The sequence below is a fragment of the Cupressus sempervirens genome, chromosome 7 (genome assembly GCF_028749045.1).
Source record: "Cupressus sempervirens isolate cs-2001-9-10 chromosome 7, ASM2874904v1, whole genome shotgun sequence".
Taxonomy (NCBI): Eukaryota; Viridiplantae; Streptophyta; class Pinopsida; order Cupressales; family Cupressaceae; genus Cupressus; species Cupressus sempervirens.
In genome coordinates this window covers 204,825,046-204,969,224 of record NC_143124.1, presented here as the reverse complement: position 1 = coordinate 204,969,224, position 144,179 = coordinate 204,825,046, and the positions used below count along the sequence as shown (strand labels likewise).

Here is a 144,179-nt window from a genome sequence, read left to right as displayed (position 1 = left end):
GGCACCTATAAGATCCCATCAAGAATCAACAATTAAAATCCTCCAAAGTACATTTGAACACATCAATGTTAACCCCTTGTTTGATGAAATACCACCAATCCCTAAACACCCCAAAAGGACATTAAGACTTGATTTTAGTCACATGATGCAACAACAAGATGCACCTAAAGGGACCTTTTCTCTAGGGATGCCAGACATACCTTCTTTAGAGGCAAAACAACAAAGTACATCTTTGCTTCTAACGCTACCCCATGCTATGACATCGAACACTATGGAGCCTCTCATAAATACAACATGTGAAATATCAAGTGCAACCATCCCTATAGATGCACAAAGGAAAAGTCTTATTGACATTATGCCCATTCCTAATAGGGACACATCTTATAGTAAAGTCAATATGATGTCGAAAGCAGGAACATCTAAAACATAAAGGTACCAAAACAACAATACAAACATGACATTCAATTCTCAAGGACTTAGTCAACTGCCACAACAACAACCTACAATGGTACAAGGACTCAACACTTCCAAGGCACAACCAAGTCTACATCCGCTTGACACACATCCCACATATCAACAACAACATCAAACGCAACAACAACAACCACAAGTGGGGCAAACATCCAACATTCCTAACATGCAATCTTATGTGGACCCACTTGACTCACACACAATTTATCAAAAACAATTCCAACAACAACAAATGGTGTTTTCTAAACAACAAGAGCAACTCAAGCAACAATTGGAATACCAAAGATGCCTTGAACAACAAATCACATACCAACAACATTTGTTACAACAACAACATGTGCCACAACAAGCTCAACAAATACCTCTAGAACAACAAGCACGCACATGGTCTCACATACAACCATCAGAGGTATCCCAACAACAACCACAATACATGACACAACAACAACACATGGTACAACAATCGTAGTCAATCCCACAAAAAGTGCCACATCAAATACCACAACAAGTACCCCAACAACAAGGACCTTTTTGTCTTCGAGGTGCCAACTTACCTCCACCACCCAGTGAGACTTCATCAGACTCATCAGTCACAGAAATGTCAGAATCAAGTAGACATAGTTCCCTCCACAGCCAACGATCTACTCACAGAAACAAAAGACTTGAAGGAAAGACCATCATGCAAAACCCCAATGAAGAACTATTACAACAATTCAAACATCTTTCCAAACAAGTCGAGGCATTGGGAGTCCAAAAGAAACAAGCTCTATATACAGAAAGGGACCTACGTCCTAACACATTCGATAAAATTCTGTATATGCCTCCATTCCCAAAACACTTTGAAGCTCCAAGGTTTGAAAAATACTGAGGAAAAGGAAACCCTATTGACCACATCTGAGAATTTTGTGCTTCATGTACTGAACTTAGTGATGAGCCCACTTACCTTATGAGATTGTTCCCTCATTCTTTAGGTGGTCTCGCACTTGAATGGTACTCCAAACTTCCTGGTAATATCAAATCTTGGTTAGAACTATCAGATAAGTTTATCTCCCACTTTGCCTTTAACATTACAAATGAGGTGACACTTTTTGATTTGTGCTCAGCTAAACAGAAGACAGGAGAATCATTCATCACATTCTTACTCCGTTGGAGAAGCTTAGTTAGTCAATGCTCACTAGACATTCCTGAAGAACAACAAGTAAACTTGTGCATTGAAAACTTAGTCCCTGACTTAATGTATGAACTCAAAATCAAGAGTCCAAGCACCATTTCTAAACTAATGAAAAAAGGGGCTAGTATTGAAGATGCTCTTATCCGTAAGGGAGTCCTCAAGATAAACAAAAAAAACACAAACACCAACTCGTCTAATGAAAAGGAAAAATTTTTCTCCAAAAACAAGAATGTGACTAATGATGGTATTGTGGATGCTCGCACAATTAGCACAGCACAACCTCAATTGACTTTGAAAGGTGTAAACCCTACAAATTCAAAAACCTCTAATCAAACATCAACTCCACAATAGAAAACTAGGACTCCCACGCAAGATAAACCTCGAAGACATCCTAGAACCAAAGACAGGAAATTCACACCATTGGGGATACCACTTGAGACTGCATTACAATAGTTACTAAGTAATATCTTCCTATAATTACCCCCAATCAAAGATGAACAATTGACTAAAGCTGATTGGTGGGATGACAAAAAGTATTGCGATTACCATCGCACCAAAGGACACAAAACTTCATCATGCTTCCAACTAAACATGCAATAGAAGACCTTACTGATGATGGTGTCATCACAGTTGATCCATCACTGTTAGCATCCAACTCTGATCACACTATTTTCAAAGATCCTTTGTGTAATCATGACAAAGAGAACCCCCCTAGTTCAAAATCAAACTCAAAAGGTAATGTGAATTACACATGCACTGGGTATGACTACACCGTCAATTGCTTTAATGAGTCTGACTTTCGCATGTCCACATTCACATTGAAGGCTAAAGACCCTCATTGTGCTGTCAATACACGCCGTAGCAAGATCACCCTACCTGGAGCCCCATCTAGACCTACTGCTTCTACTAGACCTACACCTCCAAGTAGCCCTACTACTCCTACTTCAGCTAATTATAGCCTTGTTGAACAACTCAAAAAAAACCCTACACAAATATCCATTTTGGACCTACTACGTGCATTCCCCAAACACCAAAAGATCTTGGAGCAAGCCCTTAAAGAGTCAATAGTCCCAGATAACATGGATGTCACCCAGTTCCAAGCCATGGTTGGGAACCTATCTACATCATAGTATATCACCTTTTCCCCTTGAGATATTCCTAAGGACAATCCCAACCATAATTATCCCCTTTACCTCAAAGTCTTCATCCATAATGCCAAAGTCAGATGTGTCTTAATAGATGGAGGAGTAGGACTCAACATATGTACTCTTAAGTTTGTCAAAAATTTGGGTTATTCTGAAGATGATGTAGATCCCTCTCGAAGAATCACAATAAAAGCTTATGATGATGGTGAACGCTTCTCTAGGGGCATCATCTCATTACCTATTAGATTTGGTCCAGCTTCTGAAGACACATTGTTCCATGTCCTAGACATTGAAATGAATTGCAACATGATACTAGGATGCCCTTGGCTTCATGCTATTAAAGCAGTTCCTTCTACATATCATCAATGTTTGAAATTTTCCTATGACAACATAGAGGTTACCATCCCTGGTGATACAGATCCTTTCCAATTTTGTGCTAATCTAAGAGATGCTACTACATACCAAATCCCAACAAACAATGAAGCACAACCCACAAATTCCTCTAAGTATGTAGATGTTGATATACTGCTTAGTAAAGCCAAGGAAAAGATGAAGATTGAAGACAATGGGTGTGGAGAGTACTTTATGTCTCAAGTCTCTCACATTAGGGAGTCATCACTTTCTCCCATCAGTACAAAGAATGATACTTCTATCAATGAGAATACATCCATATGTATTGAGAAAGCAAAAGCAAAACAAGAACCCACTTTGATATCTCCTAGCAAGTATGGACTTGGGTTTACCATCATGCAGAAACAAGGCTATGATGGCTATAGTGGTCTTGGATCTTAGAAACAAGGAATCATTGAACCTATCACTACAGAAGGACAACCTCCTAGTTTGGGGCTTGGATTTAAACCATTATGAATAGGTCCTCCTAGTACCACGGTACCTACATGTAAGACTATGGATGTTTCAAATGATGAAAAGGCATCTGAGGATATCCCACCTAAAACCAACAATCCCCTAGCCTCTGAGCATAACCCCAATGACCCAGTTGAATCAGTTACCCATATATCTACCTTCAATCAAAGCCCATTCAACACTGATGATGACATCCCCTCAAGTTATCCTGAACCTTTAGATTGGGACCAACGTGGACCACCATTTTTTGATCAATTCAATGATGATGGCACTCTCATAATAGACTTTGAAGGCATTATGACTGAAGATCATAAAGAAGTAGTTTCTCCTAAAGAGAACACATTGGCATATTTTGGGGAGCCAACTCCACTTTCTAGTTACAAAGAAAAAAGAGAAAAAGATAGCAAGCATAGGTCTCTTGGTGAAAATCAAAAGGTACCATTAGACTATAAAAAATCAAAAGCTAAGCAGCTCCCACTGATACAAAATGAAAAATATGATGCCATGAATATCAGTGTTCTAGTATTCAACATGCCACAAAGTATTTTGGAGCTCTCTCAATCAGAATTCATGTGGAAGGTCATTGGTCTCAAGCCTCCCAACCCTCCCTTATATCCCTTTGTTTATCCCCCAATCTAGCTACCTAATTTTTCCTATAACAAAAATCAGTCCTTTATCCAACAAGCCTTTTCATATGTCATCATCAGTGACATTTTTATTGACCCAATTATCCTTAGATGCCTTGATTCACCAGACATAGACATTGTCTTACATATGGTACACGATGGCATCTCTTGAAGCCTTTCTAGTGGTTTAATTTTAGCTACAGACTCAGAACAAATCCTATGTAGTTATGGTCAGTCATGGATTCAGAGCTCATTAGCTAGTAGCATCAACAACATATATCTTCTCAGGATTTGTCAGTGACATTCTTGATTCCATCTAAAAGTCATGAAAAAATATCAAAAAATTGCAAAAAGTCCTGAAAAAATATTAAAAAAATAGTAAAAAGTCATGAAAAAAGAAAAGAAAAAAAAACTAAAAAAAGTCATGAAAAATTGGATGCCTTGATGAAAACTTGGCAAATAGGCATCTTGGCACAAAAATTTGAGTCAAGAGAAAAATTCCATCCAAAAGTGAAAACCTGGCGAACAGGCACTTTGGGCAAGTACCATGGTGAAAACCTGGTAAACAGGTGCCATGTGTAATCAGTGTTGCTCCTCCATCTATCAGGATTCCATCTGGTCTTTTCCCTCTCTATCATTCCTTGATCATACCCTTCATATTGCAAGACATCCTTGGTTCCTTATCATGGTTCACAAACTGGTTAATGTCCTTCATTACCTTGCTTAAGCATCACCAGTCTACACACACACTCTATCATTGGCCTTTGTACATAATTTGCGTCTTGTTTGGGGGCATATTACCTACATGGTGCATGAGTTTGAATTTGAACTAGGGGCATATCCCTAAGTGCTTTTTATCCATTAGACCTATCGCATAATAAATTGGAGCTAACACTTGTATATGCTTGTACGATCCTGAAAAAATCACTAAAAATCATAAAATGATCCTAAAAAAAATCACTAAAAATCATAAAATGATCTTGAAAAAAATCACTAAAAATCATATAATGTCTTGAAAAAATCCTAAAAATTCAAATAAAATGTCCTAGAAAAATCCCTAAAAATCATAAAATGTCCTGAAAAAAACCTAAAAATTGTAAAATGACCTGAAGAAATCAGTTACACAAAAAAAATCAATTATTCCCAAAAACCCTAAAAATCAAAACTCGTCAAAATTTTGCAATAAACCTTGTACATTTTCACTATGGATAACCACCCCTTTTGCATAAACACTTGCGCTTTGCAGACTGAAAATCAAAGCACTATGCTTCAATGCCTATCACAATATCTGTGCAGCATGAACCAACAATCAATCCAACATGTCACTATGAACTTATCAACTAAATCCACAACTAGAACTATCACATTATCAACATGTCGAACACTATATACACACCTAAAAAATTAACAAGAACGTAATAATGGACAAGAATAACTGTTGGCTCATGCTGTTTAGTGAGTGATTTATTTTTGCTTTGTTTTTTCTTTGATCATGTCCCTATGCTACTCGATGATATAAATTGATCTATGGGAGTGGCTAGGATGGTTCATGGTCATCTTTTTTCCATTTTTGTCTGTTACAATGTACCTTTTGAGAGTTTGGGGCATGTACATATGCCTCAGGAAGGACAAGGTCATTCTCTGTTTGCATCGTGCTTGTTTACACAAAAGGCTTGCATTTGCGCTCTGGCCCTTTATGCCATGATGCATTGCATTCCATTTGCCATATCAAAATAAAGCTCCATTTGACATATAGTGCACTTTCTAGAAGCAAAAGTCTTTCCATCATACTAACATCTCCTCATCTCATCTTTCTTCATCATCTCATTCTCCATCACCATGATCATGTCTTCTGATTCACCAAATCATCTTCCTCTTGCATCCATGCATTCTTGCATCATCCTGCACTATCAATCAACTTTCTATGGCTTTCCACCTGGTTCAACCTTAGTCTGACATTTTTCTCATTATCTTTGACCAAATACAACCATTTTCGATGATTTCCCTCATGCTTTCACATCTTTCCATTATTTTGGCCTTGATTTTCATTCTGTCAGTTGCTATGGTTTTATCTTCTTGTTGTCGATAAATTGACTTATCATATGCTTATCTTAGTCAATTTATCGAGGGGGCACCCATATATATCATCCCTACTAGGGCATGTCGTAGCTTTCTCATCAGTTATTATTTGATACAACGCTCTAAATCACATTGTATCAAAGAGGGGCAAAATGTAGATACTCAGAAATGGTTCGCATCTACGGTTTATCATTTCTTCATACTAATTTGTCCCATTTTCTCATTCTACTAACTTCGATCTTTTGGCCAGATTGACCATATTTTGTCATTTGTGTCCCCTTTCACATCAATTTCATATCAACTCAAAATCATATCAAATCAACTCGAAATCAATCCTAATCAACCCAAAACATATCAAAAATCCCAAATCAATCATCATTTATCCGTTCCTAGGCATTGTTGTGGCTTTCAGTGCCTTGGAAACCTATCAACTTATCAATCTTATCAATCTAACCTTAGTATTGTCATGGCCCTTAGTGCTAGGTCAAAATATCATTCATGTCATTCAATCTTTGATGTTGTTGAGGCTTTCAATGTCAGATCATGGCATCATCAACCATTTTAATAATATTGACAGTGTCCGTCAGTGTTATTATGATCAAACCTTATCAATCAATTTCAATCCTGTAGCATTTATAATGTCGGTTAAATGTTACATATCAATTAATTCATGTCATGTGTCCTTGGCATGTTATCAATTTCAATCTATCAATTAATTTGACCATGGCTTTGGTCTACCTATTCATCATCTTATTCGATATCCATCATCGTCACATTTTCATCAAAGGATATAGTTGCATTCATTTAATCAATTTGGCCAATCATCTACTAATTTTCTCTATAGGATTAAATAACCCATAATTTAATCCTATTCTTTCTAATTATTCTTCCTAATTATCATCCTTAATTAATTAATTTTATTAATTAATTAATTTATCATCGTCAATTAATTAATTTTATTAATTAATTGATTCATTATCTGCAAACCATGGAAAATATTAATTTCCTAAGTTCCATTTTTTCATCATTAAATCCATTTTCTACTAATTCTTATTTTGTGGAATAAGAGGATTTTTAATTCAAATATTCCATAAAATATTCCATCATCATGACACTTGGATGTGACACCTCGTGGATTCTCCTTTGACACTTGGCTGAGATTTGTCATAATCAAATATTCTTATCTCTTATGCATGTCCCTATTGGGCTTATTCGTCATAGATTCTTGGCTTTAAGTGGGTTAAGGAATCTTATGACGCGTCATAGATTCTCTTCCAAATTTGACTCGCATGTGTCATAGAATCTTACTTTTGGCATATTCTGTCATATGCATCATAGGAATTATTATTACCTCTTACACATGTCCCTATTTGGCTTATTCGTCATAGATTCTTGGCTTTAAGTGGGTTAAGGAATCTTATGACGCTTCATAGATTCTCTTCCAAATTTGACTCTCATGTGTCATAGAATCTTACTTTTGGCATATTCTGTCATATGCATCATAGGAATTATTATTACCTCCTACGCATGTCCCTATTTGGCTTATTCTTCATAGATTCTTGGCTTTAAGTGGGTTGAGGAATCTTATGACGCGCTATAGATTCTCTTCCACATTTAGCTAAGTTTGACTTGCATGCATCATAGAATCTCATAATTGGCATATTTTGTCATATGTGTCATGAATTCTGAAAGGAATCTCTTGCCACATCGTATGTTTGTGGGTGACAAATCCAATGCTCTCATCCTCCATGTCAATTATAAATTGAACACTCTTCCTCTCATTTTGGGGGAGGGTCCTTAAGTCTCTTGAGATCTAGAATGCTTAAGTTTTGAAAATCCAAATCCTTGAATATTGGAGTCTCTACTTCTTCTCATGTTGCATTCTCTCTCTCTCATAAAATCACACTTCAAGTATTCTCATGGCATTATCACTATCATAGGCTTTTGCTTCAATTTTGTGTGCACTATTGGAAAATTAGAGCCACAATCATTTGGAGAAGAAAGAAGAACATGGGAGCTACAAACGAAAAAGGGGGTTTCTATTGCTTTCTTAATTAGTTTGGCTTTCATGGTAGACTAGTGGGTGCTAACATATGATTATAGAGTTTTGTGATTTTCTCATTGTATGTTTATGCATTTAACCCATTTTTCTAGTCCTACACTTAGATTTCTTTTTTCCCTTTTCCTCTTGCATAAAGAAGAACTTGGGCCCAATTGTCAGCAAGGAACTTAAAGAGTAATTTATTGTCCTCCATGTCCAAGCCAACTTCCTCCTTCTCATGTGCCAGCAATTGGAGGGTAGTTGCAGCAGCATGAGTAACTTTAAGTCTATACTTTGAGAATGTGAAAAACCCCTCCTCCAAAGCTTTGACTCTTTCCTCCAGGTTTATGTAATGCTCCTCCACCATCACAATCTCCTCTTTATGCTCCTTGACCTTCTTAGCAGCAACCTCCTTCATTTTTTGTCCCTTTGGTTTATCCTGCAGCACCTATGGGTTAGAAGAAATCTTCAAATTTTACTTAATAGGGGAAGAAATGGTAATTGGGGAATTATCCTTTTTGCTTGTCTCATCACCAACAGTAAAGGGTTTAAGTCAGAAGCTAGCTAAAACATGGGTTGTCTCAGTATTCCTTTCTTTGCCATCTGACACTTGAGTTTGAGTGTTGTCCATCAAAATGTTCCCAAAATTGAAACTTTTTTCCCCCTCCTCATTACCATCATCCATTTTAGAGTTGTAAATGCTTTCCTCCTCCCTTCTGTCACTATTATTGTCTGATCTATCTTCTTCAACTTCCTCAATAGGGTATCTGATTGACTTCTACTTACCCCTAGCCTAGGACTAAGCTAGCCTTCCAGACCTTCTTCTTGTTTTTCCCCCAATATCTTCACCAGAATCCTCTCCAACAACCTCTACCACCTTATCAACTTTTAATTTCTTTTTTCCTTTTGTTCTATGGCTATGTCAAATTTTTTCTTTTCTTAATATCTTTACTAGGAGATGGCCTAGGAGTATGGATTTTTGTCCCCGTATTGGAGCTCGAAGGGGAAATCCTAATATGGCAGGGGTTTTCTATAAGAACCTCTCTAGGGGGACATAAAGCTAAGTGAAACTGATACAGATAGAAAATTAACCCCTAATGAATAATGGTGAAGTTTAGGCCTTTACTTTTTTTTTCCTTAATATCCTTAATCACATCCTCAAGCGAATGTAGAAGCAAAAATGGAATGGAAATGAAATCCCTATTTCTAAAATGATTCAACAAGGGAAAATGATAGTAATAGCACACTCCAAACCTACCTTCTAGGGTGAGATACTTCATCAATACTAGACACACATCATCCCAGGGCTCAGGTAGCTTATCCCTTTTAAACCCTCCTATGTAGTGAATCAACTCCTCATTCTTCGCAAAGAAGTTTTTCATGCTATTCTCATCTGAAACTTTGGTAAATTTCTTCCACCTTTTTTCCCTTCATTGTGAGTCCTGTTGCCATGGAAATAACGTCCTCCATGACTTGAAAAGTAATGTCATTAATTGTGACCTTCCTATCATCTCAATTATTCACAAATTGTAACACACAATTTTCATCATGCCCAACCATGGACAACATATATGGCAAAAAACCCCCTTCTTTCAGGAGATACCAGGTTGCCATCCTATCCTTGAAGTTCTCAAGTCTCATTGGTTCCAACCAATTTAGATCACCTCCCATATCAATTTCACCACTATCCTGCCTGTCTTCCTTAGAAATACGCATCAGTACTTTATCGCTTTCCAATTCTCTATGGCTGCTCTCTTGCTTTAATCATTTGGGGGAATAGGGATCAAAATTACATACCCATGTATGATGTGCACCAGATTCCCATAACCTCTTAAATTCAATGCTTTCTTGTTTTTATACTCCTTTCTGAGTATTCCTTACCTCCTCATTCTATTTAATGCATCTTGTATTTTAGTGATTTGATCCATGGTGATGATCTTTGAGTCATAGGCAAGTATTACAATGTATTCATCTAATTCAGGGTCTCCATAGTGAAGTACCCTAGCCACTCTAGTTGAACTCAATCATGGAGTTGAGATTTACAAAGGAATGGCTTCATTTCTTGGCTTATGAAGGGTCTTTGTAGGAGTGCTAGTCTTTGGTAATTTTGCCAATGTTTTTATGGTGGCCTGCTCCTTTTCCTTTGATGTATCCTCTTTCTTGTCTAACATTCCTTCCACTACACTCGACTTCTATGTGGTGTCACCTGCTATTATAGGTGGTGAAGCATCAAAATTTTAGTCCTACTAGGTGTGTAGGTGAAAGGTGTTTCCTTTGGTTTCACCTTTTCTCTTTGAGGTTTTGCTACTACCTTTTGTAGCTCATCTACAATCACCAATATAGGGTATGTGCATAACTGTGCCTATAGAGTGGATTGGTGAAGGATCTTAGAGAGATCTGCTACTATTATGGGATTGATTTTTTGAGTTGAATAATCTAGAACATCCTTAATCATTATTGCATATGTAGGTGTTATGGTTGTAGGAGGTGGAAAAGGAGGTGGCATTTATGTCTCTTGCACACTCTGTTCCTCTTCTTCCTATTATTCAGTTGTTGCCATATCTTCCTTTTGTGTTTCTTCCTTCTCATATTTTTCTTTATCCTCCTCATCTTTCTTTTCTTCCTCCTCATCTTTCTTCTTTTCTTCATCTACTCTTGCTATTGCTTCCTCATTCTTCTCTTCCTCTCCTTTCTTCTCTTCTACTTTCTTTTCCTTGGCACTAGGCTCTAACTTATTTTTTTCTTCTTGTTTGTCATCAATTATCTTATAAATTATTTTCCACAATTGTGTGGATTTATTCACTACATCCTCAATCTTGTTTTGTAGGATGCTAAAGGCTGTATACTTTGGTGAAAACTTGCCACCATGTTTCTTGTTAGCCTTTGTTATTTGACCTTTTTCATGTTAGTCTTCACCTAAGCTAAGGTAGATTCTATAATCTCCTTTTCCATTTTTAGACAATAATGCCATTTACTTTCAACTATCTCATAGAGTTCCTTGGGTATGGTATTCTCAAGTTCTATAGGCATGTTTTTGAATTCAACCATCATGGCATACATAGATCCCTCTACTTTATTTTTCTCTTCTCTACTGAGCATATTAAAATCAATAGTTTTCAAGTCATTCAAATCTAAATTCCTAATCTTTTTACAAAGTTTTTCTATAGTAGATTTGGGAGGATGACTTACTACTCTAGATTGGCTAATATCCTCTGATTCTATTCTTTCTTCATCATTAGTATTTGACTCTGCCACATACTTCCTTCTATATTTTGGCCTTTCTTCAGTCTATTCACTGCTCTTATTCTTCTCTTTTGGTTTTTGCTTGGCCTTTTGTGTGGATGCCCTTGTAGTAGCCTTTGTAACTAGAGCTGGCTTAGTGACCCTCTTGAGTTTGGGCTGAGCCGAAGGTTGTGTTTTACCCTTTCTTTTCTTTTACTTGGCTACTATAGGTGCTTCCTTGGCTTCTTCTTCCTTGACACCTTCCTCCTTGTCTTCTCCTAAACCTTGGGTCAACTCCATTGGACCTTGCCCTTGCTCTTCTTCTTCTTCACCACCTACTTCTTCAATACTTGCTCCAAATTTCTTCTTTATCTTCTTTACTAATTTACCTTTCTTCTTGATAATAGTGGTTGTCTTTAATTCAATTTCAAGTTTTGATGTAACAACATCATATGTGCCAAAGTGAAGAGCTACCTTATCAATTTCTTTTGCAAGCAATGTTGTGATTGCTATTGAGGCTTCATCTATATCAAGCTCATATCCAAATGGCCTTAGCCATCTTACTCTTGGTATTGTTGCTTGGATGTAGGTGTTTTCAATATAAACCAAGAAGCATATATCATATATGTGCTTTTCCACTAGGAAAACTGGTATTCTCACCCTTTGCTTCTTGAATTTCTTGAAATCTTCAAAATAATTTTTCATTTGTGCTTCAAAATTTTCACCCATCTAATCATTGAACTCACTGATTTGTGTAATTGCAATTTTGTTAGGGTTCCAATTCACCTTTCCTATAAAAAAAACTCTTCCATAACATAAAAGAATATACACATAAGAACTAAACCAAATTTGCATTGAGCACCTTTTGATCTCCTTATTGCTCCTAGGTTTTCATTGATTTGTTGCAACATAAGTTCTGACAGACCATATGTGTGATCTTTCTTTGCCAATTTGTAGGCTACATCAATAACTATGCATGGTACACTATTCAATCTACTGGATTGATAGAATTTGTGTAATATTACTCTCATAGAAAAATCTAGAAGAGGATCAGTTATAGTGTCAATAGTCATACCCCTCTTATTCCATTTGGCACCTCTATTCTTTTTAGTGATCTCTTTGGAATCACTACATAAGGTCTTAGGCTGATCTAGGGTTGGGGAACCTGTAACCCTATGTACTATCCTTTTAGTGATCTTTACTGGTCCTATTTCTAGCCACAAAAATCCATTGTGAATTCTACTCAAAATAATCTGTATCCATTCAGATTTGAAAATAGTAGGGTAAACTAAGGCATTGGTCAAATCCTTTCTCTCAACTATTTGGAATTCATCCTTTAGAATCTTGTTCTTGCATATTTTTTCATAAGCTTGGTATTTTATATGAGCAATGTTAGTATGCTAATAGAAACTAAATTTAAATAAAGCTTCTACAAACTAAACAAAATTCATAAACTTCAAGATAGACTAAGATGAACTCTCAATTGAGAATATGAGCCATTAATGGACTCTCTCAATGAGAAGCTCTCTTGTTGAATAGCTTTGTCTAAATAGATAGGATGTATGCTCAAGCTTTATGCTTCAAAAAGGGCTTCAAATGGAGTTGGAATTTGGGTGTGAGTGTATGGTTTTGATGTAAAATGGCTTCTCAAAATGGCATTATGACTTTACTTCATTGATTGTGTTGTTTTGCAAAGGGGAAGGATCTAATTTATAGGCAAGAGGCTTGAGGGATTGAGGGCTAAGATGCAAGGATGGGAAAAAGCTCATGGAGGGCTCAGATTGCATGAGAAGAGAGCACATAGATTGTGCTTCCTTAAAGGCAATCAAGGAGTGACACATGTCACATGGTGAGAGGATGGAGGAAAGGGGAACGATGAGTCAACAAAGGAGGCTCAAGGGATAAAATCTTCATAAAGACCCTCATAATGACTTGTAAGAGCAATAAAAGGGCTTGTAAGAGTCATTTATGACCTAGTGGACTTGATAAAGTTTTATGGTTGAGATATTTTGAGGGTGATAAGAGAAATTTCGACTTGGACTTGATTAGGAAGGTTTTAAGTTTGCTTAGGCTTGTGCAAATGATTAGAGGATGGATTAGGATGGTTTAGGACTAGCTTAGGGATAGGCAAGTGGATGGCATTTAATGAGGGTGGGTGAAGGAGGAGATATTTGTTAACTTTGGCTTGGGTTAGTAATTCTTAACCCATGTTTAGGGAATGTGACAAGGTTAGGAGGGGATTAGGATTAGGTTTAAAGACATCTTCTAGAAGAGTCTAGACTTTGGATGAGGATAAAGACTTTCTAGAATAGTCTAGAATTTCCTAGGATGAGGATGAAGACTTTCTAGAAGAGTCTAGAACTTCTTAGGATGAGGATAAATTAGATTTTTAGGAAATAAATAAAGTTTTATTTATTTCAAGGGTTTGGGTTGAGGTGATATTTATTAAAACTTTTTTAATAAACATGAGGATTAATATTTAATCTTAATTAAATATTTTGAGTTGGGATTAGGGGTAGGAAATGATGGGATTAACCTTTAATCGAAATTAAAGAAGAGTTAGAAGATTTTGGAAGAGGTTATTGGTCATAAGGAAATTGGCCAAGTTTTGGACAAAAAATAAATTTTTTATTTATTTTAGGATTTTTGGTCAATTTATTAATTAAATAATTAATAAATAAGTAAATAATGTTTAAATAAGATTTAAACATTTTTGGGAGGGATTCCTTAATTAAATATTTTTAATTAAGATAAAGGGATTTAATGGCATAAAAATTAACTAATTAATTAATTAAATAATTAATTAATTAATAAATGATGATGTCATTAGGAATTTTTCAGAAAATAAAAATACTTTATTTTCTAAAGGATTTTTAGGTGTCTACATTTTGCCCCTCTTTGATGTGATGCCACAAGTGGCATGGCATCAAAGATAAGAAAATAAGATGCCCAAGGCTAGAGCAGAAGAGGAGAGAATGGACTACGAGATGCCCCCTCAAGAAGGCAGCGGGGAGAGAAAGTGAGGCTCGGTGGCTTCTTGAAAAATACAAGAATCTGGGATGAGCAAGGAGACTCAAATTGGATTAAGAGAAGAGGTTTCGTTAGCTCAAACTCTTACTATGGGAGAATGATAAAGGGAGAATCAGAGGCACAAGAGGAAGCAAGCTTAAGATCTCAGGGATTGCAGAGGATGAAGGAGCGGAGCGCTATAAAAAAGAATCCAAGATAGGGAGATGGATGAGGGGATTATAAAGCTGATGCAACAGGATTTCAAAGAGTTAGATTGGCGGAAGATGGGTTTTGGAGATCCCTAGGACTAGGATTGTGGATCTCGAAAGATGAGGCTTGGTGGGTTGATTTGGATTGGTGGATCCCTAAGACTAGGATTGTGGATCCCTAAAGCTAAGAGTGATGAGTGATTCAAAGAGATACTAATGCATCAACTGGGGTAGGAGAGATGGATGTTGGATATGGATGGGGGATAATGGAGATGAAGGAAAACCATTGAAGCTTTTTGAGCGGGGGGATACTTCAAAGAGAAGTACCACCATGTAGTTGAGCACTAGATTTGCTATAGGACTATTGGTTAATTGTCAAGGTTACCAAGAACATCAATGCCTTTTCACCAACCATCCAAAGGACTGACAAACTAACTCAAAACAAACACACAAGGATTGCCCCAGCATCACACATGAATCCTAGAGGAAGCAGTGTGGAAACGACACTGGAAAACCCACAAGCAGAAAAGAAAAACAAACGAAAGACCTGATCAAGACCTTACACTCTAATTGCCCCATTCGCAGCATACCATGATATGGAAGATCATGGCAACCTTGAGGAGGGAACAAGGAGATTTCTTGAAAAAGATACTTCAAGACCCAAAAGGGAAGATCCCAAATCAAAAGAAAGTGAAAATCCAAAAGAGAGCCATTTGCCAATGAGATGGGTAGGACAAGGTACTAACGGACCAAGATCAGACATGAGGAAAGCTATATCCTGCAAGGACCTATCAGAGAGCACCAAAGCTGGTGGATTTGGATGAGTGATGCATCTGGCAAGCTGAACTAAGAAAGATAACACTTTGGTGATAGGAAATCTAGCTAAAGGATGCTTTGGAATAGCTAACCAAGATGTGCGATGGGTACAAGATGCTAATCAAGGACAAACTGACACAAACACTGAATAGATGTAATGGTACTAAGCTAAAGATGATGTACAAGCTGACAGACCAAGATATTTACAAGATATGGTACAAGCTAACGGACCAAGATAGTTACAAGCAGGCAAAAGCATAGGATGATAGGATAGCGGGATGGTTCGATGTTGTACAAGATGCGAAAGCTAAGGGTGGGGTGATAGCGAAAGATATGGATTTGGCAGGATGCATCCAATGATGATGAGAGATTTTGTGACCAAGGATAGCTAGAGGAGCAGGATGAGATGGCTAGATAGGATGGTAGATAACTAGGATTATTATGGATATAAAGAGATGACATTGGGTTTGCATGAGGATAGCCTAGAGCTAGATACCAATGACAAGGGAGGATGGACAAGCCAAGATCTCCAAGGAATATAGTGCCCCCGATCAGAAGATAACATGCGGAAGGAGGTCTTATGATGGATGTGATAGGATTGAAGCTAGGATGGAAAAAGCTGAAGGGGCTAGGGAGATGGATGATAGCTGAGATGATTGGCTGAAGCTGCATAAGATTAGTAGATGGTGTGAGATGGAAGTTGGAGGATGGAGGATAGGTGGATAGATTGGAAGATGGAGTTGGATGTCAAGAGATGACCAAAAGCATGAGGGTGATAGGCTAAGCTGGGGGTGGTGGGATTATGCATGATGCTTGTTTGCCAAGTTTTCATCATGGTACTTGTCTAAGGCACTTGAATTGCCAAGTTTTCACCAGTGGACGCTTTATTTTTCTTTTCTTTTTTGACTTTTTGACTTTGGACTTAGCTGGAATGATTTTGGCTTTCTTCAACTATTTTGGCTTTTTTGGGATTTTTCACTGGCTGTTGGAATGTTCAATTTTGTTGCTAGCTGTTGGTATACCGGATGTGTGATTTATGCAATAGATCAGATTAGATGAAATTGATGGTAGGAGATGGTAGGATGAAAATGCTGGAAAGGAGCATGAGATGGGGATGCTTGCAAGAGCAACATTGGCACATGTTGGAACAGGTGTGAAAAGAGCATATGGGGGATAGATAGTAGATGCGGGCGTGATGGAGGATTTGTGGAAGCATTCTTGGGGATATAGGCACCCAAGATGGAGTTAGGAGATGGGGGACATGAGTCACTATATGGGGGATTAGCAATGGTGGATGCCATTATGCATTGGGTTTCAACTTTTTTCTTGGGGATCCACATGGTTTTGGATTTTCTTTTCATAGGCTTTTGCATTGTTTTGCATTCTTTGATTGGATTTTGCCTTTTTGGAGTATGTCTTTTAGAATAGACATATGATTGCCTAGGATGTGGATTTTTAGCTTTATGCATTTTGAAGTTGGCATTTACATTGTTGTCGTAAGCTTTGGGAAGATGGTTAGGAGAAGCTTTGTGAGATGGAGAGGATATGAAAGAGCATGTAGGGGGATGATGATGGATGATGTGCCCTGATATGTGCCTTTGTTGATCTTGCATAGGAATGGATGGAATAGGATTTTTATGATGGCTAATAGGAGGATGGAGGATGGTAGATTTTGGGACATAGGGACCCAAAATGGATTTAGCGGATGAAGGGGGCATATGGTAGGTTGTTTTGGGTTGCAAAGATGGTGGAGGGGGGATGACATAATATTTCTTGAAGGAGTGATTGGAGGCTGGCATGGTGGGCTTGGAGATAGGCTTGGTTTGGGGGTGTGGTGTACCAACACCTTTAGATGGTGAGCCTTTGGATACATATCCAAGACCATGAAATCCTAGATTTTTTTGTGCAATAATAGGCTCTCTAATTCCTTGCTCTTGTGGTCCTAAACCTTGACCTTGATAATGCCATCGATTGAGCATTTGAACAAGCTAAGGAAACTTTTTGCTTGCATAAAATGGTAGAAGTGATTTATTAGGTGTATTGCAATGGGGAGATACTGTTCTTAATTCTTCTGCTGAGAGAGGGCCACCATGGATGAATGTAAGTGAACCAAGAGGGGAGATTAGATATGGTGGAATAGCTTGGTTAGGTGGTAAGATGGAAGCATGGAGCGGGGGAGATGGAAGGATAGGATCTTGATGTAGCTAGTGGGATGACAAGATATCTTGTAGTGGAGGAGATATGGCTTGAGGTTTTGGAGATGGAGGAGATGGTGACTGCACTACGGATGGAAGACATGGTATGATGATATCTTCATTTATGCTTTGGGGGATGTCAACATGCTTTTGGGCAGGATCTTGATAGGATTGGTTTGGAGTGGATGGTGCGATAGGAGGTGAAGGGATGGATTCTTCAAAGGTAGCGGATGGATAGATGGGAGATTCAGTAGTGGAGATGGGTGAATAGAAGATGGATGCATAAGGGTCATTACGAGAGATTTGGGAAATGCTTGGAGGCAATGTGGACAGGATTTGGAGGGATTTGATAGGTGGTGGGATTTTGATGCTTGTGGGAAGTGGAAGGATTTTAAGTAATTTGATGGATGGTATGGGGATGATAGCTATGGGAGATGGAGGTGATATTATAGATGGGGAAGCTTCATCATTGACTAATTCACATGGTTGGATTAGATGACATGGCTTATCGACTGTTGGAGGTGACTTTTCTTGTATTTCCTCTAGCAGATTCCTTGGAGACTCTTGTGTCGAAGGTGGAGGTGGATTGACAGGAATAGCTAGTGTGATGGGGGTGGAAGATTGGAAGCTTGGTTGATGGGGTGATGGAGGGGAAGCTGGAATATCAAATGGCATGACTAGATAGTTTGGAATAACTCTTGGATTTTGGGGGATGCTTGGGGGAATGTTTCCAAGGCTTTTAATATACCCGTCATAGTCAACAAGATTTTCATCATCATTGGAGTAGGAGGTGGTGGGAGCAAGGATAATGTGACCAAACACATCATGATAGGATTGGTACTTAATGCTTTGATGATGAGTTTGATGGGGATGGGGTCTTGTATATGGATGAACACGGAAGCTCATGGTTGGATTTGGGTTAAGCACAGATTTTGGATTGGCTGATGAAAGATTTCCTAGGGAGAGTCAAAGTTGCATGACAGAACTAAGGAGGATTGGCTGGAGATTTTTGGCTTTCCTGTGGATGGAAGACTTCAAGGGCATGCTGTCAAAAAGTGAGAGTTTTGCTTTCCTATGCGCTGGATTGGTGGAGATTGCGTCAACCTAAGAATAGACTAATGATCCTATGGGCATGACACGAGATTGATCACTTGTGGATCCCAACCTTTAGCTCAAGGTGATGAGGGATAACAAGTGACAAAGCTAGATTACCCTAGACAATGCTCTGTCAAAGGGATAACCTTGGTGAGGCTAGTGGATTGGTTGAGTTGATTGGATAGCAAATTCTAGCAGAATGACAACAACTCTCTAAAGGCTTGGTGTGATTTTGGATTGGGTTGCTAGCTAGCTGGGGGGGATGATTTGGAGAGACTTTGGATTTGGGATTGTTCTAAAACAAGGAACTAGATAGATCTGGTTGCAGTGGGAGAGCTTAGATGATTTTCTAACAAGGCAGTGACTACGCTAAGTATGCCTTGAGCTGGGAGATTTTTTCTTTTTTGAGATTTTGACCAAAGTTGGCAAACATTCATTCAAAATATATGAACAAACAAGCAGACAAAATTTTGGAGCAAGCACGCCAAACACACCAACATCCTAGGAAGCTTTCTAAAAAGATGAAATTTGTTATAGCTAGGAGTCCTCGATATACGCAAGGTACGTGAGGCCCAAATCCATAGATGAAACCAAAAAGATGTCACACAGACGAGAGGAGCAGTAACCCACTTCTCCTCTTTCACTTCTCAAGGGTATAAAGTTCCTTGAGGCTTAGCCTGAGTGACAAAATCTTGATCCCAAGAGAGGTGTCTTTCAATTCACCTCCCGATTCTTATACTCCATCGGAACGCTGGAGTTGAGGTCATCCAAGGGGTGATGAAATCTCCAAGCAGGCCTCCTAAAATGAAACAAGGTTTTGGATCCTAATCTTATGCACCCAAGATGGCCTCAAAAGAAGACAAGGGGAGAGAAGACTTGGATGACCTTGGGCTAAAAAACACGCTTGTTCTTTTACCAACTGACTCTTGTGTGTGCTAATTTAGACTTTGCAAGCACTCATGTTTAAGAGACAATGTTCAATTCCAACTTGAAGTGCCAACAAAAGTAAATCGATCAAAGAATGCAAACAATAAGAAGAGTTAGGGTCAACAAAAGCAAACCCGCGCGCCCGGAGGCCCTCCATGTCAAGTATCGATTAATTTTCTTTAAGGCATTCAAGATTGAGTATGAGTTTGTTTTAAGCCCAAAACAAAAGTGTGTGAGATTCGATTTCAAGTGCACACCCGGAGGCTCTCCACGCCAGTTGTTGTTCAATTTTAGTGCCCAAACTTGAAGTGTGATTGATTTAATCTAGAGTTTTGATCATTTAAGAATTTTGATAAAGTTAAAGCAAACATTCAAAGACCAAGTGAGTGAGTTAGATTGTGGAACATTTAACACCTTTTTCAAGTAGACCCATCCCCATAAATGGTGCTGAGATTGCAACCAATGGTTAATATTTGATGGGTGATTAGAAAAGAGGTGAGTCCAAGGAACTACTCAAATTGATTTTTGCGAATTTGTATTTTAACTTAACAAAGTTTCTTAAATGTCCAAAAATCAAACTTTACCTAGATTGCATGTGGAAAAGAGATTTGTTTTGTTCAATTTTTAGAAGCTCCAAATGAAGTGTTTGATATTGCAATGGTTAATTGATCCTTGGAATTCAAGATTGGATTTTTTGTTTTAATCATGCATTCAAGGAAATTTTTATTTTAATCCATGGCATTCAAGAGTGTGTTTAGCAACATGCATTCAAAGACAAGTGATTAAACATTCAAGTTTTTTCCTTTGAGCATTCAAGATTGAGATTTTGTGTGTTGTTTTAAGAACTTTGAAGTGCTTTGTTTTAACCTTAGATCATTCAAGATTGTTTTGGACTCAAAAGTGAAAATGACTCTTTGGACTTTGGTTTTCATTCAAGATTTTGTGTTCTAGTTTGCATATTTTAAGCCCAAAAATGATATTCCTAGATTGTTTTGATGCATGAAAAACCTAAGAAACATTCAAGATTTTGCAACAAGACATTTGTTTGGAACAAATAACAAAGATTTTAGGACAATTTTTGGCAACCATTTAGGACTCTTAGTTTTCATAAGATTTTTAAAAGAACTTTAAAATATTTGCAAATGAGGTTCATTTTATCCTTGATTAATGCTTTGAGTTTGATTTAGATTTTAGCGTGCACTTAGTGTTGATTTTGAACCTTTTGAAATGGAAACTTGAAGTTCTTTTTAAATTTCCCAAAATGAAGTGTTCCTAAATTTGCATGAATGCATCTAAAACCTTGATGTTGCAAGGATGCAAATGATTGAATTGGTTTAATTTCACTTGTTAAAAGGCTTTTTTTTTTTTGCAAATTTTTAGTTTTTCAATGGATTTAAGTATGATTTGGGGGTTCATTTTAAGGACTAAAAAGAAGTGTGTATGATTTTTCTTCCTTAAAAAAAAATGGCCAAGATCTCCCACAAGAAGAAGAAGAAGAAGTAGATGGAATAAGAAGAATATAGACAAGAAGATGAAGAAGAATTCCAAGTTCTTTGTCCACCTATAAGCTTGAAAAATCTGCAAACACTATGAGATATACTATGAGTTCCTTTGTCTTATTCATGCTCATGTGGATCTACAAAACCAATTTATACAATCCTACCAATCACAAAAACAAGCAAAATTAGCAAAAATCAGCAAATGACATACAAAACTTGACTAAAAAAGCTAATGAAGATGACCCATGCGGGGTCCCACCGGGCGTGCCAAAATGTATATGAGCAATGTTAGTATGCTAATAGAAACTAAATTTAAATAAAGCTTCTACAAACTAAACAAAATTCATAAACTTCAAGATAGACTAAGATGAACTCTCAATTGAGAATATGAGTCATTAATGGACTCTCTCAATGAGAAGCTCTCTTGTTGAGTAGCTTTGTCTAAATAGATAGGATGTATGCTCAAGCTTTATGCTTCAAAAAGGGCTTCAAATGGAGTTGGAAGTTGGGTGTGAGTGTATGGTTTTGATGTAAAATGGCTTCTCAAAATGGCATTATGACTTTACTTCATGGATTGTATTATTTTGCAAAGGGGAAGGATCCAATTTATAGGCAAGAGGCTTGAGGGATTGAGGGCTAAGATGCAAGGATGGGAAAAAGCTCACGGAGGGCTCAGATTGCATGAGAAGAGAGCACATGGATTGTGCTTCCTTATAGCCAATCAAGGAGTGACACATGTCACATGGTGAGAGGATGGAGGAAAGGGGAAGGATGAGTCAACAAAGGAGGCTCAAGGGATAAAATCTTCATAAAGACCCTCATAATGACTTGTAAGAGCAATAAAAGGGCTTGTAAGAGTCATTTATGACCTAGTGGACTTGATAAAGTTTTATGGTTGAGATATTTTGAGGGTGATGAGAGCAATTTCGACTTGGACTTGATTAGGAAGGTTTTAAGCTTGCTTAGGCTTCTGCAAATGATTAGAGGATGGATTACGATGGTTTATGATTAGCCTAGGGATAGGCAAGTGGATGGCATTTAATGAGGGTGGGTGAAGGAGGAGATATTTGTTAACTTTGGCTTGGGTTAGTAATTCTTAACCCATGTTTAGGGAATGTGACAAGGTTAGGAGGGGATTAGGATTAGGTTTAAAGACATCTTCTAGAAGAGTCTAGACTTTGGATGAGGATAAAGACTTTCTAGAATAGTCTAGAATTTCCAAGGATGAGGATGAAGACTTTCTAGAAGAGTCTAGAACTTCTTAGGATGAGGATCAATTAGATTTTTAGGAAATAAATAAAGTTTTATTTATTTCAAGGGTTTGGGTTGAGGAGATATTTATTAAAACTTTTTTAATAAACATGAGGATTAATATTTAATCTTAATTAAATATTTTGAGTTGGGATTAGGGGTAGGAAATGATGGGATTAGCCTTTAATCAAAATTAAAGAAGGATTAGAAGATTTTGGAAGAGGTTATTGGTCATAAAGAAATTGGCCAAGTTTTGGGCAAAAAATAATTTTTTTATTTATTTTAGGATTTTTGGTCAATTTATTAATTAAATAATTAATAAATAAGGAAATAATGTTTAAATAAGATTTAAACATTTTTGGGAGGGATTCCTTAATTAAATATTTTTAATTAAGATAAAGGGATTTAATGGCATAAAAATTAATTAATTAATTAATTAAATAATTAATTAATTAATAAATGATGATGTCATCAGGAATTTTTCAGAAAATAAAAATACTTTATTTTCTAAAGGATTTTTAGGTGTCTACAGGTATATCTCTAGATCACCTATTGGACCTATCTTGTAGTTATAACACTTTCACACATCTTGCACCATGAAAACTTTAGGTGGGATAATGAATAATGCGCCAACTAGGTCATTTTTGTATGCAACCTCAGGAATGGGCCTAAACTCAGATTGCTTCACCTCATTGCTAACTAAGTGGACCTCATGACTTTCCTTTCCATTGGGATTTCTTGAACTAGAAGCCATTTTACCAAACTAGGGTTTAAATATATTAAAAACTTTAATTCTGCGTAGATTGGTACTTGATAAATACCTTAGATCATTGAAATGTATGCTAAATTGTTGTTGAGATCAATGAAAATGGCTTCAAAGTTGTTGTATGATCATTCCTGCTCTCCTTTTCTATTTTCTTTACATTCAAATGGCATAAAAAGATCAAAATTTGACCTTATACGTGTCAAAACCAAGCATTAAATGCTTAGTGCATACAACTATAAACTTAGCACTTGAAGGTTTCATCATGACTCAACTCACATTGTATTTTGTTTAGTTAGCCTCTATTAGATTTCTATTTCACTTGGCTTCAACTATCAACTCGATCACTTCTAGAAACTCAGCATCCATTGGAACTTTACTCAGCATCTGAGGATAGTTCAACAATATTTGCAAAAACTTCAAATTTTGAAATGGCATCTTTTCTCATGCAAATTTCTTCCTTGTAATACTTCTTTGTCTTGGAACTAATGTATGATATAACTTTGTATATCAATCCCATACACCTTTCTTTTTCTTAGTTGGATGAAGTGTGATCACTTAACCTCTTGGGTGAAGTGATCCCTTCATCTGATGTGCTACACTCATCTTTCTTCTTCCAAGTCTTGTTCATTTTCCCTCTTATTTGTTCAACATCAACCTTCTCTTTTCCTTTGTTGACTTCTATCTTAGGTCATTTTGACATTGTTGGGAAATTATTGTTGATATGACCGATTTTCAAGCAATTGAAACATGTAGTTTGACTTAACCATCTACTGTAATTCCCTCTAAAATGTCTCCTTATGAAATTTTTTGGAATGTGTCCATACTCCTAACAATAGTCATGACTATACCTAGTGTTGTAATCCTAGTTGTAGTGATGATCATGGTTGTTTCCTTTTGTAGGTTGATTAGGTGTCCACGTAGGCTTTGATCTGCATTCAAATGATCTATGTCCATATTTTTTATAGTTGTAGCAATGACCCTCAAATCTTGGTATCCTCATGGTCTTGGTTCTACATTCATGTGCTAGATGTCCTTGATTTTTGCACTTGTGACAAAAGCTTGCATTTGTAGGCTTATCATGTTGATAACCATTCTTTCTCCTGCATATAATAGAGGTATGTCCCTTTTTACCATAGAAATGACAAGTATGTTTAGTACTCTTACTTTTGTTGCTCCTTTCTTCTGCAGTCTTGGATGATTCTCCTTGCTTAGTACTGGTGTAACCAAGTCCTAAAGTATCATTACTAGCCCTTGATGATTTTAGTAGTTGCTCAAATTACTTGATAGCCTCATTGGGTTTGTTGAAGATTTCTACTATCTCCTTCTCTCTTTTCAATTCATTCTACAATTGTTCATTCTACATTCTCAGAGTGGAGATCTCAATTTCCTTCATGTTTAGCTCATGATGAACATTCATCATCTAGCTTAAGGTGTCTAGCTACATGTTTGAGATCCTTTCAAACTCAATTGTCTTCTCCTCTAGTCTATTGGTAAGATTTCTCTTGTCATATTCTATCATGACCTTGTCTTCAATGGCTCTCTTCTTTTGTTTAGTCATTTCACAAAGCATTGTGGCTTGTGATTCTTTTTCAAGCTTAAGTATTCTGATTTATTTAGCTTGTGCTCTATTTTTCTCCATTAGTTTTGCTATTGTTACATCAAATTCCTTGGAATATCTATTGGAAAAAATTTGTGTGGTATCAATCTCCTTGTATTGTTTATCATTTTTAGCTATGGCTATAGCCTTCCTTTTTTTTAAGGAGTTTCTTAATTCTTCTCTAGTTTCTTCCAATTTGTGTAGAGCGAGGTGTACATCAATCACCTGATTGTCTATGATCTTCCCAAGTTTGAAGACTTCCATCTTTAGACCTTTTCTCTAAGCTATTATGCTTCTTCTTGTGAGAACCAACTCTTTGATACCAATTGTTGGAATGTTCAAAATGGGAAGAGTACTTTTGAGAGGGGGGGGGGAGGGGTGAATCAGAAGTATCACACTTTTAACCTTTTCTAATACTTTAAATCAAATAATTGAAAATAAGATGCATGCATGTAAACATATTAAGTGAACATAAAGAAAAAACATGCAATAAAAAACATAACACCAAATTTGGTAACCCAGAAACCCTCTAGGAATAAGAAGGGAAAATAGGGGTGAGGATGATGCCCACAAAAATCACTATAGCAATAAATGTTTGATCGCTTCTGATGGTCTACCCTATGAAAGGCCTACCCTGTTAAAGGCTTTACACTATGTCAATAGTGATCTGGTTAGAGGATTTACAAACACTTTACATGAAGTTTCACCCTATTAAAGGATTTACTCACCTCTTCAAAAAATCTACAAAGTAGTTGTTATGCTAAGCTATCAACATAGGGTTTTCACTATCTAATATAATGGCTAGAGAGTATTAGAAACCTTTGACCTGATTGCTTACAATATTTAATTGCTGATTTTAGGCACTTGATTAGCTCACTCTAATCTTGATCCTCTAAGATCTGAAATCTGATCATGTACCTTGTCCCTTGTACTATTCTAATCAACTAGATATGTAATTGCTACTCTGTTCTTCTAAGTATTTCACACTTTCACACTAAATTTCTCTATAGTTCACCCATACACTATTCTCTTCCACATATGCAATGGAGTTTTCATCCTTCTTTTAAAGATTGTGAAGACTTGGGATTAGGTATGGATCTATGATCCATATTAAATCTTAAGTTCCCACTCATTTCTTGCATTTTTCTCATTGGTTGCATGCCTTCTCCATTTTTCTGATTGGATGCATGCTAATTGCATAGGAAATGTAAAATATTCATCCTTATTCTTTTTCTCGTTCAAAATCCTTCTATGTTAGCTCCAAAAAATAGTTTACATCTAAGTTTGTGAGGGAACAAACTGATATGTTGATTTTGTGTTACTTGGCACATACTAAACTACTGGTGCTCAAAACATATTTGATCCTAGATCATTTGAAACCTATTACATTCTAGCTCACTTAGCATATGAAGCATTTTGACTTGCTCAGGATCAATTGTGACTCAGCACCTATATATCACTCAATACTTATATAATGCTCGACACCTAAAGTCACTCGACACTTGTATAATGCTCAACACTTGTTGGAAATTCAACTCGGCATACACTATGGCTCAGTACCTATATATCACTCAGTACTTATATAATGCTTAGCATCTGAAGTCACTTGGCACCTATATAATGCTCAACCCCTATTGGCAATCTAACTTGGGACACACTGTGGCTAGACATACATAGTGAACTTAGCACCAATATAAAAGGTGGTTAAGTGTGTTGACACTCAAATGTCAAAACTATTCTAAGACCAACAATAGTGTCAATGAAGGTCTTCATTTTCTATTTAAAAATAATTATGTAATTATTAATATAATTTAACATCTTAAATTGAACTTAGTGTAACCATTTTTGTGTATATTTTAAAGGATACAAAATGTCATGTTGAATGAGTTCCAGATGATATTTAGACTGATCACCATGCAGATCATGTGGCACATTCAAGTAAAGAAAATCTATGTTAATTTCATTTAATTTTTTAAATTTTTTTTATAGTTATTTTACTTAATTAAATACATGTAATTCACTAATATAAATGGTTTGAATTTAACTCATGGTGCAATTTTTTTTGCAACAGACTCCCCTTTGGCACAACAGTCACCTTTTCTTGAATAGATGAGAAGGATACATGCATTGGTATTAGAATCAGTAGAGGAAGGGAATGACAAGGACATTGATATTCCTCTTACAAGATTCTTAAAAAAGAGAACATTAAGAACCCCAAAAGGAAATGATGTTAATGATTTTTATGTGTTAATGAATTATTCATGAATGTTGTGTGTTAATGAATATGCATGAATGTCATGTGTTAATGAATTATTCATGAATGTTATGTGTTAATGAATGTTATCATGTGATTATAATGATTGAATGTTATATTTCAAAAATGGTTGAATGAATGAATTTTATTAGATGTGCCATAAATTGTAGGGAGGATCTGGACTGTTGGCTCCACCCCAGTAAACATAGGAATAGGTGTGGATGCAAGCTGGGGATTATGTTGATTATGTCCATAAGAAACTATAGGCTACTCAGGATGGGAGCAGTAGTTAGCAACATTGTTGAAGAAACTACATTGAGAAGGGAATCCTAAGGCTCTTCACCCAACCCAAAGTGCATGGTTAATGGGGAATTTAGAGTGATGTTGGTGGGTGGGGAGGAAGGGCCAAATGAGCTTCCACCTTCACATGGCTAGCCTTGTTAAGTAGAGAATAATAAACTATTCTTGAAACCAAGTGAAGCTCAAACTAAACTAAATAGAAATCAAATTTCTAAGGCCAACTATCGATGGCAAATATCTAGTGTCAAAATCTATAACACATGAGAAAAGGCTTAGTTGTCCAAAATGGGCTAGGTGATAGTTACTCTAGCAAAGAGAATAGCTAGTCACAACATTTTTTTGAATATGGTTGGTGTTTGGTTATATCTCAAGACTTTCTCTTTCCTCTCCAAAGTGTTGAATGTAGTGTTCTAATGATTGAAGAATATGAGGTACAATTTCATTTATTATGCATAGTTTTAATCTCTTCTATTATATATATGGTACTAAAGTATGCTTATTCATCCACTTCAAGATAGTCTTAGCATGACAATCATATGTTTTGAAGTAATTTTTCAAAATAAAAATGATTTTAATGTTGTCTAATGATCCATTCTTGTAGATTGTTACTATAGTCTCACTATAACATGTCCTTATTCTTTCCCTCAAAAAGTAACATTTATAGATTACAAATAATAATGACTTCTTTTTTTTGTTTTTTCTCTATACATCTATATCTCAACATTCCTAAAACATGAGATCCTTGTAACATGTAGGTTAATAGGGGTAGTGCCTTGTATATCTATCTTGAACTAGTTGCATATCAAAATGTTGCATCTTACTATTTCTCCTACAACTTAAATAATTAAATCTAGATATAAAAGAGTGTTCCTTTTGATGATATGAAGATATTTTTCTTGAGATAAGTTTTGAAACTGCCATTTCAATTTTTATGTCAGAGTCCCCAATATTTGGAAAAAAGACTTATTTTAGTACTAACCAGTTTGGGTAAGCCATCTCTTCAATATTCACTTTTCTATATTCCTAATTAAATTAAAGATATGTATTCAACTTTATAGTTTTCTCAATTATTTAATTTATAACTATGATTAACATGCTTCACATTAAAGAAATGGTACAATAATTTGAGTGATGATTCTATCTAAGATTGGGTAGAAAACCAATTTTAGGTTTCAAACAAAGATCCAAATCACCATTGTTTCATTAGCACAAAATAGAAAGTTACCTCTTCTACATTTACGTTTTAGTTTTTAACCCTGGCTTTTTTTGTAATTAGTAGCAATTTTTTGTCAAACAAAGGAGACATGTTCCTTGAAATTTGTCAAAAACCATCATTCTCTTATCACTTTGGTTTTCTTAGATAAAACTTTAAGGTGACTAGCAACTCTAGTATGATGTAACTCACAAAATATAGTGCACAAATTTTTTAACTCATATAATATGCACTCCTCATAATAAATGGCAGACTGTGAATGCATATTATCAATAATGATTGGAAGCTTTAGGAAGGAATGATATTTTTTTAATATTGGTTGAATATTTCCTCATAACTATCATTACTAAGCCATAGAATTGTAGAAATGAGGTATTATTAGTGTCTAGAGGAGGTTCCACTTGGTGTAGAACAAATATTATTTCTTTAAAAACATAAGGATATCACCATCCTCTATTGGAACTTCCAGATCCTAAAGATCATAGAAAACCTAGAAAGGGCCTAGAGCTACTAATTCAATTGTGTTTTTTTTTATATAACCATTTCTAATTATATTTTTATGGATCCATTTTCATGGAACCCTTTAATCCTTAATTTTCTATATACTATGAATAGTATAACAAACTAAATGTTTAGATATCTAGACTATCACTCCATGAGAATGACTTCTAATTAAATAGATATTTAAGCTATCAAGAGCAACTTATTAATGGTAATATCTTCACCTTGTTGGTTGCTGCTAGAATTATTAATTTGTTAATTGATTTTGATTCTCTAAATATCAAGTTTCATTGTTGGACATTAGATCAACAATTTCCCTTAGTAGGAATTGTTTCTTACTTTATCAATGCAAGAATGATTGAATGGAGATTTTGATAGATACAAAGAATATGGTTATGTATTCCCATCATTTTTTTATACCAACACTTTTGAATTTTCTAGTTGATAAGCTACTACTTGTAAAGGGACCCCTTATCATGATGTGAAATTTGTAGTACCTAAGCCTAGACATGCTATGTTCTCTACAAGGTTCTTTTGTTCCCAGATATTCTTGAAAATCATGACAAGGAAACTAATAGAAAAAAATGATTTTTTAAATAATGAAGGCTTCTCTAATAAATTATAAGAAGGAATCCATAACGACTTCTTGTTAAGATATAATTTAAAAAGAAGTGCCAAGAAATGTATTTAACTCTAGCATATCCAACTATGATATCAATAATAGTGATGAAGTTAGATCTATGGAAAAAATTCATCAACAAGAGTATCACAAAATTAATCCCTAGATGATTCTTATTACTAGAAAACCTATGACATTTTATATTGGTGCAAACATGATTCCATTGGGAAGTGGCTCAAAAGTTCAAAATACAAATTCACTCCAAGCAAAGAAAAGTGATTAGGTTCTAGAACAAAAAAATAGAGGTCTTCATTTCCAATAATGAGTATACAAAATAATCTCTAGAGAATAAGCTATGAACTAGGAAAAATGGTAGAGAAAAGGTTGAAATACATAAATTCAAATCATCATTCTCTTTAGCCCCTAGAAAAATAAAATATGTAATATTAACTGCAAAGTATGTAATAGAAAAAAAAGAAGGGGAAAAGCATTTTCTCAACCCCAAAATAGAGTAGCACCCATTCTAAAGTAGAAGGATGAACGTTTAATTAAATGAAATAATAGATTTAAGGAACTCTTGAAACTTCATAGGAAAGAGTGAGGGATATTTCACATGAATAAACCCAACAAACTAAAAAACATCACAATGCCCAAAAATGGGTAGACTTTCATAGCCCACCCAAGATACCATGGAATCTGCCAACAACTCCAATAGATTAGACAATGGCATGTCTTATTAATTAGAACAAGTAGAATACTTATTGGAAGTAAAACTTTCCAACTAGTTATGATTGTGTGTGTGTGTGTCTATGTGTCTATGTGTGTGTGTGTGGTAAGCTTATTCCTCCACAAAATATTTAATATTTGCTACTTCTTCTCATTCATTGCAAAGATCAAAGCCACAAATCAAGAGAGCTTTAGTGAGTCCAACAATGCTCTTGGTTTGAATGTGTTGGTGCTCATGATATTAATGAAGTCAGAGAAGTTTTTTTCCTTGTAAAGTGGGGGGTGATGTTCATTAATGAGCTCTAGAGCAAGGCCAATTTTCATCAAGCTTCTCTAGACTCATATAGTACCTTGCTTGATATAATTGTTCAACACAACAATCCATGAATGACAACACTCAAGAAATATTCATGAAAGAGAGTTTATGGGTAATATCTTCAAGAAATTAACTTGCAATCACCCATGCAAGTCTAGATTCTAGACTCAATGTATCTAAGCTAATAATTCATGAGAACAATTTGGTCAATCATAAAATATGATCCAAAATATTGATAAAAAAACATTATGCACAATTGAATGGGCATTCTAATAGACTAATGAAATTACATGATTCTTAAATTAAGACATTTTCCTATTTGTAATACAATCCAAATAACATGAACAACCACATAAGAACATCATAATGGACACCAAGATCTCATCTCTTTAGTTTGGAATGGGGTGTCCTCCTTTTTGGTTTCTACGGTGGAAGAGTTGATATAAGACTTTATATGTATCACATATTTATATTTTCCATGGTTAGAAAACTTAGAAGCCACTATATCCAATAAGATTATGATTGTGCCCTTGTGAGTATTCATTACTCAATGTTGTAGAAAAATATTATTTTATAAAGCTTATCTTGTACTTCATTGAATACTTTTGACTAAAGTATTCACTGTGACTACAACACAATGGAATAGAATAAATAAGATTCTTAGAGGGTCACTATCATGTCATGTGCTCCACCACTAACATCTTTGTGCAAAATACAATCATGTGACCTAAAAGTATACAATTAAGATGCATTATTGTGTATATATTATCATTTAACACAATGATTAAACTAGGTTTTACTTTTATGTTCTAATTATCATGCCACCAATAGGAATTTAACTAGATTTTATGTAATTTTGATTACCATGTGACAATGGGAATTTCTACTTTATTCAATCTATATATGGACAAATAGCCAAATGGGCATTTTGAATCCTTGTAGCTTTATATCTAATAAGGCAAATTCCCTTTTGTAGTTGTCCTTTTGGAAAAAGAGGATAGATTGTTTAAGATAAGGAGATGCAAAGAAGGGAAAATATGAGAGGGATGGACATGTTCTCATATCTAATGTGTTGGTATGATTTGTCACTAAGTAAAATCTTCCCATAATTAGGTGTAAAAAATTAGACAAGTTCTTTATCCTACTCATTAGGGTTTGGTTTTCTAGTTTTGCAAGTTTTCAACCCTACTTGAAGAGCTATTAAAATAAGTTTTTACACCCTAAATAGATGTGTTAGGTCTTGTTCCTTTTAAATGTTTATTGAGTAGGGAAATTGTTTTGAAATTGGAATATTCTTTTGAGATCCTTTTAAATCTTCCACCTCTTCTACTCCTTGTTCTTGATATTTTTCTACACCGTCAGATCCTTGTAAGATCTATGGTGGTCATTATATTACATAAAGAAAATGTGAATTTTTTAGCCTATGTAACATAGTGACTACCATGAAATAGAAAGATGGTTTCATAAAATTTAAAGTAGGTGCCAATTCTTTTTTATAATTATCTCAGACTTCTCAGTAGTATGAATGTTGTGAGAACTATCAATACTGGAATAGGGACTAACTAGATTTTGTTACAAATTGTGTCATTGGATTCTATTATTTCCCAATAAGGCACTATGTCATGACCAAAAAATCTTTGAACCTTGTCGGTAGTGATATAGCACCTTGCTAGAAATTGAGAAAGGTAGGAGACTATTAAATGGACAGGCACCGAAATGTCCTTATTGTTAATATTGGTCTTGTGACTTTATTTCCTTGTCAAAATAATTGATTGTGATAATGATGGTAGAAATAAGAGAAATTTCTTGACACCAAAATCTCTAAATCCTTAAAGAGGTCACTGTCATGGTCAAAAAATGTAGAAATTCACCGATAGTGACATAGCACCTTGATGGGAAATGGATTTATGGTAGTAACTTAAAAGAGCAGGTCCCAACCATATTTCCATTAGTGGAAAGCTAGATCATCACTTTGATAGGGTAGCATCATTTGAGCATGTGTGTTTTTATGCACTAGAATTTGCAAGAAATATGGGAAGGCACTACATCATGACTGGAAATTCTTTGCACCCTGTCTGTAGTGACATAGCACCTAAACTAAAAATATGAAATATGACAGGGCCCAATCATATGATGTCACAAAAAGGATTAATATACTGAAGTATTTTCCAACTTGTTAGGACATTTCCAAGTCATATGTGACATGGACCCACATTCAAATGGAAAGAGTAGATAAAAACTATGATCATCAGATTGAAATGAATCAATGATCATCACCAAGTCACTTTGGGGAGTTTCTTATTTTTTAAGAGTGGTGACATAGTGACCAAAGGGAGAAAAGGAGGGACCCACCACCAGTGAAGGAAAAGCATATGTGGGGAATTTTCATTGGATTGACTTCCAGTGTGGCAAGAAGAAAAAAGTCATCCCTATTTTTCGTTCTTGGATCGTCAAATTTTATGAGATCAATGGTGCAAATTTAAACAAAGAAGGTGGTGCCAGTATGTTTCCCTTACAGTTAATTTATGAGGAATGAAAGCTTTGTGTGTGAGAAAAAATTAAAATATATTATAGAAGATATTGCCATTTCCATTCCACACAAACAAGATTTCAAGCTTCCAAAGTAGAAGTTAGTGAGAATTTGTGCTAGGCTTGATTGACACGTGAAGAAATTTCCTTTTATTCACAAGACATTACAAAGTTACAAAGATGAATAAGAAAAAAATCAAGTCCCCATGTTCTATACTCTCTATAGAAATTTAGTTTTCTATAAACTATATTCAATATGCCTCCAAAGAAGGTGTTCTTGGGCAAGAAGATTATTTGGCTAGGAATATTCATGATGACCTTCTTGAATTGCTCCTTGAGTCCATAAATGAAACTATGAAAATGAAAAAGTTAACCTCATTAAACCCTAGGCTCAAAATTGCAAATAGGTTATATGATAAGGGGAATTGGGTTAGGGATGACAAAACTTCTCAAATTGGGCTTTCTTTGTTTAAGAAATGGTTTTCTAAAAGGAATTTATTTGCCCCTCATGCCAATGTCTAGAATTTTGATTTGGGAAAGTTAGTGGTTCCTAGTGTCTTTATGGACTATGACCTCTTAGAGGTTGTTGCGAAAAAATATGATTCAGCAATAAGAGTAGTGAGAAGAATTGATGGCAAGATTCTGATCACAATCAGCCTTGAGGAAGTTTGAGAGGTATTTGGCCTAGAGCCATGGACAAAATATCATGTACCCATTGACCTAGAAGGGTTAGAGAAGGAATATTTATAGGTAGAATTAGAAATTTTCTAGCAATTATGGCATCCTCTAGGGAACATTTCAAAAGGGGGCATTTCAATACTAGGGTTGTGGAGGCATACAAGACTTTGTGTAGAGTTTTTGGTGAAGATGAAAAGGATGTCATGCCCATAAGTTTTATGTATATGATCATTCAAATTTCCTCTTTTGGCATTGATTTTATTTTTGGTTTTGCCTCTTATTTATTAGAAGAAATTCACACTGTCTTGGTTGGGATTGCAAAAGGAAAGATAGAGAAAAATTTTGGCCACTATTCTTTGCTGATGCATATGTTTTTATTCAAAGGAGTAACATATTTTGGTAAGGAAATGAAATTGAACAAAGAATGGGATGGGGAAGCACTGCTAGTCCAATTATGGAATGTAGATATGACATGGGAAGTAGAAAACACTAGCTTTGTCAGGTTTCATAGGTACTTTGCTTCAAAATTGATTCACCTTTTATTAAGAGACAATCCTAGAGTGTGTAAGGCATTGGTGAGTCTTATCAAGCCCATGGATAATCTTGTTGGCTTGAAGGTGTCACATAATTGGGGAGACATTATCCCATACTTTGTTTCAACCATTCTTAGAATTTATGGTTTTAGAGGAACTCCTCATCTATTACCTTACTAGGTGCCATTAATAGTAGGGGTAGCTAAGTTTTTGTGGTAGCTAGGAGGATTAGAGGAAAATTATTTGGTGAAGGTCTAGTTATTCTTTGATTCTTTAAAATAAGATTTTGTTATTATTGACAAAGAAGTTGAGTATGTGATTAAGAAGCAACATGACATATTGCACTTCAATTGGCCAGATGATACACTTTTTGACAAGTGGATGGTAGATATTGCTTTTGGTGAATAGTGGGAAGAAGCTAAAATTGATGATGAGATGCAAGAAAATGAAGTATAGGTCATTGATACAATTGCACAAGATTAGAGGGAAGAAAAAGATAAAGGCAAGAAACCAATTTTAGTTGTAGGTCTAGAGGCTTAAGACATTGACATGATAGAGGAAGAAACAAGAATAAAAGTAACTCTATCGGTTCATGATGGAAATAGTGAAAACCCTCTAGTTGAGATTGATTTGCAATTGCTAGAACAAAATTCATCATTGGATAGTCTAGCAACTGCATATACCAAAGATTTAGAATAGCAGCCAATCAAAAAATTAGTAGCATGTGAAGATGTAACAGAAATGGGACCTAAAAAAAGAATAATATGGTGTATTATCTTTCTGTTACACAAAGTTTTTGTCCTTTTGCAACTGTTTGTAAAATGTAAATATCTTTTGTAAAAGGAAACCTATCAATTCTCTATGCCTAAAGCTTGTTTCATCTCACTCTATATCAGTGACATTCCAAGGCTAGAGAATGGTCCAATTTCTAATGCAATTTTAGTTTACATTGAATATTGGTCAGTCTAGTTATGGTTGCAAGCTTTATCATGTATCTTCATTGCAATTTTTCTAAGAATACATTGATGTTACATGATCCTTGTGTCTTTTTCTAGAGTCCTTCTGAGTTGCATTACAATTGTATACAATTTTCAAGGAAGATTAATACAAAATTGAACTCTCCCTATGTCTTTTCTTACTGAATTTTGTCTCCATTGTTGTTACCTAGTTATTCTGATATTGTGTGAGAAAATCTTGTCCAATTGAATGAAATTCATTTAGGTTGTATGTTGATTCATTATTGCTATTGGTTTCATGAATTAAGTAAATGCTTTAGTGAATCTACTAAGGTAATAGAAAGGATATCCATAAGAATGAATTCCAGTAAGAATTGTTGATAGTATTGGTTGTAATGTAATCAATTAGGTCCACAAATTAGAGTAGACTTTTAAATCCCAATGGAAGATGTACTGATCTAGTTAATCTAGTCTATAGACAGAGAGATCATGAATGAGCACCAATTCTAAAAAATCAAAATCAACCTTATTTTACTATTTGAAGAGTCTCAAAGAGGTTAGCAATCATTTACATATGATATCTGAGTTTTAGATAGCTACTATTTCTAGAAATATTTGTAAACCTAAGGAGGATTGTGACCAAATTCGTTATAAGGGATGTATATCATCTAAAAATATCAATGAATGGATAAACTATGTATATGTCAGAGGCATAAGATGAGAATCAAAATGAAACTAATAGATCCTCACACAACAACATTCATTTGAATCAACTCCTAGGTATACCCACCTTGGTTTTGCAGAGCCTAAAGAGTAGAAAGCCAATCTTGGTTTTACTGAAGTTGGATCCAAATAATATGCATACATAATTGTTAATGGGAAGTAGCTAGTCCCTAGATTTGTTGATATTCTTATCTTGGTATTGAGCTTTGTTGTTCAGTAGTTGAAAAATACCAACATAATGTTCCTTTCATATTGGTTATGAAAGTTGTGCCAGGTTAGTAATGATAGAACCACTATGACAATAGGTTTTTAAAACTAGGGTTTTATTACAAAGCACATCTATTATATTTTTATGAACCTTTACATTGCCTATTCACTAAGTAACACATAACCTGTCTCTATTTTCTAAAAAGAGTCGGTTGATCCAAATGCCAAGAAGGGAAAACTTGATGTTCATCAATTTGAGTTTGCTAAATTTCCTTATTGTGTAAATAATGCTCTTTTAGTAGGTTAGTCATTTGCATTTTTATGGAGTGTAAGTTACGTTCAATTTTATTGTTTCCTATTTTGAAGAATGTGTTACTATTAATTTTCTTTCTCAAACATACTTTTGTCTTGTTGTTTTAATTTGAAAATAATGTGTTACTATTAATTTTCTTTCTCAAACATACTTTTGTTTTGTTGTTTAAAATAAAGATTGCTAATTTTTTTTGTGTCAAGTATTATTTATGAATTAGTTTACAATGATGAATCCTATTTCTTTGTTATGTGTTTTTCTTACACATCAAAATGGGCTTCTCCTTGGTGTCTACATGGCTTTAGTATTGTCAATTATATGTTTACCTAGCTCTCCAATTGTTCTTGCACAAAATAATGGCTGACAATAAGCTCATGCTACCTTCTATGGTGACAATGATGCTTCTAGCACTATGAGTAACTTTTTTACCAACTGTACCCATCCTTTTGTTGTGATATACTCTTTGGATCTATCAGTCTATGTCACTAAGAAATCCAAATAGTATATTGACATAGATTGATAGATCCAAAAAGTATATCACAACAAAACTCAAAGTAATCAATGAGATTTTGTTTGGTTTTTTATCACTTGTCTTTTCCATTGGCTCTCTAAGTGGCGTAGGCTTACTCAAAAACAACAAGATAGATACTATCATTTTCTAATCATTATGTATATTGACATATAAAACTTCATAGAAATGGCTACATTTTGTATCTGATTAATGCAGGGAACCATCATAGGATTTGTCTGATTAACAAACAGCTATCTTGCAAGCCTTGTAAAGGAAGTTGCAATTTTCAGTCCTATAACTTAACTAGATCATGTTACCTCTCCGTTATCAAGAACTGCAACACCAATAAAATTTGTTTAGGTACTTTATGCGATTGTTTGTTAATAACTACATTTTTATACTTTTATTTACATATCTATTTTTTTTCTCACCATTTATGCTGACAAGTATACTTGGCTCTAGGCAATTATGAATACAATACATCAACATAAGCTGCAAAATTATCTATTGATTTTTAAACATTTAATTAGGTGATTCTTGTAAATGACATTTCACCTTAAATGCTTAATTTTTCAGTAATATTGATAAATTTTTATTTATTTAAACTAGTTATTGGTAATTGTAGTAATTATTTAAGTTAGTTTTCTATCAAACTATTCAAATATACAATGTGAACTATGGACTCTTTGACTTAGTGGCATTTTCCATTTGTGTATTTAAAGTTAATGTTCATTGTTAAACATTACTACGGTTCTTGTTTTAAAAGTTCAATATTGTGATATATTATATTATCTATAAATATAATATTATATGAAAAAAATGACATCTCCAAGCATCCCCATCTCCTGTTTTCAAAAATAGGTGATCTAGTCTTGGTACCAGTTTCCTATAAAAGTACTAGTACAAGTCTTCTGGCAACCTAAGGGTACATTGGTAATATAAAAAGCTATTTTTTTGTAAGATGCTTCCCTACTTAGTATTGGAATTTGTGACCTTTTGGATAATTATTTACTTTTTCATTTTGGAAGGATATTTACCTTATCCCTATTGAGACACATGCCTATGTGCTCTTTTCCTTTGTCCCTGTACGTTGACATTTAATTTTTCCTAGTTGACATAATTCTTAGGTAATGTGAATCATCTAATTTGGAGTAATATAAGGTGCATTCATTAATTAAAAAATCATTACAAAGTATAAAAGTGTTTTATACATATTGCAAAAATAAATATATTCTATATATTTTTATAGAAAAAAAGATAGTTCACATGAATTTATAGACTTTTATCCCCATTGTAATCAAAATTCTTTGCTCTCTAAAGTGCATAGAGTATAGGAGTTTTCACATTTCATGAAGTTGTCATATAGAAAATGATAAGGGGGCATTAGAGAATAGGAGATTAGACATGCATGTGATATAACTATACAAATGTAACAAAATGAATGATAACGCATATAGGATATGACATACTTTTCCAAAGGAGAGCAAAATTAGAGACAACAACTTGCATTTAGATGTGCACTAAATTCTAGCAGATGATGTGATGTTTTAGATGAATATTCTTGATGAAAAAATTGCATAATAAACTAAAGAACTCACTGGTTGACAGGCATAGTACTACTTATTGATCATTATCTTACTGATTAGAGCTCTATTTTTCATATAAACAACTTTCCTATGCCATCAAAATCTGTTCCTACCACAAATATGGATACACTATTATGGCAGTCTACTATCAATCTAACTACCTAGATTTAATTGATGTCTCTATTTTAGATGAAGTATATGGCTTTTATCCATTTTGTTTTAGATTTCCAAATGGAAGTGGATTTTTACCTTCTTCCACTAGTGCCATGCCCATTACACCTAAATGAATGCGACCATTTCTCCTCTAGCAATATTATTGTGTGGTTATAAATGCAAAAGGTGAATACTATCCCAATAGCAAGAGTCTCATCTTTTTTAAATATCAAAAAGGACATGCACTATTTAAGTACTTTCTTAAAATTAGAATGCCTTCCAATGGGACTTTCCTTCAAAGAAGTTAATATTTCTTAGTTTGGAGCAAAGAAGTGATTGTTTCTATTATACTTATCTTGGAGAATCCTCAGACATATTTCTTTCTAGTCTTTTTATTCCTCTTCAACGTAGAGAAATCATGTTGATGTCTTTAACTCTTCAGGTCTGATTGCAGCATTTGATGTATCTTTCTTAGCCTTCTTAGGAGAAAACATCTACTTCTGAAAAAGCTTCCTCATCCAAACAATTATGTCCTACAAATACTTATTAGCATATTGTAGTGTAAGGTTGCGTGGCTGTGTAGTTGGCCACCCTAATTTGACAAAAAATCCTTGCCTCTTTAAAACTTCTTTCCATACATGCTCTTCATAGTGAGAACATATGGGAGTGATTAACTATGTCTGGACATCCATGAAGTTCCATATCAAATCTCAATTCATGCCACCTAAACTACATGATAATTTGTACTCATCTCGAGCTGCCTGAAGATCATAGAAACCAGTCTTCAAGGCCCCCCTAAACATAATAATGTTGTAGATCTTTTTAGTCAACTCAATGGAAATATTTATTTTATTAGAAAACACACTATGTGCATAAGTAGAAGGGGACCCTTGCCTCAAGGATTCTACTAAAGGAAAAGTCACATCCATCCATATGATGTCTTTTTTAAGCCAAAGAATTATAGCATTAGTAGTCTCAAAAACCAAATTGGCATCATATGTTTAGTCACCTGCATCAACCAAAGAAGATCAAGTAGCATCTAAAGAGAAGTCCTCTATTGCTTGACATAGATTTCTAAAATTGCCTATATACTTTGACATATTTTCCAAGATGAGCATAAGATGCCCATTACACCTAAATGAATGTGTCCATTTCTCCTCTGGAAATATTGTTGTGTGGTTATAAATGCAAAAGGTGAGATGGTTTTGAATGAAATCCTTACTAGAAACTCATAAATCAAAGGGGTACCAATATTCAAACTCTTTCTTCATGCACTTTAGCAAGTTAGTAGGAATATTCAAGTGTGGAAAAGGACCCCCACAAAACACATAATTCCAAACTTCATCTGTCATCTAATCAACTTTTATTATAGTGGAAATCTTACCATAGATATCCCCATTTTGCAAAAGGTGAGTGACAAGGTATAATACACCATGTATAGTGTGGAGTTAGATAAAGATTCTACATGAAACTATTCATCCCATGGAATTCTTTTTCCAAGGCCAAATGATCTAGTAGCAAGAGGTGAACTAAATGGAAGTCCAATTACATCATATCCTATCAACTCAACAATGCATGATGGATTTTAGGGGACCTTGGACATATTTTGATACGAAATATTAGGGGCAGCCCTCTAAGTGATAATAAAATCTCCAGTTGCACTATCATTTATACATATTTTGATCGATAATATATTATTTTTTTAAAAAAGAACTGGACATCATAATTTTGATGCAAAGGAGCATAGCATTTTGACAAGGATGATATATGTATGACATGAGTTTCAACTAGCATTCATTAAAATTTTGATGTATAGATGTATAACATTTTGATGGGGATTTCATACATGCAACGTGCATGTTGACTAGTGTTCATCATAATTTTGACAACCATTACTCACATAGGTGGAAAGTGTAGTACACAATGCTTATGGGTTCAGATGGATATCTTGATAATAGTTTCATTGATATATCTACCATAGAAACATCAAAATTTTGATACAAGTTTAGGGTGGCATAAAATTGATGAAAAAAGATTGATGACAATGTTGGTCATTTTGTTGACATAGTGGAGTCAAAATTGAGACGAATCCTCATCAAAAATTGGGTCTAAATTTACTAGTGGATGTGTAGTGAATGAATTTGTGGTTAAATAACTGAAGGACTAATTCAAATCCATCTCCCCCCCCCCCCCACCAAACCCCTCTTAGAGTTTACTTTTCCTATTGTATTTCCAAAAATTGGTATGAAAGAGTTGGTTCTCTGAAATGATTTGAAGCTTTGAGGAAAGATCTTGAAGATGAAACTCTACAAGTTGGTAAAGGTTATTGATAATTAGAAGATTGAAATCCTTCTTTCACTACATTAGTTGAATTAAGAAAGAGATGAGTTGAAGTGATCATTAAAGAGAAAGAAAGAGATCAATATTGAAGAGAATGCCACACAATATCAAGAGATTGACACTATTGAATTATTTGTAGATGGAAACACAAGTGAATTTGATATTGAAATTGCAAATTCGATGGAAAAGAATGGTGTCCTAACTAAAGAGGTTAGAAATCTTAAGATAGAACAAGAAGTCCAATTAGTATTTCTATGTGAGGTGACCAAGTAGAAAAAAAAATTTGAAGAGGAAAAAGTCATGATTGAAGATGACAAAATGATATTGACCTACAAACTAGAAGAGAAGACATCAAAGGTGAATAGAATTTATTGCATACAAGTAGAAAAATTGAATCAAATAATGATTTCCAATCATGAATTGAATGGGAAAGATATTGAAATTACAACACTAAAGTTGCAAAATGAATAGCGAAGAAATTATTTGAAAAGACAAAATAATTTTCTGAAATTTTCAATAGACCTAGTGAAGTCATCAAGTATTTTGACCATCTCCTAGATCTAATAGTGATACTACTAGTTTGGGTTACACTAGTAGTGAAGAAGGAGAATCATCCAAAAGTAGTGAACAAAGGAATAAAAAAGGTAAGAACTAAAAGCCTTCTTTTCATAATTGTGGAAAGATAGGTCATAGAGAAAATGTTTGTAGGAGAAACAATGAAAATTAGAACCCTAAAAAGATTTTTTTGGGCAACCGTCACAAATACAACAATCAAGGATATTAGGCACATGATTTCAAGAGCAAGACATCAAGAAAAAAAATATTTGAAGGTTATTACTACAACTATAAGAAGTATCCAATGGAGTTAGAATGTAGATGAACAATACATGGAAGAAGAAGGAAGATTTTAGTACAACAAGTTTAGATGGGGTCACTTCATCCAATGGATTAGGTGATTACACCACCCCCAACTAGGAAATTAAGAGGTAAGTGTGGGAATGATATTTTAAAGTTTAATTATGGATCAATTCAAAGGATTGAGTTCTTGTTGTGGTCCCACAAAACATACTCCATTTCAGTCAAAAATGGGAACCCCCTAATTTATTTTAGGCTTTTTTGGGACCCTAGTCTAGGGCCTGAGTCATTTTGAGGTCTTATCTAGTCTCCTAGATTGTGTTTAGAGCCTGACAGAGAAGCTCACATATCAAGAAAATCAAAATTTTTGACAAGATGAGTTGAAGTGAAAAATTTAAATAGGTGCACACTAGTGCACCTAACCTAGTGTGCTAGTATGCCAAATGATGGAAAGAATTCTTTTGCATATTTTTATTGTGCAATTGCATAGTAGCACAACTACATAGTTGTGTAGCTATGCTAAAGTGGTGTCTTAGTCTATAAAAGGGGGAGGGAGATTTACACTCCCTTACCTTGCTCTTTTTTCTCCTCTGACACACTACTTACAAGCCTCTCACACTATAGCCCTTTCAGACTCAAGGTCCACCACGTCTCTACCTTTTTTGTACCTACACACTATATTTGGTGTGCCTTCTTCTATCTTCACCTGCAAATGATAGAGCACTTCATCTTTTCCTTGTTAATGAGCACTAGTTTAAAACTTAAAAAACTCTAAGAAAAAAATTTAAAACAAACATAAAAACACAAAACCCATAGGGATGCACAGTAGAACACCTAAGTTAGAGTGCTACTCCACACCCCCAACACATAACTTAAGCAAAAAGGAATGTGAAATTAGGTGCACACTAGCACACCTAACTTGGTGTACTAGTGTGCACCTCGAAATCTAAAACATCACTAAATATGTGCTCCCTAGTGCACCTATTTTTTTTAAAAGGATTTCAAAGAAAATTTAATATTGTGCATCAAGTGCACCTTCATCATGTGCCTATTGTCTTTAAATTTGTTTTTTGTTTTAAGAGGTTAAAATGGGTGTTCTTGTGTTTTCAAATAAATGTCACTTTGTAAAATTTTGGTTCGATAGGGACTAATGGTTTTTTTCCTCTTTTGTGTAGATATAATGGCATCTTCATCAAGCAAGAAAATGACACCAAAAGCCATTGTGTTCAAATTCCAAGGTGTTCCATCAAAGTTGAGGTTCCAAGATGACTACTCTAAGATTAAGGACACAAATTTGGGGTACACTAATTTGGGGGAGTTCCTAAGGATATTCAACAAACCTACTGAAAGATCAGCTATAGTTTATATATTAATCTGATGGGTAAACATAGCTTCACACCCAATGTTGGTGCAATCCTCAAAGCTCATTATGACACTTGCATAAAATTTTTTCCTTGAGGAAAGGGTGGTGAAGAGTGTGACTAGAGAAGTTTTCCTTGATCTCTAACCTAACAATACTAAGAGAGTATTCCATCTCCTGAGGCTGGACTAGTTTATTAGGTTAACCTATGAGGTAGCATAAAGGTGGTATAGAGAGGACTTGAAAGAGGCTTATGAGATCATCTATTCCTCTCATATTATAGAGAAGACTCCTCTAGGGAAGGTAATTGGTAAGGTGGATATGAAAAGGGATATATGAAAGAAGATATTGGATACTCAATCATACTTTTGAGTAGAGTGATGGGTCTGCCGATAGCTAGACACCTGAATGTCTTCATGACAATTTTTATCAAGATTATTAAGATAGAAAAGATGCAACTTGACTAGGCCACTACATTGAGTGAGAATCTATGTGAACAATTGGAAGTAGTGAAGGAAAAAAATATGTTCTACAAGATATCGTATTTGGTGTACCTATTAGCCACAAGGGTGATGGATTACCCTAGTCTATATAAAAAAAGTATCATGCAGGATCCAAATTCTTGGCCATAAATTGTTTACCCCTATTTGATAAGGAAGAAGCTCTGAGGATAGAGCAATGAATACTATTGTTAATGATGCCTTCATATTCACCATAATTAGATTCATAAAAGGAGATTATGGGAAGAGGTTATCAGATGAGGCAATGGCACAAGTAATAGCACTTGGTGCCTATTATATTCAATTAAAAACATTCACATATTTGAGGGTAACTGGTGCCATTGTCAATCTGAGGAAGCTCCCAAGATACCCTAGTGACAGACTTGTTCTTTTCGAGATTACTTAACAAGTTGAGTCCACATATGATAGAGTGAGGAAACAACATAGACCATGTTGGACATGGCCTTTGATTATAGGACCTTACCAAGTAAAGTAGAAGTAGGATATTCCTTCTTTTGAATAGGAATGGGACTAATATCCCCTAGAAGAGTACAATTACCCAAGGCCATTCTTTGAAAACATTAGGAGAGTCCAAAGTCTAGTAGGTAAGGAATTCTAGAATACAGAAGCCATCAAAGATCACTGGATGAATTCAACAAATGACTATGATGTATATTAGGGATTATTTTAGGATGACTTTGTATTGGGTAAAAAAGACTCTAAAGGTCAGTATTCCATTGTAGATACTACAACAAGACTTAGGGGAGCTACTTGACCCTCTATTCAACATAGATAAAATTTGAGAAAGGCTCATAATGAATGTTGAGGTTAAGACGGGGGAGAATGATGATATTAATAATCAAGTGAGACACGTTATCAAGATGATTTAGGATTGGATTAGGAAACCATTTAAACTTGATCCAATACCTAAGATAGTAATCTTTCATGTGCAAGCCTGCCCAGCCAAAGGTAGAGGGAAGAAAGTTACAACTCCTACCTTTGCAGCCCAGTCACCAATGAGGCCAAAAATAGTATACCAACTTGACTAATAGATTGGATACTATCACCCTCCAAAGAAGAAAGGAAAGGGAAAAAGAAAGAGGAATTCTCCTCAAAGAGCCAAACCAAAGGAGGGTGAAATCCCAACACCTTCACAACAACAAGAAGAAAATGTGCAAGGGTTGGAAGATACTAGAGCTTCCCAAGTCTAGGTAGACCCTCAATTACCACCAATTATGCCTAGCCACATAGAAATAGGGGTGAAATACAAGATGTCTCTCCTCCTTTATAGGTAGAACAAGCATCCCCTTTAGCCCCTAAGAAATTAAGAAAAATGAAGAGCCCTATTAAGAAAAGGAAAAGAGTGATCAGAAGGATGGTTTTTTCCATCTATCCTAGACCCCACTTTTGAAGAGGAAGAAGAAGAAGAGGAAGATGAGGAGGAAGATGTGCCATTGAAAGAAGAACATGGCTCACAAGAGCCACAGAGAAAGAAAGGAGGAGAAGTTCCATTGTGACACTGCCATTAGTCCTAGAAGAACCTCTAGAAATGATGCAGGAGCATCTTAAATAAAGGGGAGACATGTTGAATGTAAAATTTAAAATAAAAAAAAAAATTGGAGGAGAGAGAAAGTGACAAAAATTAAAGGAGAAATAATAAAAAAATAAAAATGAGAAAAGAAAGGAAAAGAGGATTTTTATTTTCGAGGTGCATAGGTGGCATAAATAGAAAAATAAGAAAAATAGTTGTCATTACATTAATTGAGGTGTATAGGTGGCATCTTAGAAGCTTGTGGAAACTTTCTTAAATCTTGCATTTAATATTTGTTGTGATCCATAAAGGAAATGTAATTTTCTAATTGGGCCACATGGCGGTGTTTAGTTGTAATTCTAGAAGGTTATGGAAGTTTTAGAAGATTGTGGATATTGTGTAGAAGGTTGTGGATAAGTCATGCATTGGGTGGTAAGTGCCTATTTAAGGAATGGATATGAGCATTTCTAATCAAGTTTTAGAAGTAGAAGCTAGAAGGCATGAAGACTTCAAGGTGTGAAAACTCTAAAGGTGTAGCTCTTCAAGTAGAAGTTATTGGTGAAGCTCTTGGTGTGAAGACTCTTATTTAGGATTTCTCTTATGTTGAAGAAGTCATATAATCTTGTGGGTGTTGTAAGGATTTTTCAAGTATAATAAAATTATTTGTGAAGCATTTTTTTTTCTCTTGGTATCCATATTGTTTCACTCTTGATTGCGAGTGGGTAAGGGTGGTGTGGCCCTCTATCAAGAAATAACTACTTTAGAGGATGAAGTACAATAATGGGTTGATGAGAAGGAGGTAGGGGGTGATGATGTATTCAAAATGTTAGATTTTGACTTCACATATATAGAAACAAAGTTGATTGGGGATAAGATCTAGGATACCCCAATGAATGAGCCTCAATAAAAGGACTAGATGCAAATGCCACTAGAATCATAGGGTCCAGATCTTACTCCTCCATCCCTAGTACAAGTTGTAATGATGGATAAAGACTCGGCTACTCCTTGACCTCCAAGTACCAAAGAAGAGAAGATTCAAAAGGAGCAAGAGGAAGAGTCACAACAAACAACAACTGATGAAGTGTCTAAAGAGGGACAAATGGTTGAATATCTATAGCAAGCCTCCCAAGACACTGAGATACAAACTATAGGCTCCACTGAGATAGAAACCATAGAAGAAGAGCCTTCATAGATGGAAAGTGTTGGAGTTTATGATATCCAACTTCAAAGACACACAAGATCACCTGCATGCAAAAACTTGTCAAAGGGAAGCCAAGGAAGGAAGAGTGTGGAGCAAGGGAAAAAAACCCTAAATAGACATAAGAGACAACAAGATATGCAAACACAAGAAAATATGTATTTACAATATGCCGAAATGTCTTATGTTGATTGATACAATGAGGGAGCTCGAATATAAAGAGCACAAGGAATCTCCTAGAACAAGCTAGAAGACACTAGGAGATAAGTGTGACAACTAAGCATACATACATATGAGGTAGAAAGTCCTCAAACAAGGTGAGAGGATAAGTATGACTTAAGAGAGGAAAAACTCTCGTATTGTCAACAACAAACTCCTAGACTACAACTAATAAATAAAATGCATTTACCTAAGTAAGCTTAAGTAAATAGAATAAATAATTAATAATTAATTCCTTAAGTGCAACTTAGGGAAATGCCTTAAGCTCAAAAACTAAGAAATGCAGAATGGGTCCTAGCAACAAGGCCATGTTAGGTACCCATGTAAAAATGCAAAAGATGCAACCTCTAAAAATGGGAAAAGAGAGAAAACCATGTGGGAAAAACCCTCCCCCAAAAAGAGGTAAAAACCTAGTTAAGAACTGAAGAAGCCTCCAACTAGGGGAATGTCTCCTAAAATAGGAACAAGGAGTGATCATGAAGAGCATAACTGAAGCATGAAGAAGTCACAAAAACTCTACCATCATAAAGAAAATTTTTGATTTGAAGAACCTCCAAAGAAGAAGAAGGCACAAACTGAGCGTGTCTATATGGTAGATGATCCATCTCACTGAAATGCATAGGTAGCCAACCACTGCAATCACCTTGTATATAGGATCAACCACTGAATACATAGCTCACACTAAAAAACCATCAAACTAAGGATGCATTAGAACAACAACATAACCCCCCCTTAATGTAGATGGGGTGAGATGATAGGAAACTGAGAAGGTGGGCCGAAGTCTCCTACAAATGAACCAAGAACAACAAGAGAGGAAAAGGTAAAAACACCTATAAAGACATAGTCACACTGACACTACATGGGGCTAATGTCATGGAAGGGACACTCACTTGACAAAGGGAGAATGCTTAAAATAGAAAACAACTATCCCCCCCATGGTGCTTTATGAAAATAGTGCATGTACAACTGACTCAAAATAACTTTCATGACCTCAAAATGCAAGACTGACACTTTATCTTAGTGTGATACATAAAAGTGCTTCAAAATGATAGCTGCAATGACCAAAATAGGAAAAAAGTTGACACAAAAGAAAGTACAACCTAAAACAAAGGAAACCATGCTAGAAAAATGATCCTCGGACCTAAAACACCCAAGATATCCACCATATAAAAAAAATTCCAAAAATATGATATTAAGAGCATGGGCCAAAATCTAAGAAAAAGGACTACATTTCTGAAAAGGTGACAAAACTAGCTTTCCAAAAATATAAAGTTTTCAAAAAACTGACATGGGATGCAAAAGATATGCATGTCGGAGTCAAAAATAGGACTTTGAACTTTGACTAAAAAAATAAGAAACAAAACTAAATCAAAACCTAAAAATACCTACGCTAATGTCTCTATCTTGAAACCATCTTTCTAGCACTTCTTTCAAATTGGAAAAAAACCTCTATATGCTCAAGTTATCGCCAAAAAATTACAAGTAGGTCAAAATGACTTTGGAGAGGTGCAATGACTAAGATGCAATGACATCATGCTAATTTCAGCAAATAATGAGTTTAAAATTTATGGCTAAATGAATTTCATAGCAAAAAAGAAAGCCACATGGTAGTGCCATGTGGACACCACATGATAGGCGGCTGACATGGCAGGGGCCACATGGCAAAGTGCCATGTGGTAGATTATGGTTGTTTATGTTTCTACTAACTATACCATGAGTGCTAAATGGATGAAGCCACAGGTAGGTAGAGATATCTAGTGGAGTGGTGAACTAGGGAGGCACTATGGCAAAGGCTGCATGATCTCGGGAGGTGTAGTAGTGGATTAGTTGTAGTCAGGCCGTGATGGAGCCTGGGGTGGCCCTGCCTGCTATAGCCACTATGGGTCGCACTTAGGTGGTGCCATAGTGGCATGGTAGTGGCTACTTGGTGGCCATTGGGTGGCGTGGCAAAAAAAAAAATTAATATTTTTTTTGCCAAAAATTGTCTGTATGACCATACGGAAGCCCTACAAGCAATTTTTTTTACCTCCTAGAGCTATATCTCCAAAATTGACAAGTTCTATATGAATTCTGACTACAAATGGCCTTTTGGATCCAATGGCAACATCCGTTTGGGCTGAAAGTGCTCTATAAATTTGTTGTTCCATCGATTTGAAGAAAAATGCACAAACAAACTAGGGTTTGTGACTTCAAATCATGGCTTCAAAAATCCTTCAACAAAGCAGTAGTAGGGAGGCTTTGATACCATGATGGAGTTGATGAAATCCAACTCCAAAGATGCCCAAGATCACTTGCATGCAAAATCCTGTCAAAGGGAAGCCAAGGAAGGAAGAGCGTGGAGCAAGGGAAAAAATCCTAAATGGACATGAGAGACAACAAGATATGCAAACACAAGAAAATATGTAATTAAAATATGCTGAAATGTCTTATGTTGATTGATACAATGAGGGAGCTCGAATATAAAGAGCTCAAGGAATCTTCTAGAACAAGCTAGAAGATGCTAGGAGATAAGTGTGACAACTAAGCATACATCCACATGAGGTGGAAAGTCCTCGAACAAGGTGAGATGATAAGTATGACTTAGGAGAGATCAAACTCCTATATTGTCAACAACTTATAACAAACTCCTAGACTACAACTAATAAATAAAATGCATTTACCTAAGTAAGCTTAAGTAAATAGAATAAATAACTAATAATTAAATATTTACTCTAATAGAAAGAACCCTAGAGAGGAGTGATAAGGGGAAAGTAGTGGCAGAAAAAACTCCTTCATCCTTAAGAAGTGGGCCCTCAGTGGAAGAAGTCCTAAGGTGCTTGCAAAAGGAAATGATAAGAAGTAAAAAGCCACAATTCACTACCAATGAAGAGGACATGTTCAAGTTGGTGGAAGTTCTGACCTAGTCTGAGTCCCCTTCAAGAGAAGCAGGACTGTTGGCTTTTATCATTAGTGATCAGAATCAAGACATATGCACATAAGTGGCTATCCCTCCTCCTGATGTAGATTTAGAAGATCTAGGCCCATAGGACTATCATATTAGGAAGGTTATCCTTGGGAAGCCAACATTCAATACCACTAGGTTGATGGTAATAATGAGGATAAAAGATGTCTTTAGAACCTTAGAGCAAGAAGGGGTAGAACTTAGAACACTTTGTAGGAAAAATGAAATCCTAAAGGGATATTTAGCTGAAGTTGTTGGTCCCTTGGATCTAGAATAACCCGAGGAGACTCTGAATGCTGCACTCAACAAAAGAGATGGGGGAAAAGTATAGTTGAATCTATTTTTGAATGCCTATCAGCAATGGTGAGAAATTTTTGAGGATAAGGATGTCCTAATCATCTGAGGAAATCTTAAGCTACTACATGCTACACAAAAAAATGTAGACAAGATGGTAGCAATTTTGAAGCAAGATTTCAATATAATGGATGAAGTACATGCTTGGAGTAAAGATTTATGGGCATTAAAGCCTATAAAAGGGTAGAGGTATAGGATTTTTTTAGATGTATATACAATAGAGAATTTATATTTAGTTGATGATTGGATTGAAAAAATAGTGAATAATAATAAAGTAATGGAAACATTACATGCGGAGATCCATCAACTCAAAGACCAAGCCCAAGATAGAATTTTGGAGGTAAAGAAACATTATTGCAATGCATATTTGGATATTTTTGAGGATGATGAGGAAGAGAAATTAATTCCCATAGAGGTAGTTATAGAGAAGTTCTAGAAGATTTTTGAAGAAGCTTCTACTAATGATGACATCTGGCGAGCCTTTAGAATAGAAGAAGCCTTGCTAGAATTAGATTGAAAACATGGGGATTTTGCTAATACCTGTATTGAAGTAGAAAACTATAGACAAAACATCAAAGATAATTATGATGCTTTAGATATACAAGATGTACCTAGATTACTAAGATTATTGAGAATTTTGAGAGCAAACATCCAGATATAGCTCTAGTGTGAAGAGGGACAAAACCTAGAAGCTAGAATTTCAAGTTTGACACTCAATAGAATTTTGCAATTTTGGACCTTTCAGGTGAGCTAGTGAGTTGCTATATGGGTGTTCAAGTGCATTGCTACAAAGGTGTGTAGGTGTGTTGGTGAGCTGGTACACTGGTGCACTTTTCCAGAGGTTCACCGATAGTTAACTGCTAGTTCCAAAAATAGAGCTTTCCATGCATCAAAAATGCATTCTGATACTTAACTCTGATAGATGCCTAGTGAAGGATCAGCTTCTATTTTTGACACTTCTAGACACTTTTAATTTGACTAAATTCTTTCTTCTTCTTTTTTCTCTTATAAATTCTTTGTTCCATGACATGTAAAGGGTTATGCATCTAATTAATGAATATAAAATGGATGGAGTCCTACTAAGAAATAGTTAGATTCTTAGTTTGTATATAATTAGTTTGCTTATTAAATTAAAAGCATATTATTGCATGAAGATATCTCTCACTCCCAACACAATGAGGAGATGATTTCTTATAAATAATCCATTGTAATATATAATTGGGACAACTATTATTTTGCAATAAAATTATGCTTTTGGTACTCACATTTGGAGCATGGTGATTCTTCCCTAAATGTGTCATTATTTTGCGAATTTATGTTTATAGAATGTTTATGGAATTATGATTGAGCCAAAAGTTTATTTCTTTTTTTTTTGTTGTGTGATCTTCTAGTTTTGGTGTTTTCTATAGTTTTACAAATTTTGCTAACATATCTAGCTCGAGAAGAAATCACCAAATTGTGCCTGCATAACTCTTTGTCTCGCATGAGTGCACTTTCCATGGCCTTGTGACTTGATGAAGAGTGAAATATCATATGGTTATTAAGTTTCCCATTGAAAATTGTATCATTGGAATCAAGGAAGTGTTGCTCCTATTTTCATTGGATACCCATCAATTTCTTTGAAATTTTAAATCACAAATGCATCATTTTTGTAGCTTATGCCCGTTAGGATTTTACATTCACATTATTTGCTTTAAAGTTCTTGTTATTTTCTTTACTAATCCATTATTAAATTAGGAACCCATATTAGTTTCATTATTAAATTGCATTCATTGGAAAATTAGAAAAAAAAAACCATAGTTCTCTTTTGCATATTTTATTTTGAAGTAGCAAACAGATTCTACATCTCATCCAAAATCAAATAAATCAACAAAGGCCTCCTCATGAAAAAAAACATTTATCTTTGACTGAGTGGATTTCAGTAGGTTGTAAGATCACATAAAACCTTGGATTTGATTCACAAGATCAACTTTTCAAGAGAGGAGTTCGAAAGAATTCCTATCGTTTAGCATCATGCATAATGATAGCTCAACAAAAGTGGGGCAAGAAGGAAGGCCGATATTTTGATTTTTGAAATAGAAAAAAAATCTACCAAAGTTCCAAAATTTAGCACTTTTGGCAAGTTCAATTTTTTTTTGAGTTTTTCATAAATTTAGGTGCACTAGTACATAGGTACATAGGTTATAAATTCTATGGTGTACCTAAATTTGTGAGAAAGTGTACTTCTATAGAGGTGCACTTTTTCCAAAGTTGATGAAAATTGGAGGGTTTTGATCTAGAATCCCCATTTTAGTGAGCGTTAAGATATTCACCAAGTGCACATGAGTTTCTTGAGCTTACCCACTTTCACAAACCACATAGTGACAAAGGAATCCCCCAAATTCAACCACTTCTATTCGAACTTTCATCATCTTTTTCAACTCTGCCTCCACTCCAACCACTTGATGGACCACAAAATATTTCATCAATTCTACCTCCACAACCACCTTTAGGTCCTCCAAATCCTCCAATGGCCTTCTTTGAAAATGCCATAGACTCACCAATCAATTTGAGAGGTGCACTCCATGACCTCCCTAAAAATCCTAAGAAGATTTTTCCAAGGTTCATTTATGGAGAAACATGAATTTCCAAAGACCACATAAAAGTATTCAAAGAAATTTGCAACTGAAAACAAATTGCTAATAAGGATGTGGTTCTTCATTTATTCCCCTACTCTTTAGGGGAAGTTGCCTAAAATTGGTACACCAATTTGCTACCTAGATGTATTGGAGATTGGGATACCTTCAAAAAATTGTTCTTAGAACAATTTAAAACTTTTATCAACCCAACAGTGATACATCAAAAATTCATATCGATCAAAAGTTATCTAGTTGAGATAGTTTCATGCTTCAATCATCACTTTCACATGGCATATCACAAATTAGAAACACCATATACTATACTAGTTGAAGAGGCTATTTAGATTTACCTAAATGCTATGGACCCTTTTACTACTATCTTTCTAAGGAGGCTTCCTACAACAAATATCGATACATTGGAATAGGTCTTCACAAAAGCAATAAATTTTACTAAGCGAGCCAATCCTAATAGATGAGGATTGATGTTTCTGGCCCAAGCTATCATGACAATGCCAACATACCCTATCATAGTACCTATGATGCAAAGTCAATTTATAACTATGAATCTAGTTCCATTACAATGGGCACCTACTCTGCAAAACCTTTCTCTAACATATCTAGGGTATGAACCTCCAAAATATGTGTTCTTTGAGAAAAAGGCAGTAGTACCTGCTAAAGTAGACAATAGCTTTATTTTTAAATTTTGTTCGATGAAAAAGACTATGTCACAAATGAATAATGAGATAACTCATCTAAAGTTGTCATAGGGATAGAATAATAGGTTTTAGAGGAACAATGCTGGCCCCTACAACAACAATTATGGTCAAAATTATAAGAGGAATTTCTATTGGAACAATAATAGTGGGAACAAAAATATGGTAAACAACAATGGAGGAAAAACTTCAATCCTCTTGATCACAATAATGGCTTCCAAAGGTAGAACTAATAATGGAATACCCATCTAAATAATGGAAACATTCTTGTAGACAATAACAATAGTAATGGTCAAAATGCATCTAACAACAATGGTTCATACTATGATGGAAATCAAGAAATGACTCAAACTTCATAGGAAAACCACAATGTTCCTCCTATGAAATTTAATGCTATGTTATTAGAATCCTATGATCCTATACAAACCACACAAGTAGAGGAGCCAGTCAATGAAGATTTATCATTCCCATTTAGCATAGAACCTGACCTTCAACATGAAGAGATTTTTTCTTTCTAAAATGACAATTGGAATACATACAACCTAAGAAGTAGAAAGGAGCCTCTGATAGATGGAATTCTCGTAGCACTACAAACATGTCCTCCTGATCCAAGAGTGAGAAACAATTCAGCACTAGTTAAATCACTATTTGGAGGACAACAAAGTTAGAACCAAGGAAGTGTACCAACAAGCTTGAAAAGCTCGGCTTGGTCTACTAAAAAGTATAGTGGCATAGAAGACCTAAAATGAACAAAGGCCAATATGTCCATGTTTGACATGTTGCAAAATTGTCCACAACAATGAGAGGTGCTCATAAAGACTTTGGATCATACAAAGACCTCCCACAATGTGAATACTACCACTCAAAAGACTATATCGCAACAAGTTAATGTTGCGAAGGAATTTCCCACTATGTTTAAAGACAAGGTAGAGGTGCCCCCATTTTTTCTTAGTATTAGAATATATAGGAAGAATCATCACATTTTCCCTATTGATTCGGGAGCTTCATGTGACATCATGCCATTGTCTATAGTGCAAAGGTTAGGAGTTAGCCCTCAACCTACCAACCAAATAGTAATATAGTTGGACAAAATAGAGGTGAAAGTCATAAGTGTATTAAAGGATGTGTGGATACAATTAACAGTTAACCCAAAAATTCAAGAAGTCATTGATATACATGTGGTTGATATCCTAGAGACACATGGATTACTCCTCAGTAGAGAATGGATGAAGTGTCTAAGGGGATGGTTTTCCATGGATTTCACTCAGCTTTGTTTACCATGGAAATATTTGAAAAATCAAATCAAAATAGATGTAGAGCCAAAGTTAAAAAGGATGATCATAGAATACAATGCTCATAATGATGTAGCCTTCTTACAAATAGATTTAGGCTCCTACAAGGTGATAGTTTTTTATACAACTTTGACCAAAATATTAGATGATCAAGAATGGATCCCATTTTTTCAACCCTGAAAGATGAGGTTGTAACACAATTCATAGACCATATGATGGCTAATTTACAATGTCTAGGAGAAGAAGATGACCCTAATATCCTTCTCCTTCTAAGATTTTGTTGATTATATAAATTTAGCCATTTGGAGTTCAAATGTTCATCATGTCAAGAGGTAGTTGATAAGGTGTTAACACAAATTATGGGAGTAAAGAAAGTCAATGATCCACAAAATGAACCTAAAAAAAACCAAATTCTTACAAACATGTCTAATGTTATTGAGGAGATTGAAGAAGGAATTGAAGATCTAAATGCATCATACAGTGATACCTCTTTAGATGCTAGAGGTTTTTCTTCTCCTTGACCTAGAATGATCAAAGTACAAAGAAGAAGATGATACATAAAAGGCCAGGGATGGACTTCAGTAGTCATCCATCCTAAACCCAAAGTGGATGAAATCAAAGAATTGATCGATGAAATTAAAGACAAACAAGTAAAACATAAACTCCCAGTTTCAAAGAATGGAAATGGAAACTTAGTAAGTTCACCATGTGAAAGATTATAGTGGGCACCCAAGAGACAATCCTTCCAAGCTTAGGTAAAAGAAAAATTGAGGAAAAATAAGAATAAGGTTAGAAAACCCAAGGAAAGCCCAATTTTGACACTTTTCTTTGATGGTTCCAAATGAAAATCAAGAGCCAGTGCAGGTATTGAGTTAATCAGTCCAAAAGGTAACTCTTTCTATGTAGCATATCGATTGCAATTTAGATGTACTAACAATGTTGTAGAATATGAAGCATTGATCTAAGAACTTCTTTTTACACTCAAGAAAGGAGTTATAGCTCTCATTATTGAAGGAGATTCTTGGTTATTCAACAAGTGAAATCACTATAATCCTATAATGATAAGAGGTTGCTTTCTTATAGGAAAAGGGTATGGGATCTACTAGATGATTTTGAAGCTTTGAGCATAAAGTCTATTACAAAAAGAAAAAATATGGTAGCAGATGCCCTTGCTATTTCAACAAGTGCATTACAACTAGTCGAAGGAACAAAGTTAAAATGGTTCTCAATCAAATTGGTTGTTGCTCCATCTATCCCCGACAATATCAAAAACTTCCAAGTTTTTCATTATGATCAACATACTCTTTAATTTATTATGTGTAGCAACCACTTTAAGGAACAAGAAGTAGATGACACTCCAGATGACACACCTAAGGATATCACAACTTGAGATGAAGATGGAATTTTGAATTTGAAAACTAATAATATTCCTAAAGGGATAGTTGAGTTGGAGTGCATTTTTTATTGTGATGAATTAGTGCTTAATAAAAGGACCACTAAAGAGAAAGGAACTGAGGAATGTGACTCATAAAATTTAGGAATGGAAGATGATCCCAAGATGGTAAGAATTGGGAAAGCATGTAGTCTACAAGAAAGGGAAGACATGATCAAATATCTTATGGAATATAAGGATGTTATCACTTGGAGATATGAAGAACTAAAGACATATGATCCTCATATTATTACGCATGATAGCCCACTCAAACCTAATGCCAAACCCTTCCAACAAAGGTGAAGACCCATCAATTCTATCCTAGAACCCTTGTTAATGAATGAAGTCAAGAAGTTATTGGAAAGTAAGATTATTTTCTCTGTGCATCACTCTACATGGGTGGCTAATTTAGTTCCTATATGAAAAAAGACTAGGGAGATTTGGCTTTGCATATATTTTCACAATTTGAACCCAGCATCTCAAAAGGACAATTATCCATTGCCCTCACTAGATGAGGTCTTACAAATAATGAATGGTTCAAAAATGATGTCTTTCTTGGATGGATATCTAGGCCATAATTAGGTAATGGTAGAAGAAGATAGGCTAAAGACTACCTTAAAAACCAAATGGGGAACCTTCACCTATAGGAGAATGCCATTTGGATTGATTAATGCAGGGTCTACATTTTAGTAGGCCATGGTTGAAGCTTTTAAGGGATTGATTAATAAATGTATAGTAATCTATATGGATGACTTAGCTATCTTTTCAAAGGATCAAACTACTCACATTGCTGATCTAAGATAGGTGTTCATTTGGGGTCATTAAGGGAAAACTCCTAGCTCATGTCATTTTTAAAGTTGCTATCTCCATTAATCCTAATAGAGTTGAACCCATTTTGAAGTTATCACCCCCCAACAGTCAAATAGAAATCAAGTCTTTCTTTGGAAAGATAAATTTTGTACAAAAATTCATAAGCATATTTGCAGAGATAGTGCATCCCCTTAATAATTTACTTTAAAAGGGCACTAAAATAGAATGGGATCCTAAGGTAAGGAAATCATTCAAGGATATTAAGGTAGGCATTTCCATGGCTCTAGTATTGGTAAGCCCTGATTATAACCTTTCCTTTATGATATATTCCTTCACTTTAGAATATTTGTGCACAGGGATCCTAACCTAGAAGAAGGAGAAGGAAGATGAAAGACCTATTGCTTTTATGAGCTGCTCTCTAAGAAATGCTAAGTTGAATTATTCTAACCTCGATAAATAGTCTTTTTCCTTGGTTAGAGTGGTAAATAAGTTCCACCATTACATACTAAGGAGTAAGGTGTATGCCATCATACCTGATCTAGCTATAAGGACATTGTTGATCTAGAGATCCACAATTTGATCTAGAGATCCAACCCATGAGATTTGTTAGGGGTCAAGGATTATCAAGAATGGTAGTTGATAACTAGATTGGTAATGAAAAGAAATTTAAGTTTGAGGAAGAAATAGATACAAAATATTAGAAGAAAATGATAGTATCTCAAGTTGAGATTGGTCAAGGTGTAGTAATAGATATCTGGTAGTAGGATATTATTTACTATCTTGTACAGAACTAATGCCTCAGTTGGATGAATAGTACACAACATAGAGGAATTAAAATGAAGTGTGAGTCCTATATGTTGCATGATAACAATTTGTACAAAATGAACTATGGAGTGATCTACCTAAAATGCTTAGGACGTGAGGAAGCAAAAGAAGCCCTTGAACAATTTCACAACAAGTATGGTATAGAGAATGGTTTGGCAGAAGTGACTTCTCATATGGTTTTAAGATTAGGTTATTTTTGGCCCGTGATATTCAAGGACATTTTTTAGCATGTGTGTTCTTGTCATGTTTTCCAAACTAGTGCTAACAGAAAAAGACAGCTAGTAATGCCACTACAACCCGTATATGAAGTATGCCCCTTCACAAAATTGGGGCTAGATTTAATTGATCTAGTCAATCCACCATCATCTATTGGACACACTTACATTCTTATAGCCACTAATTATTGTACGAGATGGAAAAAAGTAGAAACTCTCAAAAATTGCACTACTAAGGTAGTAATGGACTTCTTGGAGGAATACATTGTTACTAGATTTGGGATGCCATTCACTTTAGTGTGAGATAATGGATCAGCTTTTGGATTAGTTTTCTTAACTCAATGGGAAGTCAAAAATTAGGTTATAATCAAGTTCTCTTTGAATTACTTCTAGCAAGGAAATTGGGTAGCAGAATCAACAAATAAGAACTTGATCATAGTAATAAGACAATTATTTAAGGAGAATCCTAAAGATTGGCATACACAACTCAAATATACCTTATGGATAGATCAAGTAAGGGTCAAGAATACTTTGGGGACATCTCCATATTTTCTCATCTACGAAGAAGAACTAGTGTTCCCACTTAACCTCAAGATTCTTATTTTAAAATTTATGAGTGGCTACGCTGAAGATGTTGAGAAAGTGTAGATTAGATTGATGAATCTTTTGGAGATGGAAAAGAAAGAAATGATTCAATTAATTTTTTTTTAATATAAATAATTTATTAATTTATTAAACAATAAGATTTATGAGTAACAATAAAAAATCAGTCTCAATCAAGATACCAGAATTGAAGTGCATCGAATTCATAGTAGAGAGTGACCGTTTTCATTATGGTCGTTTCACTTTATCTCCGCTTCGCAAAGGTCAAGCTAATACGATAGGCAGTGCAATAAGATGAAGAGATGGTTTGAAAAGAGGACCAGAACAAAGTCCTTGAGGATTTTTGACCTTGTTCTGCTTTGGGCTAAGGTGAAAGAAAAATTGGGCAGCCACACCAAGTTTCAATGCTTATGGATTTGTCCTTATCAGATTGTAGAAATTCTTAGAGAAAATACTTTTAGGTTTAGTTCCTTACAGGGGGAATTAGTTCCATTGCTAGTCAATGAGAAATTTTTGAAACATTATTTTGAAGCCTAGGAGACCCAAAAAAAATAAAAATAAAAAATAAAAAATAAAAAATTAGTTAGCTTTTATTTTTTGCAAGTGTGTTTACATTGAATTATCTGTTTGCTTTCAGTTGTTTGTGTTCTTTCAAAGTTATGTTAGTCCAGGAAGGTAAGGTGCACTTGAGATTTTATCTTGACATATCTTACTAACTACTCTTTTGGTTCCATTTTTGGGAAGAGGTATTTCTTTGTTAGAGCATTTCGATGATTGTGTGTCTTATACCAACTAAGGAACATATGTTGCTTGTAGTAATAGGGGGACATTCAGTTTTGAGTTTAGGATTCTAGACCCACAAGTTCTCAATGTATATGCTATTTTAGTATGTTAGAAACACTAATTTAAAACAATCAAAATCATTTGCATACTAATTTAACATAACTTCATGACAAACAAAGTGAAGTCCTTAAATGAGAATATGAGCCATGGATAGGATCTCTCAATGAGGATGATCACTTGATGTAGAGGTCTGTTTAATAGCTAAGATGGCTTGATTATGTATGTATGCTCAAATGCTCAAATGGGCTTCAATGGAGGATTTTTGATAGATTTTGGTGAATTGATTTGATGTAAAAGTGGCTTTTCAAAATGGCATTATGGCTTTACTTTCTAGATTGTGTTAAAATGGCTTGGGAGAGGATTCCTTAAATAGGAAAAGGGTTTGAGGGATCAAGGGCTAAGATGCAAGGATGGGAGAAAGCTTATGGAAGGTTTAGATTGAATGAGAGGAGAGCACATAGATTGTGCTTCCTTACAGCCAATCAATGAGTGACACATGTCATAGGGTCATTGGTTAGAGAAAAAGGGGTTGAGGGGTCAACAAAGGAGGCTCAAAGCTCATAAAGACCCTCATAATGGCTTATAAGAGCAATGAATGCGCTTGTAAAAGTTATTTATGGCTTTGTGGGCTTCATAAAGTTTTGTGGTTGGGATATTTGTGAGAGAGTTGAGATATTTTGACTTGGGTTGGATTAAGAAAGTCTTAAGCTTGACTTAGGAATGTGCAAATGATTAAGGCTTGGATTAGGCTTGGGTTAAGATTAGATTAGGCTTTTTAGAGATGGGCAAGTGGATGGCATTTAATGAGGGTGGGTGAAGGAGGAGATATTTGTTGGCTTTTGCTTGGGTTAGCAAGTCTTAACCCATGTTTAGGGAATGCGACAAGGTTGGGGGGGGGGGGGGGGGGGGGATAAGGATTAGTGTCAAAGATAAGGATTGACATCTTCTAGAAGAATCTAGGCTTTCGATGAGGATGAAGACTTTCTAGAAGAGTCTAGAACTTCCTAGGATGAGGATAAATAAGGTTTTTAGGAAATAAATAAAGTTTTATTTATGTCAAGGGTTTGGGTTGAGGAGATATTTATTAAAATATTTTTAATAAACATGAGGATTAATATTTAATCTTAATTAAATATTTTGAGTTGGGATTAGGGGTAAGAAATGATGGGATTAGCCTTTAATCAAAATTAAAGAAGGATTAGAAGATTTTGGAAGACGTTAGTGGTGTTAAGGAAATTGGCCAATTTTTGGGAAAAAAATAAATAAATTATTTATTTTGGGATTTTTGGTCAATTTATTAATTAAATAATTAATAAATAAGGAAATAATGTTTAAATAAGATTTAAACATTTTTGGGAGGGATTCCTTAATTAAGATAAAGGGATTTAATGGCATAAAAATAAATAAATTAATTAAATAATTAATTAATTAATAAATGATGATGTCATCAGGGACTTTTTTAGAAAATAAAAATACTTTATTTTCTAAAAGATTTTGGTGTCTACATTTTGCCCCTCTTTGACATAGTGTTGAGATAACACTATTTCAAAGAAGTTTGAATATAAACGACACGATGAAGATGACTTTATGGAGTAATACAGTTGCCCTAGTCTTGGGTAGAAGAGAGAGAATGGACTATGAGATGCCCCCTCAAGAAGGCAGTGGGGAGAGAAAATGAGGCTCGACAGTTTCTTCAAAAATACAAGAAGCCAGGATAAGCAAGGAGACTTAGATTGGAAAAGACAAGGGGTTGAATTAGCTCAAACTCTCACTATAGGAGAATGATAAAGGAGAATTAGATGCACAAGAGGAAGAAAGCTTAAGACTTTAGGGAAGGTGAAGGATGAAGGATTGGAGCACTATAAAAAGGAATCCAAGATAGGGAGAAGGATGAGGGGATTATAAATCTGATGCAACAGGATTTCAAAAAGTTAGATTGGTGAGAGATAGGTTTCAGAGATCCCTAGGACTAGGATTGTGGATCTCGAAAGATGAGGCTTGGTGGATTGATTTGATTGGTGGATCCTAAGACTAGGATTGTGGATCCCTAAAGCTAAGAGTGATGATTGATTCAAAGAGATGCTGATGCATAAGCTAGAGTAGGAGAGATAGATACTAGATATGGATGGGGAATAATAGAGATGAAGGGATTCCATTGAAGCTTTTTGAGCAAGGGGATACTTCAAAGAGAAGTACCAACATGTAGTTGAGCACTATATTTGCTATAGGACTGTTGGTTAATTGCCAAAGTTACCAAGAACATCAAGGTCGTGTCACCAACTGTCCAGAGGACTGACGGAGTGACTCAAAACAAACACACAAGGATTGCCCCAGCATCACACATGAAACTCGAAGGAAATAGCATGGAAATGACACTAGGTAACCCAAAAGCAAAAAAGAAACAAATGAAAGACTTGATCAAAATTGTATGCTCAGAGTGCCCCATTCACATCATACCATGATATGGAAGGTCATGGCAACCTTGAGGAGGGAACAAAAAGATTGCTTGAAAAAGATGCTTCAAGACCCAAAAAGGGAAGATTCCAAAAAAAAGAAAGCGAAAATCCAAAAGAGAACCATTTTCCAATGAGATGGGTAGGACGAGGTACTAATGGACAAGGATCAGACATGAGGAAAGCTATATCCAGTAAGGATCTATCGGAGAGCACCTAAGCTAGTGGATTTGGATGAGTGATGCATCTGGCAAGATGAACTAAAAAGGATAACACTTTGGTGATAGGAGATCTAGCTAAAGGATGCATTGGAATAGCTAACCAAGATGTGTGATGTGTGCAAGATGTTGATCAAGGATGAACTAACATGAACACTAGATAGATACAATGGTACTAAGCTAAAGAGGATGTACAAGCTGATGGACCAAGATATGGTACAAATGTACAAGTTGTTTTGGACAAGATTGGATATACAAGCTATGATACAAGGTATGATACAAGCATTGGATACAAGATTATTTACAAGCTATATAGGAGCTCCAGATGACAAGATAGTAGGATGGTTCAAGTTGCTGCAAGATGCAAAAGCTAAGGATGAGGTGATAGTGGAAGATATGGATTTGGTAGGATGCATCCAATGATGATGATAGATGTGTGACCAAGGATGGGGACAATGCTAAGGTTGGTGGTAGCTAAGCTGATAGATGGTGCTAGACTGAATGGCTAATGAGAGGCTGAAATTGGATTTGCATGAGGATAGCCTAGAGTGAGATACCAATGACAAGGGAGGATGGAAAAGACAAGATCTCCAAGGAATACAGTGCCCCCAATTAGAAGATGACATACAGAAGGAGGTTTCACGATGGATGTGATAGGATTGAAGCTAGGATGGAAAAATTGAAGGCACTAGGGAGATGGATGATAGCTAGGATGATGGGGCAAGGTTGCAGAAGATAAGTGGATAGTGATAGATAAAGTTGGAGGATGGGAGATGCTCTTGTGGTCCTAAACTTTCACCTTGATAATGCCATCAATTGAGCATTTGAACAAGCTGAGGAAACTTTTTTCTTGTAGAAAATGGTAGAAGTTCTTTATTAGATGTACTGCAATGGGGAGATATTGTTCTTAATTCTTTTGCTCAGAGGGGGCCACCATGGACGAATGCAAGTGAACCAAGAGGGAAGATTATAGATGGTGGAATAGCTTGGATAGGTGGTAAGATGGAAGAATGGAGTGGAGGATATGGTAGGATAGGATCTTGATTTAGTTGATGGGATGAAAAGATATCCTATAGTAGAGGAGGTATGGCTTGAGGTTTTGGAGATGGAGGGGATGGTGAGTGCACTATGGATGGAAGACATGGTACGATGATATCTTCGTTTATTCTTTGGGGGATGTCAACATGCTTTTGGGCAAGATCTTGATAGGATTGGATTGGAGTGGATGGTGTGATAGGAGGTGATGGGATGGATTCTTCAAAGGCAGTAGATGGATGGATGGGAGATTTGGTAGTGGAGATGGGTGAATAGAAGATGGATGCATAAGGGTCATTATGGGAGATTTGGGAAATGCTTGGAGGTGATGTGGATAAGATTTGGAGGGATTTGACAGGTGGTGGGATTTTGATGCTTGCAAGAAGTGGAAGGATTTTAAACAATTTGATGGATGGTATGGGGATGATAACTATGGGAGATGGAGGTGATATTATAGATGGGGAAGCTTCATCACTGACTACTTCACATGGTTGGATTAGATGACATGGCTTATTGACTTTTGGAGGCATCTTTTCTTGTATTTCCTCTAGGAAATTCTTGAGAGACTCGTGTGTTAGAGGTGGAGGTGGTGGATTGACAAGAATAGCTGGGTGATGGGGGTGGAAGATTGGAAGCTTGGTTGATTGGGTGATGGAGGAGAAGCTGGGATATGAGATGACATGAGTAGATAGTTTGGAGGAATTCTTAGATTTTGGGGGATGGTTGGTGAAAGGCATCTAAGGCTCTCAAGATACCCATCATAGTCAACAAGATTTTCATCATCATTGGAATAGGATGTAGTGGGAGAAAGGACAATGCAACCAAACTCATCATGATAGGGTTGGTATTTCATGTTTTGATGATGAGTTGGATGGGGATGGGGTCTTGCATATGGATGAACATGGAAGCTCATGGTTGGATTTGGATTAAGTGAAGATTTTGGATTGGTTGATGAAAGATTTTATAAGGAGAGTCAAAGCTATATGATAGACCTAAGGAGGATTGACTGTAGATTTTTGGCTTTCCTATGGATGGAAGACTTTAAGGGTATGTTGTCAAAAAGTGAGAGTTTTGCTTTTCTATGTGTAGGATTGGTGGCTTTTGGTTTTAACTTGAGGATAGACAAATGATCCTATGGGCATGACACGAGATTGACCACTTGTGGATCCCAACCTTTAGCTTAAGGTGATGAGGGATGACAAGTGACAAGGCTAGATTACCCTAGGCAAAGCTCTATCAAAGGGATAACCTTGGGGAGATTGAGGTATTTGGATAGATTGATTGGATAGCAAAATCTAGCAAAGTAACAACAATTACTTAAAGACTTGGGTGATTTTGGATTGGGTTTCTAGCTTGGCTGGGGGGATGATTTGGATGGACTTTGGATTTGGGATTGTTCTAAAGCAAAGAACTAGATAGATTTGGTTGCGGTGAGGGAGCTTGGATGATTTTCTAATGAGGCAGTGACTACGCTAAGTATGCCTTGAGCTAGGAGATTTTTGCTTTTTTGGGATTTTGACCAAAGTTGGCAAACATTCATTCAAAAGCTATGAAAAAACAAGCAAACAAAAGCACAAATGTATAATTAATATTTATAATTATAATTTATATTTTTATCTTAGTATAACAATAATATTTTATATAAATTATTTAATATTATACTTTTTGTATATATTAGTTAATTTATATGACAAAATGGGGATATCACAGTCCTCCCCTCTCAAATTTTCTTGTCCTCAAGCAAACTTATTCACACACAAACTACTTCATAGATAAAAAACATATTTACATACAAAGTCCTAAATGATTTATCAAGTATACATCTTTAATGAATGAAAAAATGAAGTAAACATGGTGTAGATAGATGAAGACATGAAGCAAACACGATGCAGATAGATGAAGACAGGAAGCAAACATGATGCAGACACATCATACATTCTTTATAATTTTTCACAATGAAGTAGAGTAAAAAGAATGATTTATAACATATATTTCCCTAGTACACCTTTTGATTGTGGATCCTGCACACACAAATAGTTATTAGCATGTACATATATATAATAGCTTCAAAGAAAAGATTAGTCATGATAAATTAATTTTGAACCAATTTCCTATGAAGCCCAAGAGAAAAACTTTGGCCCTCTTGGCCTTGATGGAAGCCTTTGACATCCATCAATGTGGTCTACTTGGTAGATTCTTAACCAAATTAAGTTGACATGATGTCAAATCTTAACTTAACCAATCTGAGCCCAAGAGCAAAACTTTGGCCCTCCTGGCCTTGATGGCAGCCTTTGACATGCATCAAGGTATTCTACTTAGATAGTAATCTTATTCTTCCTACCTAAGCCCAAGAGAGAAACTTTGGCCCTCTTGGCCTTGATGGCAGCCTTTGACATCCATCAAGGTGTTCTACTTGGGAGGTAATCTTATCATTCAATTATAGGAGGAGAAACCATAATGGGGTGCCCTAAAACCATAATGGGGTGCACTGATACATAGTGGTAATCTTGTAATGTCCCCTTTTGGAACTTCTTATAAGAATATCTTGACAAAGTATTTATATTCTTAGTTTTAAAGAATACAACAAATTTAACTTTTAAAATAATCTTATAAAACTATTCTACAATCAATGACATAGTTCTTTGTAGTGTCAAAATTTTAATTTATTATTAAAATATAAGAGGAGGAACCATAATAGGGTACCCTGTTACCCAACCAATGGGCCTCACCATTCTCCCTCATTATCATTACCTATCTTTGATCATTATTCTCAAGAAGGTGCCGTTGTATGATGCACCCTAGGATATCCACTCCATTATAGGCCTTACCTAGTACCCCAAGGCTTTATCTAGTACCCCAAGTGGTGTCACCCAGTCCATTCCACCGCATGCCTTATCTCAACTTGGAGAATCATGATCTTATTAGGTTTAAGATTTATTCAAATGCTATTCTAAGGCCTCCTTTGATAGAGAAATTAATGACTTCAATTACTCACATAATATATTCCTTTAATCTTAATCCAATTATCATCTTTGATGTATACTTTTATTAATATCTATTTGATTATCAACTTTAATGTGTAATCTTTAATTCAATTATCAACTTAAAATGTATATTCTTTTAATTCAATTTCCAACTTAATGTATATTCCTTTTATATCAATTCAATTACCAACCTTTAATGTATACCCCTTTAATCCATATTGATTCAATTTATCAATTTAATATATTCTTTTAATAAAACTAATAATAATCACTTTTCCCTCATCAATCACTTTTTATTAAACTACCTTATCAATTTGGATGTTTGCATATATTCATACCTAATAAGGGTAATAGCCTACATATAGGGATAGTACCGTCATCACTCCTCTTGTGCAGGGCTCTTCGCTATACTTTATGATGTAGGACCATATGTAAAAGTTGATCTTGCTGGGACAAATTCTTCACAATATGTGGTGGATAATACTTATCACATCCTTCCTTAATTTCATTCCAAACTTCTCTTGATATGCTTTAAGCAACCTATTAGGCCTCGTACTATCTTTCCTTACTTCCTCAATGCTTGAATTTGTGCATTCACTCCTTTGTATTTAAATGTTCGAGTCCACAGTGCCAAACATGCTTGAAACACCATGATATATCTCCTTATTAACATTTTAAGAATCACTCATGTGTAGTGTCCCAAATCATTATCTTTGCTACAATTTTTTTTATTCTTGACTTATCTAAATTGCTTCATTCTATTGGGACTAAAAATTGCATGGTCAATTTTGAGTACCTTTGAGAAAATTTGGTCCTATAAATGCTTTTAAATGCCTATGTACCCAATTGTGCCTTTGAGGCCTAAGAGTTTTTCAATGTTTCTAACACCCTGTATTCAGCCTGTCTAAGCATTCCATGAAGAAAAATTGAGATTCTGAGTTAATTGGCGAAGTCCTATTTTGAACTAGTATCAATTTTGCATTTTCACCCGTGTCAGACATCGATAGGAGGCCTTGTTTGCAAGTGAATATCTCTCACCCAGAAATCTTTTAGGACTCACCACTTTGGGAGTATCTAGTGTCCATCTCTAAGAACCTATGTGTTAGATTTTGAATTGTTTTGACTTTGTTTGAATAGGTTTTGAATCCCTCAAAGTTGGTCAATTTTTAATGTCATGCTGATATGAAATGTTTAGAATTCTAGGAAGCCCTGTTTGACATTTTGTAACTTTTGACCAATTGACCGAAATGCTAAAATTCTTTTTGCATTGCATTGTAGACATCAGAAACTTGTTATGTTTCAAGTTTTAGTTCATGAAAAATCCATTTGATATGTTTTCAAATGTGATTCCAAATAGAATTTCTAAAGTTTTACTGGTGTCATTAAATGTAGATTGATTGGAACCCCTATTCATGACATCATAACTCAAAATCTGTGATTGGTGAGATCAGATGGACTATACCCCTATGTTGTCCTCTAATACTACAAGTGTGTCAATTTTTATGTCTTGAAAAATCCATATGCACACTTTTCCAAGTCAGTTCCATTTGCAAAAATCATTATCTTGTCAATGTTTTCAATCAGCAAATCCAAGTAGCCGACTTTGATTGATTGCTATTTGCGTCCTATTATTCATCATGAGTCCAAATCATAGATCCATAATTTGCTCATGAAAAAGAACCAAATTCCCAAGTTACGTCTTCCCAAGTGTCAATTTTCCCAATTTTCAAAGCCAAATCCAAAGCCAGTTTATTGCTTTCTAACATGTTTTTATGCAGGTGATTCTAAGAAGGCAACTTTAACAGTCAAAATATTTTGACTGGAAATTTTTCATGAGATGAGATTTGGTGAGATGCAAGTATGTGGAATAGAAATTCAATGGGTTAGATTTTAGGGCCTGGTAAGGTGTTTTGGCCAATTTTTAAGGCCAATCAATGAACCTCCTAGCGCAAAAGTTGACCATCTACAAGAAAGTGATAAAATGAGTTTTTATTGATGGTTTATTGATTGAACTTGTTCCTAATCAGTATGAGATGGTGAATGGGCCTGTTATGAGATTCAGGTGTTCAAAAATGAAATTTATTTTAGCCGAACGCACTTTGGGGTCCAACTTATTTCTCCAGATTGATAAAATGCAAAGGATACTACTTCAAATGGAGAATTCTTTTTAATGAGAACTGGATAGTTGATTATAAAAGATGATGTTACCCCAGTAAGGTCCATGGAAAAATTCAAGATACTAGAAGATAGATAATGACTTGTAGTATTTTAAGCATGTGGATAACTGCTTGACAAGCCAGTTATCTGCTTCTTCACTGAGACCTCATAACACAGTCTCTGCACTAGGCCCTATGTATGATGCTCATGATAAAAACTACTTACTAATCTTGGAAGCATGTAGCTATGAAATAAATAAAAAAATTTAGTCTTGCAAAGAGAAGAAACATGAGATGAGTGTGGGGGTGCACACTAACATCCAAATGATAGAATATCGTTAGTCTAAAATTCACAATATAAGATTTGAGTTGTCAGCATTTAAGAAAGCTATGCATCATCAAAATGATATATTTGCTAATATATGTTTTCTCTAGACACAATGACAAGGGATTTTCATTAGATTGGAGTCATGTTACACCTAGAAGGTTTTGATTTTGTGATTGCATAAGTTGTATACACCTTTGGGAGCCTATGTCTAATGGAAAATGGATTGTAGATTGAAGAAATTTAAAGGTCACATAGACGATGTTGAGGATCTGCACTGGAGCCCCATTGAAGCCAATGTCTTTGCTTCCTATTCTATTGATGGAATAGTAGCTATATGGGATACACAAATCATGGATGCTAGCATAAAGAAATAAAAACAACTCACCCACATCAAAGGGAAAAGCAATGAAATTGTTTCAGAGAAGCCCTCCATCACCAAGTTGTAGAACATGCCAAGACTTGGAGCAACTAAGCAACAACCACAGTCAAAGACCAAGACATAGCAAATAGAGGTAGGGGCATCCAAGTTCAAAGAAAGCAACTCATGGCTAACAAAAAATAGAGAATATTAAGTATTAAATCAAAAATTTCTAGCCTAGAGCTGATGGAATAGACCCTCCACACTAAAAAAAAGCTCTGTGCATGAAATTTCAAAGTCCACATACATGACAAAATAGAGCATACAGTAAAAGAACAGAGTAGCCAATTAAAAAAGCTTCACGCTAAGCATGGAAAAATTGAAAAATTCAAGCATTGGAAAAGGTAATCCATGCATTAAACAGGGAAAGACCCAAGTCAGATTCAAAGACATTGATGAAAAACAAAGGAGGTCAGTTTCAAAGGTGTAAAGACTTTTAATGTTGTAAAAGAAGCTCCATAGTAATATAAAAAGGCTTACACTGGGCAATGTTGAATGAATCAAAACTAGTTCGCAGTCAATTTGAAAGAGAGGATACAAATCATAGTCCACGCAAGTTATAAAGAATGGAGCATGTCATTTTAAAAAAGAGTTCCAACAACAAGTAAGAAGCCTACTACATTGCCAAAGAACCATGTACTCAAGCCTTCAAAGAAGCAGAATTAATGTGCAAAATAGGGGAAGGTTAATGCTAAGTTCAAGGGGGATCTCCATGTGTTTGGCAGAGCCCTATTTTGAAGGAAGATTCAAAGGAATGACCTCTACTTCCAGCGGTAGCATGCCAAAGGCAGGGATCCATAGTCATGTTGAGCTAGAGGCCCATGGATTAAAGAAAAAACACACTAAAAAAGGTAGAAGATCAGCATTTTAAAAGGAGGATCATCCAATGCATGGTAACAAAAAGGAGAAGTAGCTACAGGTAACCAGGAAGAAGCCAAGCAAGCAAGAGAAGTTCCAACCAGATAGGAGAGTCAATGTGCCTAATTTGTAAGGGAGGCTATGTTTTGAAAATAGAGATGTCTAAGGCATAAGCCACAAATAATGGAGAAGTGTATCAGAGGGAATATTGTAGTTTTGAGAGGCCTTTCATATCCATGACAAGTATTTTGAGTGAACAGGAGCATTTTTCTACAACAAAGAAGATGAGATCCATTTTATCCCATATGTATTGTGTAGGTGGGATTAGAGGTTTTTAAAATCACAAGCAGTCCAATATTAAATGTCTTAAAGACACGGCTAGTTAGAAGCCACATGCATTGGGTGGGACTCATTGGGCCAGCTAGAACTAGATAATAGTGTAAGTTTTAAACAAACTAACTCATGCAATGATGTGACATCAAAAACTCCCAAGCACTAAGATTGTGCCACATGTCCAGATTGGATGGTGGGCACAATGTTGTATTTCAAAATTTCTCGCCCATTAAGGAGTGCGAGGAAATGGGCACTCGACATGTGTCAGTGGGGACCAGGCAAGGTGATGTGGATCCTAGTTGTCAATGAGGTTGTGCAAACAATCTATTCAAAAGTGACGCATAGGATGCCGCCACATGGCGCATCCTATGATAGGTGTATTCCCACAAAAATAAGCTACACTAGGGATAAGGAATGCACCACATGGCAAGCGAGACCCACGCACAATGATATTGTGCCTTATAGGGTGAGTCCAATGGCATAGGCTAACCAATCAGGGGCCACCATGTGGTAGCCTGGATGGTGCCTAGTGGGCCTAGTGAAGGATGAAGGAAAATGAGAATATTTAAAATATCAAATTTTTTATCATTTTTCTAAATATTGCATATGTGCGTCAAAATTTTTTAATTTCAAAAGGGCATTTTTCTAAAGTTTTAACTTTAGAAAATTATAATTTTTTCAAAAATTTAAAAATCAATGAGTGGCAGACCTGATGTTTCTAGTAGGGGAGTTATTTTCAAAATTACTTTTAGGGGGTTTTTGAGAGGCAAAATATGCAATGTTATATATCGTCGAAATCGAGAAAATCTAAATTTTCTAATTATGTAGTTGGTTTTTGCATAGAATGCCACCAGTTCAAGCTATAGAAGGTTTTGTCCCAGATGTCTAATCTGCAACCACATTCAGGTGAGGAAGTTTAGAATTGATTTTTGGCAAGGTAATAACTTGAATATGCATAAAAAAAAAGGAAAATGTAGTTGGGGCATTTCTAAGTTAGTTGAATGAAGCTTTATCTGTATTTTGATGCAAATCAGATATTTTGGTAAACAAGAGGTTTTCATTATTTAGGAATAGCTATTTGCAAATCAGTTACAGTATAATGATGAAATCAAATCAGATCAGATGGGTAAAGAAATGAAAGAGGTTTTTAACAGCAGAAGATTGAATTTCAAGTGGACACTTGTCATCTTCAAATTCAATCTAGGAATTCACCTTTGTCTATATCTTTCTATCTTTCATCCATTTTCAGGGTTCCAATCTTGGTCACTGAGAAACCAAGTGGTTGGCAGTTTTCTTTGGGTAATACCAGTAGGGTTCCAGTTTTTTCTGTGAAACCACATTCTTTAGCAAATTTATCTTGTATGAACAGCATTAGGAAGGATAACAAAAATAGTTTAGATCTATTAGGTGTTTTTCATGCTTTCATTTCATGCATATGGTTGTATTGTTTCAAGGAAATTAATACAAAGAAAAATAGAGTTTCATTAGTTTCATTATGATTCTTGTCTCCCTTTGTCAGTGAGTTTCAATGTTTTATGGTCTTTGAACAAAGAGCCTAGATCATAGTTGCAGTCCCTTAAGGCTGTATGTTATTTTATTATTGCTTGCAACTCAAGTAGTTATGTAAATGCTTCAGGGAAATAACAGGGTCGCAAGTTTGCTAATGGGGATATCATGTAAGAATGAGGTTTGGATTGAGAAAAAATGTCTATTTACAAGTTAAATAGATAGATCAAATATATGAATATATGTATAAGTATCAGATATCCATATGTATGCATTTGATTCATGGATTTTCCCAATGGGTTAGGCACTGGTCAGCTACAGGATCATTAAAGTCTTACTGCTGCATATCTAAGGGTTTGTTGAAATCAACATTATTAATCAAATGTTCTTTATATTTTATGTTGAAGGACCTATATTTTTAACCCTCACTTGGCTAGTGAATATTCTAGACTTGCATTTAGCTACTATATATCTATGTCATTTCATGAGTTACTAGGAGATATAAGGGTAAAATCTGCTTAATGGATTCAGGGATATATTTTTGCACTGGTACGATATCATTTGAATTTGAGGTCTACCTACCTAGGTTTAGTAGAGCCTGAAGTAGAAGAAGGGTCATGCCTTATAGTTGGCCTGTTGTCAAGAATGGCATGTTGAAAATGGGAGTTAGCTACCCCTAGATATGTTAGTTTCTTAGTGGGATAATTGAAAACCCTTCAGCATTTTCAAACACCAACACATTATGTCAGTTCTGTGGTTACTAATTCCACTGAGTTTCTTCCTTTAACTGATGACTATATTTGTCAATCCACTATTCACTATTTTTCTTTCCTTTTTTCTGATTGCTTGTATTTGATATAATACATGTGTAGTTTGCTCCCCACATTCATGTAATTTGTAGATATTATTTACATTAATGGCTATTTATCTTCCTCTAATTTTCTAGTTCGAATCTCCCATGCAAGTTTTTGAATTCTATTCGATAATTCCAATTTGATATGTCTATCCATATCATTTGATATAATGCTCTACATTCTTTCATCTACATCCATTTTGTAATGGTGACATTGATAAAATAGACTTCCCATATATGAATTTATTTTTTTGGATATTTTACTTCACCAAATCACGTTCACCAAGTTTCTATATATTTAGAATCCTCCTCCATATCTGCATTGTTCTTTCTTGGACTTAAACTAGTTGTTTCAGATTATTCTTGTTATCAAAAACTCTCCGCCGTGATTAATCCACTTTCAATAACGCCAAATATCAAGTTGTAAACAGAACCACATTATGCTTTCTAGGAGTAGAATTTTCCCCATTGCTGGAATATGAAACATGCATAACATGAAATAGTTTGGGAATATTTGTCTCATCTCTATAGTTGTCTGCTCATTTTTGTATCTTGAAAACCCACATCACAACTAACTCTAATACTGATAGACCCATTTTGATGAAATATTTTTTCTTGAATTTCACAAGATGGCAAGATCGATGCTCTAATACCACTTGTAATGTCCCCTTTTAGGACATTAGATAATTTCTTCTTGAAATGTATAAATTTGATAATAATTCCTATGATGATTACCTCAACCTGTGCTATACCATATATATATATTTATTTATATATATTTATATCAATATTTTACAGAGGTGTGTCTATTCATTAATATTAATTATATTTGATTACATATTAATAATATATATTATTATATTAATTATATATTATTATATATTATATATGAATCACTTTAATTATTTTTAATAATATTATTTTAATATAGGCATAATGTCATATATTGTAGCACATAAAATAGTAGATATATATAGATATATATCATAGCGATTAAATACCTAATTATATGCATAGATATATAATAATATTCGTAAATGCATATATGTATAATTAATATTTATAATTACAATTTATATTTGTATCTTAGTATAATGATACTATTTTATATAAATTATTTAATATTATACTCTTTATATATATATTAGTTAATTTATATGTCGAAATGGGGATATCACACAAACCCACAGAGAGATCAACTATGGTTTCTGCATTAATCTAATTGAGATTGGTAAACAGAGCTTCACACCCAATGTCAATGCAATCCTTAGAGCTCATTATGACACTTGGACATCATTTTATCTCCAAGGAAAGGGTGGTGAAGAGTGTGATTAGTGAAGTTGTCCTTGACCTCCAACCTAACAACATTGAGAGAGTATTCCATCTCCTGAGGGCAGTCTAGTTTATAAGGTTAACCTATGAGGCAACATAAAGGTGGTACAAAGAGAACTTGAAAGAAGCTTCTAAGATCATCCAGTCCTCTTATCTTATAGAGAAGACTCCTCTAGGGAAGGTAACTAGTAAGGTGGATATGAAAAGGGGATATATGAAAGAAGATATTGGATACTCAATCATACTTTTGAGTAGAGTGATGGGTCTATTGGTAGCTAGACACTTGAATGTCTTCATGATAAATTGTATCAAGACTATAAAGACATCAATGATACCTCTTGATTGGGCCACTATGTTAAGTGAGAATCTATGTGAATAGTTCAAAGCAATTAAGGAAAAAGAGAAGTTCTACATGACATTGTATTTGGTGTACCTGTTAGCCATAAGGGTGACAGATTATCCCAGTCTATATAAAAAAAGGCAACATGTAGAATCCAAATGCTTGGCCATATATTGTTTACCCCTAGTTGGTAAGCAAGAAGCTCTTGAGATAGAGCAAGGAATACAAAATTGTCAATGATGCCTTCATATTCGCCATAATCAGATTCATAGAAGAAAATTACGTGAAGAAGTTATTAGATGAGGCAGTGGCACAAGTAACAACACTTAATTCCTATTACATTCATTTGAGAATATTCACATATTTAAGGGTAGTTTGTGCCACTATCAATCTAAGGAAGCTCCCAGGATACCCTAGTGATAGACTTGTTCTTTTGGAGATTGCTTGACAAGTTGAGTTTTCATATGATAGAGTTAGGAAACAATGTAGACCATGTTGGACATGGCCTCTAATCATAGGACTTTATCAAGTAAAGAGGAAGAAAGATATTCCTTCTTTTGAATGGGAATGGGATTAATATCCCCTAGAAGAGTCCAATTCCTTGAGGTCATTCTTTGATAATATTGAGAGAGTCCAAAGTCTGGCAGGCAAGGAATTCTAGCATGAAGAAGCCATCGATGACCACTAGATGAATGTGACAAATGAATACAATTTTTTTATTATGGATTATTGTAGGATGACTTTGTATTTGGTAGACAAGGCTCTAAATGTCCAGATTCTGTTGCAAATACTACAACAAGACTTAGGGGAGTTTCTTGACCCTCTATTCAGTGCAGATAAAATTGGAGAAAGGCCCATAATTAACATTCAGGTTGATAGGGAGGAGAATGATGATATTAATCATCAAGTGAGGAATATTATTAAGATGACATAGGATTTTATTAGGAAACCATTTAAACTTGATCCAATACCTGAGATAGTGGTCTTTCATGTGCAAGCCCACCTAGCCAAATGTAGAGGGAAGAAAGTTACCACTCCTAACTTTGTAGCCCAGTCACCAATAAGGCTAGAAATAGTATACCAACTTGACCAACTATTTGTCTACTATCACCCTTTAGAGAAGAAAGGAAAGGTAGAAAGAAAAGGAGTTCTCCTCAAAGACCCAAACTAGAGGAAGGTGAAATCACAACATCTTCGCAATAGCAAGAAGAAAATGTGCAAGTGTCAAAAGATAGTAGAGCTTCCTGAGTCTAAGTAGACCCTCAATTACCACCAAATGTGCCTAGCCAAGAAGAAAAAGAGGATGAAATTGAAGAAGTCTCTCCTCCTTCATAGGCAAAACAAGTATCCCCTTTGGCCCCTAAGAAACAAAGAAAAATCAAGACCCCTATTAAGAAAAGGCAAAGGGTGATTAGAAGGATGGTTCCTTTTCCATCTATCCTAGACCCCATTCTTGAAGAGGAAGAAGAAGAAGAAGAAGAGGAAGATGAGGAGGAAGATGTGCCATTGTAAAGAAGAACATAGCTAGCAAGATCCATAGTGTAGGAAAGAGGAGAAGTACCATTGTGACATCACCATCAGTCCCATAAGAACCTTTAGAAATAACTATTTCAAAGGATGATGTACAATAATGGGTTGATGAGCAAGATGTATGGGGTGATGATGTATTAAAAATGTTAGATTTCAACTTCATACCCATAGGAATGGAGTTTATTGGGAATAAGATCTAGGATACCTTGATGAATGAGCCTCAACAAGAGGACTAGACATAAATGCCACCAGAATCATAGTGTCTCAATCTCACTCCTCCATCCCTAGTACAAGTCATAGTGGTGAATAAAGGCTTAGCTACTCCTTTACCTCCAAGTACCAAAGAAGAGCATATTCAAAAGGAGTAGGAGGAAGAGCCACAAAAATAGTAACTAATGAAGTGTATGAATAGGGATGAATGGCTGAATATTCTCAGAAAGCCTCTCAAGACATTGAGGTACGAACTACAGGCTCCATTGAGATGAAAAACATAGAAGGAGAGCCTTCATAGAGGGAAAGAACCCTAGAGAGGAGTGATAAGGGAAAAGCAATGGTAGAACAAACTCCTTCATCCTCAAGACTTAGGCCCTTGGTGGAACAAGTCCTGAGGTGGCTATGAAAGGAAATGATAAGTAAAAAGCCACAATTCACCACCAATGAAGAGGACATGTTTGAGTTGGTGGAAGTTCTGACCAAACCTGAATCCCCTTCAAGAGAAGTAGGACCATTGGCTTTTATCAATAGTGATAGGAATCAAGACTTATTCAGACAAGTGGCCATCCCACCTCTTGATGTAGATTTAGAAGATCTAGGCCCATAAGACTATTAGATTAGAGAGGTTATGCTCAGGAAGCCCACATTGGATACTACTAGGTTGATGGTCACAATGGGGATAAAAGAGGTCTTTAGAACATTAGAGAGAGAAGGGGCATAAATTAGAACACTTCGTAGTAAAAATGAAATCCTAAAGGGATATTTAGCCAAAGTTGTTCATTCCTTGGATCTAGAACATCTCGAGGAAATTCTTAATACTGCATTCGACAAAAGAGATGGGGGAAAAGTATAGATGGAATCATTTTTTAATGCTTGTTAGTAATGGTGGGGAATTTTTGAGGAAAATTTCATCCTAATCATCTAAGGAAATCTTAAGCTACTACATGTTATGCAGGAAAATTTAGACAAGATGTTAGCAATTTTGAAGCATGATTTCAGCATAATGGATGAAGTGTGTGCTTGGAGTAAATATTTATAGGTATTACAAGCTATAAAAAGGAAAAGGTACAAGATTTTTGTAGATGTATATACAATGAAGGATTTATATTTAATTGATGATTGGATTGAGAAAATAGTGGATAGTAATAAAGTAATGGAAACATTACATGTAGAGATCTATTTGCTCAAGGACCAAGCTTGAGAGTGAATTTTGGAGGTAGAGAAACATTATAGCAATGTGTGTCTAGATATTTTTGAGGATGATGAGTAGGAGAAATTAATCCCCATAGAGGTAGTGGTAGAGAAGCTTTGAAAGATTTTTGAAGAAGCTTCTAGTGATGATGACATCCAACAGGCCTTTAGAATAGAAGAAGCCTTGCTAGAGTTGGATAAAAAGCTTAGGAATTTTGCTGATACCCATATAGAAAAAATCTAAAAGAAAAGTATGATGCTTTAGATCTACTAGATGTAGTTAAGATTACTAAGATTATTGAGAAGTTCAAGGGAAAACATCTATATATAGCTCTAGTGTGAAGAGGGACAAAACTCAAAAGGTAGAATTTCAATTTTGACACTTAGTATAATTTTACAATTTATGGACCTTTGAGGTGAGCTGGTGAGTTACTACATAGGTGTGTAGGTGCACTGGTGAGCTGGTACATTGGTGCAGTTTTCTAGAGGTGCAGTGATAGTTAACTGCTAGCTCCAAAAATAGAGCTCTCCATGCATCAAAAGTGCATTCTAACAGATGCCTAGTGAATGATCAACTTCTATTTTTTGACACTTCCAAACACTTCTACTTTGACTAAAGGCTTTCTTATTCTTTTCTCTCTCATAAATTCTTTGTACTATGACATGTAAAGGCTCATGCATCCAATTAATGAATAAAAAATGGATGGAGTCCTACTAAGCACTAGTTACATTCTTAGTTTGTATATAATTAGTTTTTTTATTAAATTAAAATCATATTATTGCATGAAGATATGTTTCACTTTCAACATGAACCGAGGAGATGGTTTCTTATAAATACTCCATTGCAATATGTAATTGGGGTTGCCATTATTTTTCAATAAAATTATGCTTTTAGTGCTCGCATTTGGAGTGTAGTGGTTCTTGCTTACATGTGTCATTGTTTTGTGAATTTATGTTCATGGATTTTTGATTGAGACAAAAAATTATTTCTTTTTTTTCCTGGTTGTGCAATCTTTTAGTTCTAGTGTTTGCTAATATGAATTCCATTGATGTATCTAGCTTGAGAAGAAATTACCAAATTGTGTTTGCATAACTCTTTGTATCACATGAGCAACTTTTTGTGGCCTTGCAATTTGATGAATAGTGAAATATCATATGATTATTAAGTTTTTCATCGACGATCACATTAGTAGAATCAAGGAAGCATTGCTCTTATTTTCATTGGTTACCTACCAATTTCCTCAAAAGTTCAACTCATAGATGTGTCGTTTCTATTGCTTATTTCCATTAGGATTTTACTTTCACATTATTTTCTTTAAAGTTCTTATTATTTTCTTTACTAACCCCTTGTTAAATTAAGAATCCATAGTAGTTGCATTCATTGGAAAACACAAAAAATACAAAAATATGGTTCTTGTTTGTATATTATATTTTGAAGTAGCAAACAGATTCTACATCTCACCGAAATCAAACAAACCAGCCAAGGCCTCCTCATGAACAAAAAAATATATGTTCAATTGAGTGGATTTGAGTAGTCATAAGATCACCTGGAACCTTGGAGTTGATTCACAAGATCAACTTTTCAAGAGAGGATTTTGAAAGAATTCCTATTGTTTAGCATTGTGCATAATGATAGCTCAACAAAAGTGGTGCTAGAAGGAGGGCCGATATTTTGACTTTTGAAATAGAAGAAAAATTTGCAAAATTTTTGAAATTTTGTGCTTTTGGAAAGTTTAGAATTTTTTTTGAGTTTTTCAAACATTTAGGTGCACTAGTAGATAGGTGTGCAGGTGCACAGGTGCGTTAAATTCTATGGTGTGCCTAAATTTGTGAGAAAGTGTACTTTTGCAGAGGTGTGCTTTTTTGAAAGTTGATGCAAATTACAGGGTTTTTATCTAGAATCCTCATTTCAGTGAGCATTAAGATCTTCACCAAGTCCACATGAGTTTTTTGAGCTTACCCACTTTCACAAACCACATAGTGATAAAGGAATTCCTCGAATTCAACCACTTCCATTCAAGCTTTCATCACCATCTTCAACTCCCTCCATTAAAATATATTCTACATCTCACTAAAATCAAATGAACCAACAAAAGCCTCCTCATGAATAAAAAAATGTATCTTCAACTGAGTAGATTTCAGTAGGTCATAAGATCAATTAGAAACTTGGAGTTGATTAACAAGATCAACTTTTCAAGAGAGGACTTCAAAAGACTTCCTACCATTTAGCATTGTGAATAATGACAACTCAATAGTTCTAAACGGAGAAAATATGAATGAAGTAAGATGAAAGGTATTGGTTAGAACTTAGAAGAAATGCATAAGTTTTCATGTTTTTGTCAACCATGAAAAGTCTCAATATGGTTGTCAAGTGAAAAGTTAGTTGTTTCCAAGCTATCAAAGCTGATAGTATTGGCTGAGCTCACTATGGTTCCCCAGTGTAGTAGGAATTACCTGGAAGATGAGTGAGTCAAAATTTCTATTGGAGTTGAGCTTATATCTATGTAAGCACTAAGCATTAATTGAGAAGCTTTAACGGCTATATGGTTATTTTTGACTCATTTTCTATTATTTGAAATTGAAGAGATCATGAAGAGCTGAAGGAGAATTGGATAAAAGAATTCAAGCATTTGCAACTAAATTCAACTACTACTCAACACTAGTCATCAAAATTTTCAAGGTATTTATGATGTGTGAAGCTATGCTATTTGAATTTAGACAAACCCTAATTAGTTGTTATGGCGTCTAGCTCTTCTGCTATTATAGTTAAGTAAGGAAAGGAAGTTTTGAATGTTCAATTGATAAGTAATGAAATCAAAAAACCAAATTTCTAGGAAATTCTTGGCCTTGCATATAAAGCAGACCCATCTGGTGTGTTATCTATGATACCACCACAAGTTTTGATGATGCAAGATGTAAGGTGTTTCTACACTTTTAACATTGGAAGAATTAGAGACATGGAAATAAGAAAGTTATATGGAAATCTGTGTGATAATTAAGTATTGAAAGAAGAATTCAAAGTTGTAGAAAGAAAAGGGTTAACCAATGCCCTATATTTCTTAGCAGAATTCATGAAAATTATGTATGATTGGAGGATGGCCCTATCAAAATTAAAAAGAGGATTTCTCACAAAGTAATAGGGTATCCAACCCTAGATAGACATAAGACAATGAGGAGTAATGCAAAAGAGGCAATCAAGAAGAATAGAGGGGCACTCTGGAACAAGAGAGGGATGACCATAGATACAATTACTTATCCCCTAATTACATTTACAGTGAGAATTATTGCACATAAGTTCTTTCAATCAAATGGGTTAAATAGTGTACCATGTATGGCTATGGATTTAGGTTACAATATAGTGAAGAAAGACCATTTTGATGACCTTGCCAAGTTACAACTCTAGAAGTTATCTAAAAACTTGGGAGCCATAAGGAAAACAAATAGTGCAAAATGAAAATTTGGTTCAATACTTGCTTGTTTATTTTTCTATGTGAAGAACACTTTTCCAACATTTGGGAAAATAGCTTGGAAGACTAACAAGTTAGTTGCAATGCATATTGGTGAATTTATAGAGCAACTGGGAGATAATTTTGAGTCTATGATCTCTAGCTACTTTGAAGAGTTTAAGAAGTCAATGAAATAAACTTAGAGGATTCGAGTATCACTAGTAGAGAATAATTTTAATGATGTTTGTTTCCTAGTTGATGTTAGTTTCACATTTGTACAAGTTGTTGTTCCAAGAGTAAGATGGCTCAGACCATTGCCTTATGAGATTAATGTTGATGAGGCATCTGCATCAATTACTACTTTAGTAGTAGAGGAAGTAGATAAGGATACTATTGCTTTTTAAAACTATAATGTAGAAAAGTTTAAGATTATAGTGGATTTGAAGATATCTTCTATGATGAGGAAAAACAATAATCTTTTGATGAAACTCAAGGACCAATTTGGGGAAGGGGCAAAAGGAAATGAAGAGGAAGAAGATAGTGAAGATGATGAAGATGTACCTACCTAAGCACCACTTTCTCTCACATAGGGTCAAGGTGAGGATGAAGGAGAAGAAGAAGAAAAAATTGATGAAGGTGTCAAGGGAGAAGAAGCCAATGAAGCACATGTTTCCATAGAAGAGAAGAAGAGGAAAGAAAAGAAGCCAACAACAAGAAAACCTAAAAAAGTTGTGAAACTTTCACAAAAAAGCCCTACAATTCCTTTTACCAAGGCTAGCACAAGAGATACTGCCAGAGAGACTCAGGAAGTTTAGGATCCTAAAGACAAGAGAGATAGCACAACTAAAAAAGAAGATGAACTTGAGAAGTAGCAAAGAAGGAAGTATATTTCCCCAACTGAATTAGATGAGGAGATGACTGAATCAAATGATAACAACTAATTCAAAGTGGTAATTCATAGTAACAACAAAGTTGTGGTAACAATAAGGTAAGATCTAACAATCTTGTAAGCCTTTAATAGCATAGACCTTTCATAGGGTAGATCATAGTTTATGCTCAAACATTGTAGCCTTTATTATATACACTTTATTACTACAATAGTGCAGATTTCTGGGTATCATTCCCACCCTAGTTTTACCTTCTCATTGGAGGGTTTTTGGGTAACCAAATATCTTGCATCATATATGAGTTGAATGTTATTTTTTGTCATACTATGGATGAATATTTTTAGCTAGCTATTTTAGTTTACATGGAAATTGTGAGATGGACATGTGGTGAATGAATTTCTAGTTAAAGTTTTGAAGGATTGATTCAGCCCCCGCCCCCCCCCCCCCAACCCCCAATTCCACTTTCTCTATTGTATTTCCAACAGTCCACAAGATGTTAGAGGCTAGGATTATCTATCCAATACACCATTCAACTTGGATAGCTAACATTGTCCCTATTTGGAAAAAGAATAAGGAAATTAGGATTTGTGTGGGCTTTATAAATTTAAATCCTCTCTAAAAGACAATTATGCCTTACCTAACATGGATCACCTACTACAAATAGTGGCCCACTCTAAGATGATGTCTATGTTAGATGACTTTATAGACTTCAATAAATTTGAAGTGGACCCAAAATATCAATTTAAAACAACATTCACCAGCCCTTGGGGAATGTTTCCCTATAATAGAATTCCTTTTGGGTTGATTAATGTTGGAGCCACCTTTCAAGGAGCCATAAACTCATATTTTTCTAACCTCAAGGATAAGATCATTGTAATATATCTAGATCATCTAAAAGTATTCTCTAAGAAAAGAGAAAGTCACTTGAAGGAAGTGGAGAAAGTACTATGGAGATGTAAGGAACATGGAATTTCCCTTAATCCCAAAAATTTTTTCTTATGTCTCATAAAAAATAGGTTTTTCAGTCACATAGTTTCTCAATAAGTTATTAAGATTGATCCTAAGCATGTCAAAGCTATCCAATAGTTGCATCTTCTAGCAAGAAACTCTAGAATCAAGCCCTTCTTTAGAAAGCTGAATTTCTTGAGATGCTTTGTTCTTGATTTTTTTGAAATTACCAAGTGCATAGTTGACACAATGAAGGGAAGATAATTATTTAAATGGAATGATCCTAGGAGAATTTTTTTTTGATCAAATAAAGGATGCCATAGCTAAAGCTCCTATCTTGGTCTGCCCAGATTATACCAAATAATTCATACTATATTGCTATAAATCATCTCACACTTTATCAACAATACTTATGCAGGAAAACATGGAAGGTATTCAAGCACCAATTGCTTTCATGAGTACTCCTTTCAAAGAGAATTAGTTAAGATATTCTTAGATGGAAAAGAAAACTTATATAGTGGTAAGAGCACTCAAGAATTTTAGGTTCTATATCTTGCATTCACATTCTATTATTCATATACCCAACCCAGCCATCAAGAGTATCTTGACCTAGTAAGAAATAAAATGTCATACTAGTAGAGCTTGGATAGATAAAGTTAAATAATATGATGTCAATTTGAAACCAATAAAGTTGGTAGAAGGAAATGGCCTATGTAAATTAATTGCATAAAATTAGGATTCTTTTCAAGAGGATAGATCCTCAAGAACATTAATGGTTAGTCTCCAAGACCCTTGGTTTTCAAACATTTCCTATCTCCTCACTTAAGAGTATTTCCCTAATGGACTGACATACAAGCAGAAAAGAAATCTTAGAACTAGTTTGAGTGAGTATGTCATCTATGATGATCAATTTTAAAAGCAAGAAATTGATGAAACTTTCTTAAGATGTGTGGGTAAGCCTTAGCAAGAGAGATTTCTTTAGACATTCCACAATGAGCCCTATGGTGGGGATTTTTCTTCTATAGTTACAACCTACAAGATTCTATAGTAGTGCTACTACTAGCCTAGTATGTTCAAAGATGCTTATAGTTGAGTGGCTAAATGTGAAAAATGTAGGATGTTTTCTAGTAAGCCTTAGTTAGCTTCCCTATTACTGAAGCTAGTAGTAATATAAGGCTCCTTCTAGGAGTGTGTAATTGAATTCATTTGACCAATTAATCCTCCTCCTTCTACTGGCCACTTATACATTATCACTACTATAGACTATTTCACCAAATGGGTGGAAGCAAAGCCCACAAAGAGAACCACCTCTAAAATTGTCAGTGAATTTGTCAAAGAGAAAATCTTGGTGAGATTTAGTGTGTGACTAAAGCTTTTCATAGATAATGCTACTTATTTTTCTTCTATTGATATTTTAGAGTTCTTCTTTGACAACAACATCTAGCTCAATCGTTCCTTAGATTACTTTCCTCATGGGAATCATTAGGCAAAATCGAGCAATAAAATTTTGATTAACATAATAAAGAAGTTCATCTCTAAGAATCAGAAGGACTAGCACAAAAGACTACATGAAGCTCTTTGGGAGGATAGGGTGACATCTAAGATGGTCATCAATATTTCTCCATTTTAGCTAGCATATAGAGTTGAAGCTAGCCTTCCCCTACCATTGGGACTATCCATCTACAAGTTGTAAAAAGTGATTGAGGACCCAATATTCAACAACAATTTGGAGAATGAATCATATACCTTACTAAGCTAGAAGAAGAATGTGAGAAATTGGTCAACCACATCACTGAGCATCAAAAGAGCATGAAGACCTTCTTTGACAAGAATGTCATGCAAAGGAAATTCATGGAAGGCAATTTGGTCTTGTTATGGGATAAGAGGGATAAACCTAGAGGTATGCATCATAAGTTTGATTATATTTGGAAAATCCCTTTTAGAATTATGAAAGTAAATAAGAATAACTCTTTCATTTTTTCCTATCCCACTGGAGAGATTCTTCCATTGTCTTGCAATGGCCATGATCTAAAGCTATTTCAAGTTGATAATTGAAAGTAGGTAGCACCTATAGTTACTGTTACTATAGGTAGGATTTGTTTTCTTCTTCCTCCTTGCTATTGACAATTGGCTTATAGTGATATGTACTTGTTGTCATTTATGGTAACACATGATGTGCATGTTCATAGGAAACCTCAAAAATAATGATACTTAGTGTTTGGTAATCAAAAAATTGTGTAAGTATAATATTTGGTTTACAACAATGTATTGTTTTGTTTATAACATGTTGTAGACATCATATTATGACTAGAGAAGTTATATGGAGATAGTATACATGTTGGTGATATAACCTTAGAAGTTTGTACTGACTATACAAAATAGAGATAATCATGTTTTGTTGAAGTAGCATAGAAAAATTGAAGGAAAGAATTGTTTTGTTTACAAAAAAAATACTTGTCCAATTAGGGTCGACATCCTAGATGTTTACTCTAGCTTGGAAAAGTGAATTGTGGTCTTAGTTGACCCAATAGTAATTTGTGTAAAGGCATGGTATTTACATAAAAGGACCTTTTTCAATAAGATTATAAAGTTGTCAATTTTTTTTGCAAGTGCTATCTTGTAAGATTATGAAGTGAGTGAACTTTTGTGAATGTGATACATATGAAGTTTTATATGAGCTACTTGGTGATCTAAGATTAACCTGAAGATTAGAGATTAGTCAAGGAAGAAGATACAATACTTATATCTAGTCTAATTACTTGTTTGAGAAGTGCATTCTTGTGATCAAAAGTGCATGTTTGGGAAGTGGGCTCATCTTACATCTACTATACCAAAACTCCTAATAGGGTTGGAATCTCCTAACAATGACTACTTATACTTCATTTTCTCATTGACTCCTAATAGGGTCCATCCTCTAACAAGGAACTTATATATCAATATATTATCTAGTGGGTATCATCTCCACTAAGGTTTTGCCTTGGCCAAGGTTTCCCTAGTTAATAAATTTTGGTGTTATGAGTTATCTTTGTGCATTGCTATTGTTACTATTCAACATTACATTATTGCTTTGTTATGCATGGTTTAAAGTAAGTAATAATATCTAGTTGGCGACTAAAGTTTGTAGATTATTGATTCACCACTCCTCCTCTCAATAATCCCTATTGTTAAGAATTGGTATCAAAGCACAATTACTTTGAAAAGGCTTAAAAACTTAAGTAATATCCCTATGGATATGGAATAGTTGATGAAGAGCCTTGAAGAAGCTCTTGAACAAATTGATCTCCTTATTGAAGAAGGAAATAAGCTAAAAGAAAGATATGAGGAATCCAAAGTATACATTGGTCAATTGAAAGAAAAGATTGATCATCTTAAATCAAATCTTGAATCTACTAAATTTCGAACTAGTGATGATAACTATTCAAAGTTGAAGACAGAGTACAAGATCTTGAAGCATGAGTTGAAGATTACAAATCTCAAGTTGATTTTGAGAAATGATCCCAGAAAGGTTGAATCTATTTTGAAGACTAACACCCACCCCCCTTGCCCCCTCCTCAGTAATCCCTATTTCTAACACTTTCTTTGGTCCTCTCCATTGTGTGCTTATTTTAGTTTTTTCTACACTAATTTTCCATTCCCATTGTAAAAAACTAGAGATTCTAGGGCCCTTCTTAGACATTTGCAATGCCTAAGTCCCTAGTCAGAGCTAATTTTTTCCAAGTTTTAATTATTCCCCTATGAGTGTGTAGTTAGTGTTATTCATTAAGATTTTGTTCAAGATATCTTGTCAAGGTAGCCTTTTTGTGACTAGCTTCTCATAAAGTTCTCAAAACCCCCACTTTACATCTTTGTGGACCTCCCTTGCTTCACAATTCCCTACCTCACCCTGTGGGTTTCTTTTCATTTTCATGCATTTAGGGTATAGATGATTAAGGTTTGGGTTGGACATGTTTTAAGCATCTTCCCTATGAGAAGTGAGTTGTCCTTATTTTTGTAACTTCTATCTTACACCAACATTCTTGTATCCTTCAAATTCTAAATAATTTGCTAGCATTACCCTTGGAAAAGTTCATTGAGCATGTACCTGAGGGAAAAATTCATGATAGTATTCATAGATGTATGCTTCCTTTACTTGTGATAGAAAGATATAGGAAAGTGTAAGTTGAAGCTATGAAGGTTTTGAGTCAAAGTATAGAGGTAAAATCCAATTCTATGAAGAGAAATAGGTCTACAAGTTTTTAGCTGCTAACTAATGGAAGTTAAATTATTATGTTCTATTTCCAAAGCCACCATGGCTTATGCTCAATTCAAAAGTTTTTATACATAAATGGGAAAAAGGAATAATACTAAAAGTAATTAATTTGAACCAACAATGGTGAATTCATATTCAAAAACTTATCTCAAGATATCCGATCACAATGAGGGAAAATGCTTCAAAGTGTTTCTTCCTCTATAAAGTGTTTCTTTCAAAGGGGTTTTCCATCCTAAGGGAATATAAAAGGCTACTTCTCTGAAGACTTGGAAAATAAAGAACTACATGACTATAAGATTAGAATATTCTATAGAGATTCCCAAAATATGCTTCCAGTAAAGTTAGTTATAAAGGTGCAATTTTGATATAAAGGGGATCAAGTGTTCAAATGATCAATGTAGAGAATAAGAAAATCAAGTTCCTAATTTACTAAATGATTATTCCTTGCACTAAAATCCAAAATCAAAGGAAAGATAATTTTATTGACAGATAGATCTAAGCTCTCCCCTTTGTATACAATGAGTTATCATATAAATCTTTATTCTCAATCTTGAAGAAAATAAGGCATTTTCTAGTAAATGAAAACCCTTATTTTTGTATGTGGATTTTAATGATATGACTTCACTTTAAGTGAATTAATATGGCTTTTGGATTTATGAATCCTTATGTGCATAGAAATGGAAATATTTAAATAGTTGTTGATTATAAAATTTATTGTAAATCCTACCATTATGATCTTTGGTTGTGCTTAATTTCATTTGTGTGGCACCAACATTTAGATTTTCACATCTATTTCATTGAAATCACCCCAAAATTATTTCCTCATTGTATTTAATGAATATATATGGACAATTGCATCGTCTTTGAAATCATAACAAATAGAAATCAAAGCGATAGGTTATGCTAAACTTATAGGCTTGGAAAGTGAATTAAAGGATCTTATTGATCTTTCATTCAACTTATACAACTTATGTAATCTTCACAAAAGGCTTAATTTTCATCCCATCCACTTGATTACCTAGAAATTGAAATAGAGTGGATTGGTGGAAGCTACTAGATTTCCCATGGATGTGTAAGCTATAGAGATAGTTAGAGAATGAATTAAAATATATAATCTAGAGATGAAGCAAATGTTTTCTTCTCTCAATAAGAAAGGTCGTGATGTAGTCTAAATTCAACATGCGAATGAGGGAAGAATACTATGATATTTATTTTGGTTCCTTCGCATCTATGTTTAATGAGAAGAAAACCTTGAGAAGGGAGGATATCCACAAAACCTAGTTTCAAAAACCTTGTTCAAAGAAGAGGAAGATGCCAAAAACTATCTTTGGGAAAATTTTGAAGAGATAATTGTTGACATCCTGGAATTACTACTAAGATTAAAAGGAAAAGAAGAAATTCTTGAATTCATTGAGTATCACTTCTTCTTTATACACATCATATGTGCCAAAGAATTGTAGATTGCCTGGACCCAAATCATATGCAACAAGATTGCCTTATGGTTGAATTTAACTAAGGGATTCAAACATTTTTACATGTCTTCATAGCTAATCTATCACCTATAGAGGAGATTCCAAGAGTACGTGAAAGTGAATAACATCTTCACTATGAGGTTGTGCCAAGATTTGAAAGGTTTCCCTAAGAAAAGATATTCACCTAAAGAAATTTTGGCTATTAGTCAGTTCAGATGCTCTTTCATCCAATTCTTGAGTTTTTCCTACCTATGGATTGGTTCTTTTGATAGTTTTCCAAAAAGACTTCATAAGTACCCTATGGACAAGGTTTTTGTTGTCAAATTGTGTCAAAAAATACTAAAAGTGAGCACCTTATGTTCAAATGTAAAGAATATAGCTAGGATTTCCTTCCCAATAGTGGTTGAACCCTATTCATGTTCCTCTAGATTCAATGCTTAGAATCTAGCTAGGATTATGAGATCCTCAAGCCTTAGTATGATCCTATCATCATTGTGAGAGATCAATTAAAGCTAAGATACACCCATAGACATGTTCTAGAAATTGAAGATTTTTTGGTCGGATGTCTCAATGAATATCAAACCTAGGAGAAGTATTGGTTCTGACTAACAATTAATGAAATTAAATTATATAATAACTCTATTGATGTTTTTGATCTTGCAAATGATGGATCCTATATGCATCCTTTATCTTACAAGCTAATTAAAGGAATTCCCATTGTCTCTACCTTGCTTGTTGGTCTTGCCATCGATACAATAGAGCTCCAAATGCACAACAACATTAAGAGGGAAAAAAATGGGTGGAGTAGACCCGAGAAAGGAAGAAAAGAATGGGAAGCATAGGGTCTAGAGGTGGAGTGGCTTCTAGAATTTCTCAATCAATTGTAGTGATCTCTGTCATTGTTGCCACTTCAACATCTACTAGCCGAACCCAATTAATTAACCAACACAAAGATCAACCTCTAGAAAAGAATATTTTGGTCACCCCTACTTATAGAGGAGGATCTCTTCCATATAAAAGAAAATTTTGGAAGAAGGAGAAGGAAAAAGAGAAGGAAAAAGAGAAAGAGCAAGAGAAGTAGCTAAACCTACCTCCCTCATCGAAGTCATCAATCTTAATCATGACACCAACCCCATGGATGGTCAAGAACATGATGCATCCTAGCAAGGGGATACTTTGGCCCTCTTAGTAAGAAATGTCACTACTTTCTCCCCTATTTCTTAGAGCAAGTAGACTCCCCTAGTAGAAAGGAAGCTCTTTGATCCCACTACATTTCGATCAGTGATCAATGTTCTCTCAACTAAGTCTTGGTTGGAATGGACCATCAATTAGAAGAAGTAGAGATATGAGGAAGCCACATAGTCCAAGGACCTCATCATATAGGTGATTTCTTCTTAGTAATAATCGAATAAGATAAAGAATAAAAAGTCCATAGTAACATTAGCTAATAATCCATCTACTGGTCACATGGTGATGGGGATAATAGAGCCTTAGAAGGAGGGCATGTTCCATGAGTTCACTGGTAATGACTTTCAAAATAGAATGGTAGACATTGGTATTCCTACGTCATGGCTGACTACTACTTTAGATTTTTCAGCATATTAGGATCTTGTTGTTATAAGTTCCTTTTAGTTGTTATTTTTTTATTTTCTGTAGAACTTGGTTATATTACTATCCTTTGAAACAAGAGACTTATGCTAAACGTATTTTTTGTTTTGAACTATGTTGTTAGCAGTGAAGGTGATTTAGGATTTTAAGATTTGAAACTGGTATATAAATAATTTCATGTTGATTGGGTAATGATTATGTTTATTATGTTTTAACTCGTTGTAAATTGCATTCTGTGTTTGTATGCTTTGGAAAGAAAGTAAATATATTGTATGTTTAACTTGACATTTCAAATGATTTGAATGTTAATATGTTGCATGTATTGAGATCCTGTCATTGTATTTACGTATGTGTGACTGAGAAGGGATTGAATTATTTCATTGGATTTGTTTTTAGTATAGCATATAGGCATATGTTGTAAAGGGATTAGATTCTTCTAAATACTTATAACCTTAAGATGGTTTTGTTTACATGCCTCATATTAACTTGTTATTTAAAAAGAATCGCAGTTTGCATTGCATATATATATACTTGTTATTAAAAGGGCTAAATACCCTAAGTTTAGATGGGCATAAATATTTTCTATTTTAAAAAGGGTTTAGTTACCTCTTAAGTATTATGTAACCCTAAATAGGTATCAAACGCCATGAAAGAGGAAACATATTTATTGTGTTGAAAGCCAAATTCATGGTGATGGTTTTGACATTGCTGAATACACGGCTCTGTGATACTTGATGTGTATTAAATGCTTGTTATGAGGAGTTATGGCACTTATTTTTGGTTGGCCATTTCTTGTTGGGTTTTTTGCAGAATTTGAGCCGAAAACATGGCCGCATTGCTCTGTTTGGCTTAACATCTATGATCTTGTTGGTGAGGTATTGACATAATGAAGGGTGTTGGTTGGAAGGGAAAATTGCATATTTGGTTAAGCTTGATGGATTTACTCATCAAAAGTTTTCTATTGTTATTATTGGGTCCTTCTACTTCACTCCATTGTGAAGTCATTTGCGAGTTATATGTGTAAGTTGTGTGAAGATTGTTACCAGTTTTGACTCGACTTTTGGGGCTTTGGCATCAAGTTAAATTGTAGAGCATTCTCCATCTTCAGTATTCAAGTAGGGGAAATTTCTTACCCTACTTTCTCTCTATTTACATTTATATTTTGATATCGATTAGCATGTTGCAAATGGTTATCAATTTTTTTTCTTGATGTGAATTTTACACTCAAGAATGGGTATATGCAGAGCATGGCATTTTGTGAAATGCTTAGCCCTATATATATCCACCTTTGAATGGGAGTTATGGAGATATTGTTTTGGTGTTTCTATATGTATATTTAATTGGGCTTTTCCCCAAACATATGTTTTACACTGAGTTAAGCCTATGAGAAACACATGGTTGTGGCAGTTAGCTTGTTGGCTGTTGTGAAATAAAAAATATGTTTTTGGGCTCCCAAAGAGATGAGATCTGTGAGAACCCATATCTCAAAGATCACTTGGTTTTTTGTAGCAAATAGATGAGAGGTTCGGCCTTAGTCATGAGTTTGCTTTAAATTATGGGCTCATGACCGTAGTCGAGGGCAGAGGCATTTTGTCAAATAGTTAGTATGAAACCAAAAAAATGTTAAATCTACATGTTATTAGCATAGCATCTTTTATGGTTACTGAAATGTTTGAAAAATTCCATGTATAACTGCCAATACACTGTTTGAATATTGTAGTATGGTTCAAATTCCTTTATAACAGTTACATGAGGTTGCGTAAACTAGTATTTGGTTATTTTGTGTTGCATCTTGTCTATTAGTATATTAGAGATTCTAAATAGTAAATATGTTGTCCATGGGTTAGAACTTGCAATTGGCAATTTGGAAATGAGTTTGTATGAACACTTGGTATCATTGATTATATTCTTTTTGTTTTAAAATAACAACAAAGCTCAAAACATTTAGTTAACTGTACGCTAGTGGGAACTGTTAGAGATGATTTTATTTGATTTTTTGAAGCATTTTAGATATGCCAATAGTATTTATATTATGATGAAAATTATATGTGTATGAATTGGAATCTATTATTCTAGAGATGTTTTCTATTCAATATTGAATTGGATATTGTGTTCAATGGAAAAGATAGATTTATTATAGATTTCTTTGATGATATGTCATTCAAAGCAATAATATCATATGTGCATTGTTTTATTATCTTGGTCATTTCGAAGGATAATTTTAGTTTATTATAATAGTAGGAATAAGTAGTATAGTACTACGACTGGTAAATATTATTAAACTGATGTAACAGTTTAGTTATATTTATAAGATCATAATATTGTAATATTTATTTCTATTGTTAAAATAACCTAAGTTTAATTTCAAATCTAGCAGTAGAAGATGGGATTTTTAAAAGATGAAGAATGTAATATCATGTGAAAACTAACTATTATTCATTGCATGTGCATTCTTAGAATATCTGTTTGATGTGTATTTTAAGGATAGCTATAATGAACATATACTGAGGTGGTTGAATATCAATTTATCCTATTCAATTAATTAATTCAGTGATAATTTTAAGATAAATTGGATGGGTTAATTACATACAAAAGATAATTGGCCTTACCTATGACTTAAACTAGTAAGGTTAAGTACGGAGAACAAGGCAAGTCTCTATTTCATCATTTCACAAGTACCATAGAGAATTTCACTATGTGTTGTCTATGAGCTTACCATATATGGATGCAGTGTCTTAGCACCATAGTGATGACACCTTAGTATATATATGATTCATTTATTGGTTATTCTTAGTGCGAGTTTAATTTTGTATTCTTAAGAAGATGGTTACTTCTTGCATATTAATTTTAGAATTGCACTATGTTATGTGGTTCAGATATCTGCTTTATGGTTTTGTATATGTTTATTCTAACATGTATGTAGGTGGACTACACTTTTTTACTCAGTATGTACTAAGCCCTCTTTGTGTTGTGTTGTATTTTTGTGTGTGTTTTAGGTGTTTCAAGTTGATTAACAAGTAGCTAAAGAAGACTATTGAAGTTACTTCTTGAAATAGAATATGATACTTGTAGGGTCCATATGTTGGACATAGGTATCTAAGAATGATATTTTACTTCATTATTGTACTGAACTCTTTATGTGTTAACATCATTATGGAAATTTATTTGGATGATATCTTCTTCTATTTTGAGATTTATGAATTGAGAGTGTCTCAATCATTGTTCTTATTCTTGTAATAGATGATTAAATAAAAAAATTCTATGGTTCATTATGCTTGTTCTTGGTTTCCTAGTTGTTGTTTTTGTTTAGTGTAGCATTACATTTGGTATCAGAGCGCAGTTAGAATAACTAGGACTCTTGGGTTATAGGGCTTTTCTCGTCTTCAATGCGTTATTAATAGTTAATTGTTTTTAGGTTGCTATCATGCCTCCCATCACTAGAGGAGCTCGAGGACGCGACATTCCTAAGGATAACTTTGCTAGAAGAGGCAAAGGTAGGGGCAGGGGCTATGGTAGAGGTCCTAGGCACCAGATAATTGTTGGGGATGATTAGTTTGATCAGAATGCTAGGGTTGGAAACAACTAGGATAACTAGGTAGATCAAGCTATGGTACTTCAATGGATACTAGAACATCTCAATAATATTGAGAATAACAACCAGATTCCTAGTGGGGGAGCAAATGTTAGGATACCTCTAGTGTAGGGTAAAATACCTTCCTATAAGAGGATGATCTAGTGGAAAGAGCTTAGCTCAAGGATCTTTCCAAGGTAAAAGGGCCATTATTTTATGGTACAAAATAGGGTACAGCAGCAAAAGCTTGGCTGCTAAATTTTGAGCAGTGCTTTATCTTACACCGTTACTTGAGTAACGTGAAAGTAAGATGAACAGTTATGCATTTAAGGGGATTCAGTTCCTTGTGGTTGGAATAGGAGATGGAGAAGCTTGGCATTGATATCTCTTTAGTTACTTGGGAGCTCATTGTAGAGCATTTCAAGGAGAGCTTCATGTCTAAATATTGGCGTCAGGCTCGTGCAGAGGAGTTCTTTCAGATTATGCTATCTAGCTCTATAGTGGAAGCTTATGAAGGTAGGTTCTATGAGCTTAAAATTTTTTCTAGCTAGGCATAAAATGATAAGGCCATGATACAACATTTCATCAGGGGGCTTATGCCTAAAATCAGGGAGGAAGTGAGAACTTTCAGACCTATGACTATTGAGGAAGCTTCAGAGTGAGCAAAGTTGATTGAGATGAAGTCTGGCTATCATGGGACATCATACAAAACCATCATGGATCTACCTACCTCAAATGTCAGTAAGAATCAAAAGCCTCCTCAAAATTGTTCAAAATTAGGATTTTTAGTTGGGAAATTCAAGAAGAGGAAGTTTGATAAGAACTCCAAGGGTTCAGAATGGCCTAGACCATCTCAACCACCTCAGAGTGTGCAGAGTAATAATCCATCTCCTAGTCTTTTTGGTCAAAACATGGGATTTAGGAAATCTATTGAGTGCTTTCATTGTGGTCAGATAGGTCATTACTAATCTTAGTGCCCTAACTGGGACAAGCCAAAGGTTGGACCTAAGCCAACGAGGTCTAAAGTGATAGTTGGTGATTCTGCTAGGAACCACCATGTACCCTAGATTAGATGCACACCAAACACTAGAACACAGTTATTGAAGCTCAGGGTAATACTCAAGGTATGAAAGTATCTATCTTATTTGACTTTGGAGCTATAGACTCATTTATTTCTTCTGCTTTAGTTGCATATAGTAGAATTCATGTGGTTAGGGAAAGGAATAGATGGCAAGTGGAGTTAGTGTCAGGTTCTAGGGTGAACGCTGATATTTTTTCTACTAACTGTAAGATTCAAATGAAACCTTTTACTACTTCAATGAACCTTAGGGTTATACCTTTAGGATCATATGACATAGTTTTGGGAATGGATTTGTTAGAACAACATCAAGCTATTATGGATTGCAAGGATAAGACAATTACTTTTTTGGATGATGTTGGATCATCTAGGGTTATTGCTAGAATCAAGAGACCCATCTCTTTACGAACAATTTGTACCAAGAAATTGGCAAGGTGTGCTCAAAAAGGTTGTAGTTTGTTTGCCATATTGGTAAATGACTTAGAAGATTCCATGGTTAAAGGTTCTTCTCTTGATATCCAAACTTGCAGATTTTTTTCGAATGTTTTTGTTGAGGAGATTCCTCGAATACCTCTGAGAAGAGAAATTGATTTTCAAATCGATTTAGTGCCAGGAACGGAACCAATTTCCAAGACTCCATACAGAATGATAGCTCAAGAGCTGGTTGAACTTAAATTTCAGTTGGAGGACCTTTTGGAGAAAGGTTTAATTCATCCTAGTGTATCACCTTGGGGTGCTCTGGTAATCTTTGTCAAGAAGAAAGATGGCTCCTTGAGACTTTGCATAGACTATAGATAGTTAAACAAGGTCATTTTCAAGAATAGGTATCCTTTGCCTAGAATTGATGACTTGTTTGATCAAGTCAAGGGTGCCCGAGTCTTTTCAAAGATTGATTTTAAATCTAGGTATCATCAACTTATAATCCAAGAAGCTAATATTCATAAGATAGCTTTTTGCACTAGGTATGAGCACTACAAATTCATAGTAGTACCTTTTGGGTTAACAAATGCACCTTCTGTCTTTATGAGCCTAATCAATGGTGTGCTCAGAAATTTCCTAGACAAGTTCATAGTGGTTTTTTTGGATGATATTCTGATGTATTCTAACACTGTTGAGGAGTACAACTGGCATTTAGAGAAAGTTTTGGTATGCCTTTGTGGGAACAAAATATATGCCAATCCTATGAAGTGCGAATTCTTCAAATCGGAGATTTGTTACTTAGTTCATATCATTTTAGGGGATGGAATTTCTATAGATCCATACAATTGGGCTATTTTAGATTGGCTAGCTCCTGCAAACGTGTCTGAGGTTCAAAGTTTCATGGGCTTGGCAAGCTATTACTACAGTTTTGTGTCAAACTTCTCTAGAATAGTGCACCCTATCACACCTCTTTAGAGAAAAGGGAAGAGATTTGTGTGGACAGAGGAATGCGAGGCAGCATTTTAGAAACTTAAGGAATGTTTGATGAGTGCACTAGTTCTGGTAGTCCCTGATTCAGCTAAGGAGTTCGCGGTTTGTACTGATGCATCTTTGGATGGCATAGGGGCAATGCTGATGCAAGAAGGATGTGTTATAGCTTATGAGTCTAGAAAGCTAAAGAGTCATGAAGTGAATTACCCTACTCATGATCTTGAACTTGGGGTGATCATGCATGCTTTGACCAAGTGGTAGCATTTTCTTTTGGGTCAATAATTTGAGTTACATATTGATCACCAAAGCCTTCAGTATCTTTTCAGGCAACCAGACCTCAACACTAGGTAGTGAAGATGGATGGAGTTCCTATGTGAATATGACTTTGAGATTAGTTATGTGCAAGGGAAGGAGAATGTGGTTGATGATGCACTTAGCAAAAGGTGACATGAACTATCTTCTTTGATCCTAATAGTGGATCTTAAGGATAAGATTTTACAGAACCTTTCCATAGATCATTGGTTTCAGGATGTTAAGGCTATTATTGATAGTGGCAGGATCTTGGAAGGGCATTTTGAGGGGTATTCAGTAAATTCTAAAGGTTTACTGTTGTTTAGAGGGAGTGTGTACATTCTTAAGTTGGGTGATTTGAGAAATTTGGTTTTGTTTGAGGCCCACAAAGTACCATATTTGACTCACCAGGGTGTCAAGAAAATGCATGCTAACCTTAAGCAGCATTACTATTGGCCTAGAATGAAGAGAGACATAGCAAATTTTGTGGCTCAATGCTTGGAATGTGAGCAAGTTAAGGCTGAACATCAGCACCCTGCGACATTATTGCAGCCACATAATATTCCAGAATGGAAATGGGACACCATTTCTATAGATTTTTTTACTAGATTGCCCATTACAGCTCATAGGCATGACACTATTATGGTGGTAGTGGACCATTTTTCTAAGGTTGCCCACTTTATTCCAGTTAGATCGTCTTATAATGTAGCAATGGTTGCCAAGATATATATGGATCAGGTAGTTAAGTCACATGGTATTCCTAAAAAGATTATTTTTGATAGGGATCTAGTGTTTACTTCTTCTCTTTAGAGATCCATGTAGCGAGAGTTAGGTACTCAGCTGAATTTTAGTTCATCTTATCACCCAAACATAGATGGACAAACTGAACCTGTCAACCAAATTCTAGAAGACATGCTTAGGATGTACGTAATGGATAGATAGAATAAATGGGAGGAGTATCTGCATTTGGTAGAATTCACTTATAATAATGGATATCATAGTTCCATAAGTATGGCACCCTTTCAAGCATTGTATGGTAGACCTTGTAGGACACCTCTCAGATGGGATAATTTGGAGGATAGGACTCTTTTAGCACCTGATATGTTGCAAGATTTGGAGCAGTAGGTTAAAAGGATCAGAGAACACCTTATTACTACTCAAGATAGATAGAAGAAATATGCTGATAAGCATAGAATTGATTATCAATTCTTGGTGGGTGATAAAGTGTTTCTTTGGGTAAGACCATGTAAGAGTCCAATTCATTATGGAAAGGGATCAAAGTAAGCACCTCGATTCATGGGTCTATTTGAAATTTTGGAACGTGTTAGACCTATTGCCTATAAACTTGCCTTGCCACCGAGTCTTTCATGCATTCATAATGTATTTCATGTTTCAATTTTTTGTAAGTATATACCTGATATTGCTCATGTTCGTGATTGGAAAAATTTTTGGATTAGGGATGGTCAAATCATGTTGGAACCAGTGCAGATCACACAAAGAAGAACTATGAGTTTAAGAGGGAGAGAAATAAGGTAGGTAAAGGTCCTATGGGACCCCAATGGTGAAACATCTGCTACCTGGGAGGACACTGAAATGATGAGAGCAACTCATCCATTCTTGTTTACTAACTTCCAAGAGAAAGTCGAATCCTAGTGGGGGATGGTTTCATGCCTGACCACTACTTCGAGTTTTTTTGCATATTAGGATCTTGTTGTTATAAGTTCCTTTTAGTTGTTATGTTTTTATTTTCTGTAGAACTTGGTTATATTACCGTCCTTTGAAACACAAGACTTATGATGAACGTATTTTCTGTTTTGAACTATGTTGTTACCAGTGAAAGTGATTTAGGATTTTAAGATTTGAAACTGGTATATAAATAATTTCATGTTGATTGGGTAACGATTATGTTTATTATGTTTTAACTCATTGTGAACTGCATTCTGTGTTTGTATGCTCTGGAAAGAAAGTAAATATATTGTATGTTTAACTTGATATTTCAAATGATTTGAATGTTAATATGATGTATGTATTGAGATCTTGTCATTGTATTTACGTATGTGTGACTAAGAAGGGATTGAATTATTTCATTGGATTTTTTTTCAGTATAGCATATAGGCATATGCTATAAAGGGATTAGATTCTTCTAAATACTTATAACCTTAAGATGGTTTTGTTTACATGACTCATATTAACTTGTTATTTAAAAAGAACCACAATTTGCATTGCATATATATATATATATACATACTTGTTATTAGAAGCGCTAAATACCCTAAGTTGAGATGGGCATAAACATTTTCTATTTTAAAAAGGGTTTAATTACCTCTTAAGTATCATGTAACCCTAAATGGGTATCAAATGCCATGAAAGAGGAAACATATTCATTGTGTTGAATGCCAAATTCATGGCAGTGGTTTTGACACTATTGAATACATGGCTCTATAATACTTGATGTGTATTGAATTATTGTTATGAGGAGTTATGGCACTTAGGTTTGGTTGGCCATTTCTTGTTGTGAGTTGGGGTTTTTGTAGAATTTGGGCTGGAAACTTTGCTGCATTGCTCTGTTTGGCTTAACATCTATGATCTTGTTGCTGAGGTATCGGCATAATGAAGGGTGTTGGTTGGAAGGGAAACTTGTATATTTGGTTAAGCTCAATGGAGTTACTCATTAGAAGTTGTCTATTTTTATTATTGGGTTCTTCTACTTCACTCCATTGTGAAGTCATTTGTGAGTTATATGTGCAAGTTGTGTGAAGATTGTTACCAATTTTGACTCAGCTTTTGGGGCTTTGGCATCGAGTTAAATTACAGAGCATTCTCCATCTTCAGTATTCAAGTAGGGGCAATATCTTACCATACTCTCTCTCTATTTGCAATTGCATTTTTATATTGATTAGCATGTTTCAAATGGTTATCAATTTTTTTTCTTGATGTGAATTTTAAACTCAAGGATGGGTATATGTAGAGCATGGCATTGTGTGAAATGCTTAGCCCTATATATATCCACCTTTGAATGGGAGTTATGGAGATTTTTTTTTGGGTGTTGCTATATGTATATTTAATTGGGATTTTCCCCAAACATGTGTTTTACACCGAGTTAAGCCTGTGAGAAACACATGGTTGTGGCAGTTAGCTTGTTGGCTGTTGTGAAATAACAAATATGTTTTTGGGCTCCCAAAGGGACAACCTCTGTGAGAACCCATATCTCAAAGCTCACTTGGTTTTATGCAGCAAATAGGTGAGAGGTTCAGCCTTAGTTGTAGAACAAGAATTAGTATGCAAAGAACATTAACAAATAAAGTAAACATTCACAAACCAAAAACTAAATTCACATATATGCTTAGACAAAGAAAGCAAACAAGAAGTGCAAACCTCACAAGAGAAAACACTCCATGCTTTTTTTATTCTGTAGATGTGTCCTTTTGCTATGGATGTATGCTCAAGATGCTCAAAAGCTGCTTCAATGGAGATGGGTAATAGAAAATTGGTCGCTTTGTGAGCTCTCAATTTGGCATTATAAGGGTATAGGTATGTCTTTTGGCTCTCAAAAGGGCATGGTAACTTTAACTCAAAGATTGTTGATGAAATGGCTTGGGATGGAATTCAATTTATAGGCTAAGGGGTAGAGGGATGGAGGGCTTAGATGCAAGGATGGATGAAGGCTTAAGGAGGGCTAGGATGCACTCAAAGGAGAGCACATGGATTGTGCTTGTTTAGCACCAATGGGAAGGTGACACTTGTCACAAGGAGGATGAGTGTGAGAGGGTAGGGTAAAGGGTTGGTTAAAGGCATGATGAGTGGGGTTGAGTATGTAAGAGGGATGTAAGAGGAATGAGTGTGGAAGAGGGAAGAGTGTGGAAGATGGGTATAAGAGTCATGAGTGGGCTTGTAAGAGTCTTTTATGTTTTGTAAGAACACTCATGACTTAGTGGTTGGGCTTTTTGAGGGGAGACTTTGGTTTGGATTAGGAAAGTCTTAAACTTGTTTAAGGAATGTGACAACATTAGGGGGTGGATTAGGCTTGGGTTTAGGATTAGATTAGAGATGTTAGAGATGTGCAAGTGGATGGCATTAATGAGGGTGGGTGAGTTAGTGGCTAAGCTTGGTTAGTATGGGTGGATGGGGTGGATTAGGCTAAATGGAGGATTAGAGATAGGTTAGGGGTTTTTGAATTTGAGGATTTCATTTATCAAATAGATTTATTTAATAAATGAGGATTTTTGGAATTAGATAGAAGAATAGGATTTAATTGATAAATAATAGATTATTTGATTTATCAATTAGGACTATAGATGATTAATTAAATTAATCAACTAGGGGATGATAAAGGATTAATTAAATAGAAATTTAATTAATAATGCCTTTTTAGATAACTAAATAGGATTACTAAAATAGTGTAATCAAATTTAGGTGTCTACATTTTGCCCCTCTTTGACATATTGTTGAGACAACACTATTTCAAAGAAGTTTGAATGAAGACGACACGAGGAAGATGTTTTAGCAACAAGGTTGCCCCAGTCTCAAATAAGAAGAGGAGAGACTAGACTTAGATGATGCCCCCTCAAGAAGGCGACGGGGAGAGAAATGAGGCTCGACGACTTCTTGAAAAGTACAAGAAATTGAGATGAGCTAAGACACAGGTTGGCAAAGAGAAGGGGCTGAATTAGCTCAAACTCTCACTACGGGAGAATGATAAAGGGAAATCAGAGGCACAAAAGTAAAGCAAGCTTAAGACTTTCCAAGATTGGGGGGGGGGTAGATGGAGGAGCGGAGCACTATAAAAGGAATCTGTGGAGGAGGGGAGGGATGATAAAGCTGATGCAATAGGATTTCAAAGAGTTAGATTGGTGAAAGATGGGTTTCAGAGATCCCTAGGACTAGGATTGTGGATCTCGAAAGATGAGGCTTGGTGGATTGATTTGATTGGTGGATCCCTAAGACTAGGATTGTGGATCCCTAAAGCTAAGCGTGAGGAGTGATTCAAAGAGATAATGATGCATAAGCTGGGATAGGTGTTGGATATGGGTGGGGGATAATGGAGATGAAGGGAATCCATTGAAGCTTTTTGAGCGGGGGGATACTTCAAAGAGAAGTACCATTATGTAGTTGAGCACTAGATTTGCTATAGGACTGTTGGTTAATTGCCAGGGTTACCAAGAACATCAAGGCCTTTTTACCAACCGCCCAGAGGACTGAGGAACTGACTCAAAACAAACACGCAAGGATTGCCCCAGTATCACACATGAATCCCAGAGGAAGCAGCGTGGAAATGACACTAGGTAACCCACAAGCAGAAAAAGAAAACAAGCAAAAGACCTGATCAAGACCTTACGCTCTAATTGCCCCATTCGCAGTATACCATGATATGGAAGATTGTGGCAACCTTGAGGAGGGAACAAGGAGATTGCTTGGAAAAGATATTTCAAGACCCAAAAGGGAAGATCCCAAATCAAAAGAAAGCAAAAATCCAAAAGAGAACTGTTTGCCAACGAGATGGGTAGGACGAGGTACTAACGGACTAAGATCAGACATGAGGAAAGCTATATCCTGCAAGGACCTATTGGAGAGCACCTAAGCTGATGGATTGGGATGAGTAATGCATCTGGCAAGCTGAACTAAGAAGGATAACACTTTGGTGATAGGAGATCTAGCTAAAGGATGTATTGGAATAGCTAACCAAGGGTTGTGTGATGTGTGCAAGATGTTGAGAAAGGAGGAACTGACACGAAAGCTAGATAGATACAATGGTACTAAGCTAAAGAGGATGTACAAGCTGACTGACCAAGATATGTTACAAACGTACAAGTTTGTTCATGTTTTGGTTTTTTGTGAGATGGAAATGTTTGTGAAGGATGGTATGTCTATAATAGTTGATAGGTGGATAGGTAGATGGTTTGTGAAAAGCTTAAGGAAAATGGGATTCTGTGTGTGCATGTGATAGGATACAAGCTAGGATACAAGATTATTCACAAGCTAGAATATGGTACAAGTTTTGGACAAGATTTGGATATATACAAGGTATGGTACAAGATTTAGAAGGTATAATACAAGCTTTGGTACAAGATTTACAAGTTGTACAGGAGGTATTGACAAGCTCCATCAGATTTTGGATATTTGATTGGAACACCAAAGGAACAAGCAGGTGTTTTATGGGATGGTGGGTGGATGGAGGAGGGATAGTATAGTGATAGATAATGGATTAGTCTTTAGCACACAAGGTGCCTGAATTACTAGGTTTTCACCAAGGTACCTATCCAAGGTGCTTGAATTGCCAAGTTTTCACCGTTGGACGCTTATTTCTCTTTACTATTTTTTTTTTTTTTGTATTTTTTTTTTGTATTTTTCAAAAGCTGGGTATACCAAGGATCTTCAAGCATAGAACTTCTTGAGATGAATGATGTTAGTGGGATCATTCAAGAGTTCTCCTTCTGGTGTAGATAATTGATAGGTTCTAGAGCCAAAGGAGGCAGTAACCACATAGGGACCAAGCCATGTAGGTTCAAACTTTACTTTCTTTTCTCGATCTGCTTGGACTTTCATATTTTTTTTGAGGACCATGTCACTTGGCTGAAAGTGTCATGGGAGCACCTTCTTGTTGAAATTCCTTTTGAGATGAGTTTGGTAGACTGTGAGATGGTCATAAGCTTGTTGTCTCTTCTCATCTAAGAGATCTAGCTAGGTGAGTTGAGCTACTCTGTATTCTTCATCTGAGATTTTCCCTCGCAAAGATATGTGTAGTGAGGGAAGTTCAACTTCTATAGGTAATACCGCTTCGGCACCATAGACTAGGGAGTATGGTGTTGTGCCTGTGGATGTACGAAAGGAAGTTCGATAGGCCCATAGAGCTGGATTTATTTGAAGGTGCCAATCACGGCCGGAATCATTGACAACTTTCTTTAGGATTTTGAGGAGGGTTTTATTAGTTGCCTCTGCCTGGCTGTTACCTTGTGGGAAATATGGGCTAGAAAAGAGGTGATGGATGTGGAGGGAAGTGCATAATTCTTCCATGTTGAGATTTTCAAAGTTACCTCCGTGGTTAGTGAAGATGGTGGATGGGATGCCGAAGCGGCAAACAATGTGGTACAAGATGAACTTGGAGACTTGAACTCCTGTAGCTGAGACTAGGGGGACTGCTTCCACCCACTTAGTGAAATAGTCTGTAGCTATTATTATCCATTTATGTCCATCAAATGAGAGAGGTGTGATAGTTCCAACTAGATCAAGGCCCCAACAAGCAAAAGGCCAAGGTGGTGCAATAGGTTGTAGATCCTGTGCTGGAGCATGCACAAGATTTGCATGTTGCTGACATGGGAGACACTTTCTGACAAAGTCACAAGAGTCTTCTTCAATGGTAGGGCAATAGTAGCCTGCTCTAAGGATTTGTCATGCTAGGACAATACCACTCGTGTGGGCACCGCAAAGTCTAGAATGTACTTCTTTTAATGCCATCGCGGCCTCATTTTCATCTAAACATCGAGAGAGAGTATCGTGATAACCCCGACGATATAGGGTATTGGCTATGATAACATAGCGAGATGATTTTCGAACAAGGTTTTGGTGTTGGGTGCGTGTGAGGTGAGGGGATATGATACCATCATTAAGGTAAGCGTGAATTTCATGGTACCAAGGGGATTGGGGACCAACCAAGATACAAACACGGTTTGAATCCTCATTCGCATAAGCGGGTGTGAGGAGCTAATCAACTAAAAATTCATACTGCGTAGCATCTTGGGGAATTTCCAAGAGCGAGCCGATAGTGGCCATGGTGTCTGCTGCTTTATTTTGCATTCATGGCACTTGTGTAAACTGAAGCTTTGTAAAATGCTGGGTCATCTGATCAATTAGCTCTTTGTAGGGTAATAGCTTTTCATCTTTGGTTTGATATTAATTTAAGACTTGTTTGATGATGAGTTGGGAATCACCAAAGACTTGTAACTCAGTGATATTCCATTCTGCAGCTATCCTTAATCCTGCTACAAGAGCTTCATATTCTACTATATTGTTGGTGCTAGGGAATTGTAGCTTGAAGGCTTTTGGAATGTAATCTCCTTGAGGTGTAACTAATAATATTCCTGTCCCTAATCCATGAGAGGTGTATGAGCCATCAAAATAAAGCTTCCATGGGGGTTGTTCTTCAATTAGGCAGATATGCTCATCTGGAAATTTTGTGAGCAAAGGATATGCATCTACTAGAGGTGCATCGGCTAGGTGATCTGCTATAGCTTGCCCTTTGATTGCCTTTCTGTCCACATACTGGATGTCAAACTCACTTAGTAGCATAACCCATTTGGCCAAACAGCCTGTAAATGCTGTTTTGAAGAGCATATACTTGAGAGGGTCAATCTTGGAGACTAGTTGGATGGTATGACTTAGCATGTAGTGGCAAAGCTTTTGAGTTGAGAAAACAACTACCAAACAAGCTTTTTCCATAGGAGTGTAATTGAGTTCATAACCAACTAGAGTTCTACTGATATAGTAGATGGCTCTCTCTCTGCTATAATCATCATGTTGTGCTAGAAGTGCCCCTAGAGCAGTAGGTGTTACTGATATATACAAGATCAAGGGACGACTAGGAACTGGTGGAACCAAGATAGGGGGATTGATGAGATACTGCTTGAGCTGATCAAAGCTGCACTGACATAAAAGATCCCACTTGAAGTTCTCATTCTTCTTTAGCAAGTGTGAAAACGGTGTACACTTATCTACAAGTTGGGAGATGAAGCGCCAGACAGATTGAAGTTTTCCCTGAAGAGAGCGAAGCTGTCGCTATGTCTGGGAAGGAGGCATGTTTAAGATAGCCTTGACCTTTTTGGGGTCGATCTCTATACCTCATTTAGAAACTATGAAGCCTAGAAGCTTGCCAGATGTGACCCTAAAGACACACCTCTTGGGATTTAGCATGAGATGATATTGGGCCAACCTATCAAAGAATTTCTCCAGGTCAGCAAGATGATTCATGAAGGTGTGAGATTTGACTAGGATATCATCCACATAATCCTCCAAAATGCTATGGATAAGGTCATGGAAAATTGTTGTCATAGCTCTTTGATAGGTAGCCCCAGCATTCTTTAGGCCAAAAGGCATCATGGTGTAGAAAAAGGTTCCCCAAGGGGTACTAAATGTTGTCTTATGTTAGTCCTCTTCTACAATCTTGATTTGATTATACCCGAAAAATCCATCCATAAGGGACAGAATTTCATGTCCAGCTGTAAGATCTACAATCATATCTATGTTGGGCAAGGTAAAATCATCCTTTGGACAAGCTTTGTTAAGATCTCTAAAATCAGTGTAGATTCTAATGTCACCGGAAGGCTTAGTGACAGGGACCATGTTGGAGATCCATTCTGAGTAGTCGATAGGTCGGATAACCTTAGCAGCTAACATTCTTTCTAGTTCAACTTTGACTAGTAATGCCACCTTGGGTGCATTTTTCTAAGCTTTTGTCTGATGGGCTTGATCTTTGGATCGACTACAAGGTGATGAACTACAAGCTTTGGATCAAGTCCTGGCATGTCCTGATATGACCATGCAAATCAACCAATGTTCTCTCATAAAACCTCAAAGAGGAGGTCAGCTTGGTCTTGTGATAGGGATGCAGCAATGTGAACAATTCTAGGGATCTCTGAAGAACCAATTTTGACTTCTCTAGTATCCTCTATTAGAATAGAAGACACCTCTGGTCGATTATCTTGAGGAGGCAATACTAAATCCTCATGTTTTGCTTGTGGCTCTGGATTTTCTTGCTGAGGGGTCCTCTTCGCTGCCTTAGCTAGTCCCAGATTTACCTTAGTTCTAGTTTTGGGTGTATCAAAACTAGGTTGGGGATTTTCTCCAAAATACCCCTTGGGATCTAGCTTGTAGATGTAGGCAAAATCTGGCTTTTTCTTCTTATGAGGAGTTTTGGCTCCCATGAATCTTAGAAGCACTTCCTCTAATGCAAACTCATCAATATGTATGACACTTTGTTGGTCCCAATCTATGAGTTGTGGATGAGCAAGTGGTAGGTCAATGAGATGGATGGATAGTTCTCGGAGAAGAGAGTCTCCTAGGAAGATTTGGTCTGGGATATCATCGTAGGCTCTCTTTTCAGCTTCTTTAGGAATGTCTTCAATTTCGACAAGGTCGCAGTGGATGTTCGAAAAAGCGTGACCGTTCTTGTTGGTGCCCCTAGTTGTGGGTATGCCAAAGCCAAGTCCTGACTTCATTTCCCAATTATGTGCTTCAATGGGGCATTGCATGCCCCTTTCTTCTGGTCCTAGTCCACCTCCTTGATAGTTCCATTTTTCAGTGATGAGCTTATGTTGTTGGGGATACTTTTGGCTGAAGTGATCAAGGCGTGCTTGATTTTTTGGAGATGCATCCTTATGTAACCAATTGTTGATATCTGGAGTGAGCTCTTCATGAAGAGGGGTTTTTGAGGACACAAAGGTGGTTGGGCCAAACTATTTGTATCGAGGAGGTGGAATCTCCCTAGCTTTGTGATATGTTAGTCGTCCATGGGTATGTGGATCAAGTGGGATTGCTCCAATAGCAAATGCATCTGACAGACTATATTCTCCACAACCTTTGTTGTTGATCTTTACAATAGATAGGGTGGAGGCGAGGATGGTTTTTGCGTCATTACAAGTGTGGGATGAGCTAGCGATGGATGTGCCGATGTCTATTCCAGGGCAATGGTTTGTATATGAAGCTTTAACTGCATTGCAGTAAGCAAAGGGTTCTAGATCGGCATGGATGGTTACCTCAGTGCCCTGATGCAGAAATTTGATGCACTGATGGTAGGTGGATGGAATGACCTTCATAGCATGAATCCATGGGTGACCGAGGAGGATGTTAAATGGTAGGTTTAGATCAACAACATGGCAAACTGTCTCTTGGATGACCGGCCCAACCTTGATTGGTAGCAAAATAGTCCCTTCTATGGTCCTTTCCAAGTTGTCATAAGCTTTGATGGTGATAACCTCACTGATCATATCTACCTCAGTATACCCAGCTTGTTTTATGAATTTTAGGGTGCAAATGTTCAAGGCTGATCCATTATCTATCATTACTCTTTTCACGGCAAAATTGGATACCATGATGGCTATGCGAAGTGGAAGGGTGTGATCTGGCTCAACTGCGGGTATGTCGGTGGGTTTGAAAGATAGGGCACATGAGGATGAAAGGTGTCCAAAAAGATTACAAAAATTAGTAGCATTGATATCAGAAGGGACACGGGATTCTATGAGAGCACTGTCAAGGATGTCTTTGTACACAGGACAAGTGCAGAGAAGGTCTAAAATGGATATTTGGGCTGGCATGTTCCCAAGGTGTTCCAAGATATTGTATCGGCTTTTTGATGGATCTGATGGTTTTGATGAAACTGGTGGGCCTGCGATGTTAAATTGCGCTCTTCGAGTGGTGACCGCACACTCATTATCTGGTCCTCGGATATTGATAACATTGACAGAAGGCTCTTTCTCAAATATACAACCTATAAGGCTACCATAGTCTATATAGGATGAAGTGTGGTAATTGTTCTTCCCATGCTGTTGGTTTGGCTAGCGGTTGTTGGTGTTGTTTTGGATAGGTGCTTTTCCAGGATTTTGGTTGTTGTGTGGAGGAAAAGCATTTTGATAAATTTGTAAGCCTACATTGGGAGAGGTTTGGGCACCAACAGTGATTTCCTTCTGATTAATGAGGTCTTGCACATAGTCTTTCAATTTCATGCATCTGAGGGTGGTGTGACCGTTTACCCTATGGAACTTGCAATACTCATTGTCCTTGTACCATGCAGCTTTGGATTGGCTTGGATCAATTTTCTAGGTAGGAGGAAATTTGATGAGGTTTTCCTTAGCCAATTTCTCAAAAATAACATCCAATGGCTCACCAAGGGGTGTATAGTCTCTAGGTGCAGGTTGGAATCTGGGCTTTTGCCTTGTAGCTACATTGATGGCATTAGCTTGATTGTTAGACCCTTGAAAGTTGGATCTTGTATTGTGGTTTTGATAGCTTTGGTTATTTTGTTGTTGGTAATTGATAGCTTGTTGGTTGTTTGTTTGATATGGTGGGTTAGACTGGTTTTGAGAAGGACCAACGATATTCACATGTCTAGTGTCAATAACCCCATCTGTTGCAACATGCTTGTTTTTGTTCCAATACCTAGACTTTTCATTGGAATGTGATTGATTTTGGTTGGCCTCTTTGTAAATCTTTACCACACCATCTTTGATGATTCCTTGCTCAAGGATCATTCCTTTCTCTTTGATATCCTTATAGGTCTGCAAATAGTTCATGGTCATGTGGTGAGCCAAGCTGGGATGTGCATTATCAATAAACATTTTCACCACATGGCGTTATGGCAAGGTGCAGGATATGCAGGTGGTAAGGGTTTTCCATCTTTGTAGGTATTCGGCAAGGCTTTCTCCACCTTTTTCAACAAGATCAACTATTGATAGCTCTGTTTCAACAAGATGGGCATATTGGGCTACAAATGCCTCAGATAATTCAGCAAAGTTTTTAATTGTGCCATAGGGGATTCTATAAAACCATTCAAGAGCTGGTCTAGCCAAGCTTTAGGGAAAAAGGTGCAAGAGGAAGACATCATTGTATGCCACGTCCTAGCAATGCATGTAAAATTCTTTGATATGTGTGACAGGGTCTCCTTTTTGTCTGAATTTGTCAAATTTAGGTACCTCAAAGTGTTTGGGAAATGGTGTCGTGGTACTGGCTCTGTCAAATGGGTAAGGACACACATTCTCAAACTTGAATGTCTTTGGATCATTCCCTTCTTGGATGGCTTTCAGAGCTATCTTCATTTGCTCCCACTCTGAATTGATAGGTGATGGTTGGGGTGCCCCCAATGTAGGAGTGCCTTGAGGTAGGTATGTGTTGGATGGGGCCACTGACTATGAATGGCTATGAGGGATTTGCTGATAGGGATTGTACATTGTTTGGGCAGCTGCATGGTGGATGACGGGTTATTGAGGGGGAGATGGCGCATATTGCTGCATGTGCTGCGAGGCTTGCTGTTGATATGGGATTTGAGGTTGGGATTGAGGAACATAAGCTAGCTGTGGGATAAATGGATTGCTTTGTGGAGGTAAGGTATAAGATGGTTGTGAGGCTTGGGGAAAGGATCAGAGGGCTTATGGGGTTTGACCAATATATGTGGGTTGTACCCCTATTTGGGATGGTATCTGCAAATAATTGGTGGTTGGCTGGGGTGGTGGATTACCTCCTAGAAGTGGCATTGAAAAGTAGTTAGTAATTAGAGGTAATGGATTAGTTGGTGGTGGAGGTGGTGGGAATTGAAAGCTTGGGAATGGAACTGATGGGGTTTGATAGCTTTGTGGCTGGATTTGGAAGCTTGGTAGAGTGGTGGTGGGAGCTGGGGTCACTTGGGAGCTTGGTAGAAGATTGGTAGTAGCGTGTGGGTTTTGATAGCTTTGTGGAGTGAAGGTAGTAGCTTGTGGATTTGTGGCTAGTGGTATTGAGCTCCCAAGACTTAATGGAAATGATGGGATTGTACTTTGGGATGTGGTGAACAAGCTGGGGGTGATGAAAGGTTGATTACTTGGCCCCATGGGTGGCATCCCTGTTGTATATTGCTAAGGTTGGCCAAAGATGCTAGCACTGATTTGGGAGATGGGTGGATTTGGAAGGCTGGGTTGGGGAGCAGCAGCAATAATGAAGGGGGTGAACGGTAAGGTGTTTTGGGTAAAGGGGGTTTGGAGCGGAGAGGTATGAACCAAGGATGGAGTGGTGGTGGCTGGGTTGTCTTGCGGCATGGAGATTTCAGCTTGAGTGGATGATGGTATGTTTGGGTCTGTTGGGTCATATGGATTGGCTGGAGGCTCTTCTTTTGGAATATATTGAGGATAATTTGGATCATAAGAGCCTATGGGTGGTGGCATCTACCCAAACAATGGGTGAGATGGATTTGATAATGGAGGGGGTCTTCCAAAGTCAAAGGTTCCTACATTGTCCCTTTGAAAATTAGCCATGATTGTCTCTTTGTTTTTGTCTATAATGGCGTTTACCAATATTGCATTTCCTGGTTGGTTCATGAAAGCTTCAATGTCAGTAGGTGATGGCATAGCTTGCTCTGGGCTAAAGGATGGCTGAGTACTCAAGGGGGGTGAGGCTGTTCGATCCAAATAATAGGGCTCCATTGTTTCTTTCTTCTTGGCTAAGCGAGTGACGGGTGGCATGAAAAATGCTCCTAGGGATGAGATGCAATAATGCTGATGGATGCAAAAGGGGGAAGGCTTTTCTATGCAAATGATTTCCTAGGTTGAGGCAAAGCTATATGACAAAACCTAAAGAGGATTGGGTTGGGGATTCTAACTTCAAAGATATGTTGTCAAAGCACAAAAGGTCTTCTTTCATATGTGCAAGCTTGGTGGTGATTGTGTCAACTTAAAGATAGACTGATGATCCTTTAGGAAGAACACGAGATTGACCACTTGTGGATCCCAACCTTTAGCTCAAGGTGATGAGGGATAACAAGTGACAAAGCTATATTACCCTAGACAAAGCTCTGTCAAAGGGATAACCTTGGTGAGATTGGTGGATTTGGAAGATTTTAGGAATGGCAAACTTTTAGCAAGGTGACAACAATTTTGAAAGCTTAGATGTGCAGATTTTTGATTACTGGCTAGATGGTATGATTCTAAATGAGATGGATGAGCTAATAATGCTTAAGGGGATAACCCAAGATGGCTGGCTTTTCTACAAAGATGACTCTAAAGTGAAGCTTATCCAAGAAGATGTGGAGAAACAAGGGTGTCTAATCATAGAAATCATGCCTAGTTGGTAAGGCATAAGCAGGATTAACTCCTAGATGTTGGCTAAATTTGATGGTGCGCTCTAACCAGGCCTCTTGAAGTCCTTCGTCGGTAGCTTTGTCCTCTGCTTTGTGGAGTTTGGAAATTCGTGGGCTTGTTGTTATTTCTTTTCTCTTGGCTGAAAGTTCTTGGTATGCTAGAGATGGCTTGAGTTTGACCTTTTGAAACTTCTATTTGGGTTTGGGTTGTTCTGACATAAATTCCTGAATTTGCTTGGCTTTGGGAAAAATCTTAGTTGTTTTGCTTCAACTTGTTCAACTTCCAAAATAGGCAGTGACTATGCTAAGTGTGCCCTAAGCTAGGATTGATCAAGTTTGGCAAACATTCATTCAATAAATAAAAACATGCAATAGATAGGAACACCCAGATAGAAGTTTGTGGTTCTCAGAATGTGATACTTGCGCTGAGGAGTGTGTATGTTCTACAAACGTTTCGATCAGTCACTCCAAACACATTAACATCCTAGATGGTTTTCTGCAAGGCTGACAGTTGGTTTAGCTAGGGAGTCCTTGATATACGCAAGGTACGTGTGGCCCAAATCCGTAGATGAGACCAAAAGGATGTCACACAGCCGAGAGGAGCAGTAACCCACTTCTCCTCTTTCACTTCTCAAGGGTATAAAGTTCCTTGAGGCTTAGCCCGAATGACAAAATCTTGATCCCAAGAGAGGTGTCTTTTGATTCACCTCCTGATTCTTATACTCCACCGGAACGCTGGAGTTGAGGTTGTCCAAGGGGTGATGAAATCCCCAAGCAGGCCTCCTAAAAAGAAACAAGGTTTTGGATCCTAATCTTATGCACCCAAGATGGCCTCGAAATATGACAAGGGGAGAGAAGACTTGGATGACCTTGGGCTAAAAAACACGCTTGTTCTTTTACCAGACTCTTACGTGTGCTAATCTAGACTTTGCAAGCACTCATGTTTAAGAGACAATATTCAATTCCAACTTGAAGTGCCAACAAAAGTAAATCGATCGAAGAATGCAAACAATAAGAAGAGTTAGGGTCAACAAAAGCAAACTCGCGTGCTCGGAGGCCCTCCACGTCAAGTATCAATTAATCTTATTTAAGGCATTCAAGATTGAGTGTGAGTTTGTTTTAAGCCCAAAACAAAAGTGTGTGAGATTCAATTTCAAACGCACGCCCGGAGGCTCTCCACATCAGTTGTTGTTCAATTTTAGTGCCCAAACTTGAAGTGTGATCGATTTAATCTAGAGTTCTGGCCATTTAAGAATTTTGATAAAGTTAAAGCAAACATTCAAAGACCAAGTGAGTGAGTTAGATTGTAGAACATTTAACACCTTTTTCAAGTAGACCCATCCCCATAAATGGTGCTGAGATTGCAACCAATGGTTAATATTTGATGGGTGATTAGAAAAGAGGTGAGTCCAAGGAACTACTCAAATTGATTTTTGTAAATTTGTATTTTAACTTAACAAAGTTTCTTAAATGTCCAAAAATCAAACTTTACCTAGATTGCATGTGGAAAAGAGATTTGTTTTGTTCAATTTTAGAAGCTCCAAATGAAGTGTTTGATATTGCAATGGTTAATTGATCCTTGGCATTCAAGATTGGATTTGTTGTTTTAAGTATGCATTCCAAGAAAAGTTGATTTTAATCCATGGCATTCAAGAGTGTGTTTTGAGCAACATTCATTCAATGGAAAATGTGTTTAACCATTCAAGTTCATTTTTTTTAGCAACATGCATTCAAAGAAAAATGGTTAAACATTCAAGTTCATTTTTTAGCAACATGAAAACCTGCAAGAAACATGGTTAGTGGTTCCATATGTGCTCCAACCTGCAATGAGACAAAAAAAAAAAAAAGCAATTTAGTTAGTTAGCCAAAATTTTCAAAAATGAGAGCTTAACTATGGAAATTTTTTTAAAAAATTTTTTTGCTATTTTTTCTACGCGTAAAAATGCTTAAAATAAAGATACACTAGTATTCAAAGATGACAGAACAGATTTTGTGGCACAGAAAATAGGTGACAAGCAGAGATGCCGATTTGCACAGATGCAGATTTTCGCAGACGTCGATTTGCGTAAACGCAGATTTTTCACAGACGTCGATTTGGATTGGCAGTGGCAGAGGTGTCGATTTGCGTAGACGCAGATTTTTGCAGACGTCGATTTGCGCAGACGCGGATTTTCGCAGACAGAATAGGTTGCAAACCAAAACTGCGCCAAAAAAGTTGAAAAACGCAATTTTTTTTTTAGATGGTATTTCTTCTTCTTAAGTGCATTCTTTAACTTGCAAAAACAAGCAAAACACCCTCACAACACACTCAAACAACAACAAACATTAGATGGTTAGAAAAATGACATATAGATGAAAATAGATGATTAAATGACCCATAGTGGGGTCCCATCAGGCGTGCCAAAATGTAGAACAAGAATTAGTATGCAAAGAAAATTAACAAATAAAGTAAACATTCACAAACCAAAAACTAAATTCACATATATGCTTAGACAAAGAAAGCAAACAAGAAGTGCAAACCTCACAAGAGAAAACACTCCATGCTTTTTTGATTCTGTAGATGTGTCCTTTTGCTGTGGATGTATGCTCAAGATGCTCAAAAGATGCTTCAATGGAGATGGGTAATGGCAAATTGGTAGCTTTGTGAGCTCTCAATTTGGCATTATAAGAGTATGGGTATGTCTTTTGGCTCTCAAAAGGGCATGGTAACTTTAGCTCAAAGATTTTTGATGAAATGTCTTGGGATGGGATTCAATTTATAGGCTAAGGGGTAGAGGGATGGAGGGCTTAGATGCAAGGATGGATGAAGTCTTAAGGAGGGCTAGGATGCACTCAAAGGAGAGCACATGGATTGTGCTTGTTTAGCACCAATGGAAAGGTGACACTTGTCACAAGGAGGATGAGTGTGAGAGGGTAGGGTAAAGGGTTGGTTAAGGGCATGATGAGTGGGGTTGAGTATGTAAGAGGGATGTAAGACGAATGAGTGTGGAAGAGGGAAGAGTGTGGAAGATGGGTGTAAGAGTCATGAGTGGGCTTGTAAGAGTCTTTTAAGTTTTGTAAGAGCACTTATGACTTAGTGGTTGGGCTTTTTGAGGGGAGACTTTGGTTTGGATTAGGAAAGTCTTAAACTTGTTTAAGGAATGTGACAACATTAGGGGGTGGATTAGGCTTGGGTTTAGGATTAGATTAGAGATGTTAGAGATGTGCAAGTGGATGGCATTAATGAGGGTGGGTGAGTTAGTGGCTAAGCTTGGTTAGTATGGGTGGATGGTGTGGATTAGGCTAAATAGAGGATTAGAGATAGGTTAGGGGTTTTTGAATTTGAGGAGTTCATTTATCAAATAGATTTATTTAATAAATGGGGATTTTTGGAATTAGATAGAAGAATAGGATTTAATTGATAAATAATAGATTATTTGATTTATCAATTAGGACTATAGATGATTAATTAAATTAATCAACTAGGGGATGACAAAGGATTAATTAAATAGAAATTTAATTAATAATGCCTTTTTAGATAACTAAATAGGATTACTAAAATAGTGTAATCAAATTTAGGTGTCTACATTAGTCATGAGTTTGCTTTAAATTATGGGCTCATGACTATAGTTGAGGGCAGAGGCATTTTGTCAAATAGTTAGTATGAAACCAAAAAAATGTTGAATTTGCATGTTATTAGCATAGCATCTTTTATGGTTATTGAAATGTTTGAAAATTTCAATGTATAATAGCCATTACACTATCTGAACATTGTAGTATGGTTCAAATTCCTTTATAACAATTACATGAGGTTGCGTAAATTAGTATTAGGTTATTTTGTGTTGCATCTTGTTTGTTAGTATATTAGAGATTCTAAATAGTAAATATGTTGTCCATGGGTCAGAACTTGAAATTAGCAATTTGGAAATGAGTTTGTATGAACACTCGGTATCATCGATTATGTTCTTTTTTTTAAAAAATAACAACATAGCTCGAAAAATTTAGTTAACTGTACACTGGTGGGAATTGTTAGACATGATTTTATTTTATTTGTTTTGAAGCATTTTAGATATGTCAATAGTATTTATATTATGATGAAAATTATATATGTGTGAATTGGAATCTATTATTCTAATGATGTTTTCTATCCAATATTGAATTGGATATTGTGTTCAATGGAAAAGATAGATTTATGATATATGTGTTTGATGATATGTCATTCAAAGCAAGAATATCATATGTGCATTGTTTTATTATCTTGGTCATTTCGAAGGATAACTTTAGTTTATTATAACAGTAGGAATAAGTAGTATAGTACTATGACTGGTAAATATCACTAAACTAATGCAACAGTTTAGTTATATTTACAAGATTGTAATATTGTAATATTTATTTCATTTGTTAAAATAACCTAAGTTTACTTTCAAATCTAGCAGTAGAAGATGAGATTTTTGAAGGATAGTATGGGTATTGTCAAATCTCAGTTAATTGAGCAATTTGAGAATTTCCCATTTAATAATTCCTTCCTCCTCGCATGTTGTTGTAGCCCATCTTGCATGATACACTTCTTGAATTTGAGTTAAAATAAATTGCATATTGATTATTAGTCTTCATTTTGAAAATTGTGTAGGTTGTTTGAAATGTCAAACAATCTGGTTGTTGGCCTCTTCCTCTCTCTAGTTAATATTAGGACCCCTAAAACTTAAAAAAAAAAAATTCATTTTGAATCTTGAATTTAAAAGGGAGGTGTACCTTTCAACTCAAGGGTCTGTGATATATTACTACAGTAACCCATTCTATTGTTAACTTCTTTGTTTTCCATTAGCTATTGGATACATTTAGATTTAAGGCATAAACCATAGAATTAAGGAAGATAAACTGTTAACCAACACTTTCTAATAGCTATATCAGTCTAGATGAATCCTTTGTATTAAGGTTGACCTAATAGTCACGAGTAAATCCTTTAACTAGGTGACATTCTAATGTGATGTTCTAAAGTCCTCTAACAAGGCTCACTTTTAATAGGGTGATTAAAATCCTTTCATCAAGGTTAACAGTTTGTATTGTAACCTTAAATAGGGTTGGCTCCTCACATGGCTCACTTCATAAGAGTCAAAATTTGTAGCATGTTACTGGTGGCTTTTACCAAATTGTGTTTTCATGTTAAATCCTTGTGTCAAATTGTGTGCATGATTTTTTGTTAACTTATACTTACAATTCTACATAGTTGATTTGACTGAGGACAGTAATATAGAGAGGTTAAGATATTGGATGATCTAATGAATGCATGCATAGATATATGTTGATTACTAAAAAGTTTTATTTGTACATTTGGGACTTAGATAATAAAGTCAACCCCCTCTCAATTATTATAAATTATTCCAAAAATTGGTATCAAAGCTCTTAGTTCCCGTGAAGAAATAGTTTGAAGGTACTTGAAGCTAAAGATCAAGATGTATAGAAAGGAGGTGCCCAAGTTGAACAAGGAAAATTTTCCTTCATGGAAATTTTTGATGAAGATGCATCTAAGAGGACTTGAAGATTTTTCATAGTCAACTGTCACCATTGAGTATGTTTAAGTATTTGGAGCCCTAACTACTCAACAACTAAAAGAGAAGAAATAACACAACTAGACAATGTTGGAGATTGAATTTTCCCTAACTTATTCAAAGTTTGAAGACATCAAAGAATGTATTAATGTTAAGAGAATGTTGGATACCCTATATAATATCTCTAGAGGAGATAAGAATGTGTTGAGAGAAAAAGTAGAAAATCTAAGAGGAAAATTTGATAAAATGAGAATGCAAGAAGGTGAAACTAAAGTTTAGTATTATGCAAGAATCAAAGATGATGTAAATGAAATCAAAGGAGCAAATAGAATTATTGAAGATGATACTATGATTAGAAAATTATTAAGAACCCTACTACCAATCTATGTTATTAGAGTCTCTACTATATAAGAACTAAGGTATAGTCCTAGTAGTGATCTAACCCTTGAAGGATAGGTTGGCAAATTTACAACTTTTGAACTTTCAAATTTTGATAATTTCAAATATGAGAATAGGATTCTTCTTTCAAAGCCAAACTTAAACTAAAAGAACCTAAAGATAAGAGAAAGAAAAAGGTCAAATAGTTGCTAGTGATAGTGATACAAATAATGAAGATCTATAAGTTATTGAAGCACTGATAGCTAGGAAATTTCATAAACGAATAGGAAAATACAAAGGTAAATTACCCATCATATGCTTTAATTGTAATAAATTTGGTCATATTACATCAAGATGTCTTGAGAAGAAAAACAACCAAAATGAAAACAAATATATGAGTAGAAAGGATTAGAGAAACAAAGGTTATAAAGACAAAGGAAAGAAGGCTTGCTATATATTGCTAAAGAGGAATCTAATGGTGGATCAAATGATTATGATAATGAAGTTGTCTATGATTTTTTGAAAGATAATTCTAGTGAAGATGAGTTAACTACTATGGTATCTTATGTAACCAAAAGCGATAGATGGATCATTGATAGTGGGTTTTCTCATCACATCATTGGAGACAAAAGTAAGTTCATTACCATTGAGCATTATAATGGAAATCATATTAGATTTGGTAATGATACACCTTGTCTAATAAATGGTAAAATATTAATAAGATTGATAGACAAGATCAAGTTGGAAATGTTTACAATGTCGAAGAACTTAACTATAATTTGTTGAGTGTGTCGCAATTGAATAGTTCAAAATGGAAAGTTGAATTTGGAAATATAAAGGCCAATCTCTATGACACTGATGGAAAACTCAATGGAACTGGCAATTAGACTAGAATAAATATATTTTATCTTGATATGAATGAAGCAACTTGTCTTGTTGTACAATTTGATGATGTATGGTTATGGAAAAAAATGATATCATGTAAATCTTGACAACATGGTTAGTAAGTATTTAATTATAATTTTTTGAGTGTGTCACAATTGAATAGTTCAAAATGGAAAGTTGAATTTGGAAATATAAAGGCCAAGCTCTATGACACTGATGGAAAAATCAATGGAACTGGCGATCAGACTAGAAGAAATATATTTTTATCTTGATATGAATGAAGCAACTTGTCTTGTTGTACAATTTTATGATGTATGTATATGGAAAAAAATGATATCATGTAAATCTTGACAACATGGTTAGTATCAATAAGAATAAAAGAGTTAGAGATTTGCCAAAACTTAAAAAACTTGATAATGTGATTTGCAAACAATGTCATCTAGGCAAGCTTAAAAAAATCTAATTTTAAGAGTAAGAGTCATACTTCAAATGAAATTGTGGAATTAGTTCATAGTGATCTATGTGGACCAATTAATGTGCAAAGCTACAAAGATGACAAATATTTTATTCTATTTGTTGATGACTACTCTAGAATGATGACAATGATGTTTTTGAGAGAGAAATATGATGCTTTTCAAATGTTTAAGTTGTATTCTCAAAGAGCTAAAAAGGAAACTGGTAAAATCTTGAAATGTCTGAGATCTGATAGAGGTGGAGAGTTTACATCAAATGAGTTCAACAACTTTTGCAGTGAAAGAGGAATCAAAAGCTTTTGCACCTAGAAGCCCTCCATAAAATGGGATTAATGAAAGGAGAAACATATCTATGATGGATTGTGCTAGAACATTGATGATGGAGAAGAATGTTGTTTTGAAATACTTGAGAGAAGCTCTTAGTATAGTTGTCTATACCCTGAATAGAGTACAAGTTAAGAAAGGTTCAAATATAACACCTTTTGAATTATGGTATGTATACTAACCCAATGTCAAATATTTTGAGATATTTAGAAGAAAGTGTTACATTTCAAAGGACAACAATAATGGTAAACTTGATGCAAAAAGTGATGTAGTTATATTCCTAGGTTATTCCACAAGAAGTAAAGCCTATAAGTGTTTAAATACTAACACTAAAAAAGTTGTGGAAAGTGCAAATGTGAAAGTTGATGAATATATAGATATAAATGAAGATGAACAAAAGAAGGGACCTAAAAATTACAAAACCTTTATGTACTAGTATGAAGGCATGTCTACTAATGCTGATGAAACTATGAACCAAGCTACTACTCAACAAGAATCAGTGACTGTCAAGTCACATACAATGGATGTTGAGTTGCATTTAGGAACTTAGTTACATTCAAAAGATGAGGTATATTCTAATGCTAATATCAACTTATAAGAAAGGAATGTCGCATTACTTGAAAGGGAAGTGCTTAATGAACTTGAGATTGAAATTCATGAAAGACCTATTGTTGAAGAAAGAAGAAAAATGCCAAGATTATCAAAATATGTAAGAAGATATAATCCTACCAAAAAAAATATTGGAGGAAAATAAGATGGACCAATGAAAAAGAATAGAGTGATAAATGAAGCATGTTTGTTAAGCATGCATGAACCAAAAATATTGAAGGATAAATTAGAGAGTGGAGATTGGATTCAAGCCATGAATGAAGAAATTGATCAGATTGAGAAGAAAAAATATTGGACACTGGTACCTAGACCAAAGAACAATAATGTTATTGGAACAAAGTCAGTGTACAGAAACAAATTGGATGAGAATGTTGAAGTAATAAGGAAAGATTAGTCTACAAAGGATATACACAAGAAGAGGGAATTGAATATGGAGAGACATTTTCTCTAGTTACAAGATTGGAAGGAGTTAGAACTTTGCTTTCTTACTCTACTTACAAAGGATTCAATGTTTATCAAATGGAAGTGAAGTCAACATTTCTGAATGGTATAATGGACGAGGAGGTATACATTAAACAACCTAAAGGATTTTTTGATCCAAACAATAAGAAAATTGTGTGTAGATTACACAAAGCCTTATATGGTTTAAAGAAAGCTCATAGAGCTTGGTATGAAAGACTACACAATTATCTTATGAAGACTAATTTTGAGAAGATTGGTGACAATAACTTATATTTAAAGAAAAGAGGTAAAGCAATTTTACTAGCTGAAATATTTTTTGATGATATCATATTTGGAGGAAAAAATGCATTGTGTTTATAATGTTCTATTTTGGATTGCAAGTATATTAGATGAAATATGGTATTACATTATTCAGTCCAAGTATGTAAAGCAAATCTTGAAGACTTTGGTATGAAATATTCAAAACTAGTTAGTACTCCCATGGTGTTTGGACACAAACTATCCAAAAGTGACAATTTTTCTAAGGTAAATTAAACATTATATAGGTCTATGATTGGAAACTTGCAATATGTAGTTCATAGCAAACCTCACATTGCACTAGCTATTGGTATTCTTGCAAGATTCTTTGCAAATCCTAAGGAGAATCATGTAACAATTGTTAAAATGATTATGAGATATTTGAAAGGAACAAAATAATAGGGTCTATACTACAAGAAGAATGCCAAATTTGATTTGAGAGCTTATACAAATGTTGATTGGGCTAGAAACATTGATGACATAAAAAGCACAAGTAGTGGAGTATTTTTCTTAGAAAGAGATTAGTCTCATGGACTATTAAGAAATTTTTATTTTTTCACAAACTACTATTGATATATGTGGCTATTGTAGTTGTACAAATGTGGTATGGATCAAATAGTTACTCAAAGGAATGAAGGAAGAAGTCATTGAACTTGTGGTAATCTAGTGTGATAATAGGAGTTCTATAAACATATCTAAGAACCTTGTGATGTACACAAAGACAAAGAACATTGAAATAAAGTATCATTACTTGAGAGAATTAGTTCAAGACAAAGAAGTGAGAATGGAATATGTGAATAAAAAGGAACATATAGCTGATATATTGACAAAGGCTTTATCTAAGGATGCACATGAATATCTTAGAGGTAAGCTAGGGGTGATACTCCTATCTAAATATAATTAAGAAGAGAAATTAGTGGCCTACATCAACTAAGTTCAATGGCATACTTTACAACTTGATGCAATGAATATTAATTTAGGGACTACCTAAAGTAGGGAAGGAGATGAAACAAAAGATTTACAATAACAAGCAAGGTGAGAGAGAATAGACCTGAATTGTTGATATCGACATGAAAATATGACAAGTCTTTGGTATTTTTGTCAAAGAGGGAGAAGACTAAAGAGATAAAGAGGGAGATTGAGTATTCAAAAGAGTTATCAAAGAGTGGGATTATTACTAGAACAAGGGAGAATATCAAAATATTTTTGTATTAGAAGAAAAAAATAGTTTGTAATAAGATTATCTAAAAGAGAAGAGAGACTATAGCCTATGCAGAAGAAGGAAAGATACTGATAGAGGGATAAATTTCAAAAGTATTAAGTTTATTTTTGGTATTGATTTTCCATCAATGACAAAGAGGGAGATTTTTTAAAAATAATATTGTTGAAGTATCGAAATGAAGGAAATTATAGAAACCTATCATGGAATAATCATTATTTTGTCACTAATGCCAAACCTACTACTTGCTGGTAAGAAAATTGATAATTTGGTCTAAATGCTATCATTTGATTGATTAATGAAGAGTGTATGAAAAGAAAGGATAAAAAGAGTATCTAGAGAAAGGTTGAGTTATATGGTAAATAGAAGGAGCACTAAGACCAAGTATGACATTGATTATAATAGGCCAGAAACAAAATGTCAAAGTAAAAAGTAGAGATAGACAAGGAGGTTGGAGGTGTTGCTTCCTATGGAAATTGAAGGAGTGGATCCATAGTTGGAATACTAAGAAAGACACCTTAAGGAGTTGAAGGCTTGATGGGTGAACAAGCTATTAGAGACAAAGGGGATGAATGCCAAGTAGGATAGAGAACTGAATGTGAGATATATAATTTGCAAGTAAGTTTATTTATTATCATATCAATTCCTATTGTTACTTTCTAACAACTATATCAGTCTAAATAAGTCCTTTTGATTAAGGTTGACCTAACAGTCATGAGTAAATCCTTTAACCAGGTAACATTCTAATGGGATGTTCTAAATTCCTTTAAGTAGGCTCACTTTTAATAGGGTGATTGAATTCCTTTAATCAATGTCATGTTTAATAGTGTGTATTGTAACCTTTAATAGGGTTGGCTCCTCAAAAGGCGCACTTTAGAAAAGTGAAAATTGGTAGCATGTAACTGGTGGTTTTTACAAAATTGTGTTTCCACATTAAATCCTTGTGTCAAATTGTGTAAGTAATTTTGTGTTAACTTTTATGTGTACCTTAGATAATTGATTCACCCCTTGCATGCACAGATATATATTGAGTAGTGAAAGTTTTATTTGTACATTTGGACCTTAGATAACTAATTCACCCCCTCTCCTCCACCACTCTTAGTTATTCTAAATTGTTCCAATATAGTTGACTTCCTTTAAACAACATACAATATTGGATCATGTAATCCAACCACCTAGTCCTACCTAGGGTAATATGTTCTTTAGAAGAATTCCAATCCTTTGCAAAGTCAGGATCCTCAAGATACAAATTCTTGAGTTCATCAAACCCAACCACTTCGACCTAAATTTTTGTCAGCAAAAATTGTCATCTACTTAATGCATCTACAACACTATTAGATCTTCCAATTCTATATTTCAATACAAATGTATAGATGTGTAAGAAATCTACCCATTTGAACTATATTTGATTCATTTACATTGGCTATTTAAGTACTGCAATGCTTGATGATCAATATAGAAGAAAAATCATTTTTGAAACAAATAATGCCTCCATTTCTTTAAGGCCTAAACTATTAAATAGAATTCATGATCATAAAGATAATACTTCTTCTTTTCATCATTCAATTTTTCACTAAAATAGGAAATAGGCTTACCTTATTAGCTTAACATAGCCCTAGTAGTACTACCACTAGCATCACAACCCACTTGGAATACTTTGTTAAAATTAGGAAGCTCTAAGATAGGTTTCTTTCTCACCTTCTTCTTTAGCAACTCAAAAATCCTTGCAACTCCTATAGTCCACTTGAACTCTTTTCTACCTCCTCTCATTGTTTCAATTAGGGGTACATATATACTATTGAAATTCCTAATGAACTTCCTATAAAGACAAGCCAAACCATTGAATGACCTCACTTCAATAGTATAACTTAGAGTAGGCTATTCTAGGATGACCTTCACCTTCTTTAGGTCCACCTTCAACCAATACAAATAACCCCAAATAAACTAACTCTTTTTTTAACAAAGATACAATTCTTCAAATTAATCAAGAATTTCTCCTCCCTCAACCTCTGAAGGGCACTATGAATGTGCAAAAAAAATTCATCTAGAGCCTTACTAAAAATAAAAACATCATCCAAATATACAATAACAAACTTAAAATTTCTTTAGTACCTCATTCATAAGTCACATGAAGGTGCTTGATGCATTGATCAGTCTAAAGGGCATGACTAACCACTAATATAGACCCTCCTTGATCTTGAATGTAGTCTTCCACTCATCTTCCTCTCTTATTTGTATCTGGTGATAACCACTCTTGAGATCTATTTTTGTAAAGTACTGAGATCCACTCAAGTAGTCCATAAGATCATCCAACCTCAGAAAAGGAAATTGGTACTTGATGGTTATCTTATTTATAGCCCATGAGTCTATACACATCCTTCACTCTTAATCCTTCTTTGTTATCAATATTATAGGTACTACACAGACTCAATATCTCTCATATTAGAACTTTCCTCAAAAACTCATGAACTTGTATATTTAGCTCCTCAGTCTCAATAGGAGTCATCATATGAGTAACCTTATTCAGAAAACTAGCTCCAAGGACTAAATCTATTTGATGACTAATTTGTATTACTAGAGGCAACCTTTTAGGGACATTATCAGATATGAGATCTCCATACTCAGTTGATAGACATGAAACTTCAATTGAAACTTCACTACTACCTTCCTTATCCTTTATAGGAATTAAAGTATAACACATATGCTTATGTTACATTCCATCCATAAATTTTATTCCATCAAAAAGACATACATTTTCACCCTCCTTTATCAAGGGCCTCTACTTGTGATGAATTCCATCCTTTGTCAAAGAATAGGTGATTACATGAGCATCATGTATAGCATTCCTACCATACTACCATGACCTTCCCAACAAAAATGGAATACATCCATTGAGATAATGTCACAAGGAAATTCATCATGGTAACTCCTAATCTTGAACTTTACCAAAACAAATTCACTAACCAGGACCTTATGATCATCTTGCACCAGGGCAATTTTATATGGATGAGGATGTTTCTCCCTCTTGAGTTTTAGCTTTGAGACCATCTCCTCTGACACCAATTTGTTAGAGATCCCACCATCAATAATAATATCACAAAATATACCCTCACACTTGCACCTAGTATGAAATAGACTCCTCCTTCGTCCAGGTTTAGTCTTACTACTTAGCGAGCCCCTTTCATTAATCAAACCCTCTCCTCTTTCTACATCATCTAAATGTGATGACTTAGCATCATCATACACATGAGAAACCCTTTCTTGACCATCTATGTCATTCCTTGGTGTTGAGAGAACTCATAGGCATGATGGCCTTCATTTTTGCAATAAAAACATGTACCATAGAAGCCTTCTCTTTTCAAACTTTTTCCACATTTTCTACCTCTTCCTCTTTGGTCTTCAAAGTTTTGATCATGAGAGAAATTGAAACCCTCATTTGTTTGGTTTTAGTTGGTACCCTTATCTTCATTTTTCTTCTAGTCCTTATTTTATCCTCCAAATAACCTATCACCACCTCTTCCTCCTTGACTGCACTCTCTTTTCCTTCCATCAAAATTTTTGTTGAACTTCTCCTCAACTTACAAGGCAAAATGGTATACATCTAAATTCTAGTCATTCTAACTAGACTTAGCTCCTCCTGAATGCTAGGTCTTAACTCATTAAGGTAACAAGAAACCTTCTCCTTGTTTGCTTCCAAATGCCTTATCCTAATAAGGACTCATTACAACTCCTTTATATATTTCTAGATATATTTTCCCACTTTCTTTAACCCTTGCATCTTCTTGAACAGATCAAGCTCATCGTCAACATGAATAAACTGTTTCTTTAGTTTTTCCACCATGAGATCCTATCTTGTGATGTTCTCCTTTCCTCTTTTGTTCATTTCCAACTTAATCTCTTGCCACTTGATGTTGGGATGGTTTTTTAGTCTATCCTTCACAAACTTAACCCTGTCAGGGTCTTTAATCTCCTCATACTCAAAATATTCCTTCAACACATTGATCCAGTCAATCAACTCATCTAGATTTAGATTTCACAAAAACATCTCAACCTCAAGTTTAGATCTTTTTTCCAACTTGGAAATGACCCTAAAAATATTTTTCTCCATTTGTTTTAGGACTTCTCCTTTGTGTTCCCCTTCCTACCCAACATTTCCTTCTTCTTTATTTTCCTCCTCACTTTCATCCCTTATGGAAATATTTATCCCTTTATGGATCTACACTTGCAATGGTCAAACTTGTATCTAAAGGGCTCTAACATCAAAGGGAACACCTCCACCCCTTCTACCATGCTCTCTTCATGGATTCATATTCTAACTATCTAAAAACCTACTACTATATAGTCATGGTACAAATTGCCTCATAGTGGGTACTCTATCTACACATTCAGGAACTCCCACTCCAATACCACTTGATCAGGGCACAACCTAAGAAAAAATGAACACAACATGACAAGGATAGTTTTATTATCATAATTTTTATGCTATTACATCTAGTACAGTGAAAATAGACTCAACCACATGCTCTATGGGCTTACAATGCTATCAAATTCTAGAGAAAAAAACTTTTCTCATTATATCTTCTTTCAAACTCTGCAAAAATTGCCTATACAATGCAAGAAATGACCTTAAGTAACCCAAATTAGGTTTAGGATTACAAATAAATTTTAGAATATTCTATTTGGTAGTGACTACCAAAGAAGACAGTTTTAGAAGACAAGTCAAAAGTGAATGCAAAATTAGAAGAATCTAGAAATGGCAGTCCAACTTATGGGAGGCATAACTTTTTATCCAGGACTTTGAGTGACAAACCATTTACATTTTTAGAAATATCTCAAAGAGCTCTATAGCCTTATAAACCATATTTCCTCATCCCTCATTTTTCAGGCATCCACAATTTTGTTTAGTGCCTCAAATTTGACTTTGAAGCATTCTTAAGTGGTCTCTAGGCAACTTAAAATTGTAATAACTTTCAAACAGTAAAGCCTTTTGACTGAATCCTTTTTTTTCTACAATGTTTTAAATTAAAAGTAAAATCACCCCTCCAAATTAACCCCTCCAAATCATCATAATTATGGCTCAATTACAAAATAACCTATCTTTTATATTGGCACATACCTTGAGGTGCTAAAAAGTATATTCTTTTGCATAATATAGGATTGCCTTTGCACCACTTTATGCTCCTAGATCAAGAAGTCAAGATTACAATATGCTAACCCACATGTGTGCCTTCATTATAGTAATTTTCAATAGAAATATAAGAACTATCACTCACAACTATCCTAGACAATGTACAAGCATTTCTTAAATAGGAAATTTTATGCTTCTCAAGAAGGTTCTAGACACTCAAATTTAATACCTAGGGACAAAAGACCCAAACAATACATATAGAGTCAGCCAAATATATTTTTGACACATAATTTGGAAGTTTTGGTTGGCCCAAAATTGGAAGGCCATAAATTTTGAACCATTTCTCTGACTGGCTATTATAACTACTTTTTAGAATCATCAACTCTTGGTCTATAGGTCTAGATTGATACAAGTGCTCATTCATCAAGTTTTTGGTCCTTATCTAGGCATGTTTAGGCCTCAAATGGTGAGTCTAATGTTTTCATACAAAAATTACATACCAAAAATTTGTAATAAATAAATGAATACTCATGATATGGAACTAAGCCTCAACTAGTAGGTTGATATATCCAAGATGAATATCTACCTCTGAAATTAGGACATTCCAAGCTTGTATGACTACCTTATTAAGTAGCAAGCCTCTAGAAACAACTCTATACTAAGACAACCCTTATTCAAGAAACAAAAAAGAAATATTTTTGGGTGATGCAAGATTTATCTTATACCTAGGATGCTCATGCATCACCTCCTTTCATGTCATCTCATTCTCTATAGATTCTCTCCCTTTAGTCATTCTCTCCCTCTTTATTCACTCTCTCCCCCTTTGACAAAAATGCCAAATCTATAATTACCAAATAAGATACTTATAAAACCTTGTAGCTATACTATGTACCTTCCATGAGCTATTTACATCAATTTAATTACAAACATTTTCATAACTTCAAAAATATTCCTAAAGTGTGAAATCTTGCTTCAACTCTACAAAGATATACCTAATCATCCACGAATTGATGGAACATGTATCATCACTTAGTGAATCTTAGAAAGGGGGAGAACCTCTAAATTACCTCTTAGATACTCAAAGTATCCTTAGGAAATGGCTTGGTAAATATATCAAATTTTTCTTCTTTAGACTTCACATATTCAAGCCTTACTTGCTTCTCTTTTACTTTCTCTCTCATGTAGTGATACTTGATAGATGTATGATTGGTTTTTGCATGTATGAATGGATTTTTTGGTATATTTATTGTAGTAGTGCTTTCATAGTAGATAGTAATAGGCTTGGTAAATCCTTGCATTCCTTCCAAAAATTTCTTAATCCAAAAAATATTAGAATAATTAATTTAAAAAATAAAAAACTTAGCTTCAGTAGTAGATTGTGAAATAAAACTCTGATTCTTGCATAACCATGCTATCAATCTTTGTCCTAAGAAGAAAGTTCCACCACTAGTACTCTTTATGTTATCTACATTAGCAACCCAATCAACATTGGTGCAAACCTTTAGTTCAAAATTACCATCTTGTTTGTACCATAATCCAAAATCTCTAGTCCATTTAAGATATCTAAATATTCCCTTAATAGTAGTCATGTCTATTTCCTTAGCATTAGATAAAAACCTTGCAAAAATTCTAACTACATGTGCAATACCTGGTTTAATATGCATAACATACTATAGTTTACCAATCATTGATCTAAAATGTGTCTCATTTACCTTACCTATAGTATTCTCCTTTGATAATTTTTATCTAGTCACTATAGGTGTACAACTAACTTTGACTCATCCATGCCAAAAGTATTCAAGATCTCCTTTGTATATTTAGACTGGGTCACAAATATGCCATCCTTTTTTTGATGAACTTGTAAGCCAATGAAAATTTTGATCTCTCCAAACATAAAATTCATAAAATATTAACTTATTTAATGAGAAAATTATTTACATAGAAAATCATCACCACTCATTATAATATCATCCACACAAAATTCAACAATCAAAACCACATTTTTAGCTTCATTCTTTAAGTACAAATCACTTTTTTTACTAGCTCTTGCAAATCCAATTTTAATCAATTATTAATTTTACCTTTCATACCAAGCCCTTTCTTCTTTCTTCATTCTATGAAATTCTTTGTTTTATTTGTAGACTATGTGTCTATGATCAGGTTCACAAAATCCTTCTAGTTGTTCTATATAGACTTCATCTTCAAGTATTATATTCAAGAATGGAGATTGAACATCCATTTTATACACTTTGAATCTCTTATAAGTAGAGCATATGCCAATAATTTTTTGTCTCCTTCGAATCTTGCAATAGGGGAAAAAGTTTCACCATAATCAATTGCCTCTTCTTGAGCATATCCTTTGCAAGCTAGTCTTTCCTTATTCCTCACAACTTCACTTTTTTCATTTAGTTTAATTATGAAAATCCATGTTGTTCATATCATATTCTTATAAGAAGGTCTTAGAACCTAGGTCTATGTGTTACTTTTCTCAATCTGATTAATCTTTCATTCATGGCATTTATCCAAGATCTTTATTCTCAAGTGCATCTTTCACTATTTTAGGTTCAAATTCAGTAATTAAAATGCAAGGTTCTTCAACTCACTTCTTTTCATGACTCCAACACTTTTATCTCTAATGATTTATTTAGGCAAATTATAATTTCTCAAATACTTTTCTAGGATAGGTTCAATTCTTTGGTCTCTAATGTTATCTATGCTCGATTAAGGCTCATCATTTTTCTTAGCTTATTTTGTTTGTGGCTTAGGTAGAATAGGTTGATGCTTAGTAGAATTCTACTAAAACTCAATAGCACTATACTATTGTTTTGATATTGCATGCTGATGTTTGGGTAAGACATTAAGTGCATCATCAAAACATAGATAAACTTATTGTAATCATTAAGTTCCTTTCTACTATCCTCGTATTCTTTTTTTCAAACTTATCCATCCTCACATTTGCACTTTCACTCATTGTGTTAGTACTTGTGTTCGAATGTTCATAAGTTTTTCTCTTGGAGGAATAACCAAGGAAAATTCCTTCATCACATTTAAAATCAACTTTACCATTTCTTGCATCTTTATGAATGTAGCATCTACATCTAAATACTTTGAAATAACTCACATTAGGTGTATGATCATATAGTAGTCCATAGATTGTTTTGTTCATTCATTTCTTCTGTTGAAATTGGTTGAGAGTATGGATTGTAGTACTTCTTCTCTCAAAAATATTTCATCAATCTCCATTTCAATCATTACTATCCTTTAACAACTAATAATAGACCTATTTCTCTTGTCAAATACTCCATTTTTTTGTAGTTTTCTTGGGAGAGATAACAATCTCTTGTTTTCATTGTCAACATAGAAGTTAGTAAAATTAATAGACATAAACTCACCACATCTATTAGATTTTAAACATTTCAATTGTTTTATAATCTCCTCTTCAAATCTACCTTTGTACCATTTGAACACATCAAAAGAATGTGATTTAAGTTTCATGAACAGGATAATCATCATCCTAGAATAATCATCAAAAAATAATATGAAATATTTGTCACTGTAATAACTACCCACTCTTATTGGTCCATATAGATCGATATGCACAAGTTCCAAGGCATCATTAGATGTATGTGACTTACATGCAAAACTTAAATTTTTCATCTTACTGATTTGACATTCTTTTCATATGGAATTCTCAAGGTTTTGCATATTTAGTAAGCCTCTAACTCTTTTCTTTCTACTTACCTTAACTATGTTCTCAAAGTTAACATGACATATTCTATTATGCCACAAATAGACATCTTCAACTTTTTATAAACTATAGGATTAAGATAAAACATATTACCTTTAGTTTTTTCACTAGTACTGACATGATTTCCATCATCATCAAATATTTTCACATTTTTATTTTGAAATTCAAGCTTATGAGCTATATTATACAATTGTGAAACACTCAAAAAATTGTATTTTAGTCCTTGTACCCAATTTGCATCATCATATTATTAGTTATTATTAAGAGTCAATGATCCTCTACCTTTCACTAGAAATGGTTCATATCATTCCCTATCTTAACAATTCCACCATCACATTCTTCATATTTGTCAAACTTACTAAGATCAGTAATCATATGATATGATCATCCACTATCAGTGATCAAAGAATCATTCTTGATAAAATATTACAAAAGTGTTTTACCTTCTTCATACTTTTCCTAATTAAAGTCTTCTTTCACCACAACATACACTACTTCTACTCCATATTTATCATCTTCAGTATATGAGTTCATGTGTTCTTCCTTAGCAATATAATGCAATTTATTCTCTTTGTCTTACTAGTCTTTTTTATTCATATACTTGTAATATTCTCATTTATATCTTTCTCATCATCCCTATACTTGTTACGACATCTAAAAGAAAAATGTCCCACTTTATTACATTTGAAACATATAAGAGGTAATTTATTATTGTCTCTGGATAACCTCCTTGTAATTGATGCTTCAATCTCAGCTATATCATCATCTAATTCTAACTCAATTTCATATTTACTACTCTTGTCTTTCTTTGAACTACCAAGGGTTAGTGAAGACTTGAAAGAATTCCCAAGTGTAGGCATCTTATTATCATAATTTCTCAATTTAAATGTAGTCAACTAATTAACTAAACCATCAAGTATAAGAACATTACCAAACATGAATCTAACTTGTTGAATCATAGACACTTTTATAGCATAGACAGGTAAGATCAGTTCAAAGAACCTGTTGGTGTTTGAAAATGTTACCCATTTCCAATTACCCTAATGAGAACAAGATACATCTAGGGGCAGCTAACTCCCATTATCAACACATCCATTCAGACACCAGGCCAACTATAAGGCATGACCCTTCTTCTACTTTAGGCTCTACAAAACCTAGGTGGGTAGACCTGTAGATTCTTTATATGGTACCAGTTGTTAAAGCATACACTGAATCTAATATGAAGCAGATAAAACCCTTATTTCTTCTATACTCAACCAAGAATCATAAGTGTGAAATAGCTAAGAACATAACTCATGAAACTGGCAAGCTAAGTGTGGGTTAACATTGAGTAGCTTTCAACATAAAAGGGAAAATTGATTTAATATGTTGATAACAACAAGACCCAAGTATGAACAATAGAACTTAATGATCCTATCTCTGACCAATGCCTTATCTATTGGGAAATTAAATGAATCATAACCATACATCTCCTGGAAACCTCAAACATATCTCTACATTAAGATCCTTGATCTATCTTTCACCTTGTGAATAGACATCTGCTACAGAATGAATCTCATACTCAGAAAATCCAATCATGAAATCTGCAAACCCTGTGACAAATATCAAGCAATTACATGGTTCTTTGTTCCATAAGCAAGACATTTTAACCACATACATTTCAAAATATAATGCAACCTAATTCATGCTCTTTGATCACAAATTAGAAGAAATAATAGAGCCATAATCAGGAGACAAGATTCAAACTGAACTTCAAACTTTTGCTACCCTTTATTTGTTTTCCTTGAAATCAAATACATGAAATGTACAGAAAATAACTCATAGATCACCCAACAGAAAAGAACTATCTGCAAAACTTAAAATGTTGTTCAATACAAGAAGAAATGCTGAAGAATGGTTTCTCAGTGCCAAAAATTGGAACCCTTACAAATTAAAGAAAGAAAGAAAGATATAGCAAGAAATGAATTCCCGGATCTAAATCTTTACTTGACAAGTGTCCACTTGAAAATCAATCTTCTAGCAACTGAAAACTTCTTCCTTCCATCATCCCTTCTGATCTGATTTTGTTTCATCATTAATCTGTAACAAACTTGCAAAATATCCTTGTCTAATGATGAAAACCCTTTACTTGCCAAAATATCTGATTGCCCCATGAAAAAGCCAGTGAAAATGAGTTTTTACTGAGTAAATCAGAACAAATTCGACCCTAACTACATTTCCATTGCCTTCTACTGATATTCAGGTCATTATCTTGACAGAAAACAAATCTGAACTTCCTGGTATGAATATGGTTGCACTTTAGGTACCTAATAGAAAACCTCGTGTAGCTCAAACTAACTGATACCTGTGCAAAAACTGACTTTAGAATCGAAAAGTTTGTCTTCTCCCGATTCCGACGATATATAACACTTCATATTTTGGTTAATGGAAGCGCTTAAAATTGCCATTTGAAAAATGTCCCCTCCGATTATAAAAAGCTTAGGTCTGCAACTCAAGATTTTAAAAAATTCAAAATTTTAAAATCTCTAATGTTCAGACTTTGTGAAAATGACCTCTTGAATTTAAAAAATTTTCTGAACGTGCACACCCACTAGAAAATAATTAAAATATTATTTTTTAATTTCTTTGAAATTTTCCCTTATCCTCTGAATTCGGGGTCAAATTTCTCTTCACCAAGTGCCACGTGGCATTTTTTGATTTGCTCCTTCAACATACAGTCATTGCCCAGTCACTCACGCCACATCATCATCGCTACCTTGCTATATTAAACCTCATGCATCTTCTGCTTAGCGATTTAACGAGAGCCACTGGATCGGCCACATGGTACAATCTGGTGCGCTCCTGACATTTCCTTGCCACCTCATCATCTGCCTTGGAACTTGCTGCCACGTGTCGCATGTTGATTCACTGACGCTCCTCCAAGCGGGACCCACATAACACTTTGAATCTCGCCGGAGTTGAGGTTTTCCGGCGACCTCGCTATGTCGCTAGCCAGATTTTTTGAGATTTTTCGGCTAGCGACATAGCGACTAGCCGAATTTTACGCTTTTCCGGCCTCTCCATGTTTGCTAACGTCATCCATTTTAATTGTGTTTGTCTTCAAAATTAATGCTCCAATTGGCATCCACTTCGCATTACCACGGCATCCATGACGGGCCCACCACGCAGACACTTGTCCTCTTGAAAGGGCGCGTCATTTGATACACCAAGCCTTCTCAACATATTTCATTTAAACAATTAAGAAGTTTACCACATAGCTAATGTGGGATAAAGGAAAAAATGAAGCCCATTCCCTATCTGTGAAAGCACACCCGTATTCTTTGAACTGCATTGTTACTGCAGAGTGCCTATGCTTGATTTGTACACGGTTTTATTGCTAAAGTCATCTTCACCTTTCTTTTCAATAGCTTCATAACTGTTTTGTCTTTGACTTGCGGATTTCCTTTTAATGCTGTGGCTTTTCAAATGCTGCCCCTGTAACTATATTTTCTCAGCATGAAATGGGTCGGGGTGGCCGATGGTTTCGGGATCCTGTGGAGAATGCTTCTCCCATGCCTTGGGAATTAGCCACAACTTGTATTCATCCAGTCATTCTATCCAAAGTTTATCTCTGGACCTCGTTCCCCAATATTGTTACTTTTTCATGCCGTATCCTGGGAACGTTTTTGGTACCTCCTATTTAAAATGTGTCATGTATTTTGTTCTGATGAGGCTCTTCTGTATGTCCCTCTACCGCATAGAATCCTTTTGTGTATGGCGTGGCAAACTTGTTCCTCCTTTTTTTTACTAAATGGTCTTCATGCGGGCTTCCAAGACGGCTCTCTTTTAACAAAACTTTGAACCTGTGGTTTCCTTGCTATTTTGCATGAGTTTCTTTGTTTGATGCCTGCAACTGCCCTTGAGTTTGTCCTCTTTGGGCTAGTGTCTTCTAATAATGCATATCTTTTAAGAAAGCATGGGCTTTGCTTTTCATTCTGTGCCCCTTTTTTTAAAATGCATTGAGCCCCATCAAACATTCCACTAAACATGCCATTATTGTTTTTATTTATCATATGCCATCATATGCCTCATAGTTGCTCTTAAATCTTGCATTGGAATTCCACTTAAATGATATCATCTTATAATGTGCGGACTGTTGCTTGTCTTTACCTTTGACTGGTAACAAGTCCCCTTTTCTTTATATAAGGACATACGAACATATACATCCTATTCTTTGAATAATCTGAAGCTTGGATTTCTAAAATAATCACATATTAAGAATAGGTCATCTTTTATCAAATACCAACACCCTAATGATCTTGAATCAACCCTTCAACCTGGAGAATTCAGTCGGATCCCAAAGTGGGTCCGACTAAAAAAAAAAATCATTTTTGAACAACTGAAATGCTGGAACGATCAACTGCACACCTTGAACTGATCAGAACCAAATTTGACCATTGACTAATCAAATAAAACTCACTTTATCATTTTCTTGCAGACTGTCAAATTTGCGCCAGGAGGTCCGTTGACTGTCCTTGAAAAATTGACCAAAACACCTAATCGGGCTCTGACAGCTAGCACACTGACTCTTTGTCCCACATTCTTTCCCCTTGTCAAATCTCGTTTCATGAAGAATTTGGAGTCAAAAGATATTTGTTTTCAAAGTTGCCTGCTAAGAATCACCTGCAGATAAACAAGTCAGAAAACACTAAACTGGGTTTAGAAACGGCTTGAAAAATTGGGTAAACGGGCACATAGGAAGACGAAAAATGGGACATTCATTCTTTGTTATGAGGATATTATGGATCTATGATTTAGGCTCATGATGAATCACAGGACGCAAATGGCAGACGTTCAAAGTGGGCTACTTAGAATTTTGTAAACTGGGCATGCTGATAGAAAGCATTTTTTGCGAATGGAATCGACCTGAAAAAAATGCAAAAGGATTCGTCAAGACTTAAAAATTGAAGCATAGAAATTCTCTGATGCCTAGAACACAATGTAAAAAGAAAATTTTCATTTGGGTCAACTGGGTCAAAGATATGATTGGTCGAACAGGGCTTCCTAGAATTGTGAACAACTAGTCAAATGCACAAAACAGGAAATGACCAACTTTGGGGGGTGTGAAACTTGGTCAAACGAATTTGAAATGACTTGAAAATTGAAACACAGGTTCTTTGATATGCATAATAATCATCCCCAAAGTGACTAGTCATAAATTAGTCCTGGGTAAGAGATATTAAGATGCAAACTGGGCCTCTGATCGCTATTTGACACTTGGGCAGAATTGCAAATTTTGACACTTGGGCAGAATTGCAAATTTTGACACTAGCTCAAAATGGGACTTAGCAGAATGGTTCAAAATTTCATTTTAACTTCATAGAACACATAGATGCACTAAATGAAAGGTGTTAGAAATATTAAACACCTCTTAGGCCTCAGACTAACAACCGGGTACAATCTCATTTAAAAGCATTCAAGGGCTTGATTTTTTCAATGGTTCTCAAAATTGACCATGCAATTTTTAGTCCCAAAAGTGGCTCTGTCTGGGGATGCATGCTGACAAGGATTTAGATCTCTGGAGGAAGCAGACCATTCCCAAAAACTTCAGAACTTCCCTCGAACAGCTTATTGAAAGCAAGGAAACAACTACAACTACCAAGACTATGTACATACGATGGCTGCAGGCCACCAAAAAGTTTCAGAACTTTTTACCTCTATCAAACACCTGATTCTCATTCACATCTCCCTGAGGTAAACTGAAATTCTCATTATCATTTGTTTCACCCAACGTATCAACATTTGCAATTAGCTCAATAGGCAAAACAAAACTATCGTCATCTTCATAGTGCATATAAAAATCAAACATACTTTCTTCATCTTGCCCACTATGAAAAAATGGATCAGCATGACCATAACAACCGAAATCAAACTGAAACTGATCACTACTGATTCAATCATGGATTCTTTCAACTGGAAAAACAAAGTGCTCATATTCAACTTCATTCAACGAGTTACATGAATCAGATGGTAACTCACCTTGTGCTTCCATAAATGAAGAGTATGTGAAATCTAATCGTTGCCTACTTGCAACCATGTTACTCTTTGAATCAGATTTATCCTTTGCTGAAACCTCTTCACACTCAAAACATTGATTAGTCACCATATATGAAAATTCATTCTGAAAGTGTTGATCTAGACTATGCTGATCACTATCATTTTCTTCATCAAACTGAATGTCGGAATACACCTTGAACTCATCTTTACAAGACTTATTAGCACATGAAGAAAATCTATAATCTGATTGACAACCTTCACTGTTTTCCTCCTCATCGTATGAAAAATCAAAACAATGTTCAGCAAGATCAACATGAAAAGAACCCGAAACAGCATTAACCTTCCCTTCATTAACATTCTCTACATCCAACAAATCATCATGTGCAAAGACATTTGAGGAACTATCACCTACACCTCCAAAGTCTAACAAAGATTGTTCGGATTCTACCTCATTTTCCACATCAAACTTTGGGGAATTGATTTGACTGAATGAAAAAGTATTATGAGAGAAAATATGAAGATCCTTAGAGATACTTACGTGCTTTTCAAACTCACGAGCCAACAAAATAGAGATTTCATCAGAACTCAAGAAGATTGCCTCACAAATCTTCTCCTGGCTGTGATTATATTCATCTGGATAACATGAAGAATTTACAACAACATGATCCTTAGTGTAGCAATTTGGAAAATTAGAATTATTACAACATTCTTTCTTATCATGGCAATCATTAGACCTACTATTGTTACAACTTTCTTCAACTTCATATGTATTGTAACAAAATTTATCTTCTCTTTTATATCCATCTTTTTCATGCTGATTGTTGTTACCTGATTCATTAACATTTGAATCCACCTCTTCACACTCAGAAGACAGATTATCTTGTTGTACGGATTCATTATATTCATTGCTACCTTGGCTTTCAGCACATTCATTATCATTAGGAGATATTTCATGAAATTTATAATCATCATCTTCCATCTCTTGAATGAATCTTTCAATTTGTAAAAACTTTTGTAATCTTATAGGTGCTGGCCAATTGACTAAATCGGGTACAAGAACATCAAGGAAAACACTAGGCATTGAAGATTCCTCAGGTCTACAATGAAAAGGCATCTTACTGATTACTGACTTAAGCCTTAAATAACATTGTTCGACACTTAGACCTTGAGTACTACCTACTTCAGTTCTTATAATATTGATAATCCTTTTGTAAACCCTTGTGTTCAACATAGCAATATTATCATTCACAGTTTCTAGACTCTCAGAATTTGGCAACCTAATCTCAGATCTGAGATCTGACTCCATTATAAAACAAAATTTCTACCTCTTCTTTCTAGTGCTGAAAATCACTGAATAGAGGCAACTTTTTTAAACACTTGACTTCCATGAAAAGAAGCATGAAAATCAAAATACCTCCAGTGCTGATACTGAACTTGGATCTGCTGATTTGGCATAGGTGCAAGACTAAAAATCCTTTACACCACTGATCAAAATTTGTAGAGTCACCACCTCTTTGCAAGAGGAATGAAATAACCACTGCTGTGATCTATTTTTATATTTCAATTATTTATAACAGCAGATTGCAACCAGCACTTAAAAACTTATCAAGAATTTGAAACTCCTTTTCAAGAAACTACCAAAAGCTTTAGATCTGCCCATACAACTAAAAGTCCTTCAAAATTTTGCAATGAAATCAACTAGGAACAAACTGGTACAGAGATTTGAGCGTCGCCACTCACGCTTTGTGAGAAATAAAACATAATTTGTCTTTTGACAAATCTGAACCAGACTTTCAATGTAGGAAAAACTTGCAGATCATTATTATCTTGAAAAGAATTTACAATTTATAAAAGAATTCTTGACTCTGAAACTTTCTCAACAGTATTTGAAAACTGGATTGATTGAAGATAGACCTATGACAGTCATAGAACACAATTTTCATCTAGTTTCAACATACTGCTGATAATGAATAAAGCTTAACTGGGGGACATGAAATTTCAGCAAGGAAAAGGAACACATCTTGCTATTGATATGATATATCCAATCTGTTTCACATCAGAGGCTCATGTTCTTTCAACAAAATGGATTGCCATCTTATCTCCCTAGCAGATTCGCCATTTTGTTGGTGTTTGAAAATGTTACCCATTTCCAATTACCCTAATGAGAACAAGATGCATCTAGGGGCAGCTAACTCCCATTATCAACACATCCATTCAGACACCAGGCCAACTATAAGGCATGATCCTTCTTCTACTTCAGGCTCTGCAAAACCTAGGTGGGTAGACCTGTAGATTCTTTATATGGTACTAGTTGTCAAAGCATACACTAAATCTAATATGAAGCAGATAAAACACTTATTTCTTCTATACTCAACCAAGAATCATAAGCGTGAAATAGCTAAGAACATAACTCATGAAACTGGCAAGCTAAGTGTGGGTTAACATTGAGTAGCTTTCAACATAAAAGGGAAAATTGATTTAATATGTTGATAACAGCAAGACCCAAGTATGAAAAATAGAACTTAATGATCCTCTCTCTGACCAATGCCTTATCTATTGGGCAATTAAATGAATCATAACCATACATCTCCTGGAAACCTCAAACGTATCTCTACATTAAGATCCCTGATCTATCTTTCACCTTGTGAATAGACATCTGCTACAGAATGAATCTCATACTTAGAAAATCCTATCATGAAATCTACAAACCCTGTGACAAATATCAAGCAATTACATGGTTCTTTGTTCCATAAGAAAGACATTTTAACCACATACATTTCAAAATGTAATGCAACCTAATTCATGCTCTTTGATCACAAATTAGAAGAAATAACAGAGCCATAATCAGGAGACAAGATTCAAACTGAACTTCAAACTTTTGCTGCACTTTATTTGTTTTCCTTGAAATCAAATACATGAAATGTACAGAAAATAACTCATAGATCACCCAACAGAAAAGAACTATCTGCAAAACTTAAAATTTTGTTCAATACAAGAAGAAATGTTGAAGAATGGTTTCTCAGTGCCAAAAATTGGAACCCTTACAAAGTAAAGAAAGAAAGAAAGATATAGCAAGAAATGAATTCCCGGATCTAAATCTTTACTTGACAAGTGTCCACTTGAAAATCAATCTTCTAGCAACTGAAAACTTCTTCCTTCCATCATCCCTTTTGATCTGATTTTGTTTCATCATTAATCTGTAAAAAACTTGCAAAATATCCTTGTCTAATGATGAAAACCCTTTACTTGCCAAAATATCTGATTGCCCCATGAAAAAGCCAGTGAAAATGAGTTTTTACTGAGTAAATCAGAACAAATTCGACCCTAACTACATTTCCATTGCCTTCTACTGATATTCAGGTCATTATCTTGATAGAAAACAAATCTGAACTTCCTGGTATGAATATGGTTGCACTTTAGGTACCTAATAGAAAACCTCGTGTAGCTCAAACTAACTGATACCTGTGCAAAAACTGACTTTAGAATCGGAAAGTTTGTCTTCTCTCGATTCCGACGATATATAACACTTCATATTTTGGTTAACGGAAGCGCCTGAAATTGCCATTTGAAAAATGTCCCCTCCGGCTATAAAAAGCTTAGGTCTGCAACTCAAGATTTTAAAAAATTCAAAATTTTAAAATCTCTAATGTTCAGACTTTGTGAAAATGACCTCTTGAATTTAAAAAATTTTCTGAACGTGCACACCCACTAGAAAATAATTAAAATATTATTTTTTAATTTCTTTGAAATTTTCCCTTATCCTCTGAATTCGGGGTCAAATGTCTATTGACCAAGTGCCACGTGGCATTTTTTGATTTGCTCCTTCAACATACAGTCATTTCCCAATCACTCATGCCACATCATCATCACTACCTCGCTATATTAAACCTCATGCATCTTCTGCTTAGCGATTTAACGAGAGCCACTGGATTGGCCACATGGCGCAATCTGGTGCGCTCCTGACATTTCCCTGCCACATCATCATCTGCCTTGGAACTTGCTGCCACGTGTCGTATGTTGATTCACTGACGCTCCTCCAAGCGGGACCCACATAACACTTTGAATCTTGCCGGAGTTGAGGTTTTTCGGCGACCTCGCTATGTCGCTAGCCAGATTTTTTGAGATTTTCCGGCTAGCGACATAGCGACTAGCCGAATTTTACACTTTTTCAGCCTCTCCATGTTTGCTAACATCATCCATTTTAATTGTGTTTGTCTTCAAAATTAATGCTCCAATTGGCATCCACTTCGCATTACCACGGCATCCATGACGGGCCCACCACGCAGACACTTGTCCTCTTGAAAGGGCACGTCATTTGATACACCAAGCCTTCTCAACGTATTTCATTTAAACAATTAAGAAGTTTACCACATAGCTAATGTGGGATAAAGGAAAAAATGAAGCCCATTCCCTATCTGTGAAAGCACACCCATATTCTTTGAACTGCATTGTTACTGCAGAGTGCCTATGCTTGATTTGTACACGGATTTATTGCTAAAGTCATCTTCACCTTTCTTTTCAATAGCTTCATAACTGTTTTGTCTTTGACTTGCGGATTTCCTTTTAATGCTGTGGCTTTTCAAATGCTGCCCCTGTAACTATATTTTCTCAGCGTGAAATGGGTCGGGGTGGCCGGTGGTTTCGGGATCCTGTGGAAAATGCTTCTCCAATGCCTTGGGAATTAGCCACAGCTTGTATTCATCCAGTCATTCTATCCAAAGTTTATCTCTGGACCTCGTTCCCCAATATTGTTACTTTTTCATGCTGTGTCTTGGGAACGTTTTTGGTACCTCCTATTTAAAATGTGTCATGTATTTTGTTCTGATGAGGCTCTTCTGTATGTCCCTCTACCGCATAGAATCATTTTGTGTATGGCGTGGCAAACTTGTTCCTCCTTTTTTTTACTAAATGGTCTTCATGCGGGCTTCCAAGATGGCTCTCTTTTAACAAAACTTTGAACCTGCGGTTTCCTTGCTATTTTGCATGAGTTTCTTTTTTTGATGCCTGCAACTGCCCTTGAGTTTGTCCTCTTTGGGCTGGTGTCTTCTAATAATGCATATCTTTTAAGAAAGCATGGGCTTTGCTTTTCATTCTGTGCCCCTTTTTTTAAATGCATTGAGCTCCCTCAAACATTCCACTAAACATGCCATTATAGTTTTTATTTATCATATGCCATCATATGCCTCATAGTTGCTCTTAAATCTTGCGTTGGCATTCCACTTAAATGATATCATCTTAAAATGTGCGGACTGTTGCTTGTCTTTACCTTTGACTGGTAACAAGTCCCCTTTTCTTTATATAAGGACATATGAACATATACATCCTATTCTTTGAATAATCTGAAGCTTGGATTTCTAAAATAATCACATATTAAGAATAGGTCATCTTTTATCAAATACCAACACCCTAATGATCTTGAATCAACCCTTCAACCTGGAGCATTCAGTCGGATCCCAAAGTGGGTCCGACTAAAAAAAAAAATCATTTTTGAACAACTGAAATGGTAGAACGATCAACTGCACACCTTGAACTGATCAGAACCAAATTTGACCCTTGACTAATCAAATAAAACTCACTTTATCATTTTCTTGTAGACTGTCAAATTTGCGCCAGGAGGTCCGTTGACTGTCCTTGAAAAATTGACCAAAACACCTAATCAGGCTCTGACAGCTAGCACATTGACTCTTTGTCCCGTATTCTTTCCCCTTGTCAAATCTCGTTTCATGACGAATTTGGAGTCAAAAGTTATTTGTTTTCAAAGTTGCCTGCTAAGAATCACCTGCAGATAAACAAGTCAGTAAACACTAAACTGGGTTTAGAAACGGCTCAAAAAATTGGGTAAACGGGCACATAGGAAGATGAAAAATGGGACATTCATTCTTTGTTATGAGGATATTATGGATCTATGATTTAGGCTCATGATGACTCATAGGACGCAAATGGCGGACGTTCAAAGTGGGCTACTCAGAATTTTGTAAACTGGGCATGCTGATAGAAAGCATTTTTTGCGAATGGAATCGACCTGACAAAAATGCAAAAGGATTCATCAAGACTTAAAAATTGAAGCATAGAAATTATCTGATGCCTGGAACACAATGTAAAAAGAAAATTTTCATTTGGGTCAACTGGGTCAAAGATATGTTTGGTCGAACAGGGCTTCCCGGAATTGTGAACAACTAGTCAAATGCACAAAACAGGAAATGACCAACTTTGGGGGGTGTGAAACTTAGTCAAACGAATTTGAAATGACTTGAAAATTGAAACACAGGTTCTTTGATATGCATACTAATCATCTCCAAAGTGACTAGTCATGACACAGTCCTGGGTAAGAGATATTAAGATGCAAACTGGGCCTCTGATCGCTATTTGACACTTGGGCAGAATTGCAAATTTTGACACTTGGGCAGAATTGCAAATTTTGACACTAGCTCAAAATGGGACTTCGCAGAATGGTTCAAAATGTCAATTTAACTTCATAGAACACATAGATGCACTAAATGAAAGGTGTTAGAAACATTAAACACCTCTTAGGCCTCAGACTAACAATCGGGTACAATCTCATTTAAAAGCATTTAAGGGCTTGATTTTTTCAATGGTTCTCAAAATTGACCATGCAATTTTTAGTCCCAACAGAACCTTACAATTTTAGTCTCATTGATAACACCTCCAACAACCTCATTGCATTATAACTTCCTTAATTTAGTTCAAATACTATGAAACATTCTCACCTCCCTTCATTCTTGTGGCACCATATTTTCATATCAAAATTTTTGATTTAGCTCTCAATACATCCTCATCTCCACCATTTACAAGTATTAATATGTCCAAAATCTCTTTAGAATTTCTCCAGTTCTTGATATCATCAAATCCCATGTCATTTAGAGAAGATGTAATTTTAATCATTAGATTGTTGTACTCCCTTCTTTGATTCATTTCATCCATAGTCATAGGACTAGTAGGAGCAACATATGTATTTTATGGCTAGTTTAGAGCATTCTCTCCAACTCAAGATAATTATAACTTCATTTAATTTTCTCATGAGGAGAAGTTTTCCTTGTACAGCCTAGGTGCCTCTCTCTTGTATCAAATCTTCAAATTTTTAGCTTAATTTCCTTTAAACATCATTTCTTGAAGCACTTAGCTCTGATACCAATTGTTAGATAACTAAAATGAGGGTTATGAATCTATTATACCGATTTTCCCACATTTGTTACAAATAATTCAGTATCAAATTAAACTTCATAAACTTTCACAACACTCACTTAGAAATCATATTCAACATATCAATTCACACTTATAAACATTTTACTTCAAACTATTAACTCACTATTTATGACTATACCAAGTACCATAAAAACTATTTGTCTTATATCAAGTTGCAACAAAATGTAAAGCAAGAAATAAACTTTGCAACACATATGAAATCACACAAATGAGCACATTATTTTAACTTGGAAACTCTATAAAGGGAAAGACCACCTAGAACAAGCAACTCAAATAATTCACTCTTCTCAAGTGACCTCTACTAGGAGCCAATCTTGTAAAAGGTTTATATATGCATTTTTAGTGTAACCTAGTTAGATAATTTTAACAAAAGATCATCTAGACCTTATTACTACTTGAATTTCTTCAGAGTGTCCTTCTCTAAAGGACTTACAAATATCACTAATTGATGTACGACATAGGATTTTATATAATTTTTAGGATCACTTGGTTAAGATATTTTCTACTACAATGGTAAGAAAGTAACAATCAAATAATATATTTAGGTTCAACAATACCTTTTCTTTATCATATCTTTTCTCTTCTTAGTCTTCTTACTTTTGAT

General features: G+C 35.3%; 1 pseudogene; it reads right to left on the bottom strand.

The window, feature by feature from the left end:
* Positions 1–39,190: 39,190 nt before the first annotated feature.
* On the bottom strand, positions 39,191–133,213 carry LOC149546217 (leucine--tRNA ligase, cytoplasmic pseudogene; annotated as a pseudogene).
* Between the last annotated feature and the right edge of the window lie 10,966 nt (positions 133,214–144,179).